Source organism: Astatotilapia calliptera, chromosome 19 (assembly GCF_964374335.1).
Source record: "Astatotilapia calliptera chromosome 19, fAstCal68.1, whole genome shotgun sequence".
NCBI lineage: Eukaryota > Metazoa > Chordata > Actinopteri > Cichliformes > Cichlidae > Astatotilapia > Astatotilapia calliptera.
Genome location: NC_137440.1, coordinates 27,148,971 through 27,290,679, shown reverse-complemented (window position 1 = coordinate 27,290,679; position 141,709 = coordinate 27,148,971). Strand labels below are relative to the sequence as shown.

General features: G+C 39.9%; 8 protein-coding genes, 1 long non-coding RNA gene and 1 other non-coding gene across 18 annotated transcripts; 3 read left to right on the top strand and 7 right to left on the bottom strand.

Moving 5' to 3' along the window:
* Window positions 1–13,636: 13,636 nt before the first annotated feature.
* LOC113009545 (uncharacterized) lies at window positions 13,637–17,487 on the bottom strand. The gene is made up of 3 exons (XR_003270198.2): window positions 17,348–17,487; window positions 16,088–16,222; window positions 13,637–14,804 (listed from the first exon to the last, which is right to left on the bottom strand). It is a non-coding gene; the product is annotated as an uncharacterized LOC113009545 (long non-coding RNA).
* Window positions 17,488–25,169: 7,682 nt separating this feature from the next.
* LOC113012076 (peptidase M20 domain-containing protein 2) lies at window positions 25,170–29,218 on the top strand. Its single transcript, XM_026152036.2, has 7 exons — window positions 25,170–25,792; window positions 26,163–26,311; window positions 26,433–26,575; window positions 27,571–27,725; window positions 28,034–28,160; window positions 28,330–28,437; window positions 28,564–29,218. The coding sequence occupies exons 1-7, from the start codon at window positions 25,379–25,381 to the stop codon at window positions 28,698–28,700; spliced, it is 1,233 nt and encodes a 410-aa protein (XP_026007821.1). The 5' UTR covers window positions 25,170–25,378; the 3' UTR covers window positions 28,701–29,218.
* Window positions 29,219–30,599: 1,381 nt separating this feature from the next.
* Window positions 30,600–50,235, bottom strand: LOC113011932 (gamma-aminobutyric acid receptor subunit rho-1-like). 3 transcript variants are annotated; one of them, XM_026151801.2, is made up of 11 exons: window positions 50,120–50,235; window positions 46,736–46,945; window positions 42,423–42,473; window positions 42,229–42,335; window positions 41,205–41,272; window positions 39,717–39,940; window positions 38,695–38,777; window positions 38,284–38,424; window positions 37,647–37,799; window positions 34,520–34,716; window positions 30,600–32,539 (listed from the first exon to the last, which is right to left on the bottom strand). In XM_026151801.2, the coding sequence occupies exons 2-11, from the start codon at window positions 46,840–46,842 to the stop codon at window positions 32,237–32,239; spliced, it is 1,434 nt and encodes a 477-aa protein (XP_026007586.1). In that variant the 5' UTR covers window positions 46,843–46,945; window positions 50,120–50,235; the 3' UTR covers window positions 30,600–32,236. The 3 variants fall into 3 exon arrangements, with proteins under 3 accessions (XP_026007586.1, XP_026007587.1, XP_080150259.1); XM_026151802.2 differs by lacking the exon at window positions 50,120–50,235 and having other exon boundaries at window positions 46,736–47,423; XM_080294133.1 differs by lacking the exons at window positions 46,736–46,945; window positions 50,120–50,235 and adding an exon at window positions 42,565–42,961.
* An 85-nt stretch (window positions 50,236–50,320) lies between these two features.
* Window positions 50,321–61,192, top strand: tonsl (tonsoku-like, DNA repair protein). Its single transcript, XM_026151800.2, has 28 exons — window positions 50,321–50,893; window positions 50,993–51,088; window positions 52,085–52,227; window positions 52,318–52,501; window positions 52,585–52,714; window positions 52,835–53,006; window positions 53,105–53,219; window positions 53,313–53,464; window positions 53,590–53,742; window positions 53,819–53,944; window positions 54,057–54,255; window positions 54,349–54,404; window positions 54,496–54,585; window positions 54,991–55,063; window positions 55,134–55,297; window positions 55,852–55,975; window positions 56,074–56,312; window positions 56,444–56,930; window positions 57,011–57,216; window positions 57,755–57,861; window positions 57,990–58,146; window positions 58,755–58,833; window positions 58,922–59,229; window positions 59,416–59,587; window positions 59,686–59,861; window positions 59,946–60,019; window positions 60,139–60,272; window positions 60,688–61,192. The coding sequence occupies exons 1-28, from the start codon at window positions 50,869–50,871 to the stop codon at window positions 60,882–60,884; spliced, it is 4,338 nt and encodes a 1,445-aa protein (XP_026007585.2). The 5' UTR covers window positions 50,321–50,868; the 3' UTR covers window positions 60,885–61,192.
* Window positions 61,193–69,786: 8,594 nt separating this feature from the next.
* LOC145422410 (antimicrobial peptide NK-lysin-like) lies at window positions 69,787–71,480 on the bottom strand. Its single transcript, XM_080293763.1, has 5 exons — window positions 71,322–71,480; window positions 71,130–71,215; window positions 70,491–70,568; window positions 70,257–70,411; window positions 69,787–70,068 (listed from the first exon to the last, which is right to left on the bottom strand). The coding sequence occupies exons 1-5, from the start codon at window positions 71,368–71,370 to the stop codon at window positions 69,996–69,998; spliced, it is 441 nt and encodes a 146-aa protein (XP_080149889.1). The 5' UTR covers window positions 71,371–71,480; the 3' UTR covers window positions 69,787–69,995.
* A 926-nt stretch (window positions 71,481–72,406) lies between these two features.
* On the bottom strand, window positions 72,407–74,974 carry gnly (granulysin). Its single transcript, XM_026152833.2, has 4 exons — window positions 74,895–74,974; window positions 74,726–74,820; window positions 74,536–74,628; window positions 72,407–72,694 (listed from the first exon to the last, which is right to left on the bottom strand). Exons 1-4 carry the CDS (start codon window positions 74,935–74,937, stop codon window positions 72,515–72,517), a joined length of 411 nt encoding a protein of 136 aa, XP_026008618.1. The 5' UTR covers window positions 74,938–74,974; the 3' UTR covers window positions 72,407–72,514.
* A 7,347-nt stretch (window positions 74,975–82,321) lies between these two features.
* LOC145422590 (antimicrobial peptide NK-lysin-like) lies at window positions 82,322–85,741 on the bottom strand. The gene is made up of 5 exons (XM_080294132.1): window positions 85,634–85,741; window positions 85,446–85,522; window positions 84,621–84,698; window positions 84,387–84,541; window positions 82,322–82,608 (listed from the first exon to the last, which is right to left on the bottom strand). Exons 1-5 carry the CDS (start codon window positions 85,680–85,682, stop codon window positions 82,536–82,538), a joined length of 432 nt encoding a protein of 143 aa, XP_080150258.1. The 5' UTR covers window positions 85,683–85,741; the 3' UTR covers window positions 82,322–82,535.
* Window positions 85,742–92,102: 6,361 nt separating this feature from the next.
* On the bottom strand, window positions 92,103–121,547 carry stac (SH3 and cysteine rich domain). 4 transcript variants are annotated; one of them, XM_080294130.1, is made up of 13 exons: window positions 121,360–121,547; window positions 121,079–121,208; window positions 119,936–119,968; window positions 118,200–118,533; window positions 111,402–111,535; window positions 104,829–104,910; window positions 104,567–104,673; window positions 103,725–103,806; window positions 102,886–102,953; window positions 99,786–99,883; window positions 95,938–95,989; window positions 95,285–95,422; window positions 92,103–93,426 (listed from the first exon to the last, which is right to left on the bottom strand). In XM_080294130.1, exons 2-13 carry the CDS (start codon window positions 121,190–121,192, stop codon window positions 93,328–93,330), a joined length of 1,341 nt encoding a protein of 446 aa, XP_080150256.1. In that variant the 5' UTR covers window positions 121,193–121,208; window positions 121,360–121,547; the 3' UTR covers window positions 92,103–93,327. The 4 variants fall into 4 exon arrangements, with proteins under 4 accessions (XP_080150256.1, XP_026008269.2, XP_080150257.1 ...); XM_026152484.2 differs by having other exon boundaries at window positions 121,079–121,547; XM_080294131.1 differs by lacking the exon at window positions 119,936–119,968 and having other exon boundaries at window positions 121,360–121,545.
* Window positions 121,548–125,656: 4,109 nt separating this feature from the next.
* LOC113012543 (uncharacterized) lies at window positions 125,657–130,395 on the bottom strand. 4 transcript variants are annotated; one of them, XM_080294126.1, is made up of 10 exons: window positions 129,227–130,395; window positions 128,739–128,879; window positions 128,465–128,604; window positions 128,203–128,344; window positions 128,016–128,109; window positions 127,766–127,889; window positions 127,423–127,648; window positions 127,152–127,338; window positions 126,861–126,988; window positions 125,657–126,772 (listed from the first exon to the last, which is right to left on the bottom strand). In XM_080294126.1, the coding sequence occupies exons 7-10, from the start codon at window positions 127,492–127,494 to the stop codon at window positions 126,512–126,514; spliced, it is 648 nt and encodes a 215-aa protein (XP_080150252.1). In that variant the 5' UTR covers window positions 127,495–127,648; window positions 127,766–127,889; window positions 128,016–128,109; window positions 128,203–128,344; window positions 128,465–128,604; window positions 128,739–128,879; window positions 129,227–130,395; the 3' UTR covers window positions 125,657–126,511. The 4 variants fall into 4 exon arrangements, with proteins under 4 accessions (XP_080150252.1, XP_080150255.1, XP_080150254.1 ...); XM_080294129.1 differs by lacking the exon at window positions 128,739–128,879; XM_080294128.1 differs by lacking the exon at window positions 129,227–130,395 and having other exon boundaries at window positions 127,766–127,865; window positions 128,739–129,215.
* Window positions 130,396–136,966: 6,571 nt separating this feature from the next.
* On the top strand, window positions 136,967–137,048 carry trnas-gcu (transfer RNA serine (anticodon GCU)). Its single transcript has one exon. It is a non-coding gene; the product is annotated as a tRNA-Ser (tRNA).
* The last annotated feature ends 4,661 nt before the right edge of the window (window positions 137,049–141,709 follow it).

The window sequence follows — 141,709 nt, the reverse complement described above, 5'->3', positions numbered from 1 at the left end:
ACTTTTTCTCATCTCTGGAGAAATTTTTGCCCACTGTTCTTTTAAGGATCGTTTTAAATCAGTCACATTGGAGGGATTTTGAGCATGAATGGCAAAATCAAAGTCCAGACTTGAGGAGGGCACACTCTTTTTCTTTTCCATTCATTGATAGACTTGTTGGTTTGTTTTGGATCATTGTCCTACTGCATAAACCCAAGTGTTCTTGAGTTTCGGGGCAGGACATGATGGGTGGATATTCTCCTTCAGGATTTTCTGGTAGAGAGCAGAATTCATTGCTCAGTCGATACAGCAAGTCGTCCAGGTCCCGACGCAGCAAAGCAGCCCGAAGCCATCACAAGCTGTTACCTTGTACCCCAGTGTAGAACAAACAGATACTTCATACCATCATTACTTTGGCTGTATTCACTTTGTTTTCTTCCTTGAACTTATTTCTTGTTATTCTGTGCCTTGACATGCAACACTGATTGTGATTCTTGTTTAAAAGCTGTAGGTTGTGTCAGTTTGTGAGTAGCATGTGTGGTTAAGCAGCAAACAGTTTGCCATTTTGGGGGATTAATAAAGTAACCTGAACCAGAATCTAAAATGTGAGATGGGCCTCTGTGTTCTTTTAGGTCAGCAGTGATTTTTCCTCATGGATGCCTCTTTAATCATGAGACAAGTGAGGACTGCAGTTCTTTAGATGTTGTTCTGGGTTCTTTTGTGACCCCCTGGATGAGCCATTCATGCGCTTTTGGAGTATTTTTGATAGACTGCTCCTGGGAAGGTTCACCGCTGCTTTCCCAGTATGTGTCCCAAAAGCTCATAAAATACATTTTTTGCAACCCTTTTCAGAGGATCTCTCGGCTGTTTCTTTAGATCATGACGCAATATGTTGCTTTCTGACGTCTCTTAGCCAAGCAAATGTGTCAAATACATCAAGAGAGAAGTCCGGAGGACATTCTAGGAAGTTCTCTTCTCCATGAGCATGAGCATTTCCCCTCTCCTTTTCTTATGAAAAGGAAAGCTGTGAAGACAACACTTCTTCTCATCTTACAATTGGAAATCAATTACAGTGTTGCATGTGATTTTAATGGTGTGTAAGTGAGGGCATTTATGGGATTTATGGCCTGCAGTAGAAGTATTTGTGGTTCTTTTTAAACTTTAATGCTTTTCTTTATGTACTTGTTGCTGATATGTGTGAAATGTAGTTTCACGACCCTCTCATTGTTGTGTTTTAGCTGAAGTTTTTATGCTGACGTTCACTTTCATGTGAACATTTTTTTCTTTGTGGTGGCTTGTGATTACAATCATCTCAAGCTAATTTTAAAAAAATGGACCATGATGTGTATTTTTAGTGCAGTGTTCAAGCTACTAAATCTATTCTGAACACTATTCATCTATTTATTTACTGTAGACGGGAGTCACATTCACACCATTAGGAGTCCTTTTCCTGTCCTGCACAGCTGCGCAATTATTTCCACTATGCACTCCCAGTAGAGCCATCTCCCAAATTACATGTATCTTGTTGTGGAAAATACATGACATTTGGCGATTCAACATTATGGGAGAACAATAAAAGACACTGCGCGCGATGCCAGTGCCTCCAGATTTGGCAGAACAAAAGAGGCTGAGGAGTCATCCAAGTAATTGCTCAACGCTTGCTAAGCTGAGATTGATTCAGATTCTAGCAGCCGCTGATCACTCGCGGCGGGACAGTATATCCAAGACAGACAGTGTAAGCGAAACATCGACGAGTAATAAATGGCGTTTGTGGAATTCATCTGTAGTTGTGACTTCCATTCAGACTGCTTGTTCGTTCATGTTTGGAACAAAGTTTTAACGTGGCGTCAATCCACTCCCAAAGCAGTGGGCAGACACTTGCGACACACATCAATCATAATAATTATCATGGTTATTTCAGTCACCGAGGGCGGGATTTTAAAGACAGACTTGTCTGTGAAGACAAAAGGCCTCTTTATGACTCTATCATCAACTTGTAGAAGCTCATTTTTTTCTAAATCCTCTGCACTGGAAGGCTGCTGCCATTGTCACATCCATCTGGCTTCGTGGATGAACATTGCAAAGTGATTTAGAGCGATTGATTTTATAAGGAGTCCGCGTTAAAGCATCATAATGCACCCCCCCCTCAGCCAATATTGATCCTTCTCCAGTTACAGCCAATTGTCATCTGAGCAGTTGCCTACATTTTGGAGTCATTGTTTTCAGTCCACGCCGAGCAAAAGTCTCTCAAAACAGACGCAGAATAACATGCGAAGTAAGATTTGTTTCATTTATTGCACATCAAGAGACTCGTTCCCATTTTTGTGAAATCAGAGAGAGCAAGACGGATTTGGAGACTGAAAATATAGTGATTACACACACAGCATGTTAGCAGACGAGTCTCCAAAGCAGGCTGTCTGTCTCTGATGTGTTTGTTTCGATGGGAGCGTGCGAGGAGGCACGAGAAAGCAGGGAGGAAGGGCGGGGGAGCAGGAAAAGATGCATAAATAGAGACCCGCTCAGCACTAACGGTTCTTAACTGTTTCCTAATCTGCCACTTCTATACTCTGTTCCTCCCCAGCTGGAGACACTTCATGCCATAGTCGACGCAGCGCTGCAAAATAAATTGAATTTACATCAAATTAGTTCAACTGGCAGAAGAAGTAAAAGAAAAAATCCCAAATTTAATGTTTACTAAATCGACTCGAGAAGTTCTTTACTTGTTTTTCCAGCTCAGCGTCAGGCGCATCCTCATTATTCACTTCATCAAGCAATTACACGTAGCAACCTGACTTCATTAGGCAAATCAAAGGTGCTTGTTGATCAGTTTCCCAAAGACTTGTGATTGAACAGCCAGCTCCACACTCTGAAAGTAATATCAGAGAAATAAACAGGCAGGATCAAAGTCTGCGAGCTCACTCTCGCAGGGAACAACACAGCACAACAGAAAGTCTCCAAAAGTTGTGAGTTTATGCCTTCTGTGAGTCAGTTTCCTCTTCTTGGATAGAGACCAGGACACAAAAATAAGAGGACGTGTGATGCATGTGTTTAATAAAGAATAAATACATAAAATTAGAGATATTATTTTCTTTCATTTATCTGAAGAAGTTTAAGTCAGTCACTGTTAACACTGCATCACATACCACTGCAGAGATGGGAGGGTTTTTTTGGTGCAGTGGAGAGGCAAGCAGCGTATGGTCAGTGGGTAGAATCTCCTTCATGCACCATTTAGTCATGTAAAGACCTTTTTTTTCTAATCTCTGCAGAGCAGAGTGGTAATCAGAAGACTTAGCAGGTGGTTCAGTGAATGCTCACTTGCGCAAACACTATGCAAATGAATGCTACAGGCACAGATGAATTACACAGTCAGCAGTGCGAAGCTCCAACTCACAGCCCAGTCAAGCTCTTGGTGTTATCCTTCATGGATTTGAAAAACAACAGCGATACAAGATTGTTCTTCTTCTGCAACAAAAGAGGTTTTTGGAGCGAGACTCGCTCACCCAACAATCTTTTGAACTCTATAACAGAACCTAATCTGGAGCATCCTCATAGTGCAACTGGGTGATTCGCAGCCAGATAATCATTTATTTTCCATGGGCCCAGCTGCAGAGCTTCACCCAAAGACGAAAAACACCCCCACACAAATGGGCCTGATTGCCATGACACCAGCAGTCAGTTTACCTACAATCACACGACCCTTTTCTGTCAAGAAGAAGAGGAGTTGTGAAATTGGATTTTTATTTTTAACTCGTCACCAGTCCCCATTTCTGATCCAGATTTTTGAGTCATTTTGTGCAGGGAGAAAAAAAAAGATATTTAAAGCTCATTTTGTGGATGTGTGGGGGCTTCGAACACAAGTCACAAATACAAGTTAAGTTTAGGAAGCAGTTGCGTTTTTGTCACTGAGCAGATAAAGAGCAGCTTTAGAAATCATCATGCTTGTGGGATGGAGTCCAATTTTCACTTTATTTTTAGATCTAATTTATGGTTCCTTAAGCTGCTAAATAAAATAACATGTTTATGTTATTTTAAATTTATACCACGTTAACTACCTGAATTCTGTATAGCTGATTTAAGCACTTCGTGTATTGCCAATGCTGGAAAAATGCAATATTATGATAAGGCGTATAGACATAAACAATAAATTAGCACTAAGTGCAGCACTTCAGGGAATATATGTTGTCCTTAAAGGAATCGCACTGCGAGCTCGATTCCAGCTGTTCCATGAAAACATTTCTAACCCACCGCACTACTTATCTATTCTCATTCTGCTCACTCCATCTTGTTTATTCACCCATTACTGGCAAACGCATCCAGCGAGCAATTTCAGAGTGCTCTCACATCCCGGAAGAGCTCTTTCATCACACACAGACTTTGTGTAATGGCTTTTAGCGTCATCACAAAAGACAAGACAACAGCACAAGTGAATAAGCTGACATTAAAGAACAAGCAGTTTAAATTTGGTTCAGGATCTGTTTTTATTTGGTTCCTGGACAGCGCTGTGGGAGAGGCAGGACTTCTGGAACAAGTCCATATAAGAGATTATTTAACTTTTTTGAAATTCCACACTGCAGTCTTGACATCAAGGCTGGTTTACAGCACAAAGGGTTAAAATGTGGATTAAAACATGCTCGTGCATCTGCTTGAATATGTATGGAAAAATGGAAACCTTCAAGTCTAAACCACACCATCAATACAAATGCATTTGCAGTAAGCAGTAAAAAGTCATGTGACATCAGTTGTACATGAAGCATTAGTACTGACAGTTGGTGAAAAGTAATTTTCATGTGAAATCAAAACAAAATGTTCAACGAAAGGAGAATTCAAGCCTCAGCTTCACACTGACTTTCTATTACTTTGTTTCCATTTGTATCCTTGAACCTGAGTCTGGAAAGCAATTTGAGATTCTTACCTACAATCATTTGTGAGACAATAAATATATTTCACTCGAGCACAGTCCTATAGGCAGTATAGCAAGCCACAGGAGAGTTTGTGGCACTGCTGTGATGTTATTGAAGCTCAGAGTTTTTTTTATTGTGACCTTAGTCACAGTTTGTCTGTATTCTTCAGTGGAGTGTTTCTTACTCCATAGATTAGACCAGGAGAGTGGGCTGACCAGTCAAGCACAATAATAACATGGTCAGCAAACCATTTGATAGCAATTCTGGCAATATGAGCTTGTCAGCAGATGGAAGAATGAAGTGCTCTAAAATCTCCTCTAGACGACTGTGTTGACTTTGGACTTGATAAAAACACAGTGGCTCAACTGCCACCAACACCCGCAGATGACATGGCACCCCAAATCATCACAGACTGAGGAAAATTCAGACTGGATTTCAAACACCTTGGATTTACTGCCTCTCCGCCCTTCCTCCAGAGTCCAGGACCCTGATTTTCAAATAAAATGCAAAACTTACTTTCATTTAAAAAGACTACGTTGGACCACTACGTCTTCTCCTTATCCTAGGTAAGATGCTCCTGATGATTTCTCAGGTTCAGGAGGGCTTGATAGTAAGAACGCAACAGCTGTAGCCTCAATGTCATGAAAACGTATGTCTGCGGCTGCTGATCCGCTGATACCAGACTTAAAGTGGACATGAAACACTACCTCACTACCCTGCTCTTAGAAACAGACATAGATTTAACACTCTCTGTGACGCTAAATATAAGAAATAAGCTCTTAAAGCTAAAGTTAGAACATGTTCAGCGCCATCTTGTGCCAGTACAGAATGTGATGTCACCAGGTTGGTTGGTTGGCTGATAAGGCTAACAGACTAGCAACACTGATAACTCACTGGAAAACAGGGGGACTAAAACTATACACAAGTCTAAGGGGGTCACTTTTGTACAGCCCCTGCCTGCAATAATGAGAAACCAAGGATATGCTGTCCACTTCCACTCTGTGTCTCTTAAGCAGTAAGTGGTTCTTCATTGTTTGGCTAGCTGCACTGAAATGAGAAAACCCACCTGTTAGCTGTGATGTTCAGGTTTGTTAAGCACTTTATAAATGATGACTGTGTGGACTTGAAAATGCAGTCATCCCCGGCTGGGTTGCTGTTTATTATAACTGTTTTATTTATTATAACACTAAAAGGAAATGTATTAAATCTGACAGATTATATTGACCAAATAATGCATGAGCAAAATGTAAGTGGAGGAGCACGTTATGAAAAACGATGGCGCATAAAGACAGATTTCATTGTAATCCTTGTCAGGTAGCTCATATCTCTCTCTCCTAAAGCAATCACAGCCATCTGGGCTGTAAAATAGATCGACCGCTACAGAGAATAAACAACCGTGCTGGCAGACAGCCACCAGCCAAACACAGATGATTCCTTCACATCACCCGAGCCCCCCCACCCATCCACCCCCGACTACTTTTATAACACTTCACAGCTTGTGGCCTAATTGACTTCAGGCTTACACGTATGTGGACCAAACTTTGAATCATCTGTGAGTTATCACACTGCGACAGCAGTGTATTATAGAGTCAGTAGCAGTACATGAAGGAAAGGAAATGATCACTGATGAGTTTTCCTATTTTAGCACCTTTTGGCTTTTTTATGTTTATAGTTCTGATAATGAATATTCAGCTCGGTTTGCTCTCCGTTTATACCTGTTTTTCCTCATTCATTGCCGCAGCTATTCATTTCTTATTAAATTCAGGAGTAATACCAGCCGAGGACCACAGGAAATTTGTTTTGTGTTTAGTCAAAGACAATTATCTGACAGAAAAGATTTTAAAAGCTGCACTGTACCTTTGTGAGATTTTCAGGTGCATCACCATGGAGACTCTGCTTCACCACAACCGCTCAAGGTCACCTGGCCTGCAGCAATGTTGTATTGTGTGTGTGTGTGTTTTTGTGCTGTCTGTGCAAGGGCGATTCTTTGGTATGAACGTTTGTATCTCTGCAGTGATGCAACCAGAGCGATTCATTTAAAAAAAAAAAACTGCAGATAACCAAGTTTTGCTCCATTATTACTTGGGGACTTTAATCAGATCCAGATTTTGGGATTTGTTTTCAAGTGATTTGTTGTATTCCTTTTGTAATGCACTGTCACATGCTTACCAGTTAGCTACGTAAACCTTAGGATACACTCTCACACACTGAAACATGTCCCTAACCTGATGAAGACACAAATACATCTTTCTTTTGGTATTTAAGTATGAAAACTCAACCAAAGGAGAATTCAAAGAAGTCACATGTACAGGTAGAAATGCAAGCCGCAGTGCTGCAAGCCTGGCTGCCCATCGCTGCCTTTGTTACATGCTGAAGGTCAGGCTGTGGCTGCTGTGCAGGGGTTGGGATACACACAGCTTTAGCATCGCTATTGTTAAAGCTGTGTGTATTAGCACAAGGTCTGTGCAGATGCTTGCAAAGAGGAGATGTTAGCAGTGTAGTGCAATAATTCCTGTCCTGTCCTGGACACAGTTTGTGCTATATAAAGTAATGTTCATATCTCCACCCAACACTGATTTGCAGCATTACTAATGAAATTACCTTACATGCCTGGCTTTACATTTTTCTGTGAATTTTGACAAGCTCACACTTTTCATTGTATCACTCGTGTGTAATATGTTGTAGTATTTCAGTCAGCGGCTCATCTTTGGAGCTCGTGTGGCTTTAAACCATCTCCAGGAGATTCTGAAAGATACATAAAAGTGGCATATTCATGCTTGTCATTTCATGAGACACTATGGGTTCTTCAAAAGGTCTTTACCCAAGGTCACAGCGACTCGTTGCTTTAATAATTCACAAAAAAATGTTCAAATACTGCAAATTCTTTGTTTCTGTGAGTGTTATGCACTGAGAGCTGGGAAAAAAAAGCAAATTAATTGCCCACATGCTGTGATTATTGCATTTATTGGCTTGGATGTGCAAACTCATCCCCAAGCTTTTATTTTTTGCCAATAATCTTAATATTAGACATAAATACGCACTGCTTACACCACACGTTCACCATGTAAAGCTTGCACACATATAACGATGATATGCCAGTGTTTTTTATTTGTATCTTATTTCTTTGGACTCAGCACGCCGATAATTCTGTCAATGTAGGTTTGAAGAAGGATAAATAATTTTCTAAAAATAAGCCCTGTAGCTTCTGGTGACAGATGCTGGAGTAAACAGTCCAATTAGCCGGGCTGGAGATTTAAGGAAGCTGACTGGTGTATCTGGGACTGAATATGAAATAACAGAGCCATGTTCATTATGACAAAGGAATAAATCAATGAGGGAGCAGAATATGGATCAGACTGTGGATGAACAGACACTAGTTAGTTGGATTTATTGTTTTCATGCTGGTTTTAACTGAATTTGTCGCATAAATATAATAAAAAACATGTAAAGCGTCGCCCATTTGCTTGCCCTTTCGTCATTTGAGCAATGTGTCTCATTGGAGAAACATCATATCAGTTTTGGCTCATTGGTTTAACCCATTTTTGGCTAAACGCAGGTTCGACCCTCATAAATCATTCTAAAAATACAGGTTCGTGGCTGAGGTCAAAGGTCATGACCAGCAGTGCTGGGAGATCATTGTTAAGTTCTGATTGATTGATGATGTGTCACGCAGCGGCACCTGTTTCCACAATGAAATCAACATATTATCTGCTCCGTTCCCTGATCATTTTCATTTCAGATACGCTGAGTACGAGGTGTCACCATTACCCCTGACTACACCACGAAAATCTCAGTTTGCTTTGCCAAGAGTGAGAGTGTTTGTTAATGTGTTAATGCGTAAGAGAGTCAGCGTGTGAAGGTCTCTGGCATCAGAGAAGGTGTCGAAATTATTTCTTTGATGTATGAGCTCTGGGAGCTTGAGGCAGACAGCCTGATATTACATTATCAAAGCCAGTTCTTGACCACAGCCATTAGAAAATGGAATTTATGTGAAATCGTACGTGTGCTTTAAACATATTAGCAACGATTTGTTTTCCATTTCATCTTCTGAGCCATCTGCTTCTTTTATTTGCGTAAAATATCAAAGGCATGATCCTTTAATCTGTAAAATAGGCTTCATTTTCAGCTGGAGCCAATGGAAATAATTTTTTATTGTTTTTTTAAGGATACTGCCACTGAGGTATACATCTGCTTTCTGGTGCGTGGGGTTGGACTGAGATAGGACTGTGCAGTCAGCCACACGATCACAGCCGTGATCAAACAAGAATGATATATTTCTTTGTAATAAATAAATGTGTATGTGCTGAAACCACACACGCACGCACACAGATACAACCCAATCAGGCACAGTGTTGAAAAAAGATAAATATGCGGGAGTATGGGCTGGATGAAAGGCAGAATTTGAAAGCTTCACATTTTTCTTTTTCTTGTCTCTTTTATTTTTTTAAATTATTTTACCTTGAGGTTGAAGAAATAAAGGAGGACTGCAGGCTGTAACAAATGAGGCTAGACTGTTGCATCATCTAGCCATTCATTTTTTTAACTGCTTATCTAACTTGGCAGCTGACATAAATACAGGGTGCACTCTGGACAGGTTGCATGTCCATCACAGGGCTAACACAGAGAGACAGACAGTCACACACTCTCACAGTGACACCTACAGCCTATTTTGAATCACCAATTAACCTAACAAGCATGTCTTTGCACTGTGGGAGGAAACTACACCACCCGGAGGAAACACATGCAGGGCGAGGGAGAAGATGTGAGGCAACGGTGCTTATCACTGCATCGTTAAGATCAAAAGAATTACTCTCCTCCTTTGTGAGGTTGAGGTTAATGTAAAGCAAATAGCACATGTAATAATTAAAAAAGAAATGTTGATTCAGTGGAAGGTGTTTGATAAATGGGAATCTTCTTATTCTACACTTACCATTCACTTTGTTAAGAATGCCTGAATTCTTCACAGATTCATCAACGTGCTCATGTTCCTGTTTTTAGGATGAGTGGCACTCTGTGTGGTCTTCTGCTGCTGTGGCCAATCTGTTTTCAAGGTTCTTAGTACTAGGCATTCAGAGGTGCTCTTCTGCATATCTTGGTCGCGATCAACAGCTTCTGAAATACTCAGACCCATACCATTTAAATCAGCTTTCTTCCTCATTCTGATTGAGTTTCTGCCATGTACCTGGCTGATTAGATTTTTTTTTTTGCATTAACAAGCAGCTGGAAAGGATATACCAAATAAAGTGTGTATGTGGTATGTCCTTTGTGGTAAAAATGGAAACATTTTCCCTGATGACTGCACTAGAATAGAAGTTTTATAACCAAAATTATGACTCAAAGTTACATTTTGAAGCCTCAACTATATTTGCCGAGGACCTGGGGGAGTAGTCAGCTAATGCTAGTCCTAGCAAGCTAGCTCATTTAGCAATGCACATCTATATTTTAACATTCACTAGCAAAAACCCAAACCTACAACAACATGTACTAGAAAATTTAAGACCCAACTGCTTAGGGGGAGATTACTAGGTTGTGGATGCAGATACAGGATGAGTATAAGGTTTATCTCTGATTTAAAGCTGAGGCTTTTTAACATGAGCTCCTATAGCAGCGGTCCCCAACCTTTTTTGCAACATGGACCGCTTTATGTCCGACAATATTTTCACAGACCTACCTTTGATAATTACAACAAAAGGAAAACAGTACTGGCACAAAAAAAAAGAAGATGTATTCATAACAAACGGGAAAAGACAAGGGGAAACTGAGTTAATGATAAAAACGATTAAAAAAAACCCAATAAAAAACCTGAAAACCACAAATTTCACACCCAAGTCTCAACTCAAACGACTCACAGTCCGTGGCCCGGGGGCTGGGGGCCGCTGGCCTATAGTGACTGGTTTTATTTTGAAGCCAGCCTTGGATAACCACTGAATAAATTCAGTACATTTTTTCAGCAAGTGGCCTGTTGATCTGTATGCAACCTGTCTGCATTAGACAACCATTTGGAAGGAAACTCAATACTGTCTAGATTACATTTTAATGTTGTTGATAACATAATGGATTTGACAATGTGCATACAATTCTTGTGGGAAATGTAAGCCTAACCAAAAATGTTTAGAGATGCAAGCAACAGCAAACCACCTTTGTTTAAGGAGAAATCTGACATGTAAGTTTGAGAAATTAGTCAAATATCTTGTTTGATTTTCTTTGAACGCTACACATCATGTTCACATGATGTCAAATTCACATGAATCATGTTGTCTAATTCACATGACTCAAACATGATTCATGTGAACATGAGCTGTTGAAAACACTACCAAATGTAACAGTGCATCTTTGCAATACATAGAATGAAATGCACTTCGATTGCAAATAGAAAACGATTATTTTTAAACAAAAAATGATGATGGTTTATATACCAATTTTTTACACACACACACACGCAAACACATGCATCATATAAAAAGGTGTATATTTATTTATTGCCAATGTTACACACTTTCATCCTTACCAGAGTAAAAATACTCACTGTAATAACAACAAAGTAGCTATAAATGCAGATGGAAAGGAGGTAAAATTTAAATACTGTTTTGTGAAAAAGAGATGGCCACACATCTGTTGGTGAAAAACAGAAACAAAGCAGAAACATTTTGGCCCATTTTGTATACTGGCGTTTCTTCCACTTCTTCTCTTTGCACCGAGCTATTATTTAGCTTTTTTTTTTTCCAGAGGGCTAATCAATGATTACCCAAAAGGCAGGAAACATGTTTTACAATTGGCTCCACAACTGCTGCTTCCCATTTGAATAAGGCTGTAAACAACATCCTGTGGTGTATAATCATCTCTTCACATCCTGTAGGATGATTGTCTGGCTCTTTAGACTCAAATGATTGAGTGAGCCTCTGGGAAACTGTAAACTTGTAGTTATTTAGTTATTTGATTCCTCTTTATTATTTATCTCTTATTAATTGACTGAATTAAACATATCTAACAACCTATACTTACACAATCATGCTGTCCCAGTAGCTACAGGATTTTAAATCATTATATTTTGTTAACCTTTTGTATTCTTCCGGCAGGCATTTAAGCTGACATCCATCAGTCTAATAAACATGTTTGACTCATATCATCTAAATAGTCTGAATAACAAGCTCCCAGAAATAATTATTCAATTAATTTCTCAGCTGAAAAACCATGACACACTAGGGTGTGTATAATCTCCCCCAAACATGATAATATCTCTCATTAACTCACTTCAGCTATGTTATTTATGCATGCAGAGATTTCATATTTCACTTTCAAAATAAGAAGCCTGTAGGCAACACTGTAGAAGCAGGGAAGGTTACACTGTGTTATGAGTTCAGCTAAAACCTTTGCTGGGTGAAATGTGCCAAATTTTTCAGCCTTTATTAGCATTAGATGAAAGTCTGCTGCTACAATGGGTTCATTCTCATCAATCCCGACCTTTACATTGTCATTATTAAGACGATCACTGTGATGAGCTAATTTGGAGCTGTAGTTTGACATTTTGGGAAATACCCAGATTGGCTTTCTTGTCAAGAGCTACATGAAGAGACTGCCTCTCTGCTTAATTTACCAGACTTAGAGAGACAAAGAGGGCTATCAGCTAGCCAGCATGTCTCAAAGTGTTAGGCTAGGCTAGCTAGCCTCATAAATTATCCCTGAGGATTTCCTGACATCATTAACACTCTGCAAGTGTCAGAGGAATTTATTACAAAGGCGGTTTCATGTCCCGCAACACAGCAACAATTACAAAAAAACATACCACCGTATCTTTTATAGTACAATAAATCCAGCTGTGTCAGCTGGGGTTTCTTTTTTGAAGTCTTAAGTGTTATTTATGCACAACAGATCACACGCCTCTGAAAGGAATATTAAGCATCTTCATTAATCGCGAGTAGCTATGAATCTGGGAGAACCGTGGCAATCACATTAGTTCATAAACACTGAAGACAAGAAAGACGCCTACAAGTTCCCGTGGGAGAGCTCCCAATTAACACGCGAGCTTTCTCCCCGACGTGTCGGCTGGTTCAAGTATGTGAAGCGATGGAAAGACGGGGAAAGAGAGAGAGAGTGCACTCAAATGTATCCAAGAAGGATGTGCATTATTTTCTAATAGGGAAATTAATGCAGCAAGGACACTGAATGGAGGCTTTTCTTTAGAATAACAATAACTTTGTTGGGCACCGTACACTGTAAAAAAATATTCCGTAGAAAAACAGAAAATGTCCTGGTAATTTTCTGCCAGTACATTTTCCGTTTTTTTACAGAGGTTTGACAGACCTTTCTGTAAATGATAAAACGGAAAATTCTGTAGATTTACAGTATACTCTCTGTACTATTTACGGACATTTCCTTCAGCTATAAAACAGAAAATTCCGTTTATTCACAGTATATTTTCTGTATCATTAACTGATATTTTCCGTTAATAGAAAAATTGAAATTTCTGTTTATATTACTATTTCCAAGCACTTCTTTTCACTGTAACTCATTAAATATAGTTCTTTATATCCTTAAACGTACATTTCTATGCAATTACAACCTAGTACACCATGTACTCAAAAATTCATAAATTAAAACTTAAATTAATTTGTGCTTCGTACACAACATTGGTACAATTAATGTTAAATATTCTTTTATTCTCCTTAACTCAAACACTATACTTAAATATAATGACAGCATCCATCTTGTCATAAAACTACTAAACAGCTGATACATGAACAAAATAACTCACAAGCTTTCAAATTTGAGCATTTTTATTTCCTTGAAATCAGGTTGCCCTCATGTAAATGTGTTTATTTACATTCATTCAAGTGGCTACCAAGTGTTTTCTTCAAACAGGACACCTGACAAACAAAAAATGTCATATTTAACGACATGTTCACATTTAATAATATCCAGAGTACCTTTTAGTTAGAATCACTGCCTTGTGGTAGTTTTGCCTCAGCCAAATGGTTAAGGTGTGGTTTACATCCATCTCTGTCCACTTATGATACAGTATACACATGTAGTCAGTTATAGCCAAACACCTTTGATTACTGAATTGCATTCACTTCATTAATGAGGTGAATGTAATTCACATTTGTGTGAACATTTGTCTGAGATTAACTCTTTGGGCTCTTTACCTTACAATATAACATACTTGAGTCAAAATTTGTTGACTGTTTAAGTGGTGCCACATGAATACAACTGAACAGATCTAAAGAAGATGTTCCTGAACTTTGGGTTTATTCGAACAGGACTGATGGATAACCACAGGACTTTTCCCCATATGATAACTACAACACATAATAAATTAAGACAGATTACTGTCCCAAACTTAAAGATAAAAGTGTATTTACGGGACTTGTTTTGTCAGTGAGGAGCAAAGTATAATTAGAAGTGCTTGTTCTGATGAAAAGTTAAACTGTAAACAGCAGCATAGTGAATAAGGATCTGTGTCCACGAATCCTCAGCAGTGACAACACTTAAACATCATAGTTCAAAATCCTTAATGCACACCTTTTTCTCCACGGTGTTCAAATTCTCTAAGCTGGTTAAGTAGAGGAAAAAGTCTGACATATTTCATGACCATTAAATGTTAGACAAGGCTCTGAAAACGAGGTTACAGTTACAAACAAAAACCTCTGCTTGTGCGCACAGACCCTAAATCACAACAAATAAGACAATAGTAAGACAAATTACTACAAAGTCTTGTTACCGCTCTTCATATAACAGTGTGACAAAGTCCTGAATGCAGCCTGCATGTTAGTACATCAAGGTCCATCTGAGCTTTAAGTAAAATACACTCAGCTTTTCCTTGGATTTTAAGAGTTGCTCAGTTCATACAGGAACTGCAGCAGTCGGAGTTAACGTGTCGCTGTGTTGCTCCTCCGTGTCAGCCATTGAGACTAGTCGCAATTTATTCTGAGGAAAAAAAGAGAAACAACAAGACATTTTTAAAAAGTTTGTATTTTTATAAATTTTTTTTACCTAGAGCATAAACAACATAAACAAAAAAAGGATTAGGGCTGTGCGATATGACGATATATATCAGATTACGATATAAAAATGTCTATCGTTTCATATTATACACTATTCTTTGTTTTGTGGTGTTGCAAAATAAACTGTTTACGGCAATATTTTTTTCATGGTTTTGATGGTCACTGTAGTTGCTATATTATTTCTTAAAGTTCTCTCCTTCTCTTATACTTAAAATAACCACACTATGGACGGACAAGTGACTGTTTTTACGCGTACTTTCGTTACCAACAATGAGGATAAAACCATCGTGTGGCTCCGCCGTCCGCTTGTTTATTTTCCACATAAACCTTTCACAATAAAGCTCAAGTTTCTGTTGAGACTTTTCAAACTAAACTGAAATGATATACATTATTCTCAAACATAAAATTTCAGAATATGCATCAAACAAATGACCTCAAATAAAAACATCAAGTAACTATAAATGGCGCTTACAGTCACCACGCAGATGAAGGCACAGAGAATACCAGCATGGCCAGCAAGGATGAGGCAGAACCAGAAGGACCAGTCAAAAGAAATCGAGGACCTTATTGTTAAATGAGGGGCTACCTCTGTAGCATGGACATGGTTTGGTTATGAAAAGTCTGACACGCCCCAGAAAACTGTACTATGCAAATTATGCCACAAACTGGTCCCCACCACCACTCGAACACGACAAACCTCTTTAACCACCTACACAAGAATCACATGAAAGAGTTTCGAGAGAGTTTACGAATGAAAAGCAAAAAAGAGTCGTCAGGTGCTCAAAATAATCCTTAGACTCAAACATTAGAACAGGCTTTTCCTTGCAGCACGCCGTCTAATAAATACTCAGAAAGAAAATGGCGGCCATTTAAACTCATGTCTAAAAATGTATAGTTTCATGCATTGGTCAAAACACTCGACTCCAGGTACACGACGCCCAACTGAAAACATTTCACATAAGTCGAGTTGCCCGAGAATCACAGAATTGACAGAAAATGCACTATTTTGTGATATATATCGTTATCAGGAGAGATACGTCTTATATTGGGATATGAGACTTTGGTCATATCACGCAGCCCTACAAAGGATTATAATTCACGTAGAGTTGCATACACATAACACCATTCTGTTGCAACAAAAGCAGTTTATAATTAAAGTAACATACATACCTTGAAAAACTAAATCAACCACAACATTAAACTCACCTTGTGTTTGTAGAGAAGGTGATCAGGGTTTTTCTTCATTTCCTGAGACCAGCTGCTCTGGATCATCACCAGCTTGTATCTTCATCTTTTTTTTCACTCGGGGAAGTCTTTCCTTTTCTTGGCCATTGCTCTGCACTGGAAAACCAAAGTGTGTGATCAAAGGTGAAATAAGGGATATTTTTCCACTGCAGGACTTAAAGTGCTTCAAGTAGTGATAGCTGTTGATCCATTTCTCAAATAATCTGTAAGGATCTGGATTTTTAAGAAAGATACAAATATCTCTGCTTATATTTGGCTAAAAGCTTGATATAGACAAGGCATATAGAGCCCCTGCACACCAGCACTGCGCTTACATTAAAGTTCAATCAAGAAATAGTTATTATTGATTTATTATTGAATTTTTTTAGTAATAATTTTTAGTATTTAATCACATTAGCACAGTGGGGTGACAAAAATATTCCACATACAAGAAATGCTGCTCAGCATTTCATAAATTACATTTTCAACAAATGTTGGAGTAAAAACACAGTTACAGGGAAAATGTGTCTGTCTGTAAATATTAACTAAACATTTCTATGTGCTACAAAATAGACATACTGTAATTGTAAATGTGCTGAGGTGAAACTATACTTTCAATAATTTTACCACTACAGTCTGTTAACCACCGAAATAATCTATGCTGGTCAGCTAGCTAAAAGTCTTTACTTTAGCAGCCCAAATCAGAGGCTAACATTAGCATTTGCTAGCGTCAGCCAGGAAGGTCTGAGGCTTAAACTAGGGTTAGTGTAACTTTGCCTGAAACCCTTTAAAGTGTACAGTAGAGCCAACTGTAAAACACAGGTATTGATACAGTACTTATTAGAGTCCTAGAATAATTTCTAGAACCATGAAGTTCTCACTTTCCCAGTTAGCCACATCGCTGACTTTCGCTAATTAGCTAGTTAGCAGTCACAGCTGTGTAATACCCTGAGAGACACAGACAGCTAACTATAATATTTATGAAAACTGGTTCAGCCACTGAAGGGCAAAACTGGTGGTATCACAGTAAAAATTATTTTAACATTAATTAAAATAAAGCTTAAGTCATGTTAAACCTAAATAACAATTATTTTAAAAAATGAGTCAGCAAAATATTCCTGACTTGTCTGGAGACAGCCGAAACCAGTTAACAAATAAATTAACAATTCTTTCTAAATAAAAACACGGAGTCTTTTGAAAAACATTATTTTAATAAAACGAAACATGAGTTTTAATACTTACCACAGAAATTTGAAGGCAGTTTCTCCAACTTCAGAATCCAAAATCCAGATGAAGCCTGAAAGAAGCCTAATGGCTGCTCTTGCGCTTACTTTTCCCTCCTTTTCAGGTTCTTTTTCCCACAATGCATTGCAGTAGTTGAGAAATACAGAAAAATACCTGTAAATGACTAATACGGAAAATTCCTTCACGTTTATACAGTAGATTGTACTGTATTTTTACGGATTTTTTTACAGTGTAGACTGTAACAGTACTGCAAAAGTCTTCAGTCAGCTTCCATTTTAATATTTTACTTCTAAGGAGCCAGGCTTAATTAAGTAATTATTTAAAAAAAATAGTCATGAGCAAACTTTTTCTTGGGACATTGGCTGCTTTTTCACTAATTTATGTGCTGTGTATAAATTGAAATACAGTATATAAGGCAAAAAGTTTATACAATTCTAAAGAGTTTGAAAGCCAGTATTTCATATGACCATCTTTATTCTTCAATACAGCCTGAACTCTCTTAGGCAAGCTTTGTTGGGATTTCTTATAGTCTTCAGGAATAGTTCTCCAGGCTTCTTGAAGGACATTTGAAGCTCTACTTTGGATTTTTGCTGCTTTTTCTTTTGTTCCCTTTTAAGATGTTCACATGCTGCTTCAGTAATGTGGAGGTCTGTCCACTGTGCAATTTTCTATCCAGGTATCGATGAAGACATGCACGGTCCCCAGATGACTCAGCGATCATCTCTTTTGTGCCACCAGTGAAATCTCTCATCAACAACTCAGTGAGTGTCAGCATAACTAGAATGCTAAACGCAATAGTTGTACCTACCAATCAAATATCAACATTGTAGCAATGCTGGACCTACATGCGGGTTTGTTATAGTGTGGCTAATGTATGCTGAAGACATCCAGAAGCAGGTTTTTCATACTGAACATGAGTAAATCTAATTAGTTGTAGCTTGTGAGTGTTAAAGCAACGAGCCAGAAGTGGAGGAGGTGATACATCACTATCTGTTACTCTGTCACAACTGCAAATGCACGCAATTACTGCAACATTATTTTAGATTAGAGTATTCTATTCAAGTCTATTCAAAAGCTAAAAATCTTTATTTTACTAGTAATGCTGATTATTTGGTATGCAACATCGACTGATGTGTTTGATAAGGAAAAAAGAGGGGCTGATCAAAGTGTTTAGTCTTGTTTGTCTAGTGAAAAGCAGCCCATTGTCTTTTCTTCATTTGCCTGTATCTCGTCAACAGCAGCTCTGCTTCTGTTTTGCTTCACAAAGACTGTCAAACCTAACTATAGGCAGATCCAGTCTGATGCAGCAGTTTCCCTCCAGCCTCCTTGAAATGTTCAGGAGGCTGGCATTTCTTTTGTGTTATCTCAGGCGGGGTTTTTTCTCCTTTTATTATAACAGAGGAAAACTGATCCCAGCTTGATCTCTCTGTTGTCCCCGCAGACATTTAGACTTCCTTAGCATGTCTGTGGTCTATATTTTATTTAAGCAGCGAAGGCTCCTCTAAAGGGGAAGAGGTGTTTGTTCCCTCCTTGGAGCAGAAAACTGAAATTAATCCTGCCCCTCAGGAGCTTACTTACTGAATTAGGAGGACTGCAAATTAAGCTTGCTGTGTACCGAGGAGAGTATCAGTCTTTCAAATGTAATAGACATGGGCTGCATGAAACTCTGCGACGTGGTCTATTTTATACAGCTTTTTTTATTCACTGAAGAAACCCTGTTTATTAAACAATCAGATTAAATATGAGAATTAAAGAACTGGTTCATTACTGTTCCAAAGCATTTCTACGATCACACACAAGATTATTTGCTGTTGCTAGAAAAGATCCCCCAGCACAACAACTGAGTAAGATTTTGCACTTGAGCTCCACTTGTCACTCACCTTGGTGATTGTGGCTCCTCAGTGGTTTGAGGGACTACTTGTACTCCCACTGTTCAACACTCTGCTCACAATGGGTGACGTTATTGGAGCAGACAGCAGCCTTTTCAGCGCTGTCAAACAAAGAAAGGGCACCGCTACTGTGGGGTTGCCTCTGAAGCAGCGAGGGCAGCTGCGTGGACTTCTGGGGAAAAGCAGACTACAAAATAAAACTGCACCCCAAGACAAAGACAAGCAACAGATAAAAGACTTGCTCACATAGCAGTGTAGCTTTCCTTTGCTTGCAGTTGTTTGCAATATATATACACTGCTCCAGGTAGATAAATTTTCCAGTCTTTCTGAAGATTTGCACATCAAAAACTGCTTATAATAATTAGTCTGTTGCCTACAAACAAATTATTTGTCTGCTGAAATTTGAGATGACAGAAATGTGGAACTCTACTGATTAGTTTTCCCAGCGCGTTATATGTTAAAGCGTTTATCGACTAGAAATGAGCTGAGACGGTAAATAACTGTGTAATTTCAATCAGTGATCCAGAATAACAGAGCAAACATTCATTTATATGAAAATGTGGATTACGCCTTTGAAGAAGTCGCTGTTTAATAGAATTTACACGCATGGATCCAAAACGGAGTGAAAAATAGTCATAGTTAATTGTTTTTGTTGCTTTGCATGCCTTGGAGACCAGGATGAAGTTGTCGCTCAGTCGTAAACTATCAAGCATCATAACAAAAACACGAACAAATGTTCGCACAGTGTAATCCCACCCCCACTCCACCTTCTGAAGATCCAGGACGACTCGACAAGCCGAGGTGCTAATGTATTCCAGTTTGAAGCACGCACAGGCACATTGTGTGCGCTGATGTGACATTAATGACGGAAACAGAACTGTCGAGTTGCACCCACACACGCATTTCTGAGGCCCTCTGGGATATTTTGTAACTACCGAGTGTCTTGCTGTGGTGAGTAAAGTGCTGCAGGCTGGATTTCCAAGGGACCCCTCAAAGGGCTCATTTTGTTTAGAAAGTGATGCTGACAGGGCAGAGCGAGCACGACTGACATATTGTCAGTTTCCTTCAGTCAGATGGAACCTCATGTTTATAATCAGACGCATCAACAGCTTGTGAGGATTTGTGCTTGGAAAACTGGAGGGACAAAATGAAGTTAATGGGTTTATATGTCAATTTTTAAAAAAAGAGAAAATAACGTCAGTTTTAAAAATATTCAAAATGCCACAGTAAATAGGTTTTGAAACAGAAAAGTCATTTTAAAACTAAAAAAACGTTAAAGACATTAAAGTGACACAAATATGCAGATACATAAAAAGCAAAAGGAATACAAATAAAATCAGTCAAAGATTGGGGCGGGCAGCTAGCAGGGCAACAAAGGGATGGTAACCAGAAGGTAAAAGCCTCATAATACATTCAAAAGCAAGTCTACAGGAGTTAGCTTTTTAAAAGTGATTTAGAGGATGTCACTGACTCTGCAAGCCCGAACTACTCAGGCGGGTCATTTCAAAGCTGAGGGGCCCTGGTGGCAAAAGCACGGTCACCTTTCTATTTAAATCTCAACTTTGAAACAGCCAAAAGGGCCCCACTTTAAAGGCTGCGAGCAGACTCACATGGGGACAATAGTTCTGTTATGTAGCTTAGGGCCAGACCCAGGCGAGCTTTAAAAGAGATTAAAATCTTCAATTCTAAAAAGTTCAGGACGCCAGTGGAAAGAAACTTGCACATGGGTGAGGTAATGATGTCTGCTAAAAGCACAAAGAAGACAAGCTGCTGAGGTTTTGTTTTAGACATGGTACTGATTTACTGTTGGCAAAACCGGGTATCTTTTTTTGTTAATATGTAATGTAAATAATGATCTATTGATTAACTTTACATATTTTGGTCTGCTGTTAGTTCATTAGTTAAAATACTAGCATCTAAAAATGAGACATTTTGAAGAAAATGCTACTTTGTATCAAACAGAGCCAGGCCAGAGCTCACTCGGATATTGATTTGTGTTTATCAATGTTGAGATCAATCTGGGGAGAGTGCACATTTATTCCAGTCTGAAGAGACCATGGATTTAAAATGACGGGCAAACACAGGGAGCAACAGAATTTCTGACCTTTTTAGTCGCAAGTTTATTGCTCATCAGTAGGATCCCATTAAAATATGAAGCACCTTCACTGTAGGAACTTCATGAACCTGAAATAATCTAAGAAGGTGCTATCAAGTGAAACATTTTTCCTTTATTATGACTTTTTATACTGGCAGATATGAGTTTTCTAATGAAGGCACTGCCATATTAATGTGTGCCGCACTCATGCAGTGGACTGTAAAAACAAAGACCCACCCAAGTATTGTTTATTTCATGTCTCGTTTCAGAGGCATGCTGTCATCAGGAGCACATCCATTCAATTGTAGCTGTAGCCAGCCTTCCTTTGGGGCATCCCACTGTTGCGATGCCTGCATGGATATATCATAACTCATGCATCGCTTCAGTTTTGGTAGCTCAACCTGAAACATGCTTGAAATTTGATTCAAGCAACACATCCTCTGTTCATCTGAGGCCAGATTATGTCATCTACAGCCTGCGCTCCTTTGTTTGAACTGATGAGGATCATCGGTGGTATAAGTCCAAAAGCAAATCTTAACCAAATGTTTAATTCCTGGATGCACAGGGCAAGATTTGAGGCCAAACACATGTGTAATCATGTGAAATCAAACACATGCTCGTAGGGCAAATCCCTAAATAAGACAGCGGACTGACACATGGGTCCGTCCCTCACTTAACTGATGCACAATGGAGAGTGTCAGCATCACCGGCGGGGCGTAAAGTAAGCTGACAGACAGGTCACATCAGGAGGCAGTCGTGGTGTCAGCTCGCTGAGCGCTGTTCAACATGTCTCCTCCTGTGACTGACAACTGCCCCCAATTAACCTCCAACTCAAATACAGACAGAAACCACATATATGTACACCTGCTCTCCTTCTCATTCACTCGCTGCCTCACACATATCCATACACACACCGACGTAGCGCGCAGTCTCTAGGCGTGTGTCAGCTGTGGAGCTTCGTCTTTATTCATACGGCACTAATTGACCTTGTTTTCAGGGGCAGATACGCAGCTCATCCTCTGCAAACAAAAGCAGTGTTTTCTTGCTGCACAGTCATCTAAATTACTGCAGGGCAATAAATGAACAAACAAATAAATCGACCCCCTGAGGCTCATCCGTGTTTGCTTTTTCGATAAATGTTCAGTTCACTAAATTATTCAAGTTAACCCACGAAGAGCAGAACATTGATTTATTTTATTTTTTACTTTCACTAAGCGGAAGCAAAAGGAGTCTCCTACCAAACGTCGCTCTGGGTCCCTCTAGTGTGGCAACAGAGTGAGTAGAAAAGCCTGTGGAGTGTTTTCTCTCATCTAATCAGTTCAAACCGAACTGAGACCTCGTAACTGATTGGTATCGCTGAGTAATCGCAATTTCCATTACAAGCAAAAAAGGCAGTTTGGTTTATTGACATTATATTGTGAGAATTTTTTAACATTGTGGAATTACAGTTCACTTGTATCACGTAAAATATGAATATTCTGAATAATTTTAGATCTCCACCGATAATTCTGATTGATAAAAGCTATTAAGAGGAACATCCTTGGCACTTATACAATTATATAGAGCATTTTTAAAATTCTGGTTCACTATTTTTTCACTATATTATATCTACACCTGTAAAGGTGCTTTGAAGATGAGTGGAACAAATTCAGAAATTCATCATGACATAAAAGTAGTCATCAGTACTTTTCAAACCAAGTATATCACTGTGACATTTTGAGTCATTTTGAAGCCTCAGCATTAACGTCTTAATGCTGACATAAAAAAAATAAATGGCCTGTATTTGTATAGCGCTTTACTAGTCCCCTAAGGACCCCAAAGCGCTTTACACATCCAGTCATCCACACACACATTCACACACGTCTTTTTTTGTTGGAGCCAGAGTGAACCATAATTGCACAAGAGGGCATTGCAAGTAATGTGCTAACACTAGCAAGTTTTGGTAGCAAAGTCCACCCATAAACTGTATATTGGTGTTTCCAGCCTCTTGGGGCCCTAGGCAAAATTCACAGGATTCCCCTCCAGCCACTATCACCACCAACAACATTCCTATTAAAGGAGAAGTAAAACACCACTCTTGTTGTCCTTGGGTGTTTTTTTTTTTTTAAAGAACAGAATCATGGACACCACTGGGGACAGGATTAAGTGGATTAAGTGGGGTCAGCTCTAGTCTGTTCATGCTGGGCCTGCCCACTGCAAATTTTGCACAATGACACTGGTGTAGTTTAAATTTTGTTTTAAAACTGTGTTGCAGACTGGACGGTCTGTTAAAGTATTTTAAAGGATAGATGCTCCAAAGTCATCAGCATCACAAACACAGCGAGAGGTCAGGTTTTGTGAGTCGGGTGAAAGCTCTGTCTGCCTGTTTCAGCATGTGTCAGTCAATATAGCTATGACACTAGCTAACACTGTAATTAAGTTTAAATTGATAAAAAAAAGAGACTATTATGTTCTTTTTCTTGCTGTAGAGTTGGGCGTTTTAACATAGGAGTTAATGGGACCACGTGGCCATTTGAGGGACTGCAGTTTCAAGCACTTAACCTGTTTGCGTTCATTTATTTAGGACATGTGAAGCCACAGCGGACGGCGCGTCCCTCTGGGTGATCCAATCTACCACCAGCCGAGAGCAAATTCATTTTAAATGTAGGCTACACGGCCTTTGATCCCACAAAGCGGATGGATAGACGAGTTGATGGACACAGATCCAACTGCTAAGGGGACAATCTCCACGCTATATACACATATTCAGAATGTGGCTTCCCCCTCCCTGGACAATGTAAGACGGAAATGGGAGGAAGAATTGGGGCTGGACATTTCAGAGGTTGACTGGGGGGGGGGGCTGTAGATCTAGTACACTCTGCTTCTATATGTGTGAGACACGGATTGATACAGTTCAAGGTGTTGCACAGACTGCATTTGTCAAGGGAGAAACTGGCAAGAATGTACCAGGGGGCCGATCCGACCTGCCCCAGATGTAAACAGGTACCAGCCAACTTATGCCACATGTTCTGGTCTTGTTCCAGGCTGAAAGACTTTTGGGCTAACATCTTTAGAACATTCTCATTCATTTCTAATAAGGATATGGAACCAATGCCTCTGACAGCCATCTTTGGTGTGGCACCGAGGGAAACTCAACTAACAGCCTCTCAGAGGAAGGCAATAGCATTCGCCTCATTGCTGGCTAGGAGATTGATTCTACTTAACTGGATAAAGGCAACACCGCCATCCCATAAACGCTGGGTGGAGGAGGTGATGGCACACCTCAAATTAGAACATCTCAGATTTACTATACAGGGCAACACCAAGAAATTCTTTAAGGTCTGGCAGCCTTTCATTTCCTATTTTGAAGATGAGTTTCCTTCCACTCCATAACTGGCAACTCCCCCCCCCCCCTTTTTTTTTTTCCCCTTTTCTTCAAAATTCAAATTCAAATTCAAATTTTTATTTGTCACGTACACAGTCATACACAGTACGATATGTAGTGAAATGCTTGGACAACTGCTCGTGACCTAAAGAAAACAAAAAAGGAAAAGGCTATGAATAAGATAGGAAATAAATATGAAAAATTAAAAAGGGTAAATTTAACTAGGAAGGAATAAAATATAAATTAAGGTTAAAAATGAAATAATTGTACAACACAAATTAGAATGAAGGGTAAATTTAACTGGGAAGAATAAGATAAAGATAAATATATAAATTAAAGTTGAAAATAAAATAACTGTACAACAAAATACACAATACACAATATAGAACTATATAAGAATGTATGAAGAAATCTAAATATAAATAAATATATACACAATAACAGCAGCTGTACAAGTATTAAGTATCTTTTCTTCCTCTGTCTGGGTATAGTTTTGTCTTACACTGTGCGGTAGGACTTGAGTTCGAGCTTTTCTGTATGAATGATATGCTTTCTGAAAACTCAATAAAAACACTTTGATTATTATTACACGGCCTTTGATCAGCCAGCAGAGGGAAGCACATCAATGCTTCACTGGGATACATTTCCTGTGTTTTTAGGAGTCCAGCTCTAACGCCTGCATGCTGTCGGGCGATATGGAGAAACGACAGCAGATGAAGGACGACCTGCAGCGGTGCATAGACGCACACAAAGGCGAGCTGCACAGTCTGAGTAGAGACATTTGGAGCAATCCTGAAGTCGCCGGTAACGAGAAACATGCGCACGACCGGCTTGTCCGCTTCTTTTCTCAGGACCAGACATGGACGGTCCAAAGTCACTACAAACTTCCGACCGCGTTCAGGGCCAGCTGGGGTCCAGTTGGTGGAGGTGTGGGAGACCCAGTGTTGAACGTGGGGTTCCTGTGCGAGTATGACGCCCTCCCAGGTATCGGCCACGCGTGCGGGCACAACCTGATAGCAGAGGTGGGCGCTGCGGCCGCTGTGGGGCTGAAGGCTGCTTTAGAGAACCAGACCGAGCTCCCGGTGCCTGTGAAGGTAACTGTAGCCGGGTTTAACGGACTTAAACAAGTCACACCATGAAAACCGAGTGCGACACACTGTGAAGCTGAAAAAAATCCCAAGCACTCCTTTAAATCCCCAGCTCTGTTTGCTGCAACAAATGTAATATGATGTGAATAATTAGTCTCATTTTTAATTTTTTCAATAATAGGAAATAAACTTCTATCTTTAGAATATGTTATGATTAAATGTCTTAAAGTGGTCTCGTGTAGGGGGGTGGATTTGTTACTCCAGTCTTTATTTAAAAGCGTTTCTGTTTTGATGAAAACTCACATCTACTAAAAAAGAAACTAACATTCCAGTGAGCAGACCTGACATTAAAATATTCTTTTACTCTTTATTATAGATAACTGTTCTGGGAACTCCTGCCGAGGAGGCGTTAGGAGGAAAGATTGAGCTAATCAATGCCGGGGCCTTTGCTGATATTGATCTTGTCTTCATGGCTCATCCAGCTCAGCAGGATGCTTCGTTTCACCCTTGCATCATAATCGAAGAGTGAGTTCTTCTTCACTGCTTCATTTCAAATTCTTTTACTTCTCTCTTAATCTCTCACAACGAACACCTAACCTTCACATTTCTTCGGGAACTCTTAACCGACCGTGCTGATGTTACACAGGATGTTAGTGAAGTACTATGGGAAGGCGTCTCATGCAGCTGCATACCCTTGGGAGGGAGTGAATGCCCTGGATGCGGCCGTCCTGGCCTATAACAACATCTCTGTACTCAGACAGCAGCTCAAACCAGACTGGAGGATTCATGGTGAGGAAAAGCTGTGGTAGGGTCACTTAAAGCTTCAGACTTTAGTGTCGACCTTGGAGAAAACGAGCATCTCATCTTTGATCCATCCTAGGAGGAGACACAAATCCCGGAAGGAAAATAAAACCCTCCTCTTTTCAGTGCCGTCAGGTGCCTCCTTATCCTTTACTTCCTCATAGTTTATTAGTTCATCTAGCCGATAGCTAGCTCATCATTATCTGTCTGTCCATTCACATTCACAGGAACTGGTATGCCTCCTTCAGTAGGGGTCAGAACTTTCATACAATGATCACCTGATAGGTCTTCAACTAAATTTTGTTTGTTGTTTGTTTGTCGTTTTAAAGGTGTTTTTCCATTTTCATACGATAACCTCCATGCACACTGCTTATAATTTCACTAAGTTCTCCTAGAATCATTAATATGGTTTATACTATCACATGCTGATGTGTTCACATGCATTATATTGACTATATGCATATTATATCATGCATAGTACTAAGTTACATATACTTTACAGCTGCAGGAGGTTCTCTGCTGTAGAAACACATGCCATGAAGCTCCCAGCATACAGTTTTTGTACTGATCTTAATGCCAGAAGAGGTTTGCACCCTGCTGTGTAGCTCTATGTGGTCTAACACTTCATGGCTCAGCTGCTGTGGTTTCTGCACGTTTCCACTTTGCAATAATACTTCTTAAATTTGATTGTGACATATCTAAGAGGGAAAAAACTTCACAGACTGACTTGGTGCATCCTGTTACAGCACAATACCCAAATTCAGTGGGGTCTTTGGAACAAACCATTCTAAAACAATTGTTGGTCTTTGACGTGCCAGTGGATTTTAATACTCATTAGTTTGTGCAGTGCAGTCCCCCAAAGACAAGGCAACTTATGATTTTCTTTCTGTATCACACACTTCACAGTATCCTGTGAAGTGTGATTGATCATGAGCCGGGTGAGCTGCTGAATTATTGACGTTCTGATTTTGTCTTTGCTACAGGCATCATCAAACACGGAGGAGAGAAGCCCAACATTATCCCGGCATACACTGAATTAGAGTTTTATTTGCGCGTCCCGTTGCTCAAAGACCTATGTGACCTGAAGGCTAAAGCTGAAGCTTGCTTCAGGGCAGCTGCCGGAGCAACCGGTTGCCAAGTATGTTTATGTAAAAGCGTCTTCAGTTTGCTTTCCTGTATGTTGGAGACATGTAGAAGCAGTCTATGTTGATACAGCAGTGCTAGAGAGTACTGCTGTTATATAACAATCCCCCTTTTTACCACATCTCCATAATTACTGTCCAAGTGCTGAACTTGTGTTACATAATTCATGATTATCTTCAGGCTCCTTTTCTCCTTCGTCTGCATGTGCTTCAGGCAGTTTACATTACTATGCATGCATGGCCTTATGTGCTGTTAAACATGACAGGCCAAATGTGCTATGGTCTTACATTTACTTGCATTTAGGTGGAGATCACCTTCCCAACCCCTACCTACTATAACATTCTACCTAATGCCACACTGGCAAGCATGTATGAAAGCAATGGAAAAGCTTTGGGAATTCACTTTCCAGAGCAGACAGCCAGCTTCTGCGGTAAGCATAAATGACAATATTATAAATCACTTCTGTCCCTGCTCTGTGCAAAAGAACTGTATATGACAAAATGTCTAACAGCAGAACTGTGATTTAGTGTTTTTTCAGCATTGTTGTTCACTGAATCGACACTGAACCACTATCACAGTGAATTCTAATCACCTGGCAGGTTCTACAGACTTTGGCAACGTGTCATTCATAGTCCCTGGTATTCATCCGTTTTTCTACATCTGCACTGATGCATTAAATCATACGGAGGAATACACCGAAGCAGCAGGTATTTTGGCACGTGGCTTTTGTGAACTGATGTTTTATAATTAAACCGAATCAGACTGTGATAAGGGAAATTTAGCCATCATCTCTTTCATGTTTACTCTGTGCTTTATATTTCTTACTCTGCCAGGAGCTGAAAAGGCCCAGTTGTACACCCTGAGGACAGCCAAGGCCCTGTCTATGACAGCTGTGGATGTAGTGTGCTGTCCTGATCTGCTTAAGAAAGTGAGAGACGACTTTAGACTGGCCAAACTGAAACAGAAGTGACTGGAAGGCAGTGATTGTCATGGTCCTGGGTCCTTTTGACCCAGCGTTTTGTGTTTTCTATTAGTGTGATTGTTGGTTCTGTTCTTCCTCTGTTTAGTGTTTACTCTGTCCTGCCCGTGTGTTCCTGTATTAAGTCCGCGTTTCTTAGTCTGTGTCCTTGCATGTGTAAGTTCCTGTTTTATTGTGAAGGTCTGCGTCTTATGTGAGTGTTTTCAGTTCGCCTCCCTAGTCTCGTCACGTTAATCACTCCCAGCTGTGTCCCTCACCTGTGTGTAATCTCCCTGTGTTCTCTGAGTGTTTTTAAGTCGTGTCTTCTGTCTTAGTCGTTGCTGGTTCGTCTGTGTTGTTCCCCTCCATGTTCTCGTGTATTCTCCCTGCATCTCTGTTTCTCGACTCAAGGTTTCAGGTTTGTTTTTGCGTAGCTTTTCCCAGTTTAGTTCATTCTTAGGTTTTGGTTTTCTTCCTCCTTGTCCCTGTTTGTTTCACCCTTTTGTTAATAAAGCTCGCTCACAACTTAAGCAGTCTGCATCTTGGGTCCGTTTTATATTCTCACACGGCCTGCCTCGGCACCCCGTGACAGTGATAGAACTCCCTCGTGACACTGAAATTAGAAATACATCTAGGAGAAATTATAAGGTTTAAATAACAACAAGTAGGCACTTTATATTTTTTTGCTAAAGATCCTTGAGCGTAAGAGAAAAACCCCACAACAATCAGATGGTCCCCTATGTCCAGGCACTTGGTGACAGTGAGAAGGAGAAACTCCGTTTTAACAGGAAGAAACCTCCAGAAGACTCAATATCAGGGAGGAGCAGAATCAAAACTGGGAGAGAGAAAAGAGACCAAACTGAAAGCAAACGATAGAAAGAAAAAAGAAATGTAATCGCATGCTGTAGTGCATCATTCCTCCAGCAGCTTCGGTTCCACAGAAGAGAGGCCTGAAAGCTGAAGACTCTGCCTCCCATTCTACATTTAAAACTCTATGAACCACAAGTCTCTGGTAGGACAATATGGTACTATGACTTCTTTAAGATATGAAGGACTTTGCATGTGAGGAGAGGGATTTTAAATTCAATCGTGAGTTTAACAGGGAACACATGAAGGCATCTAATATCTTTCTAGTCTGTGGTAATGGACAACATGAATTTACTGATGATGAGTTTGGCATACACTCACAGTTTTACACCACAAACCTCTAAATAAATCAACCCTAAATGTATTACTCTATCCACGGGTAGCCCTATTGTACTTGATTGCATGATCATACTACCTCTCTCTCAGTCATTGAGATTTCTAGGCGTACTTTCATCAGCTACACAGCTTGATAAAAAATCTTGGCTCTTAAGAGTGGGCCCAGATGTGGTGGAAAATCAGGTTATGGACATCTTTTTGATGCTTTATCCTTTTCTGCCAGCTTTGATGTGGTGATGCCTTTGTTCGCATTTTCTTTCACTAGATTAGAAGATGGTGCACAAAGTTTAAATTGACACCTTCGGGATGTTGCTTGGATCAAAAAAAACAACAAAAACATGCTTCAGCATATCCCACTCTCTCACTTTTCTGTGAGGAAAGCCTTAATGTAATTGTATATGTATATATCCTTTTACACACATGTGAGTGGTTAATGGCATTACATAATACGCAGTGTATATGATTTGTTTTAAATGCTCATCAGCACTCAGACATGTGCCAGAGCGAGAAGAAAGACCTTGGAGCTGTGAGCAACCCAGTGACTAATAACAGTAAAGACTTATCCTCCAGGACTGTTTAAATATACTGTGTAAGTGAGCAGAAAAATGTGATTAAAATAAAGGGATCAACTGTGTTCAAATGATCCAAAGTGTTATGTTTTAGGTTTTAAGCATCTCTCTGTTTCTACGATGTTCAGCACTCAAGCTCCGATTTTCAGAAACCAAAACATTTATTAAACATCTTCCCATACATGACAGTTTTAAATACCTGTAATATTTTTTTAAAATATCTTTTGCCTAACAAAGTATAAAGTTGTTTTTAAGCTGAAAAAGACGTTAAAACTAGCAACTATCAGGTCACAGCGAACCTCAAAGCCTCACAACACCAAACAGAGGAGATGAGCTTCAGTTGTATTTAAAAAATAAAAAGAAGAAACATTAAAAAATAAAAAGAGTTAATATCATAGTCGGTGCATGGGACTTCTAAACATACATTTTTACATTTGTTGTTTTAATAGACTGCATTACTTTGCGTTTTTTACTCAACGTTGTCAAGTCACACAAACGGAGCGCAGTAGCTTGACATCAAAATAACTGCATTGATACAAATTTCACAAGAAAATTGAAGCTAAACTGAATCATATTAACATGCTGCAAAGAAAACGTGGAACTTCAAGAATAAGCTCTGAATTTGCCTTTTTTTAAAAATAAAAACATTTACTTTCATTCAGATGTTTATTTGCTTTCGTGCAGAGTTGGGAGAGTGTGGTGATATCACTTTCATGTCTGCAGTAAATATGAAGGTCTAGCCAGGAGACGGCTGAGCTGAGCACACAAGACTGGGGAAAAGGGGGAAGCAGCTGGGCGAAATTTGCCAACTACCACCTCAAAGGCTGACTAATTAACAAGATGTAATCTGTTTTTTTAATCTTTATAAAAATTGACATTCTGTTGGGAATTTAATTGCCAGACTCTTTCTTGCCTCTGAGCGTTAACTAGGCAGTCATACCGTTAGAAAAATAGTAGGACTTCTGAGTATTAGCTAAGCATTTATACCGGTAGAGAAATAGTAGCACTAATCCCCCTATAAAACCAGGCTTTTATGGTTGTTTCTGTATGGATTCAGTCAAAATATATAACTTGCTGTAGTTATTATAGAAATGCTGGACAGAAACAAGTACCTTGGCTGTTTAACCTGGTTAGGGTTTTTATGCTAAGCTAACTGGCTATTACTGGATTTAGCCATATATTTAATTACAAGTATGAGAGTGGTATCAAGTTTCTCGCCGCTATATAACAAACAAACATATTTCTCAACATGTTAAATTAAACCTTTAAATATTTTTAGTCTCTTATTGATTGTCAGGTGTAGCTCATAAGAAGAGGAAAAAGGATCCGTCTATTTGCTGGCAATGCTAGCCAATGTCAGTATGTTTTCAGTTCACACTTTCGGTGTTGAAAGTGTGCTTGGAGTCACTGCATCTAGAACTAGAAGTAGTTAGCCTGAAGAGTGACACAAGTCCATGTACGTGCATCTCTGCGTCCTCAGGCGACAACAGCATTCAGACATCTTTCTGTCACCAGAACTATAGATACAGCAGAAACCAGAGAACTGATGAAGTGACTATCGATGACTGTCCTGTTAGTTGGTCGCTCATATTTCTTTTTTAATCATCGGTGTTAAGTGGCTGGGTCAAGAAGGCAATGGTCACCAATCTGTTAGTGGTCCCCATGCATCTCATGCGCAGTTTCTCTGTCCCAAACACTTCAAGTGCAGCATCATCTTTCCTGAGCTGAGCTCCTGCTGTCCCAGCATGCACAAAACAGCATTTCATGCATCATAGGTTACAAGTAGATGGACCAATAGATGATGTTAAAAAGGATGTAGGCTCCAGGAAAGACGACCCTTGAGTACTTGTCTATGGCATGGGTGTCTATCCAGATGTTCACGTAGCCTCTAGATGCCTTCACCTGGCCTGTGATCTGTGGGTCGTTCAGTGCCACTTGGGCCAAAATTCGTTCCTGGCGGCCCCCGTTTTCTGGCAACCCATAATTTCCTGTGATGTTGACATCTGTGGACCCATATCCAGTGATCTGGGGGTCGATCATCATTTCATCAGGGTTGCCAATGCCGCATGTACATGGAAGCTAGCGAAAAACACACGAAGAGTTATGAATTACAGTAGACTTTCTATCATTATAAATAAGTGAATTCCTCCTATATGTATGATTGTCTGTACACTCATGGCCTTTAAATAACTTTGGTAGGAAACATTTATGGAAGGATGTTTGTGCTGGAAATCTTCCTCGGGGTACGTGGGCAATTTGGCTCCATATGCTGCAGCAGTTGGCAGATGAAGAATACCAATATAGTTAAAGAGCTGTAGTCCCAGAAATAATTTCCCATAGCCTTGAGAGCAGCTTAAAGTAAGCCAGTTAAGAAAATATATCTGTTTATTGGAAATGCATATAAATTATTAAATCATGTTTTCATCAATTTATAATTATTTTAATATGGAAAATATTTCAGTATAAAATTCAGGTCAGCCTAATCAGAGTCGACTTAGACGAAACTATTATTACGTCTCGTAAATGTTTCCATCCTTGGTTTTATTAACTGTATTATTTGCAATAACCATGTACCAATAACAAGATTCAAATTAAGAAAAGTAGAGCATTTTCACAGATTTGTAGTACAATTAAAATTGAGATATATTAGGTATATAAACATATACACAAAGTGCATCTGTTGAAGGTTGTTACTTGTGCGGCTCTGTAACATTTCCAGCTGCTACTTTTGACACTAATCACTAGTCTGCAGTGCACGTTCAATGTCCATCAGTGTGTCAAAACAGAAACCCTTCATCTTGAATTTCAATTAGCATCTTGTGGAAGAGGAGGAAGTCTCAAGGAGCACTTTCTCCAGCAATGTCAATTGAAAAGTTGCGCACACTTATCTTTGGGCTTGAACATTATAGACTCTTCCTCTGAAAACAGCTGCTTGGTCTCTCAGACCCAGCTGTCATCGATATGATCCTCTAAGTGAAAGTCTGTTCATTTTGACACTGATGTTGTTCACATTTCGTGCCAGTTTAAGGTTCGTGGTGAAATTGCAAACTTGTGTCTGTATAATTTGTCAGAACAGACTTTTGCGAGTGATCTAAAAACAACTATGCTGGAAACAGCTTTGCTCTTTAAGGTATGATTGGCCAAATGTAAATAATTTTTTTGTATGAGCAGAGCATTTTGATCACTTCTTGTAAGCAATGACATATTAGATTCCCTTATTTATGGTCATGATGATAATGTTTTGAAATGCTCAGTTAATAAAGTAATTCCAGTACAATGCGAGGTAATATACAAACCTGAGATTTACGACATGGCCAAAAGCTTCAAATGAAAATTTTAGAACTACAAAGGGAAAAAATGTACTGTACCAAAAATATGACGTACTGTGGAAATTCGAAAATTAGAAATTAGAATGAATATCAAACAGGTAAGCAGTTACAGCGCCTAACCTGTCATAAAACAAGAAAACACATATTTTAGAATTCTGTAAAAAACTTGTTTAAAACTAAAAATTGTATTATTATTTATCAGTTAAGTAACAAATGTTTTATTCCCAAATCTGAGCCAGCACACAAGACTTTAATCAAGTATAATATTTTTTAAAACTAATAGTTCTGTTCAGGAAATGCAAGCAAAATAAGTAATTTGAGATTCTAATTAAAAAAATAATAGTGTGCTTTATTACTCTAAATTTGAAAATGAATGGATGACTAAAATAATTATATTTTAGCATTAACCACTAAATACATAAAAAAAATAAACCTTACATCGGGCAGTGGACAAACAAATTTAAGTACTGTTTTAGGTTGTAGCTTTCACAGCTTATCCAAAAAAAGAAAAGAAAAATCAGATATTTGCATCCTTACACTACTTCTAAAACTAAAAAAATGTGTCAGAATAAAACATGCTGCTGCATAAGTCATTACACAGATGTGGTGAAGATAAAGTATCTGTGTAAAATTTGTCAGTGTGAGCCATTAAAAAAAAATCAAAAGTTAAGTCTGTTCTTAACCAGAGGCAAAGTCAGAGGAGGAAAAAAAACATGAAAGGAACACTTACTCTCTCCCTCAGCTTCCTCTCTTTCCTCTCCTGTACGGTGGAGAGGTAGTTCACCGCTGCGTACTCTATCACCGAAAGGAAGACAAAGACAAAACTGACCCAGAGGTAAATGTCCACAGCTTTGATGTAGGAGACCCGAGGCATCGAAGCATTGACCCCGGTGATGATGGTGGACATGGTCAGCACGGTGGTGATGCCTGAAGGGAATCGAACAAAGTTTAGTCACAGCTGTGTTGCTATTTAGTCTCCCACAGACTAAATAGCTCAGAAATGGCTACATTTGGGGTGTAATAAATCAGAATCTTTATGTTCACTATAGACTTTGGTGAGATTCCACTAATAGCTTCCACCTACTCACTGTGAAAGCTGATGGGAAACTGGGGGTCTGGACCCCCTGAAAGGATTTGAGATGATTAGTGATGAGGGTAAGGAAAAAATGCACTAAATGTCTTCCCTAAAAATTTTCCACTAGTAAGATTTGTCCCAGCTCAGATAATTATTGCATAATACTGTGAAATGTACGATGATTCATGCTTTTCCTAGGCTGAATTCTAATAACCCAGCTCGTGTCAGTCTTTTCTGCTAGCACCACTTGGCTTAAATTGGGGGTTTTGAATCAAACGACTGTCGGATGGATTGCCAAGTCAGCGCTAAACTCCCTGTATAACTTCACTATCAGCTAAAGATTCAGAGTCTTTAGTTTCTTAATAAATTCTTCTTGTGTTGGTAGCTGGTTAGCTAGCCTTACCATGCTAACACGCATAGTGATAATGATACGCAGTGTTTAGCCTAGTGTTTTCTAGCATAGCTGATAACTCTTTGCTTCAAGAATGAAATGGAAATTTTACTTATGTGGTACATTTGCCACTCTCACTGTGCTTTAGATAGAAAGAAGTACCCACATATAGTTTAGAACCTAGCATGCAGATGTAGATGATGGAGCGAGATGGAGGCAGATGACCTGCTGTGGCAAGCCCTAATGGGAACAGCTGAAAGAAGAGGAATGATCCTAACATGCATGGCTTTGGATTGTGGGAAGAAACTGGAAAGCACCAGTAGAAAACCCACTAGGAGACGGGGAGCATGGGGAACACGCGAGCTTCACAAGCCCCAGCCAAGAGGTTCAAACAAAGACGCTTCTTCTATTATTTAACAGTGCCAACCACAGCATATACAGTACTATGCAAAAGTTTGGCTCATTGATTATTTTGCTAGGAAAATGAGAAATAGATACAGTAATTTATTGAAATATGCAAACATACATGGGAACATGGCTGCAGACACTTATTGTTCTACCTCTTTCCTGATCTCTGTACACTGACAAAGATTTGATCCAAAAAATGTAAATTTAGATTCATCACCACATAAGACCTGTTGCCACTGATTTTTAGTCCACTTTTAATCCACTTTAGTCCGTTGTGTAATTTGCTATACCTCAGCATTTTCTCATTGTTTACCTTCCTTAAGAATTTTTGACAGAAACTCTTCCACTGAGATTATTTCTCATTAAGCTTTAGCAATAGTTCACGTGTCACATCTTTGCAGGATATTTCTTCTGTATTTCCATATTTGTTTCCCATATTTCTTTTCTGTTGACTTTCAGATAGTGTTCATCTGCTGTAGATTAGTGGTGTGCGGATCGATACTGAAATATCGATTCTTCCGATACCAGCAATTTATGTTCTAGAATCGATTCTCATATTATAATATCGATATTTTAGTACTCTGGGGTAAATTTGTAGTTTTTCTATTCAAATGAACGCAGTGGAAAGAAACTATACAATTCGGATCGTCTAATTTGGAAGGAACTACTTCCTCTTACGCCTTTCATAGTCATATGCGAAATACGGCTGTATAAATGTGTCGCAGCCCCTGGCGTGCACACTCACAACAATGGCTGAGCGCAAACAGAGTCCTGTGTGGACACGTTGTTGTGGCAACACCACTGACCTCGTCAAACACCTCGGAGTAAATCACATCACAGAATATGATAAGCTTATGTTGAGGCGAACTGAAGAGGAGGACAGGGACAGGTGCTGCTAGGGCGAGACAGACATCTCTCGCAGAGTCCTTTAGTGCTGCAGGCAGGCAACATGTTCAAATGGCGCACAACGTCAGTTTTTTTTTATTTCTATATGATTATTCTGCATTATTAAGCAATAAAAACAAGTTGTCTGATGTCCTCTAATCATTATGAAGCAATATGGTTATGTTATTATTACAATTACATAATACAATTATATATTGTATTATGAAATGCAATGAAACATTAAGTTTTTGTACAGAGTATCGGTATCGGATCAGTATCGCTGATACCACCCTGAATTTTACTTGGTATCGGATCGGAAAGGAAATCAGTGGTATCGCACATCACTACTGTAGATAGCTTTTTCGGCCTTTCACGTCTTCTTTTCTGTCCTCACATTTTTTAAGGACACACTGCACATAATGCCAAGGTCAGCCAAGTTTCCACCAGTTAGCTCTTTGGGAAAGACTTGGTTGGTGCAAAAGATACTATTCAATGCATGTCAAGCTGTCTTATCTTATGGAGATTTTTCAAAGGCTCGGTTAAATAAATGGGAACAAATGTGTTTTTGCTGCTAGTAACAACGTGCCTGAAGATATAAAACTGGTCATTGTAAAGCAGCTCAACAAACAACAAAACATTCCTCTGAAAATGTTCAAACACAAGGAATTTAAAAAAAATGTCCCAAGTGCTCAAGAGAGTTACGAGAAAGTCTGACTCGTTTGAAGCAAAAAATAAAGAAAGGAAAGGTGGCTCAAGTCTTTTGCACAGCACTATAAACATGAAAAAAAAAACCAAAACAACCCCACATATTGATTTACTTCATCGTTCATTTTTGAGCTTTATCTCACTCTGTGGTAATATGGCAAGAAATGAAGATAATTTCATTGGATTTCTGGAATGATCTAAATTACTGTATTAATATATAATCTAGTGTGTTCATTTGTATTTTGCAGTTTATTAGGTGCTGTTCATTGTTCTTTATTTTATGTCAGTTTAAATAATCAGTTTCATAAATGTGGGATAGATCTCAGTATTTTTCATGTCTAATTAAAATAAAAGTAAGGTAAAATAATAGTTGATTTAAGTAGCACGGCGTACCTAGCGGTACCCTGGCGGGGACAGCCCTTCGGTCAATCCAGAACGACACCCAGGAGAGCATAACCATGAGAGTAGCAGGGAAGTAAGTCTGCAGCAGGAAGAAGAATATGTGGCGCCGCAGGGTGAAGTGGATGTACAAACGATTGTACCAGCCTAGGAAAAAGAAATATCACCATTATTCACACATTGTCATACGCTGGCTGGCATATATACCATATCAGCACTTTAAGCAGAGGTTCTCAGCTATTCTGGCAAAGAATGATAGGACACCAAATCCCTTTTATGCTTCAGGTTGCTCTGAAAAGTGACATATGATAATCAAAAGGCTGCCAGGCTCTCAGTGTGGCTTTCTAGCAGCATACAAGTAGTTGGCAGGAGTCTGATTCATTTTGTTTCGCAGTAAGGATAAAATATTAGTGTAGTCGTTTTGGTTTATAATTCAACGGACACCGTTTTCTTGTATGGAAGATTTGATCCTTTAGCTGAAAAAGACTTACAAAGGGAAATTAGAATTATTGAAGTTTTAATTCAATTGTGATTTAGTTTTGCATGCATTACGCGCGCGTTTGTCGCATTTACATAATCGGTTGGATTTCGGTGTCTGACTTAGAAGTAGGCGGGTTGTGGATTACGGTACCTGTGCTGCTGTAGAAAGCCAGCTTGGTGGTGGTGTGAAATTTCTGGATGAGGAACTGGGACAGAGATATTCTGTCGTCTGTGTTCAGGGATTCGTTTCCTTTCTTCCAGTAAAGCATCAGGTCGTCATCTGTGTACGCATCTGCAGAGGAAATGTGAACAAGCCAAATCAGGACAGATAACGTAGGTCCGAAGAAAAAAACAGAAGAAACACGACAAAGGTGCCGAATCCAAAGCCCCAGTAGCTTCTCGTAGATGCTGAGAGTTTCAATTACAATCCTAGGACTTTCCCAGACTTAGGACTGGTGAAGTTATGGGAAAAGAATTAGAAAATGAAGAGAAAAGATTCCCAGAGAAAATAAGAGGTGTGTCTGACAAACATGTTTGGCCAGATTCTGTTCAATTCACTCACAGCTCTCAATCTCCAGCGAGCAGGTTTGGGTGTCCAGGGGAAAGCGGCTGAGATCCATGTTGCACATAGCAGTGACTGTGACTCTGCAGGGAAAACAGGCAGGACACATCAGAGGAGCAGGAATGTCAGCTTCAAAAATCTCCTTATGCAGGTTTCTAAAGTTCAAACTCAGGCTGGTTCTTTTGTGCATCATAATGAGACTCTGACTTGACGTGTCCCTTTTATATAGCCGTTTTTGAAAGAGCATTATTAAAGATGGTTTTTTTTCCAGGTCCCTTCTTATACAGCAGGGGTGTCAAACTCAAATACACAAATACAAAGTTGCGGGCTAACGTTAATATTTATTGAAATATATTTATTCCTCCAGATATAAGAATGAATCTTTTCTTATGGACTCAAACACGTTTTGCTGGAAAGCTGAATATGGAACAAGCAAAGCTTAATACTAAACAATATATATATTACCTGTATAACACCAGTAGGCCAGCTCTAATAGTAATTTGGTATGGCTTCGCAGGCCAAATTTGGACACCTATGTTATACAGTCTCCCACTGGAGGGTTGTTTGAGTTCTATCCACTCTCACACTTGTTTTCTCCAATTTTAATCAAGTGTCCTTATGCCACAGCGTCACTGGAACACAAACGGGTTTAGAAATGACTTTCCTGATTGAATAGAGGTTAAAAAATGACTTGACTTCTCCCCTCCACTCTGCCACGCTGATTAGAATAATCAAATGCTGTTCCACGAAATGCTGATGGACCTGCTGTGATGTTCCACACAGGAAATCAAAGGCGACCTTTTTAGAGATTTTTGTATGGTTGTGTGTTTTAAGGTTGTTTTGTTTCTCTCTTTTTGGAATGAAACCTTTTTATATTGTGGTGGTTTTCATAATTTTCATTAAGCCTTCCTTTCACTGTGCCTATTAAATATAAAGTGCTTGCGAAAAGCACTTTCAGGGTTAAAAGCTCTCAGAGTGAGCGAGTCTTTCTTTGCCATGTTAAGACACGCAGTGCGGTTTACCTGAGACTGTAGAGCACATTGCCGTCAGGATAAACCCTCAGCATGACGTTGTCGGTGGTGGTGTCGTGGATGAAAGAGCGCTTAGAGTGAACAAAGAACATGTCAGGAACCCAAATTTTCTTCACCAGGCGACTGTCGAAGGTCATGCTCTGGTTGTTGGTGCTTGGAAAGGAAAGCCGCTCGTCCTTCCAGTAATGACGTAGGTACAGCGTCATGGTAAAGTCCTGCAAGGGAGAAAGAAACGAGAGTGTTATAAAGTATTCGGATCTTCACTTTATTATAAACTATATGTCGTGCTTTGCAAAAAAAAGTCTAGCATTCGCATTCAATCTTGTGTCCCCTGGGAAAAGGTAAGTTATGATGCTGTTTGACTGATAATAATGACGATCAGTGTGTTGGTCACTACTTTATGGACAGTTTACGTGGTTTAGTCCAATGTTTCCCAACATAAAGGTCACAAAATAAATCCATGGACTCTTGAGTTAAAATGAAAAAGTGAGTATTCATTTAATTTGTGCCTTATCATCTCACCTGCCTTCATCAAACTCAGTAAAACTTCCTTAAACGGAGTTAAGAAATGGCAAGTTCTAATACTGCAGTAATTAAGGTGTAATTAAGGCTTATGTTCATATGTTTGAGTAGAAAACAATTCTAAAGAAGAGGAGAGAATTGTAGAGGGTTTAGATATGAGAATGGCACAATGTAATGGTATGCTTTTAATGTTATTCTAAAGGAACAGCAATATTCACACTCATGAGGTTGATGAGGTGTTGCTAGTGTTCCTCATCGCCATCTATGACAAAAGAGAAGTGCTAAAGCTGCTCAAACACTGGCTCAGAAGTTGTGATGAGAGTCATTAACGCTCACGTCACCCAGGAAATACTCAGCCGTGGCATAGACTGCTATTCTTTTTTAAACTCCTGACGAGACTAGCGTGTGAAAAATAGGACGTGTTAACAAGATTAAAAGTTTTAAATAACAGCACTGCAATATTTCTCCTTGAAATTATGCTGCCAAGAAACAGAAAGCAGCAAAAATAATAATAATAATGGATTGCATTTATATAGCGCTTTTTGAGACCCTCCAAGCGCTTTACAATTCCACTATTCAGTCACTCTCACATTCACACACTGGTGGAGGCGAGCTACAGTTGTAGCCACAGCTGCCCTGGGGCAGACTGACAGAAGCGAGGCTGCCATATCGCGCCATCGACCCCTCTGGCCAACACCAGTAGGCGGTAGGTGAAGTGTCTTGCCCAAGGACACAACAACCAAGACAGACAGAGCTGGGGAACGAACCGGCAGCCTTTCAGTTACAAGATGAGCTTCCCAACCCCCTGAACCATGGCCATGAATAAAAATAAGTCTGCTCTTATGGAAGACGAACAGTAGTTGTTTTCCTCTGCAAAGACAGGGGCCAAAGTGCACCTACCTTAAAACTGCACTCGCTATAACAGCTGACCACTGCATTGTGCAGCATCACACTTACCATGTCCACCTCTGAGATGGTATCCAGACTTTCAACCTGAACATCTACACCAACAGGAATTGGAGGACCTGAAGGAAAATGGCATCATATAAGAAATGCATTAGTGCTGACATTATTTTTCAGCAAGCAAAAAGTAAAGATGACTTACTACAAGCAAAAAGTCCTAAAGAAAAATGAATGCACTAATCGAAATAGGCAAGGACATGGTTTGTTTTTTCTGCCTGCTTATGGATGTGACAGCACCCACCACCATTTTTTTTTATTGCAGAAATGCAGCTTCTGACAGGAACCGTGATCTCACACACACAGAGCAGCCGCTCATGACATGATGGTTACAGTTTGGCTCCGATTTCTTCTTTTGACCTATTTCAGCCTTTGTACTCTGCATCACCACGATCATCCTCCACCAGCGCACAGATACAATCAGGTCATAATAACGGCTCAAAGCGGATCCGGCGGTGAGTAAAATACAGCGCTAGCTTTCCCTTCTAGATGTACCTGCTGGTTAAACTCGGACACCGCCAAAAAGGATTCAGCGAGGGGTCATCTGGTGTTGTTTTCAGCAGCAGCAGATTGTTGTGTGATTAAAAGCGGTCTGACAAAAAAAACAGCACGTGGCTTCCTTCTTCTTTTTTAAATTTATTTACTTTTTTGGTTAAATAGGGCACTCTCATATTATCTCGACAGACAGATGCATAAAGAGAGCTAAAAAATACATAAAAACATTACTACTTAGTGTATTTTCTGAAACAAAAGCCTGTGTGCCTTTATTTCAACATAATCTTAAAGAAAGCTGACATCAAATCCCTCTAACACGCAGGGAAGCGAAAGGAAATGTGTTAACACTCTGGTGTTGTGAAGCACTGAACTGGAAAAGGAAACTCTCGCACAACTTGAAAGGAGGTTGTCAGTCAAGAGCTTAACGCTCACAAGGAAGCCGCACAGATCGTATTCAGCTGCACTTGATCCACAAGGATGCTAATGTTATCTCTTTTTCTTTCCTAATTAATTAAGAGCTTCTGACCTCCAAACGCTGGCCTCATGGTGAAATCGTGATCGTCTATTCTCAGGAGCTGCTCGGATTTTGTCATCAGAGATTTTGTCATGTCTGGGCTTCGCTTGTAAATTGGGCTGGAAAAAATAATAAATGCACAATAAACATGTTGTTACACAGATTTGAATGCTGAATATAACCCAGAAAAGACTTGTACAACTTACCTTCCAGTTTTGTGACCTCCTCCGCCATCCATCCTGGCGTCTCTTCGCAACCTGTTCCATTAAAATAGATATGCAAATGAGACCACCTTACAACGCAGCAGAGCTTTAATCAAAGATATTGTGATGCTTTCTTTTGTTTTACCTTAGAAATTCAACCTTTTCCTTTTTTTGTTGGTTGTAAATTCACATATTTATTTGAATACACTGAGGAATGCTTCGTGGCGTTTCTGTAGGTTACTTTCGAATACTATTTTTTATTCAGAGTCTGGGATGATCAAAGGCCAAATACAGCAGAAACTGTGTTTGAATATTGAATACCAAGAGGCAGACAAGCAGAAAAGCACCCTGGGTATATTTTTCTAGATTTGCTTTTTAATCGTGTGGAGATTTTTTAAGGTTTGTCTGTTGTAAATAACTGCTTTTAAATATGGGTGACAAAGAAAAGCAAAACATTTCGCCTTGGTGTCTGTAATAATGAATTTCGGCTCACTTTTTTTTTTACAGATTAAAAAAAAATAACGAGCCAATAATGAAAACCATCTGTCCCTGCACCCCACCCCCAGCCTAAATCTATGCTGCTCTCACGTGTTGTTTTGAACATTCTCCATTCCTAAGGAGATGTAGTACATCCGGTTACGTCAGGCACATTTCATCCACAAATCACATGAGGGCAAATAATGCCCATCACATCCAATTTAGAGCAATCCAGCTCTTTTCTGGTGTCACTTTTCAAGAGGGCTGCCTCTGTATAAATGTCTTTCAGGCAGCATATTCAGTCCGCACAAACACACACACACAGCGAGAGAATGATAAACTCCAAAAAAGCATAAAATGGATTAATAGAGTAGAGCATGCTGTGACAGACAGAGAGCCAAATCCCTGTGACAACTACAGACGTGCATTAAGGAAATACCACAGAGGAAGAGAGAGAGAGATGGAGGAGAAACACAAAGCAGAGAGAGCACAAGAGCAAAATGAAACAGTGAGAAGAGGGTTTCCATCGCTGCTGGCTCCAGCGCTTTCATGGGCAACGGGTGCTGGGCCCTCCTCGTGTGCGTCTATCCAGCAGCTGGTTCCTAATCCTCTTGGCAGAAATGCCTCTCCAATCCTTTCTCTGCCTGCCTACGCCACACAGCCTGTCTGCACACTGCTCTGCTCTATGGCCCCACATTGTTTGCTTTTTCAAATGTTTTTCTTTTTATGTTTTCTGCCGCCGCGGGCTCGTGTACGCACGTCACTGCAGAGTCTGCATGAGGGTTAATGGGCCATATTTGCGTGGCGGTTGATCTGGACACATTTATGTATGCCGGTCCACGAGGGCAGAAAGCAGAACGAAACATTAAAGTAAAGAAGAGGGCGTTCAAAGTTTATAGAACGATTCGTTCATTTACATTTGAAAAAAGCTTCACAACAACTACTGAACATTTGCTGCTAACGTCACAGAAATGAACCGCTTTACTCTTGGCTAATAGGCTAATTTGCTAACAGTTATGCACGTATAAGCTGAATTTCTAGAATATTAAAACATTTTTAAAAAAGCCCAACCAGTCAGCTTTAACCAAGCATGTAGCAACTAAATTTTGTCTTTGTGCGGCAAGGAGTGATTCTTTTTTCTCATTAAATTTTTTTCTTTCCAAGGAATCATCAGAGCGACCATTAAAATTGATCCTTTAAACCTCATGAAGGTTTTTCCTCAGATCTTTTCTTGACTCTGCTGTCCTACACAAATCCTCCCCCCTCTCCCCAACCCGCAGCTCATCCTCCTCAAGGCGGCGAGTGAAGAAAGTAAAACAGTTAACGCTCCCCCACAGCCCACGCCAGCAGCGCACAGACGCTTCTGCGATTTCACACTCAAGAGAAGAGGAGTGGAGTGATGAGAAACACAGGGAGAAAGGGTTTGATTTCTAAATACGCATATGTGATCCCCCTCCCTGCACCCACCCCCCCCCCCCCCCCCCCCCTTCCCATGCTAGAAGAGAAATGAGAGATTTACATTTGATTTGTATTCACAGGCTGTGCATGTCAGAGCAGAGAGAGGACTGATGCGAGAGGACTTTTAACAAGTTCGGGAAGAAAACAACAAACAGCGAAACACAGATGTGATAAAGAAGACGACACTGGCATTTAAAGATTATGCAGCGGCTTTGAGCCAGTTGTGCTTCCTGTCTTTTTCCAGATTTTCCACAGACGATTACGATTGTGCTCCTCTTGTGCTTAATGATCTTCTTAATCATCTCGGGGCTCAGAGGATCACTTTAAATGACTGGAATTTCATCGTGGCTTGTTTACATCTAAAGAGGCAGCAGACACTGCCTCCAATAGCATCACACACGCTCGCTTACTATCCTTTAAACCTAAGGACTACTAGGTGTATCAAAGACCAGCAGATACATCACGTCAAGCTTGTTTATTTCACTCAGTTTTAATGGAGAGCCGATTGCTGTTTGGCATCAGCTCTGATCTATAAATATCACCAGTTATAGCATGAAAAATTGATACTGTATCTAAAGGCTGGGGGATTATGGTTTGATAGGCTTTGTTGAAAATATTAAGTGGATGCAAATCATTCAACGCTGATAGCGTACAGTTTTGCACTTTGCCGCTTGGTTAAATCTTATCTTTACCAGAGATTAAAGCAAATACAGTTTCTCAGCTGGGGCAGCTCTAGGCTAAAGTTGAATTATTTGCATATATTCTACAAGAAAAGCATTTATTTGTAAAAGCTACACTGGAACAGGCCAATCTGCACTGGTTATTTATGGGGAAAAGTGCATTTATTTGCAAAAATGTCAGGGTTGTGCGCTGATCAGAGTCTTGCTTTCATTGGGTTTTAACACCATCTGAAAGTGTGCAAATAATCTTGTAGTAGAGCTGATAGAATGACTTAATCAACCGATATCATAATTTCAATAATTATTAATATTCTAGCCATTATTTACAAAAGGTCTTTAACATATTCAGCTTCAAAATGTGTTACGAAATCTCACGAAATAGCAAACTGAGTATTTTTTCTGCTACTGAGTGGGCTGTTGGCATATTTCACCAAAGAAGCCACTTGAAGATATAATCACACTCTGCTCATTTGAAACACTTTTGCCGGAAATTTAAACTGTTGCTTTTCAAATACATGACGAACATATTTCAGAATTTTGATACAATCTCTTTTTTTTTGTGCTTTCATTTGAAATTAATGAGTGAAAAAAAAATGGTAACATTTTGTCAAAGTGTATGATACTTTGTTTATTTCCCACCAACGTGATTCAGTCCAGTTCAAGTGTATCTGAAGTGTAATAAACACCTGTACCTCTATATTTGCATACTGATAAAAACATGAAATACTCTCAGTGGAGCTAAACCAACATGTGAATTAATCAGGTACTTCACTGACAGGTTTATAATCTCCAAGTATATTGCCAAAATTAATTACTTTTTTTTTCCAGGTCATTCTTTCATTTCTTCATTTCGGTCATTTCTTTAATTGTTACTTAGAGCCTTACTTTGTCTGTAAAATATCTTTAAAATTATATTCTTTTTGATAACATTAAGATATTCTGCTTTCTAAATACCTGACATCGGATTGGAAACTACATTCAAAGATTAAAAGATCAACCTCCTGTGGCTCAATTTTGATTTTAGTGTTTATGTTTTGTAGTGTGAAGGTCACCTTTCTTCAGCTATGCTACACAGTCAAACTGCAAAAAACAAAAAAAAAATCCCTGCCGTTTAAATCACTGATGTCAGAGCCTGTTTGATCAATACTGTGCAGAAATGAAGCGACTTTATTGACTCCCACATCTAGTTCAGTCCTAAAAAAAAAGGTGGTAGTGGGGTGGAGAGTGGGGGGTAAAAGTCTAATCCAATAGGTGCATTGACAAGGCAGCAATTAGCCTAAATAATCACCTGAAAATGAAATTGACTACAACTGCTGCCGGTAGGGAAAAACGGTCATTAACTGATCTGCAGCATTTGCGGGGCAAGAGAACACAGCATTCACCAACAATACATAAATAGATGTGGGGATTTAGGTCTCCCACTCTATCCTCTCTCCAATCTGCTGTCTGAAAAAAAAAATCTATTTTCAAAGGGGGGAGGGAGCGGCACAGGTGACACAGGAAACAGTGGACAACACTGTGTGCACCTAAAACAAAAGAAAAATGAACTAGAATAAAATGAAGTTCTTAATGAAAAACTAGAAACTTCTGCAGATCGGTTTCTGTGCACATCTTCCAATAAATGATTCCGTTGAATCCTGCTGAGGCAATGCAATCAGTTTTTTAAAAAGCCCTATATATTCAACACCTTGTTGCTGTTACCTGCTTTGTTTGTAGGTTTCCAGCTTGTGACCTCTCGACTGAACCATTTTCCCAGCTGCGCCCGCCAGCCAAACACAGAAGAGCACAAACGCCGCATCCACCTGCATGGTTCACATTCCCCAGAGGACGGACCTCTCCTGTCAATCAGAATCCACTCCCCTCCTGGGTTCGAAGCACTCTGCCTTCCTGATACATTCCCTTCTCCAGCGCCTGAGCCGATAAGAAGGAGAAAAACAGCAAGAGAAGCAGCGGCGGCGACAGCAGCACACTGGGCTATTCTACGGCCTGAGTAGAAAACATCCTACGGTGCTTAATCTGCACAGTGGGAAAAGCAATTTTGACTAAACCCATAAATCCTTGAGCGTCAGATGGTACAGATTTGATCCCTCCAGCGGCGGATGTGCCTGCCTCTCTGTGCTCTGCTGCTCTCAGATACCCTGCACTCTGATGTGCTCTACTCCACTTTGCACCGCCCAGAAACACCAATTCTCACAGTGATGCAGTGTGCTCATTTGTAAGGTCAAGCTTCAGAGATACAGAGGCATAGAAGCTGAGAATGAAGAAGCTCTGAGGCTTACCAGCTCCTTCTGGTGCTGGAGTCTGATTTTGACACTTTTCCAAAAATGCATTTCTGCTTGATGCTTTTTGCAGGATTTTATGAGGTTTCATGATGGGTGAGTGATTATCTTCCATCCTGCTGTGGTGATATATATATATATATATATATATATATATATATATATATATATATATATTTTTTTTTTTTTTTTTTTTTTTTTTTTTTTTTCAAGAGACACAGATATGGGAATATTTTTGGATTTCCCCAAAAAATAATTACACAGGTAGATGTGTTGCCAGATCCAGCAGTAACGATGCCAACAGAGTTCCTCAACAAGGAAACTTTAAATCCACATCCTTCAGGTTATATATAATACTAAATATATTATATCAGTAAAGCTAATTATATTTTTATTATTTACCATGTTTACAATCAGTGATTTGGTCCTATGTATTTTCTTAATGATAATAAATATAAACACTACACGTATCTGGTAATGACAGCATACAACATTAAGTCTAAGCATCAATCGTCTTCAAAAAAAATGAAGCCAGCTGGAAGTTCAGTGCTTGTGTTTATTCAGTTTAGCAACACACGTGCGGCTGCATCGCTATTTATCTGTCAAAACGTGCTGTCCGAGTGAGCCAGTCAAAAAAAGGCCTCACCGCTGACGTCAACATCCGCCCGGACATGTGTCCCCTTTTCTTTTTTTCCCCCCTTTTGGCACTCTGAACAGTTGGATTATAAGATCACGAATTTGGGTTAGCTCCATCTACGTCAATCTAAAAATTGGTGTAAGTAATGTTAAGCATGGTTTGTTTGAGATTTACAGATTTGTATTTATTCATTTTTTTACAGTAGTAGTGCTGACCGAGCAAATGCATCAGCTACCTGCTGCAAAAACTGACACAGACAATCAACACCCAGGCATACAACACTAAAAACCAATAAAATCCATCCTTCTAGTTAAGCTTGAATCAAATTACAGCTTAAAAGCACAATCAGAATTTTGATTTCTTTTTAAATCGCTGTTATTATATTCTGCGAGGTTTTTAAAGAGTGAGTTCACACCAAATTTTGAAAAGATGAAAAAACATCGCTGCTCGTCAGCGGAGAAAATCCGATTATTGGGCTAATTGCTGTGACTCTTTGGTTCATATTTGTGTTTTAACAGAGCCATGTTAGAAGCTGAATAATAAAGTCTGCCAGCGCTGGAGAAATTGTTCTTTAGTCCCGGAAGACACACTTAAGACTTTCTGTCAAAGTTTTTCTTAGTGGTTCTGAAGTTTTAGCACAGCATGGCAATGCATTAAAGATGCATCTTTCAGTTCATTATCAAAGCTCTGATTTTTCCATAAAATTCAATTACAAGGCTCAGTGGGACGGTTTCTGTGTATATCACTTCTACATCTTTACTACTTCTTTTCAGTTATTATCCAACATGTATAGCAGTACAAATATATCTGTGATTACGGACCTGATAACCCAATAATAGGCATGACATAGTGATTAGTTAATGAGTGATGTCTAACCCTAACCCTATCTGCAAATATGATGACATTTATAAAAAGCTGCATATCTGCCGTATAGAATCATTTTTGCACTTTGAAACATGGTGCCATAAAGAGCTAAGGCCATTAAAATGTTTCTTATGTGTCAAAAAGATGTTTTTTTAGCACAAGGGAAGGGGGAGTAAAAACAAAACACACAAACACACACACACACACACACACACACACACACAACCCTCTGCAGTTCAAATTCAGATCAAATCCAGGAGTGGGTGATGCAATCATCTACATGCTGCTGAAAGCTTACTCCCATCCAGATAGTAACTGCATTGTGAGGATTGCCAATTTTTGATTTCTCAGGTGCATTTAATATGATTTAAGCTGCTGCTAGTGATAGAGTAAATACATAAAACATAAGCAGACATGTCCATCATCTCATCGATTACTGATTACCTGACAGACAGGCTGCGGTATGTGAGACTGAGCAGTATAGGAGCTACACAGGGGCCTGCAGCGTCTCCATTGCTACTCACGTTGTGCACCTCAAACTTTTAGCACAACTCCAGGTCATGCCATCTACAGAAATACTCTGACAATTCAGCAGTGGTTGGAAATATTAGTGATGGGCAGGAGGAGGAGGAGTACAGAGCACTAAAAATAGTGATCGACGTCAGTATGAAGAGGACGGCTACACGACTCGTGTCTATCCTGGGACAGAATGTTGATGTTGTGGGGGAGTACAAGAACCCGGGCATCTACATTGACAACAACAACAAAAAAGGGTAGGATGAGAAGGCTCTGTTTCCTAAGGAAGCTGAGATTCTTTGATGTGTACAGCAAGATGATGGATCCTGAACCATACACACTGCCAGACAGGAGTGGCGCACATTCTCCAAACAACAATAAGAATGCATCATCATTTCAACTTCCGTAACAAAATCACTAATGTGTCTTCCGCATTCTCAATAAAGCAATTATTTATAATAATTTGTTTTTGTTGCATTAATATAGCATCCATGAGTGTCAGTCCCTGTTAAAACTGATATTGAAAGACTGGAATATGTTAATCTGTAGTATGACATCTATTTTGCGTCATGAGGGGCTGACATATTTTTAAACTGTTATTTATTTATTGTGGAAATCGTCTTCGTTCCCATGGCACAAACAGAGTAATAACACCAAAAGCAAAACTATCAAACTAAAAATATCAGTGAAATATGGGTCAAATTGCTATTTTAAAGCCCCTTGTTGCACAGACTTTCACAATAAGTGATTTTCTTCCAAACTGGCACAGGGGATTACAGGGTATCTTACCTGTTCTACCCCTCTACTCGACCCACATACAAGAGGTCGCCGTGCACCGGTCACACACAGCATTAAGCTCCTGTGCTGGCTGCAACATCTGTGCCTTAATGTAGCCAGAAGCTCTTAAAACACTCCCACGTGTTTACGCTGTGCCTATGAGTGCTGGGTTTGAGCCCTTTTTCTTTTTTCCCTGCGCTGCAGCTCTGTCACACTCTAGCCTTAGCCAATGAATAATCGCCGTTTCAATTGTTGCTCAATTTTGCCCTGAATTTAGTCTGTCAGACTGACAGCGTGCCCGTTTTCTCACACTTTATGCAAAATGTCAAGTCATGTGTCCTCTGTTAAAATCTTAAAGGTGATCTGGACTGCATTTCCCACCTGTTAACGCCTTCCTTTAGAGTACGATGGGCTGGATTTGTGCCTGAGAGGCAACGATGAGGGTTAAATCATGCTAATATTGTAGCTTAGTCATTGGTTGACGCAGTCCTGGCGCGGTATTGTAAAGTTTACTGAGAGCTCAAAGCTAAAACAGCTACTTGGATACTGAAGTCTTGAATATGTTTCTATGATATCAACCACGATCGGTTGCATAAAGGTTAGCTTAAACACTGCTACACAGTCACAGACGTGCTCCGGTGAAAATGAACTAAAGGTTTGTTTTGGTCGGTTTCGAGTTGAAGCTAAGCTAAAGGGAGGCGCGCTGGGTTGTCGTTTACTACCAGCTGGAAAAAAGTGCTAGCACTGAGAGCTGAATCGAGATGAGTGTTTCACGGGAAATTAAACGTAAGTACCGCTTTCAGTTTACGTTTTTTGGGCACGTTTAACGGCTATTGTTATGTGACTATTAAAATTAAGTAACTGTTACATCTCGATTGTTTGCAGAGCTGCAGAAAGCAAAGAGCAAAGCCCAGAGCAGCAACAACTTAAAGGAGGAAGCCAACATCTGTAATCAGCTAGGAGAGCTGCTGTCCAGGAGCGGTGTGTATAGTCTGCCCAATATCAGCACTGTGTTATTTTAGCACTGCGAGTACTGCAGTTATGGATTGTTTTTGATTCTCCGCTCTTCCTGTCACAGCGTCACCATGTCTTATAGATCACCAACACTCTCGAATAATCTTGATTTTTCTAATAATTTTTGTCCCTTTACTTTATAACTGTGCAGGTGTTCCTAAAACAATCTTTCAAAAGTGGATAAAAGTGCCATTACTTGCATATTTACTCCCACCTGGAGCCACTTGAATTTCAGTATTTTCCAGTTTGACCATGGCTGCTTCTTAGTACACAGCTGTGTCACTGTAGAGTTTAATCACGGGATACATTTCAGAGGCTTTACATTCATATGCTTTCTTATGCTTTTGTCTTCAAGTGAGTCAAATTTCATCTGGTGCCGATCAAGGTTATTAACTAAAAGCCAAAACTAGATGTGAAAAGCATTTAAATTAACTAAGATAAAACTAGAATGTAGAAAAAAGTTAATGATTTTTGTGAACTTGGAAAACTAAAACAATAAACGATAAATAGTGGACGCTTTGGCATTTATTTGGTAAAATTTTTTTATCACAGCTTGCCTGATGAAGCTTTGAAGTACATGTTTATTAAGATTCTGGATGTCAACAACACAGTGAGCCAACTGCTTTTAAAAAGTTCTACTTTCATTATGATACCAGTATGGATCCTGCCTCTGACATGTGCCCGCCATACAATAATAATTAAATCTAAAATTAGCCCTGAAACTAATAAAAACTAAACTGAAATGAGCAAACTGCAAGGTTATGTGCTGCACTACAATTCATCTGATGACTTTGATTAACGTAAACAGTTTGAGCAAAGGATGCAATGATATTCAGTCTAGTAATTCATTTATTCTTTATATGCTTTTTCATACCAACAACATTTTGTTTGCAGTGTAATTTTTTCTTTTGCCTTCCTCATGCAAAGTGTAACATTTACCTTTCTGCTTCATGTGTGTCTCAGGTGATTATCAGGCTGCCATTAGGGAGCACCAGCAGGAGTTGGCTCTCTCTGAAGTGTTAATTGATGTGATTGGACGAGCTGTGGCCAATCGTAAGATAGGAGAGTGCTTTGCAGAGTTGGGCAACATTGAGGCAGCTTTAAAAGTAAGTAAACTGACGCTTTATCAAAGTGATAAACTTCTAATTCAAGTGGTGTTTAGGACCTGCATAAGTGGATGTGTGTCTCTTCTTCAGCACCAGCGTCTTCACCTGGACCTGGCTCGATCTGTCAGAGATCATGCTGAAGAGCAAAGGGCGCTGGCCACTATCGGTCGGACCTACCTCTTCCGTTATGAAACGGACCAATCGAGGAAGAGCTTGGAGGAAGCAGAGGAGGCCTTCAGGAAGAGCTTGGGCATTGTGGATGACCGGCTGGAAGGTGTGTACTGTTTGTATCGTCCCAGTGGTTTATAATGGGCGATTTCTTTGTTTCGTTATTCCTAATCCTCTACCTGGCTGCAGGGACTGTGCCACAGCGAGAGATCAATGAGATGAAGGCGCGTCTCTTCCTCAATCTGGGTCTGGTCTGTGATCATCTGGGCGAGCACAAACGCTGCAGCGAGTTCATCCGGCGAAGTGTATTTATTGCCGAGTAAGAACATCCTAAACTTTGCTCCACGTCTAAGCATGTCGATCTTTTTCATCGACAGCTTTTAATCGGCTTATTTTGTATAACTGTCAACTGAGATATCGCCGTTATTCCCCTGTAAAGGAAGAGCCAGCTGCTGGAGGATCTCTACCGTGCAAACTTTAACCTGGGCAACATCTACTTCCGTAACGGTCAACGCTCTAATTCGGTCCGCTGCTTAGAGCAGGCCAAAGAGTGCGCCCGGAAGATTAAAGACAAATTTAGTGAGAGCGAGTGCTTTCACTGCATCGGCAAGGTACGAGCTCCACCATATCCTCTTATTTTCTCCTGTTGCGATCATGCAGGTTTTGAAGTGCATGTGTGTCTTTAATTCTTAACATGCGATGCTAACAGGTGCAGCTGTCTCTGGGTGACTTTGTAGCAGCGCGACGATCTCTGAAGAAAGCGGTCTTGCTGGGTTCCCAGCAGCCGCTGGACAGACAGACGGTGAAGATAGCTTTCAAATATGGTGAGTGAACGGTTAGATATGTTTTTTTTGTTTTGTTTTTTACTTGCTTGTAGCTGCATGGATGGTACAGTGTATTTCTTTCCTATCACGTAGCTGACCGAGGCTGTAAATTAGAGGAAGAGCTGGGGGAAGATCAGGGCAAAAAACCCAGCTCCCATCAGGCTGTCGAGTTGGCAGAGCAGCTTGGGGATCTCTGCTGTAAAGTTGGCTGCTACAGCAAAGCTCTGGAAGCTTATCAAGCTCAGGTGAGAAGCATCAAAAGAGTCACATGGCTAATTCTCACATTTTTTTCACTTTTTTTTTTTTTTAATAGTTGCAACATAGAGTCTAAATGTGACTTGTCTAAAGCGGTGTTGGTTTTGTTGTGTAGCTAAAGGGTGCTGAGGCGTTGGGAAAGCCTGCCAGGGAGCTGGCTGTCATCCACGTGTCCCTGGCTGCCACCTACGCAGACCTGAAACAACACAGCAAGTCAGTGGAGCACTACAGAAAGGAGCTGGCGTTACGACAGGGCAGCTCTACAGAGGTGATCTGCAAATTCACCCGTCTGCCCTGTGGTAGACATGAATGTGTGACTTATTACTTATATTTGTGCACGTCAGGAGTGTAGCACGTGGCTAAACATCGCAGCAGCTCAGGAGGAGAGCGGCTGTGCTTTGGAGGATGTGGAGAGGAGCTACAATACAGCTTTACGCTGTGCTCAGGAGTCTGGACAGGCCAGACTGCAGGTGAGAGATAAATTAGTCAGCTGTGTTGAAAACTAAGCAGAAATTTAAGATGTCTTGTAAAGGCGCGGTGATGAATATCATGCACGACCAAAACGCACATTGACTTCCACAGAAGCGCGTGTTGAGGCTCTGGCTGGCGTCCCAGAGACGAAGCGGCTCATCGGATGCTGACAACACCGAGGCGAGGCTGCAGGAGCTGTGTGCTTCGGAGGGCTGGAATCCAGATGGGAGTGATGGTGAGGAGGAAGAGGAGGAGGAAATGGAGAACAGCGAACCGCTGGATGACAGTGATGTCATCCTCTCAGACTCAGGTAAAATGTGCGCGGGTAACTCTATCCGGAAAGCACTGACATCTCTATACAGAGGGATGCTTTGATTCACGTTACTTTTCATGTGGTTTGTAGACGATGATCTGGAGGGTTATGACAAGATGGTGTCAGGGAGGAGGAAAACAGGACGGGTGAGCGATGTGCGAGTTGTCATTTCTTCTTTGTAGACTGCGGTTTAGATCTTCATTCTTGGCCTTTTTTGTGTCTGTCTTTCTGCTTTAGTGGAACAAGCGGAACGAGAAGGGAGAGACGTCTCTTCACAGAGCATGCATAGATGGGAATCTGAAGCAGGTCCAGTACCTGGTAGAACAGGTATAAAGAAGATGATTCATTATTTTAATCCAATAAGTTTTTAACTCTTGGAATCAGGAGGGAAAACATAAAGTTGAGCACCATCAACATATAAACTGATTCACTCGTTGATGGTTGGTCACTATAATAAACAGTTCAGGCTTGAGGCTTTCTGCTTAACTCAACAGAACAAGTGCAGCAACAAACTTCTTGGACTTGAACTTCTTGTCTGAGTTTTTTAAATATTTACCACCTTAAAAAAAACAACAACCCTGCATCATGCAGTTTGATGAGAACATCGATTGGCTCAAATATAAATGATTTATTAGGAGTGTTCATGAAGATTGTATGGAGGAAAAAAAATGTACAGACAGAATCTGTAACGTCGAAGAGCCTGATGAAAGCTTTTGTTTATTTGCATATCAGGGTCACCCAGTGAACCCCAGGGACTACTGTGGCTGGACTCCCCTCCATGAAGCCTGCAACCATGGTCACTATGGTAAGTCCTGTCAGAGTCTCTGGAAAACTGCACCCGCTCCCTCGCTCATCTTTCTCTGCTCTTCGTGCAGAAATCGTGGCTCTGCTCTTGGAGCACGGCGCTAACGTTAACGACCCCGGTGGCCCTTTATGCGAGGGTGTGACTCCTCTCCACGACGCCGTCGCATGTGGCAATTTAGAAGTCACAAGGCTCTTGGTGGAACGAGGGGCCTGTGTCACACTGCGCAACTCCAAGGTTTGTGTGTTTGGCTGTGTTCAACCTGAAAGTCCATTTCAGCAGGATTTTCTTTGCTGGCAGAAGGTGGCGGTAAAATATCTTCTTTATTTTAAAAAAACAAACATGTCTTCCACACTTTAATGGATGACTTTCCTAACAGTGTTACAAACTTACGGGTCACACTGACCACATTGACAAGATTTACATACAGTTAGTGTGCACAGTCTTCATAGGTTCAAAAGTTATTGGACAAACATAATTTTAAATATAAAGACTGTTCTTAATACTTGGATGAGGAAAAATCAATTTAAAAAGTGGTTGTAATTGTAGGGTGATTAAAATCAGAGTAATTTGTTCGTTTTTCCTGGTTCTCGCTGCTGAGGCTGATTATAAAAATATTTTTAAAGTTATGAATCTCTCTGATAAAAGTTTTACTTTCTGTTACTCTGGTTAGGAATGAAATCCTGGACCATGCTTTCTGTTGGCAATATTGAATTCACCCCCACCTCCTTTGGAGAAAGTCCAGTCTGCTGAACTTGTGCGCCTTAATCTCACATTTTTATCTCCACCAGGGTGAAACTGCTTTGGACACCTTGCGTCAGTGGCAGAGGACCTACAGCAGGGAGCTGGATCATGAGACCAGGCAGAAGTGTATTGCTACAGAGAGACTTCTGAGGAAGGCGCTAGCAGGAGGAGGTGAAGCTCTTGCATCATTGCACTGCGTTAGCCTCGGTCTGCCTTTTTATACCTGCTTTCAAACGCTCGTGTTTCTCACTTATCTCTGCCGACCACAGTGCCTGCAGCTCCGGCCCCGGCCAAGCCTTTTGATGCCCTGCAGGACAGCCAGCTGTTTGATGCGGAGAGTTCTGAGCCACTCTCGTCCACTGGAGGGGGCTCTTTCTCCCGCCAAGACTGGCCGCGAAGCAGGAGCTCGGAGGTGAAAGCGTCAGGCGCCAGCCGCAAACAGCGGCAGACCAATGGCTCAACACAGCGGAACAGAGCCAGGGGAACAGAAGCTGCTGTACTGTATGGGGTAATGTCTGATGATGCTTTCAGTGTGGACAGACAGAATACATCATGTCTTTTCACAAGTGTAGTAGATTCATCTATATTGTACAAGCAGAATTCTTCAGATCTTTGATGTGTAATATATATATTTTTTAGATTAATAGCAGCAGCTCAGATGACAGCGAGCCTGACACCCCGGTTAGTCCTCTCCGTCCTGTCCGTCCTAGACAAGGTTTCCCAGCAGCTCAGAGTCAGAAAGAACCTCCTGCGAACAAAGAAGCTGCCTCAGTTCCCACCTCAGGACAGGAAGGCATCAGGCAGGCCCCTACGCCGTCTGTGTTTGCCCGAGAAGAGTACCACAGTGCCATCAGAGGCTTGGGCAGCGCCAAAACACTTCTCCAGGGTCTCTCGCAGCCTCAGCTCTCCAGCACACCTGCCGTTTCTTCCAGCACCAAATCAGCTCTTGTTCCCGAGGACGAGTATCTGGCTGATGACTGGTTGGAAGACGATTTGGTGGAGATCCAGCCGAAGAAAAAGCGGAGGCTTCGGATGGAGCAGAATGGGCCAAGAGTAGAGGAAACTGCTTCGTCTTCTGCAGCTCGAAGTCAAAACAAGCATTTAAACTTGGACACAACCTGCAGAGGTAATTAGTCTGGATTTGTTTGGTTTTTCTTTTTCTTGGTTTTGCCAGTTTTGTAGCTTGTTGTGCCCTTTTTCTTTCAGGATCTGCAGTTTCCTCCCTCTCCAGTAGAGGCCTCTCTCAGAGAAAGAACAGCTTGGGGAAGCCTCACCAGGTCAAAATGACTCAGATACCAGGTGTGGCCAGACTGGGGAGAAGAGAAGTCAACCGGTCACACAGTCCCACTGTTACAGAAGATGACGATTCGAGATCAGACACACCGCCCCCACCTCTCCTTATCCATGCTCAGGTCAGAAGTGGAATGCTCTTTTGCTGTTTGTTAGTTACGGATGGAGTAACACTAAGGAAATACACACAACACAGTGATTGTGAATAAGTCACTCCAAGTGTGAAAAGGTGATAGTCAGAGTGAGACTACACATGAATTATTCAGGAAATGCACACTCAGTGAGAGAATAACTATAATTCAGTGTCACTAGGGGATCTAAGTTAAAGATGATGTGTCTTCATTTCTGATTCATTTGAACAGTGATGAATGTGGACGTAAATGAGTGCGAGCTGATCAAAACTGGGGAGCTGTTTTTACATATTTCTGCAGCCTGGATGCCGTGGGCTTTGTCAGGAGTAAAAGATGACATCGCTCATTTCGGATCTTATATATAGTTATACCTTGGTGTTTTGTAGCATCAGCTGACAAACTTTTACTTTCCTGATGTTTAGACTTTCTGATTCCTCCACAGACTCCGCTTTGTCTTTCTACTAAGAGTTGACGACATTAAATACAGATGTTTTAACAGTGCTTGAATGTTTTATTTTGTTTACTCTAGCCTCCAACTCAAACTTTGGCTGCTCCTATGCCCACGTCACTTCCTCCACCAATCAGAATGAGGGTCCGGGTTCAGGAAGACGTCTTCCTGATCCCAGTTCCACAAAGGTCGGTGAAAAGTTTTAAGTTTGAGCAGTATATAAAAATAAATCCCAATCTGATTGGTATAGTATTTTTTTGTTGTTGTTGTTGTTGTTAATTTCTGTTTAATCACCTCCCATTGCTCTGCATCCCAGTGAGGCCAACTCCTGCTCTGTGTCGTGGCTGTGTGAGCAGGCAGCTCAGCGTTACTACCAGAAATGTGGCCTCCTGCCTCGTCTCTCTCTGCAGAAAGAAGGCGCTCTGCTCTCCCCGCAGGACCAGCTACTGGCCGTCCTGCACACGAATGAAGAGGTGAGGTGACACTGAGGAGAGCCAGAAGTGACCATACTTGGACCACAGACAATTTAAAAGATGCTGAAGACTACCGTGATTGGTTTATGAAGTCTGATCACGAGTCTTTAAGGCAAATGTTGTCACCGTTGCTATCTTGGATTTAAAAAATAAAACAAAACACAGTGACAAGAGGACTGCTATGACTGTGAAACAGCTTGCATGTCAGCCAGTGAGCATACTCCTTTTCTTAGACACAGTATGACCCAAATTCATAAAATAGACTTTCTCATAGACACAGAGGTCTTTTTGAAATCACTGATAGAAGGAATGCAGGTTCTAGGTCCTTCCACAATGACTTTGTTTTTCTTACCCAGATGAGGCATGCAGGTTTTAGACTGTATGATTCTGGTAAGAAGGTGAAGGGCTGACTATGTTAACAAGCTGCCTGAGAAACAACAATCTGAGAAACTGTAAAGATTAGAACCATTTCTATTACCAGACTGGATGCTGACTTGCTTTAGGAGCCAGCTTCCAGGAGACACTGAAGGAATCACAGTTTTTGGGATTGAATCCTTGGCTTCACTTTCCCGCACCAGTGCAGGATAACTGATGGGTTTGTGTTGCAGGTTCTGGCTGAAGTTTGCTCGTGGGATCTCCCTCCTCTCCCTGAGCGATACAAGAAGGCCTGTCAAAGTCTGTCAGTGGGTGAGCAACACAGAGGAAATGCATTATAAAACGCACACATGTGCATTTTTGTATTCTGTTATGAAGTACCGTCTCTTTCTACCTGTAGATGAGAACAAGCGTGTCTCCCGGCTATGTGAGGTTCAGGACCGGGGTTTCTCCGTGTCAGTGTGCGGACTCGGTTTGGCCGCCTCTTCCCTCAGCCCGCTCCTCCGTGCCCTAAAACTTCAGGCCAGCCTCACTGAGCTGCGAATTTCTGGAAACCGTATGTCTGACGACCTTCTCCCTGAGCTGATTGCCACAACGCTCACCATGCCTCGTCTGCAGCTGCTGGACATTTCTGCCAACTGCATTACAGGGGACGGCCTGGAGAAGGCTGTAAATGCTTTAAAGGGACAGAGTGCACCTGCATTCCCGGTAAGGGCCTCAGCTAGCCAATACTGGCAGCTCCAGGTTTACCATCTAACCTGTATTTAACTACCTCTGTTCTTAATAACTACCTTAGATCTTAATAACAAGCTAACGTGATTCGTATCAATGATATCTGTCAGAGAGAATTGGCTCTCGTGATCATTTGCTTTTTCTGCTCGTTTCCTCTCAAAGTGCCTGGAGGAGCTGGACCTCAGTATGAACCCACTGGGGGACGGCGTGTCTGAGTCTCTGTCCTGTCTGCTGTCCTGCTGCCCTGTGCTAGCCAAGCTGTCTCTGCAGGCCTGTGGCCTCACTGCTCGTTTCCTTCAGCAGCATCGACTGCTGCTAGCCAGCGCGCTCACAGGTGACTCTCTAACAAGCAGCTGACTGAAGCCTTAAGCTTCACTGAACTCCCACCCATAAGCAAAACTGCAACTAACTTTACATCTTCTGAACGTTCAGGCACAGGCCATTTGAAAGCAGTGTGCCTGTCCCACAATCCCCTGGGCTCCACCGGCTTTGAGCTGGTGTTAAAGACTCTGCCCCTCCACTGCCTCACACACGTGGACCTGTCAGCTGTCTGCAGAGGGCCTGCTGATTACCCGGCACTGGAACACCTCGCCAAAGTCCTTTCACAGGTGTGCACGCAAAAATCATGCAATGTCATTTATTGTCGAAAGATATAACTGTGCAATCAGGTTAAGATTTTTGTGTTTTTGCAGGACGAGTGCTCTCTGACCCACCTCAGCCTGGCTGCAAATGGGCTGACAGACAGCAGCATAGCTACCTTGGCGAGGTTTGTGTGTACGGGTGTCATTTCTACGGCTCAGTTATTACTCATGTTATTAGGGCTTTGCCTTTGTTTAAATTGTCACTCTTTACTGGCCTGTTGGACTTTTTATTATTATTTCACAGGTGCCTCTCGTCGTGTCCCACACTGGTGAGTCTGAATCTGTCAGGAAATCCGTCTGTTACATCAGCGGGACTTCACAACATCCTGGCGTCTGTCAGAGAGGCCCGTCGACCACTGACACTTCTAAACCTCGAAGGTATGCATATGTGTGAACTTGGAGATACTCCATGGACATGGAGTTTCACACTAATTCACAATTTGGATTTCTTTGATGTTTTTTATCACCTGTGCAAAGTTGTACTTGGCAACAGTTTGTTTCTTGCTATCAGTCTGTTTCCTTTTGACACATTTCTAAGTTTGAACATTTAGTATGTATGCACAGAGGTGTTACATGATGAGTACACACACAGACATTACAATATAGACGTGTGGTTTGAAGATTAAAAAAAAAAAAAAAAAAGATTAGTTGTGAATTAATTTTCCATTTTATGGAGCAGAAAACATTGCTGGATGCTAGCTAATAGGCTACATTTGGATGTCAAATATTTATAGGGGGGAAAATGGAAATTATGGATATGAAATAAAATGTTTCTTTGTTGCTTAACCTGCAGGTTGTCAGGTCTCTGGCCCCTGGGAGAGTCAAGACCTGGACAGTTTGTCAGAGCTGGTCCAGGATATCCGTCTTTGCTCTCAGGCCCTCAACAAGCTGGACCGACAGACCTTGAAGCAGCGATGGGACAGGACTCAGTCACACGGACACTTTCTCGACCGAAACTCCAAGTGCCTCCTCTCTGCCACCTCCACTTGAGGGTGGCAGGTGTGTTCATAATAAATAATTAATAATGAATTATTAATTTCATAATAATTCATAATAAAAGTGGTAATTTTTATAAACATTTTGGTTAATGAGGCTACACCAAAAAGAAACAAGATAAAAACAAAATAAAGTGACATGGTGTCCACCAACAGTCTGTTGATAGCTTGTGTTTTATGCATTTTTGTCTGCCTTATTTATACATGTAAAGCTCTGTATCTGTATAAAGAGTTTGTGTTAGTGTGTGAGAGGTTGATTTAAAAAAAAAACCCCAAACACAATTAAAGTAACTGACGATGCTATACGTTGACATTGTTCTTTCACTGTAAGACTCAGCAGGCTATGGTGAATAATCACAGCGATTTTCAGGTCTCTGAAGAAATCTATCTAGAACATCCATACACATTCACACTCCGATCAATGCATAGGAGGTTAGTATCTTGCCCTTAATTTGGCATGCAGACTAGAGCAGCCTGGGATCGAACCACCGATCTTCTGGTTAGCGGTTAGATTTGGCCTTTATGGAACACCCAGTCAAATAAAAAGGTTAAAAAGAACATGTTTGATGAAATAAAATGGATTTCTTTAAACTGTTTCAAGTCAGCAAAACAGCAGGATGTGAGATTCTTGAGTGCACTTTTCATACAGTGAAGCACTCCTGTATTATTTGTGATCCAAAAATAATACAGGGCCCAATCTGTCAGGATCGGCAACAGGACTTCAGCCAGCATTATTACAAACGGAGGAGTTCCACAAGGTTGCGTCCTCAGTTCCATCCTCTAGACATCCTCTAGACTCTGTACACCCACGACTGTGTCCTGTGTTTGTGGACGACACTGCAGTGATCGGTCGCATCACTGGAGGGGATGAAGCGGCTAACAGGAGAGAGGTGGCCAGTCTGGTGTCATGGTGTGAGGACAACAACCTCACCTTCAACACTGACAAGACAAAGGAGATGATAGTGGACACGAGGAACAAGAGGAGGCCTCACCAACCGCTATTTATCCGGGGCCTTGAAGTGGAGAGGGTGAGCAGTTTTAGGTACCTGGGCGTCTACATCTCTGAGGACCTCACCTGGACACTGAACACCACACAGCTGGTCAAGAAGGCTCAGCAGTGGCTGTATTTCCTGAGGAGGCTGAGGAAATTTGGTATGTCGGCCAAGATCCTCAGCAAGTTCTACAGCTGCATTGTGGAGAGCACACTGACCAGCTGCATCACTACATGGTACGGCAGCACTACTGCTATGGACCGCAAACGCTTGCACAGAGTGATAAGAGTATTCATTTATTTATTTGTGCTATTCGTATTTTAGCCCTGCGACAGACTGGCGACCTGTCCAGGGTGTACCCTGCCTCTCGCCCTATGACAGCTGGGATAGGCTCCAGCACCCCCCGCGACCCTGAAAAGGAGAAGCGGAAGCGAATGGATGGATGGATGGATATTTGTATTTTATCTGTTCTATTTCTATTGTATATATTAATCGGCATCTGTGGGTGGACAGCAAAGAAAGAATATAATTGCACAGAGAAATGCTTTTTTTTCTTTGGACACATGACAATAAACACTTAGAATCTTGAATCCTGAATCTTTGAAACTCTATAACAGCTCCATGTCAGATAATAAAGTCTCTGCAAATAACAAAAATCAGGTACATGTACCTTTTTCCACACAGCAGCTAAAGCTTTGTGCAGGCCGTAGGGTCGTAGAACCTGCAGACCCTCGCAGGTGTTGTACATCTGCCGACAAACTAAAATAAAGGCTCCACATAATGAATGGGGCATATCAGATTCACACAATGATGGCAATTCCTTGTCGAGCAGCCTCTGGGTTAACTGTACGATGATATGAGCAGCAAAGGTTCTGCAGACAAGGGTGAAAAAAGACAAAGATGTTTATTATAGATCCACAGCATGAGATTTTTAGATTGTAAGTATAGCAATCTCAATTTGTGGCTTTAAATGCCTACACTGGAGGTTTTTAATAAGACCTGAAACTAGCAACTAATAAAACGAATAAAGTCATTGTTTAAAGTGTTTGCTGAGGCAATGGAACAACTCAGCAGTGTACACATCTGACTTACAGCTATTCACAAACCAGCAGCACCCTCATGTTCTGCTCTCGGTGCAGAATAAGCAGGATTTGCTATGCAAATTTAACTCTGTACTAAAATCTTCCAGCTAAGTTAGGAAAATGTAATTTATTCATTACTATCAAGAAAGACAAAACGACGCTGCGAATTTAATCACAACATCTCACCTCTCACTGTGGGCTGCGACGAGATTCTTCTCAAATAAGAAGAGCGCTAATCCTCTGTCTGTGTTTGCAATACGAGCCAGAATATCTGCAATGAGACTCAGGGTTGCTGCAGGAGACTTTAACTCAGCCTGCAAAGCACAGAAAATAAACACACAAAATTACCAAGTGCTTCAGGAAAATTGGCACCTGCACAGATACTCAACACTGAAATAACACTTTTATCTTTCACAATAATGGAACTGAAGAAAAAACTACTACATTTCATAACCAAAGCCTCTGTAATTCCATTTTCTGGAAGGCTGAACGATGACAAGTCCTTACGCAGAGGACAGTTATGTTACTCTTAAGATGAGGAGTCTACATTTGAAAATTGTATGTTTTGATGAATTTTCTAAAAATTATTGCACTAAAAATGTAAAAGGAAAGTAGTTTACATGCCGTTTAAGCACCGGCACCGTTTCAAAAGTACCGGTTTGGTACTGGTATTGGATAAAACCTAAACGATACCCATCCCTATTTAGCAAACATGTGCTGGGCCTGACTGTTGTGTGTGTGATGTGATCAGTATGCTGCTGATTTGCATAAGCAAAAATGATGTAAATAGAAAACGCTGCTCCTAATGAATAAAAAACAGGAAATACAAGAAACTATGTGGTCTCTGAGTAGTATACTTAACAGCCACGGTGTGACTGATCCTGCACAGGTCCTTCATCCCGACAGCAGTCAGGCTGTACCACACCCAGACAGGAGAAGTACTGTTTAAAAATGCATGTACATTGTTATTGCGCTTTATGCACATATAAAAAAGTAAAATCTAGGTGTATTTTACTGTATATAGTAACCATGTGTGCATAGTACAGTATTTTTTCTATTTTTTTTTCTATTTTTGTTTTTTTCTATTATGTATCTTATTTACCTTTTCTTCCTGTCCCTTGTGCTGCTGTAACAAGGAAATTTCTCCAGTGTGGGATTAAATAAAGTCTATATCTCTGTAAAAACACGGCAGCAGACAGCACACAGTGATGAGGTCTGTTACTTTTCTTGAAACTCATAGCTTTATTTCACCCCTCCTGTACTCCTCGTGCTCCTTCATCAATTTCATCATCTTCTGGTGGTGCAAATCCCTCCTGGAAAAGATAAGATCAGTGTTCACTCAGATGTCTCTGTACCTCACTGAGGTGGTTTATTGCTTTACTGACAGGCTGATTTCTAATTTTGTGGTAATCTAACCAGATTTAGGTAAAGGCTGCAAAATGCTGTGATGGATTACAGAAAGGAGTAAAACGCAGCCATATTGAAGAATAATCATGAGATACGTACAGCAGGTTCTCAGTAACAGCTGGAATATGGGATTTTCCTCGTAATATTACAAACACACTTTAAATAAATGTATAATTCATTCTTGACTCTTTCTGACATGGGTCTTGTACCATGGAAAGGACAACCATCACCCACCTCCACTCCCTCGCTGGTCTCCACTCATAATGCACCTAACAAAGAGTACCAGAGTACTCTTGAGTTTGTCCCAGCACCTCACCCCTCCTGCCTCACACTTGCTAACTTCGGGGAGTGCTTGAAAAGCACTCACAGAGAACACAGAAGGTCTGTGATTTTATGCATCTTGTGGTTTAATTAGAGCCATTTTTGGAAGCAGTGACAAGCTGTCCTCTCTTTTGCTCTTGTGTCTTACTATTATTATGTCATAGAAGCAGCTGTAGTTTCAGATGTGTCAAAGGTCTATGCTCAGCCACTGTTAGCATCGTACCACATGCCTGAATCCAAAAGAACCGTGTCACAGTGATCAAACAAGGTAAACAAACTGGACTTTGCTCATGGCTACGATCAGCCTAAAATGTTTAAAATTCCACAATCAGGAATTCAAGGAATTATAATTGGCTCATTACCTGAAAACATGTGCATGACTGCAAGGAGTGTGGAGCATGTAACTCTGAACGCAGGCAGGTGAACATTTGGCTATTCAAATGTTCACCAACCTGCAGATGACATAAATATGTGATGCCTTCGGTAAAGTCAGGGGATAAGGAATTAATCTGAATACTGTGGGAAATAAATGTTCTAACAACCAATAAACATATCGTCTGATTTCTTGTAATATCTCAAGATATTTTATGAAAGCCTGAGACCAGTCCACCCCCCCCCACACACACCCCCAAATTACTGGTCTGTGCTGTAATTGCTGAATGTAAGTAAACACTTTGGCCTGTATTTACCTCTGTAGCATATAGGATGTCCATGACTTTACTTTTGCTCAAAACTGGGTTGTTTTCGTTCTCCTGGCAGATGAGTTCAATGTCTCTCAGCTTCCCAAAGTAGAAGTCCCTCTCCTTCTCCAGCTCGTCTACGGTCACCTTCAAATCGAGCAACTATGACCAGAAACAACCGTGGAAAAAAAACGATGAGGGAGGCAGCTGAAACAACAATGTTGTTCAACAATAAAAACAAAGAAACAGAAGACGCAAAAGAGAAGAAATGATATCATAACATGCTCACAAAGCTGCAGCGTTTTAAGGAAAAAAGCTACATATAAATTTTGTGTACTAATGTCCACAGTCAACTAACAGGATGTGAAGATTTCTTGAGCTGGTCACATCAGACCTTTTCAACGTTTTCAGCCTGACTTGTGTGACTCAGAAAAACATTCCAAAGTTAAATTGTTGTAACACTCTTACATTTTTCCCACCGACACAGTCCTGGTACAGAAACAAGGAACCAGCTCCAAGACTGGTTCCACTGCCACCTTTTTGTGCTGCCAAAAAGGTGGCAGCACAAACTTTCTATGTCCAAAGTTGAAACTATTGACGTGTGTAGCTATGAGAGGGAAACTGCAGAGTGACTTAAGAGATTTCCAACCAAAAGTACTCCTGGGTCTGTTAATGACTCTGTGTCACAGAGCAGATCAGCAGAACTGTGGCCTGGTTCTTAAAGAGTAGTAATCAGAATCCAGCACCAGTACTCACACTGAAAAAAGAAATCTGGGAAGCTTCCAAACCACTACCAACTTCATTAATGCTGAAGGGTTTGAGTAATTATGCAGTTTTGATGTGAGAGCTGGACAGGACCTCCGTTACAGGGTTTTCTTGAAAAGTTATCAGGGCAGCGGTACCTGCTGGTTGAGCTCTATGAGCGCAGTGATTCCTCCATTACGTGTCACAAGAGGGTTCCTGCGGATTGATGCTATCTGCCTCTGTGGGGTGGGGACATTCTTTGGTGCTGTCGGAGATGTTCTCATGGGGCCTATATGAAAGAAGCACATGTTTACATATCTATACATCTATTTAGTTTGTCAGCCCCTAAGTATGTCTGAGTATTTAGAGCAAAATCCTTCTTGATGTAAGTTTACTAATCAGGAGCTATTTATCTTGTTTGCTAATTTTGGTAAAAAGTACAATAAGATCCTTTTAATTCCCCAGAAAGTTACATTTTTACAAAACATCACATCTCTTAATGGCTCAATCCAGAGTGGTGTTTGTTCAGTAAATCTCATGAGAGCATTGAACACATACCATGCTAATTCACAATATTGACTGAGTAAATCAAAGAAAAGGAAACAGTAAACTTTTTTATTATAGCGTGTAGACACCACAAACTGCCATGAAACTATATTCTGCATGCATCGGTGAAACAGCATGACTGGTTAATGTGTTTCCTGTTTCACCTGGTAATTGGTTCTTTGTGGGCAGGGCTGGGACATAATCCTCCCATTTGTATTCAGGATACTTTAAAGGCCACATGATGTTCCACTTTGAGGTATATTACTGTCAGTTAGTACGTCTCTGTTTTTAATGCTGTGACTCACTACAAAATACCAAAACTCAGAGAACACGGGCTGCGCAGCTCTGATGTTTAACAGCTTTGAATCAGAACTCAAGTCCATACACTCACCTGCCACTTCATTAGGTATACCAGTTCAACTGCTCATTAAGTTCCAGAAGAATAAAACTCAGGTAATCACTGGACCAGTTTGAAACCCTTTATTGCCAGTTTATAGACATGAATAGGAAGAGAGGGGGAAAACCCCTATTATTCATAGCTTGACTGAGGGAACACTCAGAAACTGATTGTCACAACTAGGGTTGCCAACCGTCCAGTATTTAGAAACAAAAGTACACGTCCCATATTGAGCTAATAAGGGACGCACTTTGTCCCGTAATACAGTGAGAATCAAAAGTAGTCTATAAATGTTTATGGAATTAACGCTTTGTTTGAAAACATAATTCCCAGCCCCTCTCCTGCTTTGTGACCAATGAGCTGACAGCACACTTATGACAATTCGAGTATGACAATTCAGATTACCGCTCATCTCATTGGTCGAGGAAAGGTCGCTTGCGGAGAAAATACCAGAAGACAACAGATGACCACAACAAGAAGCATGGCCAACAGGGAAACAAACGCCGACACTGCGGTGCAAGTCTCGGACGACAGTACACCTAAAGCTGGGCAGGCACTGCGATTTTTTCTGTCATGTGCTCTGGACTGTGCTGATGTGTGAAAGGAGGACGTGGAAAACAGCTTATTATAAGTCTTTTAATCCACTCTTACTAATTAAGCAAGAGTCAGAAGTGAAGAAAACACCATAGAGCCTTGTTATGGCAGAGGTTTCTTCCTGTTAAAAGTGAGTTTTTCCTTCCCAAAGTGCTTGCTCATGTGATTGTTGGATCTACCTTACAATATAAAGCACCTTAAGGTGACTGTTGTTGTGATTTGGTGCTGTATAAGTAAAATTGAATTGAACTATGGAGGCATAATTCTACAAAATCCACCATGAAATAACATTATATGGTGTTTATTCACTCCTTTGTTTATTCACCCAATAAACAGAGGTTAAGGCATTTTCTTTTTTAGTTGCTTGTCTGTTGTGGCTTTGGTGACTTAAATGCAAGGGGGTGGGAGATGTGCGTCCATGATGATGATGATGGTTCTCCATTCTTTGTTTCTGTCTTACAGACAGTGATTCATAAGCATTTATGATTAGCGTCAATACTCCCAGTACTACTGCTTTGATAAGTGTTCATGACACAGATGTTACCACTAACCTTTCAAATGTTCTGAAAAATGCACAGTGTTTGTGAAATAATTGAAGTCCTTCTTTGTGCACCTGACAGATTTGTACGTGAGCTAATGCATTGATCCCCTCACCTCATTTGCTGAATCTTCGATCAGGAGCCTTCAGCTGCTGAGGGATGCTGGCATCAGGAAGAGAGAACCATGCAGCAGTGTAATATACAGGAAGAGCTGATTGGATCACACCAAGTGCAGCTCTGTCACAGGCGGTAGAATTAAGTATTTTTTCTTAAATTTTCTTTGACTTATGAGTTGCCTGTTTGCTTAGTGTTGTGTTGAGTATTATTTATTTGATGTAACTTTCAAATCAAACTGATTTAATCTTTGATTTTCATCAAATGACCATTTGACCTTGACCTTCATGGTTAGAGCCCAAGGTCAAAGTTGATCTTGAAAATGTTTTTTTTTTTCAAGAAACCACATTGATAATGTATCATATGAAAGGGCGTGGAGAGACTTCTTAATTTTTTTAATATGATACCTTATTACATCACAATAACGCCGTAATGCTTCACAAAATCACCCACTGAGTGAATATATCTGAAAATCTTAAGTTTTTATAGTTTATAGAAGCCAAAGATTTCAGCCAATTCAGCTCCAATCACATGGATAAAGAAAAGAAAATAGTAATAATCCTTTGAGGTCACAGATCAAAGGTCAGTTGCTATAAAAGCAGGCTGATACCAGCATGTTCTAATAAATACATCGTACAACATCAAAGTTTTAGTATAGCCCTTGGCCCTCAGGGGGGCGTTGTCGTCTCAGAGTGCTCTTGTTCTTTGTGTGTTAGGTCACCTTTTTTTTTGTTTAGCAGTTAGCTTGCAGTTATGCAAAGTTGCTTATTTGGCTTGAGTTTAGTTATGTTCATTTGCCCTCTTTTGCCCTGTATTGTGAGCTCATTTTGTATATTTTTGTGTGTTTTAGGATAAATAAACCCCTCTTCTCTCAAAGTCCTCACTTTGTCCTCATATCTAACCAGCTCGATCCACAGAGTTTTTGTAAAACTGGCCCCCAGACTTGTGCTTCAGATCTGTGGCCTCGGCAGTGTCTAAAAAACAGCTTAAAGCTCATCTCCTTAGACTTGCATTTGGTTAGTGTGTTTTTTTTTTTTTTAGGGGAGGGGTGCTTTTGAAAAGTGCTCATTTTAATTACTTACATGAGTACTTCTTTGATTTTCTTTGGCAAATTTATGACTCTAAAATGTGAGGCATAAATGCCAAATATTATGCTTCGTGAAACCCTCCACCCACTCATGCAGCCAGTCCAATGTATTTTAAAACCTTACCCTTACTCCACATAGAAAAAGCTGCTTTAATGTTGTTGCTTTTAATATTTCACTCTGAGAACAGGAAAAAGCGTGGTTTGAGTCATTAAACAATTCTAAGAAGTGTCACCACAAGAACCACAAGACCCTTACATGTATGAGTTGACTTGAAAAAGCTGGGGGTGCTTCTGCTTTGTAGTCGCAATGCTGACATTCATATCCCTGATCAGAGCATCTACTTTGAAATTGAGGTTTTATTAAGGTTTGGTGAAATGCAACAGTAAAACAGAGTGAGCTTAATCATTTCAGCTGTTTATTTGTGTTAGCTGTGCACAGATACAGACAGAAGAATAAAAAAAAAACATTGCATTGCAAAGGAAATAAAGGTAAGTTAATGCAGATTGGAAACAAAGCTGAAGTCAAAAGTAATGATTACTTGAGCTAAGTCTTCTCAGTCATTACTGCGATTTTTTTTTCAATGTTTATTCATACATCTAAAGTTAGTCATGCTCATTAACGTCAATAAGTGGAGCTCCATTCTCTGCATAAAAGAGCAGCTCCAACTCCTTTGACCTAAAGAGAGAAAAAAATAATTGTGGTGTAAAATCAGGGTTGCAGTATCATCGGTGTCATTGTAGTATTAAGGCATGTTTGCATGCTGAATTTGGTCTCAGTCTCAAACTTAACATCTAAAGTTAAAGTCGCTGCAAAGTGAATCATCTGACAAATGAAAGCATTTCGATGAACCCCTGGGAACTTACTTGCATGCTCCCATGTTGACACAGATGGTCCTCACATCATCAGTTGTTGTGAGTTCCTCAATTAATTCTCCAAGGTGGACCTTCACAAATTTGCGGCAGAGTGATTTTAAGAGTCCAATACCATCGCAGACAGAGAGCAACTTTGACTTCAGGCTCTGTGAAAGAGAAACTTGTATTGCTGCTCTGACTGAATAATGCCGTTAATTGTTGCTGGTACTCTATGAGACATTTTACCTCTGCAGTGGCGTTTGGTCCTGCAAGTTTCTTCACCTTGTTTAAAATCCACTTGCAAGCCCAGCACTTTCCTGGAAGCTGCAAATATAAGACACACCCATGCATGTTAGGTGTATTGGTGACTCTAATCAATAAGCTGTAGATGTGCGAGCGAATGGTCGTGTGTGTCTATGTGCCATCCCTGTGAGTGGCTACCCGATCACAGCGTACCCTCTTAATCTTACCCAGTATTAGCTGGGATAGTCTCCAGCCCCAGTGCAAAACTTGTTTGATAAGTCATTCAGGGAATTTATCCTACTTAGAGACATGTTTCAGTATATTCCGTGGATACACTGGTATACTCATTTCTTTGGCAAGCTCGTTAAATACCATGCAATGTTATGGTTTTGTTGGACTTAGTGTGTGGTTAACCTCAAAATATCAGCATAGTTGGGGTTTCAGAAGTCAGATATGTCCCCACATTGTGTTACAAATGAACAAAATTCATTTGTTTTTCTCATTTCTAATCCAATGATTGTTGTTGGCATAGAAATTAATTTGACATGAAAAAGCTTTTCACAAAGACTGCAAAGTGTGACTCCTGATATCTAAAGGTGGACTGATAAAGTGTAACCTAAGTTCTTTAATATTAACACTAACCCCACTTGCCCCCATCGAAATTCCCACGTCCACGTCCTCTTCATCATCGATGCTGACCTCTACGGTCCGTCCATGGACAGCACGGACTGCGATTCAAACAAACAGAAATACTTAATCACACTTTAAATCATAAAGAGAAGATTTGGCAGTTTCATACGGATTCTCATGCAAACCAATTTTTTCGTTACACACCTGAAAATGTTGCTACGAGGCACAGAAAGAGGAGGGAAGACGTTTCCATCGCAGCCACTGAGAGATAATGCTAGTATCTGTAGTTATGGCTGCTTTTAAACAGTTAAAGGTGCATGGGCTCTACACACACCTCATTGCAAGGCGTAAAATTCAAACCACATGTGAGAACACATTTTGCGTGGTTTGGGTGCCACGCTGTGAGAAAGTCACGCACCACCTCGCCCACCCACTAAAGAACAATTAGTGTGTTGTCCACATTTAGAACACAGTGATCCTTTTATGGCTTAAGGCTGTCACAGTGTCCCTGCCTCATTGTTAACACCCCTGAAAATCAATGACTGTATCATGCTATAAATTTATGTGTAAATCTTATTCTAAACCTTTAATATGCAGTTTATTGATCCACAAATATGTATTTCAGTTTTGTGGTCATATATAAACAAAAACCAACACTGATTTTGGACAGAGGTAATTGTAACTGTGCAGGCCTATTTTCTCAACCTGCCTATAAGTTAATAACTTCCTGGAAGGCAATGTGCGACCTTATAAGGGTCCAGTGAGGTGACTCAGTTTTGAAAATAGACTTTCACATTTCTGTCAGAGATCAGAGGTGAGAGAGAACTCTTAAAGTCAGAAGCTCAAAGAATTGCAGCATTTGCAGTACACAGGTTTACTAGCTGCTAATTCAAGCTCACTAGCTGCTTACTGATAGTAATAAGAGTAAAATCTGCACACCTCATTGCTTCTGTGCAACAGAGGTTTTGGAGAAGACAAGGCAACTTCCCAATGGAACCTGTGTGGATTAATTATATGTCAGACGTGAAATTATTATGTAGTTTTATTTGTTGCAAGTAAACAGGACACATTATGAGTAAAATAAGACTTTCTAATTCTAATCAATAGAGTCAATTGCTTTGTTAATAGCTTAGTAGTTACAGAAGACGGTCATGCTTTATGGTGATGACTAATTAGGCAATATGTTTCCAGTATGCACACTCAAAAGCAACTATTTTAATTTTCATCTAGTCTATAGTTGACAGAATATGAGTCTCATAATACGTATATGTATAAGAAAACCAATGACATCACAGTAAAAATATGTTTTTTTATTGGGAGGGAAAAAGCAAGAAAACATGAACACAGGCTTGTGTTATTAACACAAACAGTTGAAGCATCACAAGTTCTTCAGAACTTTATAAAAAGGTGGCCTTGCAGAGTTTCAGATTAGTGCAGATGGTCTTGGCAGACTTGCCGTTGGTCAAGGCGTCAATCAACTTGTTTTTTACTGTTTTCAAGATCTTTCTGCAGGCCGACTTTAGGAAATTGAATTTCAGTTTATTACAGGCACCATCCAACAGCCTCCTGATTTTGTCCTTCAAGTAAAAATATGTGAAAACAGTAAACAAGCAGCTTCAGTATAGGTTTCTTAAAGGTTAAATTAAAATAGCTTTAAATTATGTGTCCAACACTGAGACTATAGACGAAAAAAGTATGACAAAAACAGCAAATGCACAGCATTAATAAAACTTGACAATAATGTCTCTGCTGGCTTGTGGCATATATGTACAAAGCTACAGATGCGTCAAAAAATATTTGCCCCCTTCCCTTTTCTAGATTTTTGCATATTTGTCACACTTACATGTTTCAGATCATCAAACAAAGTTTTACATTAGACAAGGAGAACCCGAGTAAATACAAAATGCAGTTTTTAAATGATGATTTCATTAATTTAGGGGAAACAGCTGTCCAAACCTACCAGGTCCTGTGTGAAAAAATGATTTCCACTCTTGTTAAGTTATGATTTAATTGATTAACCACATTTTTGGAAAGCTGACTTCAATTTCATTAACCCAGCCCAGGCCTCATTACTGCCAGAAATCCTTACAGTAAGCTAAGAAAAAGTGTCAAAAGCAACACATCATGCAACGATGTAAAAGAATCAGCTCATTGACCTCTTTCAGTCTGAAAAGGGTTTCTAAGGCTTTGGGATTCCAATGAACTACAGGGAAAACCATTATCCACAAATGGAGAAAACCTGGAACAGCGGTGAACCTTCCCAGCCTACCAAAATTCCTCCAAAAGCACAGTACTGACTCCTCCAGGAGGTCACTAAGGAGCCCAGAAAACTTCAAAGGAAGTGTCGGCCTCACTTACCGTAGTTAAGGTCAGAGTTCATTATTCAATAATAAGAAAGACACAGGGCAAAACTGAGACCCATGCGCGAGTTCCAAGGTGAAAATCACTGCTGAGCAAAAAGATTACAAAAGCTCACCTCACATATTCCAAAAAACATCTTTATGATCAGTGGGCCCACTGACAAGATAAAAGCGGAACTTTTGAGAAGTCAGAGTCCCATTAAATCTGGCATGAAACTAACACACTATTTCATAAAAAGGCCATCATGGTCAAATACGGTGGCGGTGATATGACGGTCTGGGGCTGTGTTGCTGTTACAGGACCTGGACAGCTTATTGTAACTAATAGACCGATAAAGTCTTCTCTCTACCAAAAAAAAACCCGAAGGCGAATGTTTTAGTTCATGCCCCAAAGCTCAAGTGCACATGGTTTATGTGGCAGGATGGTCATTCAAAATTCAACAACAAGTTCACCTCTGAATGACTCACAAAACAAAACAAAAAAACACCCCAAAAAGCAAAATGAAGGTTTTGAAGTGGTCTAGTCAAAGTCTAAACCCATCAAATGCTTTAGCAGGACCTTAAAGAGGACATGAAATGCTAACACATAAAGGCTAATTTACACCACTATGCCCTGTTTTGAAAAACGGACATAGATACAACTGTCTGTGAAGCAGCTAATAGACTTACATTTGTTTATGTTAGCTAACTAGTGACAGAATCCATAACTATAGGAGGAAAAGAGACAATAAAACTTAAAAAAATCAGTTTAAGGGGATCACATTTGTGCTGCCCCTGACTGCACTGTATATAACTTCCTATTATCTAAAAATCCCCTCCCAAATGTCAAACCCCAGAGGGCTATTTCTGTGTCAGTGTCACATTTATGTGCTGAAGAAGACTTTTCTACACATTTAAATAATTTCCTATACCCTACCACTTCAATCCAATAACAGCTTGATATGCTGGTATTTTATTGGCAGCACTGTCAGGTTCTTTATGTGGAATTTCTGAAAAATTACAAGAAATTCTGAGAGGTTATTACAGCAGTACTGTTCACCATATATTACAGTCATTACCTTTGATTTATCACTTCCAATCTGCTTCTGCACTCTGGACACAATAGTCATGCAAGTATGGCAGGAGCCTGGAAAAACTTCATCCCACAGAATCTGAGATAAAAGTTTTGGTAAAAAGTTTTCAATTTGCACAAAATAACAAAATAAGCTTCTCTACAAGGGAAACTTTGTCAAATTTTAGCTTTCTCACCTCCTCTTTGTTGTGGTCACCTTTCTTTTTTTCATGCTGTGGAAAATGCTCCTCCTTAGTTTGGTCCTTCAGAGTCTTCAACGACGCAACAAAAGCTAAGAAATAAAGCATGCTTTAGAAAAGTAGTTCAGTTATCTTAAAGGTGGAGTAAATATTGCTACTTTTTTACTTGTGGAGAGCAGGAGAAGGCCGATGGTGATGGCAGGACTCATGGTTTTCCACGCTGTCAGATTTGTGCTGTTTTCTGGGCCTTTTATACTTCTCTGCGGCTTATTCAGTTTACTTCTCAAAAAAAAATCAGCACTTATTTTACCACATAGTGACCCTTAAACAGCATTTTTAAAATTTGCAGAATAAAGTGTTTTTTAAACAGCATTAACTGTCAGTTGAAATACAACCCCAACTCTAACAAGGTTGGGATTCTGTGAAAAAAGGAAATCAAAAGAGAATTCATTGATTTGCACATCTAGTAAATAAAATAATTTGCATTGTAAAACATAAAAAACATACCAAATGTTTAAACTGATACATTGTAACCTTTCGAGTAAAATATTGGTTCATGTTGAATTTGATTTCAGCCACATATCTTAAACAAGTTAGGACAGGGGCAAAAAAAAAGCTGGAAAAGTAAGCGGTTGTCAAAGGAAACAGCTGGAAGAACATTTTGCAAATGATTAAACCAGCTGGCTTTATTTAGTATAAAAAAGCGTGTCACGGAGAGGCAAAGGTTTTACAAGTAAAGATGGGCCAAGGTTCACTGATCTGCAAAAAAACCCTGCGAAGTGTGGAATAATTTACAAACAATATTCTTGAGGTTGTCTTGAAAGCTTCCTGAAAACCTTCAGTTGATTCAAAATCCTGCAGTGAGAATACTGACAGGGACTAGAAAGAGAGAGGCATATCATCACTGATCAGGCACAATTATATGAGCACTGACAAAAAAGAAGTTTAGAATTATTTTACGGGGAAAGTGGTTTTTTTTGTCCTCAGAGTTGATGTTAGGAGCATAAAAAAATATAAGAGCAAGCGTAAGGATTTAAGCAAGTATGACAAGGGTCAAATTGTGATACTGGCTGTAGCTCAGGTGGTAGAGCAGGTCACCTGGACAAGATACTAACTGCATGTTTATTTCTGATTTATCCATAGTAGTATGAATGTGTGTGAATGTTAGTCATAGGAGGCCCTAAAGTGGCTCAAATTCCCAAAAAGGTCAGTGCTTGCTGTAGTTATGGATGAGGGTCGCCTGGTCTACTGAATCTTTTCATTTACATCACATGGATGGCTGGGTGTATGTGCGTAGCTTCCCTGGGGAACATGAGCACCAGGATCTACTTTTGTGTGCTGTGGTTATTTATGCTCCCCTGGTTTGACTTGCACCTTATCGTGGGTGCGCATGAAGAGGTGAAAAACATGCACAAATTTGATAGCTCTTCTTACATTTCTTGTCTTGGCAGCCCATTCTCCCACTGGTAAGCTGCAGCTTTGAGCTAATGTTAAAAGCATATAAGTGCATGGTCTAGCAGCTCCTTTATTTTATGTTTTTAATCAATGCAAAATGTAAAATGCAATGTAAAAATAAAGGAAAAATAGCTTCTTAATGATGTGAACCGCATCTCTGTCTGATAACTTGTTCTTAGTGACTGGTATATTTTTGAAGTAAATATTGCAAGGGCAGTGTTATCAGATTTTACTTCAGATCTACATTTTAAAGATCTTACCGGCCCTGTCCACCACCACTATGCTTTTTGTGGCTCTCACACCACAAGTTTTCACATTTTGACCACGTGTATATTTTGAGGTTCCGTCAATATTCGTATCTGTATGTGTTTTTGTGTGAGAATATGTGCAAAATGGTGCAATGTGAAAGAATTGTGCAGGCACCTTTTCTCATTTTACCTGTAAGTTAGTAACGTCCTGACATTATAATGGCAATCTCAATCCCCACACTACAGGGCTGTTGGGCCTCTCACACCGCATGCCACTTTTGATATTTCGCCAAATGTATGGTTTGAGTCTTCCATTGTGTATTTCAATTTTGAAGATATATTTGCTAGTGAGCTTTCTATAGTTTTAACAGCTGAAAAGGAAACGCAGACCAACACCTTCTTGCTTCGAACGCTTACGTGTTGTACATTCTCGCTTTCAAGAGCACAGTCAGCAACATTGTAAAAAGAAAAAAAATGCTGCTGACAGTTGCTGACATGTGTCATAGAGTATAGAGAGTATGTGTGAAAGTTCACAATCTGACAGAATTGCAAAATTGAAAAACAACTTAAAAATGGACATACCTGCATGAAATCCTATCATGTTCTTCTAAAACTGCAAAGAGAATATGGGAATGTGTGGCAAACACCGAAAACGCAAGGTTAATGACTCTTTAGCTTTTACACACTGCTGAGCAGGTAGTGCAGAGCCTGTACAAACAGTGAGGGGGAAATTAAGCAGTCAAGTTGTGGGCCGGCAGGTGCTGTGCATGAAAATATCAGTAAAGACATGAGGTTGGTCAGGTGGGAATAAACTAAGGCTGCTTAAGGTCATCCCCTCTTGTAGGTGCTGTTATGAATCTATTTCAGCTGAAATAGAACAAGATACACCCCAGTTAGGTCACCAGTCTGTCACACATAAGTGGATGAAAATGGATTGATAAAAATATCCAAAAGGACATTCAAGATGATTCACTAAAATAAAAGTATTACCAAATGAACAGTGGTTCATTTCCAACGTCCTATTGGAGAACACATCCGTGAAAGAGTCAGTTTCACACATGCCGCCACAAAGGCACCACTTACAACTGGGGAAATTTCCTGCGGGTTTTTAAAGCCAAGTTGTTCTGAGTGGCAGATAGCTTTGAACAAATTTCATGCATGCAATGGCGAGGCTCTTCTTGAAACAAAGGAAGTGCAGAAAACAGTTTTCTTAAAGTAGATATGAAACACTGCATTTTTAAGGGCTAATTTACTCAATGGACACCTACTATAAAACACTCATAGATTTACTGTGAAGCTTTGATTTCAAGATTTGAGATTCAAAGTGTTTATTGTCATGTGTACAGAAGAAATAGCATTTCTCTGTGCAATGAAATTATTCCTTTGCTGTCCATACACAAATGCCAAGTTAGGTAAGGGTTAAAGGAACAAGATATATAAGGATAAAAATAAGGATAAAAATTAATGAAAGATAATTAAATAAGTACAAAAATAAGTAAGTGAAGACAAGTGAGGTATGCAGATGTACAAAGGAGCTTAATGTGCAAAATGAACTTAGTGTGCAAAGTGTCCTGATGTGCAAATTGCAGCTGAGGTAGGTCAGCCGTTCAGGAGTCTGATAGCAGTGGGGAAGAAGGAGTTGTTGAGTTGTGAATTTCTGGATTGGAACAGTGCGTGTTGAGCGTGTGTGGGGTCTTTGAGGATGGAGGCAGCTCTCCTCTGGACTCTGTGATGGTATGCTCTGCAGAGAGGGCAGCGGACTCCTGGTGATCTTCTCCGCAGTCATCACTCTCTGCAGGCGTTTGCGGTCCGTAGCAGTAGTGCTGCCGTTCCATGCAGTGATGCAGCTGGTCAATGTGCTCTCCACAGTGCAGCTGTAGAAGCTGCTGAGGATCTTGGTCGACATACCAAATTTCCTCAGCCTCCTCAGGAAATGCAGCCGCTGCTGAGCCTTCTTGACCAGCTGTTTGGTGTCCAGGTGAGGTCCTCACTGAGACCCACCACAGTCGTGTCATCGGTTGCTGCACAGTTATGAGTCAGCAGAGTGAACAGCAGTGGGTTGAGCACACAGCCCTGAGGGGCTCCAGTGCTCAGTGTGGTGTGTGGTGTATACTCTGTCGCAGGGCTAAAACAGAGACTGGCAACTCATCCATACATGTGTAACCAGTATGAGGCTTTTATTGCGTTACCCTTACCCCAGATAGAAAAGGGGTGTTTTTGTTCATTTACTTTTAATATTCCCCACTGAAAACAGAAAATAGAGGTCTGACTTTCTTTACACCATTAAAAATTCTAAGAAGTGCCACCAGAAGAATCACTAAAAATGTATGTGCATGACTTGACTCAGCAAAAGCTGTGGTGCTCCTGCTTCATAGTGACAGTTCGAACATTCATATCTTTGATAACAATGGCTGCTCTGAACTTGAAGTTTCATTTAGATTTGGCAAACACAAAAAAACAGAGTCAGTGAAATGATTTAATCTGTTTATTTTTTAAGCTCTGCATAGATAGAAGAATGGAAAATGCAGCCATTGTAAAGGAAATAAAGGTAAGCTGTTTTGAAGGATAAAAGTGATGATACTTTAAAGTGTGGGAGCTAGCTCTTGTCAATTATTTTTGGAATAAAGTTTGATGGGTTTTTTTTCATGCATGTAAGGTCATTGAAACTCCTTAATTTCAGTGTCTGGACCTCCCTCCTTTGGATAAAAGAACAGGTCCACTTCCCTTGGCCTAAAGAGGGAAAATTGGAAAAACAGAAACACATACGTTTAAATATAATGAGTTATGATAAAAACTATATTTCATTGTTTTATTGTAATCATCATTAAAGTATCAAGGGTGTGAACCCTGATTTAAACCATATGGTTTCAGGTCAGTAAGACAAAATAGTGGGAACTTAAAGTCGCTACAAAGTGACTAATCCCAATAATCTGAAAAATGAAAGCATTTAGATGAACCACTGCGAACTTACTTGCATGCTCCCATGTTGACACAGATGGTCGTGAGTTCCTCAATCAATTCTTCCAGGTGCACCTTCACAAATTTGCGGCACAAAGATTTTAAGAGTCCAATTTCATCGCAGATAGAGAGCAACTTTGACTTCAGGCTCTGTGAAAGTAAAACTTGCATTACTGTTCTGACTGAATGATGCCGTTAACTGCTGATGAGACATTTTACCTCTGCAGTGGCGTTTGGTCCTGCAAATTTCTTCACCTTGTTTAAAATCCACTTGCAAGCCCAGCACTTTCCTGGAAGCTGCAAATATAAGACACACCCATGCATGTTAGGTTTATTGGTGACGTTAATTTTAGTAGTACTTTTTCCAGGTTGGAATCATTAAACAACATATATCTTTCAATTTCGGCACCATGGTGAAAAAGGCATGGATGTGAGAGTGAATGTTTCTGTGTTTCTGTCTCTGTGGCATTCACGTGATGATGATGATGATGATTGGCTGTCTGACCACAGTGTACCCTGCATCTCTGTGATGGACCAAGCAATGAAGAAAACTTAGGCACAGATTAAAGTCCAAAAAAATGATTTTTTTATTTAACCCAAAAAACATAATTGGTTAACTCATGCAAAAAGACTCAAAATCTTGGGCACATAAAAGAGGTCAAAATAACAAAACTCTACTCAAAGTTGACACCACAACTGATAACCCAAACAAACTGACCAAGACAAAGGGGAAACTTAAATAGTGGCTGATCAGCCCACAAAAACAGGAGAAGGGGTAAAACACACAAAACCTAACTAAACCAAACATAATGAACTCCAATTCCCCCCCATGGTCCTGAGTTATGGCGTGAACCAATTTGTAGTCTTCCTTTAAAGCTCGCTCCGCCCCTTTTCTGCCTCTTGGCTCCTTAATCAAGGGACTGGAACAGCTGGAACTAAGGTAACTCAGAAAACAAAAAATTAATCATGCATAACAGTGTAAACTAAAATGTGCGCACTTATTTTAGAATGCAGTGTTATGTGGATATGTGGATTAACTCTAAACCAAAACCAGTTATTTATTGTCCTGTAAATTAATTCCTATATTTAAAGAAAGAAATGTGAATGCAAGGTTACTTATAAGCCTCTACACTAACATGGCGATATTACCACTGTGTGGCTGTAAGTGCAGCCATCACAATCTCCATCCCAAGTGCAAAAGTAGTTTGATAAGTCACTGAGACAATGGACCCTACTTGCTGATACTATTATTAATATATTTATTCTTTGTTTCTCTTTCTCTGTTACTAAGTTCACTTTTAAATTCACTGTATTCACTTGTGCCAGGGATCTTTTTTTTTACTTAGGTAAACTCTGAATACTTCTACCATTACTGATCATAAGTCGTATTTTTTGTTTAGTCATGTGAGGATGAACATCACATGTGCATTGGGGACTGCAGTCTCAGATAAACTGCACACCACAGGACCCACCCTTTATCTGGTAGATTAAGATAGCTTAATAATCTGGAGTGAAAGATCAACGAAAAGTTCCTCACATGGTGAACTCCCTCACTTGTAGTCATTTCTTCTGACCTGGCTGATGCTGCCTCCCCCTCTCTCATCTCTGTCCTCATTTTTCTGAACATTTGCCTCTGATCATCTGCAGAGTGTTGCAGGGCACGAAGCATCTCTTCTTTCCACTTGCCACTCTGATGAAGCTGCTGCTGATGGGATATACAGTGCATCTTTTTCTAAATGATTATAAAACTGATCATTAATGACAGGGAATGTGGGTGTTTTTTAAGGAATAAATACGTTTTTGTCAACAGGAAAATTAGCATAATGTATTTGCATTCCTGCTCTGAAGATTCCCAAACAGCTTTCCTTGGGACTGAAAGGCTGGAGAGTGAGTGGGTCATAGTATCATTTTGTGTTTGGTGGTTAAATCTCTACAGGGGTTGCTTACTTTAATTCTCCTCGTAGTCCTAACATGCCCTGGACAGCATTGTGGGAAGTGCAGCCTCTGATGATGCAGGATAACGCACCATGTCATGAATCTCAAACTGGTTTATTAAACATGACAATGAGTTCATTGTATTGGAAGTCACAGTCATCAGATCTCAATCACACAGATAGATATGCTGCTAACATATCTGCAGCAGTCACCCCCAATATGGACAAATCTCTGAGAAATGTTTCCAGCACCTTGTTGAATCTCTGTCACAAAGTGTGAAGACAGTTCTGAAAGCAAGTGTGCTCCAACCTTTTACTACAGCACTATAACTAACTTCAATGAGCTGAACTGAACAGCGAGTTCTTTACTTGTTCTTACACACTGATCATTTATTAACCTGATGTTTGTTTTAAAGCTAGTTAGCTCTAAGCAAAGTAAAATGATGCTACTGTTGATGAGCACAGTGAGGTAATCTTTAGTTTGAGCTACACAAAACTTATCTACGATCGAGACTTTGCATAGAATGTGGGTTCTGTTTTTTTTCTCTGGTTAGACACTTGACCCATGATCGGTTATTTATTTTTAGTTTTTTCATGCAAAGTTATTTGCTGGCGAAATGTTCAAGAACGACACAGACAGCTCACTAAGTCATCATTTTCACTGACACATGCCACACCAAGAAGAAATAATGGTCTTTGGCTGAGGATATTAGCAGCACACACCAGCATCCTGTTATGGTGAAGCCTGATGGGCTGAATGAATTAATGAATGCTTTTCCTCTTAATATTTAAATGATCATTACATGGATTTCTTTACAGGATTAAAGGTTTCAACAAAGTCCCCCCTGAAGAATTGTTTAAAATTTATGCGCATGACTTTATTGAAGTGCTGCTGCTTCATAGCGACAGTGCTGGCATTCATATCTCTGATCAGAGTGGCTACTCTGAAGTTTGGTTTGGAAAACAACAACAATAACAACAACAAAACAGAGTCAATGTGATGATTTCAGCGGTTTATTTGTGATACCAGTGCATAGATGCAGATAAAGAAATTGAACGTATGGCATTGCAAAGGAAATAAAGGTAAATTGATGCCGTTTGAAAAGAAAGCAGAAGAAGAAACTAATTGGTTAATTATTGGCAAATGCGACTGGGATGACTTGTTGATTGTTTTTTCCAAAGCCGTTGTGGATTGTATTCGTGCAGATGAAGTCAGTGAAACTCCTTAACGTCAATGCGTGGAGCTCCCTTCTCTGGATAAAAAAACAGGTCCACCTCCTTTGGGCTAAAGAGAGCAAATCAAAACAAACAGAAACATTAAAAACATATAATGAGCTATTACAGATAATATTAGGGTATGTTTGCATGTTGAAGCTAGCCTATGTATTTAGCATTTATCAAGTTAAAGTTGTAACAAAGTGAAGTAAACACTGCTGAGACATTTCTGAAAATGAACTGTAACCCACTTTAATATAATCTAATGTGAATTGTATTTTGCACTCATAAATAACATTGCTGTTGTTATTTTGCACGCTTCTATTTGGTGTATTGTCCCTTTATCAAATTTACCAGAGACAGCCACTCGCTGGTGGAAGTAGAGGGGGGGAGAACGCACGAACGTACGAGCCTGTGAGTGAAGAGAGACTACCGAGCACGTTGGGAACAGATGCCTTTTTAAAATTTTTATTTTAATGTGATTGTGTCCAGCTTCGGTCCTTGTGGATAACATCTACTGTGAGTCTGAATGAGGATTTGGCCAAGTTGTGCCGCGTGGAGACCCTAGCGTTGAAAACCCGACGCTGTTAACCTGAGACTGTTGGATCAACTCACGTCCCAGAGATAAGGAAATGATTCACACTTCTGGTAGCACTTCACTTTAAGGACTCAAGCCAACATTTGATTTTACACATGTGATCCCCAAATAGCGCGCATAAGAGTGGTCAGTTTTCCGGGTTATTTATAAAAGCTGTGCTATTTTTTTTTTTTTCATCCAGACGCCTTCAAATTTAAGAGCAAAATACCTTAACCTCCCCTTTCCGGCGTGAAATATCAGCGCAAAGATTAGTAGATTTCATGTCGCAAACGTTATTAAATCTGTTTGTGCACTTAATTTAAATATTCTCCTCCCAAAACTATCTGAAATGCATATGCAACACGGTCAGCTGCAAAAGTCTTTTTCTCTAAGAAGTTCACACCTGTTGGAGGCAATCTTGTCACTGCGCTCTCTTTGAAAGTATCGACAGTAACGCTTTCATTGTAATTGTATTGGTAACCCACTGAAGTGCTACTGAACGTTCCCAACCAGTCATTCTGCAAGTGTAGCAGACAGAAGAAATCTAGATTAACCGCAAAGAAGCTGATGATGGTTAGCATGTGTTACAGGCATGGCCCTTTAAGGATGAAGCCTGATGGGAAATGTATTCGGGATGTGTGTAGCGGGACTGCCTGGTGGGTGTGTGTAGAGAGAGAGCGGAGAAGGGGAAAAAAGTAACGGTTAGCTACAGAAGAGACGAAAAGAAAATAAATAAAAGGAATATAATAACTCCCTCGACAGCCAGAGTTGTGTCGGCGATGCTCGCTGTGAGTAAACCTTCAGCCCACTGTACGCGGTGTTCGTGCCTTGGAGAAGAAATAAAGTTCGGTGAAGCAGTTTCCTACGCCTCCTTCGATCTTTTTGCTAGCGGAGTTGACCTGTATAGTAAGCTGTTGCCGGCTACGCGTCAGTTACGGAACCTTCAAGTAACTGCCAGAGATTTCCGCGGATCTGGCGCGGTAACACATGACAGAAAAACCTGAACTGGACACGGAGAGATATTTATTTATTCTGGGACTTAGATGCATAGATTATTTTGCATGGATATTTCTGTGTCTTCTATTTCCCATAAACAAGCCAGCACTTCAAAATTCACGCTGGTCTGTTTTTTTTAGGGCTCCTACTTATAAACTGCTACTTTGGTCCCATAGCTATCTCTAAAATTCTGCAATGCTGCAGAAACCATTCAGATCAACCCTGATTTAAACTATGTGGTTTCAGATCAACAAGACAAAATAGTGGGAACTTACTTGCATGCTCCCGTGTTGACACAGATGGTCCTCACATCATCAGTTGTCGTGAGTTCCTCGATCAATTCTTCCAGGTGCACCTTCACAAATTTGCGGCACAAAGGTTTTAAGAGTCCAATTTCATCGCAGATAGAGAGCAACTTTGACTTCAGGCTCTGTGAAAGTAAAACTTGCATTACTGTTCTGACTGAATGATGCCGTTAACTGCTGCAGGTACTCTATCAGACATTTTACCTCTGCAGTGGCGTTTGGTCCTGCAAATTTCTTCATCTTGTTTAAAATCCACTTGCAAGCCCAGCACTTTCCTGGAAGCTGCAAATATAAGACACACCCATGCATGTTAGGGTTATTGGTGACTCCAAATAAGACGTTAATTATAGTAGTACTTTTTCCAGGTTGGAATCATTAAACAACATATATCTTTCAATTTCGGCACCATGGTGAAAAAAAAATCAGTTCAAAGGAATCCTTAAAAAAAAAAAAAATTCCCGGATATTCATGCCGAAGATGAGTGTATCCAAACCTCTGACCACAACTGTATCTGTATATTTGTGATATACTGTATGTGTACTGCTGTTTATTAATAATAATGATGTATAAAAATATAAAATACGTTTTTAATAAAGGCATGGATGTGAGAGTGAATGTTTCTCTGTGTCTCTGTGGCATTCACATGATGATGATGATTGGCTGTCTGACCAGTGTACCCTGCATCTCCATCCCAAGTGCAAAAGTAGTTTGATAAGTCACTGAGACAATGGACCCTACTTGGTGAAACTATTATTAATATATTTATTCTTTGTTTCTCTTTCTCTTTTACTAAGTTCACTTTTAAATTCACTGTATTCACTTGTGCCAGGAATCTTTTTTTTTTACTTAGGTAAACTCTGAATACTTCTACCATTACTGATCATAAGTCTTATTTTTTGTTTAGTCAGGTTGACTTAGAAATTAAGTTGAAATGAAAAAGTTCAGATTTTTCACTGAGACCGCGAAGTGCCACCCCTGATATTCAAAGTGCAAGCTCAGTTCTTTAAAGCGGTAACATTAACCACTTGCCCCCATCGAAACTTCGATGTCCACGTCCTCTTCATCATCGATGCTGACCTCTAAGGTCCGTCCATGGACAGCACGGACTGCGATTCAAACAAGTAGAAATGCCAAATTACAATTTAAGTCATAAAGACACATCGGTGATTTTGCAGTTTCATATCCACTCTCATGCAAACAAGTGTTAAGGTACACACCTGAAAATGCTGCCACAAGGCACAGAAGGAGGAGTGAAGATGTTTCCATCGCAGCCAGTGAGAGATGATGCCTGAGTATCTGTGGTTGTAGATGCTTTTATATAGGAAAAGGTGTATGGGTTGCACATGTACATTTCTGAAATTCAAACCCAGTTACCACAGAGCAGAAAATATACACATCACCGCAACAACCTACATATTTGGATTTGTCTTTTTTAGTCAGTCAGTGCACTCCCTTATTAACATAAAAGGCAATGGCATCTTGGGGCAATATTTTATCTCTTATTTGAATATTAATGTTTATATGACCATCTTTATCGAGTTTATTTAGTTAAGTTTTGCAAAATCTAATAACAGCTAGTGTGTTGTCCACATTTAGAGTAGGGCGATGCTTTTATGCACAATGTTCTCACATCACTTTAGAGGTTTTTGTGACTGGTTAACAGTAGAATTTCAGAGAAAACTGATTATAAATTTACTATAATATAATATATAGATGTGGTATTGTTAGTGCTTTTTGACTTGTATTTCACAGTGTTTCTGATTTATTGATAAAGCCCCTGCCATGTAGCCACTGATCAATGGTATATATTATATATATGTAATTTTACCCATAACTGATCCATGAATGTGGGTTTAGATATTTGCCAGTTTTGCAGTCATATAAAATAAATAAATAAATCCAACACTGATGTGTACAGGGGTAATCATAACTGTGTGCATACATATTCTCATCTTGCCTCTAAATGAATAACTTCCTCCAACGTAATGTTTGACGTTATAAAGGTATTTGTGTCCGGTGTGGTGACTCAAAGCTGCCCAAGTGGACTTTCGAAATTTCTGTCAGTGATCAAAGGTGAGAAAGAACAAGGGTTCATTAGCAGCTTGTTGATAGGAAGAAAGGAAGTGTATGAAAAAAGTATCCATACCTCAATTTTCTTAGCAAGAAGAAGAGGAGTCAACTTCCAGATGGAACCTGTGTGGGTTAATGACCTTTATTCAAAGTTATGTCCAAGCATACGCATAGGAAAATTAATGACATCGCAGAAATAAAAACCAATTTTGCAATGATAAATAGAAAGTAACTATACTGTCCTGTTTCTGATGGATGCAAAGGGCTGATTTAGTGTCATTATCTCAGATGTTTCTGTCTGTTTGGACTGGCTGTTAAATTGAGTTGATAAAGAATGTATCTTGCACACCCACAGAGACTGCTGCGGCTGCTGCACCTGCAAACATTCGTTTGTCTGTGGTAGGTTGCATAAGATTCACTCCCTGTGAATCAAGTTCCAGCTTCAGTTTTAAAATGTAATGTGCAAACACAATATGTACACATAGCTCACCACTGACTACCTAAAATGAACAACTGCTGCATGTTGCTTACACAGCATGCATCTGTAATTCCCCACTAACACAACAGCATCCCACGGCACTGCAGAATGAATAAATGACTCAAAGATGGTCAAATAGTCATACAACTTGTGGAGAACTTTCATCAGTCAAAGGTCCGCAAACAGTTTGGGCCCCATGAGAGTAGCGTAAGTGCTAGTAGATTTGTTTTAGGGGTGGAAATGCTCAATATGCAGATGTCCAACTAAACTGTGCGACGATGAAATGCTTACAGAGTTTCAGATTAGCACATATGGTCCGGGCAGAGTGGTTGTTTGTTAAGACATTGATCAACTTGATTTTTTACCGTTTTTAAGATCCTTCATTAGCCCAGCTTCAGAAGTCTGCCACTCGCTGGCACATTAAAGGCCTCCTCATTTTGTTCTTTAAGTAAATACATTTAAAATAGTAAATTAGCAGATTCACTATGGGTTTCTTCAAGGTTACGCCAAAATAACTTATTTATTTGCATGTATATAAACTGTAAAACAACAAAACTATAGAAGTGATAAAGCAGAAAGTAAAAGCACTACTGACTTGTGGCATATTTACTGAGATTTACAGGAATTATGAGAGATGGATTTCTCCAAAATAATTTTATTTATACAAACAAGATACAGTAAAATAAATGAAATCATCATTTAAAAACTGTATTTTGTATTTACTTTGTTTTTTTTGTCTAATATTAATATTAATTCGTGATTAAACCCTCAGAAACCCTCCAATGGGCCGGAATTAAAGGAATTCTGCAAAGATGAGTGGGTCAGTTATCACAAATACTTGATTGCAGGTCTTGTTGAAGAACTGGTTATTAGGTTTAGGGGGCAATTAATTTTTCACATCAGACGTAGGCATACCTGAGTTTCAGGATATGAACTGATGATTGTCCAGGTCCTGAACCAACAAAGCAGCCCCAGTCTATTACACTACCACCACCATGTATGATGTTCTTTTTAAGAAATAGTGTGTTAGTTTTATGCCGGATGTAGCCAAATTTAAACCTTCCAGAAAATTCAGCTTTTGTCTTTTCACTATTTCTTTTTGTTGAATCATAAAGTCTGACCTCAGCTGAGTCAAGTGAGGCCTGCAGTTCTTTAGATGTTGTTCTGGGTTCTTCATTGACCTCCCGGATGAGTCATTGGTACATTCTTGGAGTAATTTTGGTAGGCCAGCCACTCCTGGGAAGTTTTCTCACCTCTTTTCCCATTTGTGGATAACAGTTCTCTCTGTAGTTCACCAGAGTCCCAAAGCCATAGAAATAGTAACTTGTTCCAGACTTATAGATATTGATGACTTTGTTGTTTCTTAGTAATTTCTTTAGATCACATCATGTGTGGCTTTTTGAGATCTTTTAGCCTGCTTTACTTGCATAATAAGCTAAAAGTCTCAGCTAAAAAAAACGCTTTCAAAATAAAAAAGCACTCGTTTGGATGAATATAATAAATGCAATGTGCTCACATGTCAGTGAGTCACTATCTCTGCAGAGGAAGTTTTAGCTTTCTCACCTCCTCTTTGTGGTCTTTGTTGTGGTCATCTTTCTTGTTTTCATGTCGTCATAACTGCTGTGGAAAATGCTTCTGTACAGTTTGGACCTTCAGAGACTTCCATGACTCAACAAAAGCTAAGAAATAGAACATGCTTTAGAAAAGTAGCTGAATTATCATTAAGGTTTAGTAAATATTGATGCTTTTCTTACTTGTAGAGAGCAAGAGAAGGCCGATGGTGATGGCAGGACTCATAGTTGTCCACGCTGTTTCATCACAGCTGTTTTGTGGGCCTTTTATTCTCTTTTCAGCTTATGGAGATTGTTTGTCAACTGTATCAGGGCTTATTTTACTACATATGTGACCCTTAAACAGAATGCAATTATTTGCAAATCTCATAAAGCCATCTTTGACGCCCAGCATGTTTGCAATCTGAACCCAGGGCCCTGCAGATCAACATTTTTAATAACATTCAGCTTCTTAATGATCTGAACCACATCCAGCTGTTAATTCTTTCTTGATGGTCTTAAGTTTTAAATTAAAAATTCCCAAGGTGGTATTGTCAGGCTTTTCTTTTCAACGTCAAAGCTTTTCGAGGTCTCGGTCTCCACACCACCACCATCAATCACTACTAGGGTGCATGTTGGACCTCTCACACCACATACCACTTTTCATATTTGCCCACATGCATAATTTAAATATGTACTGTATTTTGATTGTAAAGGTTTATGTATCCATGAGGGTTTTATGGGTCAACAGCTGAAAAGGAAACACAGACAACCACCACCTTCCTGCATCACACCTATTCAAGCACATGATGTACGTGCCTTCTTTTAAATGCACACTTGGCAAATTTATGAAAAGAAAAAAACTTTACAAGAAGTCGTCTTATTGCTGCTGACAGCAGGTGCTGTCATTTTGTACATCTGCATATACATTTGTGAGTCAGAGATGCAGCGTATGTGCGAAATGACACGATGTGAAAGAATTGAAAAACTAATCTGAATGAAAAAAAATGCATGTATCCGCATGAACCCCCTTCAAATTCTTTTAAAAGTGCATAAATATAGAAATATGTGATAAATACAGGAAGCACACGGTGAATGGCTCTTTAACTTTTTCACTCTGCTCATAAGCAACTGTGTGTTGCTTAGTGCTGAGCAGGTAGTCCAGATCCTGTGCAAACAATGAGGTAAAAAGCAAGCAGTCAAGCTGTGGAACTAATCAATGTGACCACTGAAAATATCAGTATCAGTAAATATCAGTTCAGAAAACATGAGCTCAAAACAGACACTTTGTCAGTTATGACAGTTAAGTTTTGCACAGTTTGTGAGTTCCTATTTTGTTTTGTTGAGAACATTAAACATTTGGCAGTAGCTCCAACCAAAGGGCAGATGGAGGAGGTGTCCGTGCTGAAGATATTAAGGTTTTAATTGGGGGTTATCAGAGTAGCCAATCAGAATCTAAGGTGCTGCACTGCAGTGGAATAAATCAGAATTTCCGAACAGTTTTTGTGAAAAGGCGAATCTTCTTCACACACAAAGGTTAACTATGGAGTTCCACAGGGTTCTGTGCTAGGACCAGTTCTGTACTATTTACATTGATCTTACTTGTCTTAGGCAGTACAATTACAAGGCATAGTATACATTTCCACCCACCTTTTTCTTGCCATGACATCCGATGGCATTCATTGATTAGTTAGACTTATGGCTTAAAGACAGAAGGGCCCAGATGGCCTCCTATGAGGTCAGTGGGGCAATCGTGGTTCAAGATTTGGGCGTTCGCCTTGTAATCGGAAGGTTGCTGGTTCGAGCCCCGGCTTGGACGTTTTCGGTCATTGTGTCCTTGGGCAAGACATTGCACCTTATTGCCTACTGGTAGTGGTCAGAGGGCCCGGTGGCGCCCGGTGTCCGGCAGCCTTGCCTCTGTCAGTGCGCCCCAGGGTGGCTGTGGCTACAATGTAGCTGCCATCACCAGTGTGTGAATGTGTGTGTGGATGACTGGATGTGTAAAGTGCTTTGTGGTCCTTAGGGACTAGTAAAAGTGCTATACAAATACAGGCCATTTACCATATTGTTTTTTAGCAAATATGGTGTCAAAGCAGATACCTAGTGCACTGTAAGGAATTTTTTTGACCAGGATATCCCCTTCAATGCGCATATTAAACAAATGTGTAGGACTGCCTTCTTGCATTTTGACAGTATCTCTAAAATTAGAAACAGTTCAGAGTGATGCTCTCTCAGAGCACTCCTCTTTCAGACTCCTGACTTTTTTGTGGTTCCTAAAAATTAGAATGGGAGCCTTCGGGTTTCAAGCTGCTTTTCTCTGGAACCAGCTCCCAGTTTCAATTTGGGAGAAAGACACCCTCTCTATTTTTAAGATTAAGCTTGTTTCTTCCTCATTCACCTGTTTTCACTTTCTGTGTATAATTAATCTCTGGCTCTCCCACAGCCTGTCCTTCATTGTGTGTTCTTCGCCTCACCTCAAACGGTTGTTTCTACTGTAATCAGCCACCAGGGGGCGTTGCAGTCAAATATATGAGACCTGCTGGCGCCCTGCAGTGATGACCTGGTGGGCGTTAGCAATTTCACAAACAAAGAACAGGAAGATTAGGAAACACCAAAATAGCAAATTGTTTGTGGTTGTCTCAACCTCTATAGTTAGGCAACTATTTAAACTTGTGAGCAGATGCTTAATGGAGCTGCTGAAGCCTCTGAATGTGCAATAAAATTCTCAGAATGCAGGATGTGCACTGACTCTGCTTGCGCTAGATCAAACAGGAATAAACCAGGACTGCTTACAGACTTAAAAGAGTCCTTTAAAAGAGTGTACAGGTTACATTTTGTTAGCAGGCTCCATTTAAAGACCGTTAACATCCATGCGTCACAATTTTCTTGCAAATACCGAACTTTTAGCCCCCTTTCTTCCTTATTTTACTCTTTGTTTGTCTAAAGTGTCAGTACATTTAGACATTTTGTGATTATACATTATAAACAACGACATGGTCTATGCAAAGCAGACAACCCACAAACCCAATATCAACTTTTACCTTTTACCTTTTATTTATATTTGTGTACAAATGTATAAAAAGTATTTGTACACAATCAAGGCTCATTCTTTCTCAAATCAGAATGGGTCCAAGGTCTTCTCAAGGTGCTTTAGGCACTACAAAACAAGACTTTGGTCCTAAAAGAGTTGCTCATTTAGCCTAATTTTTAGCATTAAATACCTGAGAATACATTAAGCTAAAACTCAACATAGATTTTTTTCTCTGATGTTTGATTGCAACCTTTGAGCTGCCAGTTTGGAAACTGATGTGAAGAGCGAGAAAATGTAAGTGTGAGATAAATGAAACATATCCTCCTAAGTAATTTTCTGATACTGCTGCAAAGATGAATTTGTTTTGACGCCTAATAAATTGAGTCACAACCATTCACTTCCACTGAAAGCCAGAATAAACTGTGCCTATAACTGTGGCCTATGTCAGCTTATCATAAGGTGAGTGGAAGGGTACATCCTGAACAGGACCCATAATCTTTTTGCTGTGAGACGAGAAGACCGACCATGAAGCTTTTCGGGAATAACTCTCTGCAGAATACTTTAATAAAGAATTTTATTTTTGTACATATATTATGTACAGTTAAGCTTCCTTGGACATTCAATAAAGCCAAGTTTCAGTGCAGAACAGCCTTTAACAGATATACTATATCTACTCTGATGCAACAGCTTGCTGTAAATGCACTTGGCTATAAACTGAATATGAAGTCCCGCTCATGAGAGTCTGTGCCGAGGAGGAGGAAAAGCACACCAGTTAGCACTTCGAAGTTAACACGCTAACTAGAAATGTGTCATTTAGTTACACATTTTCTCCACAGGCCTTTCCCAGCAGATCAAACACATTGTGATCATTAAAAACACTATTCTGTTCCTATTATACTGCCATACTGTAAATCTTTGATGAAAAATTTAAGCAAATAATAAATCAATGGATAAAATAATAATTTTGAGACAAGTCTTGAAAGTAAAGATGGTGAAAGGACAGTGAAGCTTGGGAGTGTGCGGGCAATTATTTTGGAAGACCACAGAGAATTTCAAACTCTTTTGAAATTACTCCCTTATGTGCTTTTCTTTAACTTCCTGCGCTTTGCTGTTTCGTACCTGTTACAAGAGAAACGTGTTCCTTTTTTTTGGAGGACTCTGTAGAGAGACAAAGGACAAACTGGAGGCTTAAATAATCTAATTTTGCAGTAAGCAGTTTATACAAGTTGCTCGTACGTGTTCATTTCAGTTTATTTTCCATTGCCCTCCCATGATGTGCACTCTGCCATTCAAAATAGCCATCTTTGAGCTTACACTATGTTGCATTTACTCTATTTTTGCTTGGAGCATAATATAAAAGCATGAGAAACTAAATTATTTGAAGGACTTCCATTTATATACTGAAAAATAATCATTCAAGCATGTGTTTGTGTTTTAGGCTTAAAATGTTAGCCCTGCTTTCAAAAAGTAAACAGGCTGGATAGAACTAAGGGGAAATTTTTAAAAAACAAACCCCATCTAGGATAAATTTAAATAAAATCCAGTGACACAGTGATCTCCCGTCTCCTTGCAAACAAAAAGCAGTTTCTCATCTCATCTCTCCTTTTGGTTCGAGAGGGAACAAAGAGGAAGGCGTGCTGATAAAACAAGCGCCGCTTTTACGAGTTCGAACTCCAGTTTCTGATGGGGTGAACTCCTCCAGGTGGCTCATCCTGATCTCTCTCTCTCTCTCTCTCTCTCTGACTCTCTCCGTCTCGGTCTTCATTTCTCTGAAAGTTTGTCTCAGATGATCTCCAGGACATCGCAGGGCACGAAGCCCCTCTTCTTTCCGCTCTCCACTCTGATGAAGCCGCTGTGCTCGCCCTCGCTGCTCACACAGATCTGAAAGCCAGAAGAAAAATTTTACTTTACCGACAAACAGGACATGTAGAAAGCAGTTAATCAGAAAAAAGTACCTAATAAAGCACAAACAGGTCTTACTATGGATCCATTCTGAGTTACTGGAAGGTAAGATGCTGGAAAACCATAGCCATAATAAGGAAAATCCAGAATGTATATTTTATGAGAGTTATAAATTGCCTCTTTTAAAAATACATAATGGTTATCAAACTAATAATCAATTATAGACAGCAGGAGTGTGTTTTAAGGAAATAAGATCATAACATGATCAAGCTTATTCACTCATTGACACTCACAATAAGTCAGAGCACACTGTGTTTGCAAGCTTGATCTGAGTACTCCCTAACAACTGCCCTTGGGATTGAGAGGCTGGAAGGAGAGTGAGTGGGTCATAGGATCATTTTGTGTTTGGTGGTTAAATCTCCACTGGGGGTTGCTTACTTTAAATCTCCTCAGAGTCCCAACATGCCCTGGACAGCATTGTGGGAAAAAGGGGCCCTGATTTAAGTGCAGCCATTATGCTCCTCTGTCTGCCAAATCCACTTGAGCTTTTCAGTGAATAATTGTCTACAATTGAAGAGTCACTGGAGGTAAGAGGCAATGCGGGAGCTGCAGGAAGGTAATATGATGTCTGAAGAGCTGCTGGATAATATGAATCAGATGCAATGTAGTAGCTGGAGTGTGCTCGTGAATTAGATACAGGCCTAATGTGGAAATGTTAATATCCATAATAAGGTCATTGCTTCCCCAACCCAAAATGAAGATGTTGCTCCCTATATGAATCGTGCTAATGTTAAGCCCGAAGACTACTAAAAGCTTCCACAAGTGCCATGAAAAGGACCCATATCCTTACTTTTAATCATAAGAACGACTGTTTGCAGTTTTCTTTAGCATTGCATTAAAAAAAATCAGAATACTGGACATATTCCAAATCTGACTTTCATAAATTGCACCTGACCCAAACAAACACTGCCACTAAAGCATGCAGCTCTATCGTCTATCCTTTACGCAGCTGTAGCTGAACATGTACGACTGTGTTATACGCCTTGATGAAGAGAGTGTACTTGAATCCATCCTGATATTAAACATACACACAGACCTGAGATGTGTTACAGCAAACATCTCCCATACCTGACCTGATTACAGACTAGCTTGGATCCAGGCTTACGTAAGTCCCGTGTTCCCTCCTAGAACACTTTATCATAATCACTGCAGCTCTGAACTTTTCTCAGCTTCTCGCGTGAAAAGAAGAAACATTTTTAGTGTCCAATCGCTTTTATGTGAGAATACAGTAGCTAATTATCTGGTGAATCTACAATGAGCCAAAGGTGGTCGTGTCATACCTCTCGCATGCTTACCCAGATGCCATTCTTTCCTAAACCTGTCAGGTACTGTAGCTAAATCCCGACTGTGTGCTCCACTTGGGAAAGTGCAACAACAGACGATGTCATGTGACTTGATTTTCTAGATATTGCTTCATGATGACAGAAAGAGAGTTTCACTGGTCTAGGTCAATGAAGATCATTTTTTATTTTAATTTAAGCCAACATGAAATAATCACGGGAGCGTGTTTAAACAGACATTATTAACACATTTACATGTAAATACATATCAGCCCCATATCTTAATCGAGTCTGACCATTAAGGACCCTGGAATGTACTTAGTACGCTTTTTGTGGCTTTAAATATATTGTCTTTCCCTGCTGGTAATGCAATTTCTGTATGAGTGCCCATTTCATGTCTATTACACGTTTGCCATTGGACACTTCACTACTGTCTCGAGATTAAAACAGCTTTTACTCATCCCCCACGAGGACACATCTGCTCAAGCCTGCAGTACCTGTCCCTCCTTCAGGGTGATTTGGCCTTGTTCCTTGCAGCCGATGAACGTCCTGTTACACCTGAAGACTTGGTCACCAGCCCGCAGTTGATGAGCAAAGGCTGCTGGGAAGAATCCGATCCTGTCCTCAATTACACCCTGAAAAAAGGAGTCATAAAACGGCAGGACATGAGAGGGTTCAAACTTGGCACGATTACATCGAAGCCTTGATAAAAACCGTCCACACACCTTTAGAGTAAATGCTGTTGTAAATCATGTATTAGGTTCACTATGATGTTTTCACATTGCATGCAGGTGCTTCATCAGGTGCTAATGTTTGCCTCTTTCCTTGGTATCTCTTGTTTAAAGACCAAACTGGCCAGATGTCTCTGTTTATCTACAGCCTACAGAGCACAATGGTGTTAAAATGCGTGATGATTTTCTTCATGGTCTGGTGGCGACAGGTTGTCTCTGTGCTGTCATGCAATCGGCCCTTTCGTCTCCCTAATTTATCTGTTATGCATTTGTGTCCCGAGTTACCCTGTTTCCTTGCTCCTATAATTCACAACCAGACTTATATCATTTATCGGTCTGTTTCTTTTAAAGCTTTTTCTTGGCTTTGTGTAAAAAAAACTTAGTGAAACTTTGCTGTAACACAGAGATGTAATACCTACCTTCCACCAGTCATCATTGGAGTCATCGGCCACCAAGATCCTGTCTCCTGCTCTGCAATACATGAAAACATCCATGAATTATTTGAAAACAAAGGAAAAATACTCAAATCCATCACTGATTGGAAACATAATGACATTTAGACTTCGATAGAGAGGGTATTTTCACACTTAAATGGCATGTAATGCCCCTAAATTCCATTTGCTCCGAGTAATTTTCCTTCATCCATCCAGGAAATGCATGAATCAGTCTATCCCACTGCCCTGTGTGCCATAATTACAAACATCTGTTCAAAGCTATGGGCTAAATTTGACTAATAAAAATCTAAAGGACCAACGCTGCGGTGCCAAGTGTTGGTTTATGTAATTGTCTTCCTTTTACTTCCTTTTGTGATTCAAAAAGGAAATGATTCACAAAAAACACCTTTCATGGAAGGTGAGAAACGCAAAGTGCCCAACACTGTAAAATCTTGAGAGGTGATGGCAACAATGCAGATTAATGCTCCAATTAGAAGCAGGGGAAATGTTACTTCAAATAATTTAATTACGAAAAAAATGAGCTGTGAAAGCGAGAAGAGGGTTGCTGTGCTGCTAAACTGCAAAAACATTCGTCATCATTACAATCACTGTGGCCAAAGGTAATCAAGTAATCAAAGCGTGTGGTGGAAAGTGAAACTAATCATAAACCTGTCCCCCCCCCCCACACACACACACACACACTTTAAAATTAAAATGAAATGTGAACTTTCTGAATAAGGAATCAGTTCAATCATCTTTGTTTTATGTGTTTTTGTTTGAGGTATTGATTACAGCCTGAAATAAGCCCAGCTGAGGAAGAAAAAAACCCTCATGCAGCCTTTCAGAAGAAGAAAATAGATTTGAAATAAAGGCATTGGAGGAGTTGAAGTACTTGAGATGAATGAATTTCAAATGAAGTGTAACGACTGAAGTTTTTTTCTCGACGAGGGAGGGGAGCGACCCACGACTGTGTGCATGTAGGAAAGAGATGAAAAGAACAAGTGCACTCCTGCTCGCTTGTCCTTAAATCCTCAGAAGATTTCTGCGAGAGCAAGAACAAATGGGCACTTAGGCTGAAGGACTGTTCTTTCCCGAGGGCCTATTTCAAAGTATGACGCCCAATCAGTCATGGTTAAGGCGGGGAGTAAAACCTGGACCCTTCGTTTCAGACTGATAAAAAGGCAGGCCAGACATGTGAAGCTCTGCCTACTTTAAATTACTCTTCAAGTATGTGTGCGTAAAAATCATCGTCTGCTGTCAATGTTAATAAATCTTTGGATGCAATTTTTAAATATGTTTTTGAGGACACCAAGGCTGTGTAGCTCTGGGTCAGAAATGCAACCTTTTTTTTCAGTTCTGACCACAGACCAACCGGTGCTACATCAGGTGATTTTAATTAGTTGTTTGTTAAAACCAAAAACAACTGCTGACATCATGAACCAGGCATGTCTGGAAATGTACAGACAGTGAACTCACAGGCTGGGTTGGAAATTAAACACCAGCTTCCCCCCCCCCGAGTCTCAGCAACAAGAACAAGTTGACTCAGACTGTCAACTTGTTGCCTTGTGTATAAGCTAAGCTAAGCTAAGCTAAGCTAAGCTAAGCTAAGCTAAGCTAAGATAAGATAAGATAAGATAAGATAAGATAAGATAAGATAAGATAAGATAAGATAAGATAAGATAACCTTTATTAGTCCCACACGTGGGAAATTTGTTTTGTCACAGCAGGAAGTGGACAGTGCAAAAGTTATATAGCAAAATTAGAATACAATAAGAATAAAATACTGTACTGAATAGAATAAAATAAAATAAAATACTATATACAGTAGAATAAATAGAATAAAATATACAATAGGATAAAAATAGAATGCAAATGCTTTATTCAACTGAGTAAAAATACAACTTTTTCAGAAAATACTGACCTGTTCTGCTTAAAATTAGTCTGCGCCAACATTTTAGGAAATACTATGTTATTTTTTGGCTCTATCGATAGGAAAGTGTAGAGAGCCGACAGGAAAGCAGGGAGAGAGCGAGGGGAGACTGACTGCTCACTGGGCTGAGCAGGTGACCAGTTCAGTTCAGTTCAGAGGGATAGTGTAGAGCACCAAATCACAACAACAGTCACCTCAAGGCATGTTTTCTTGTAAGTTAAAAACCTGAAAATAACAGAAAGAAAACCCCAACAATCAGACGACACCCTCTGAACAAGCACTTGGTGATAGTGGGAAGGAAAAACTCTCTTTTGACAGGAAGAAAGCTCAGGCAGAACTAGGAGGGATGGTTTTCCTGCATGTATTTCATTCTCCTTGCTCTCCTCTGTTTCCACGCTTTCCTCTCTACTCTACTGTCCGGTCAAAAATAAAGGCTAAAAAGCTCAAAATAAGCCTGCTTAGTATAAAAGTCAGAAATTTGTTTTCATATACTATCATAACACAATATTGTCTGACTAAGTGTTCAAAATTAGAATAATGCATATGTGAATAATGTCTGAGGTGATACTTAAGATTGTGTTGATGCCATGGCTGAGCTTACAAACTTATTTGTACTATGAGCAACATAAACATCAATGATGTTATCAAGCTCATAATCCATTATAATTCAAAGGTTATTTTAAAGCATGAAGCACTAAAGTTTAAGTGTCACTGGTTTTAGTGTGGCACAAACTAATGACTGAGGGGAAATCCATTGAAAATAACCAATGAAACTTTGACTCTGAGTCCAATTTGGACACCATGACCCATTAGGTGATCACTGTCTCGGGATTTAATTAAAAACTACCAAAACAATAGTCTAGATGGGGTGGTGGTCACTGTGAAAATGGGAAAATGACAGACAAGCTCCACAATGTAATGCCTTTAGATATCATGCAGTTTTTGACACTTTAAATGCAGTTTTTGAAATTAGTATTTTGCTTTAATTGATGGAATTTCAAAATATTTGTTTACATTCTTATTACAATTCAAAACAACCTATTTCAAGCAATTAGTGGTGGACTTCTTCCACCACTAATAGCCAATTACTAAATGTTACTAATTAGTAATTACATTTAGTAATTACTAATAACTAAAATGTCTAATCGTTATGGAGCAAACTGTGAACAATACACGAACAAGTGAGGCTTTTGGCATCTGTGCCCAAATTATGCAAGTATCTGCTTCTGCGCCGACCTGAAAAGCATGAATGTCTCATCACTTTAACTACAATAAACTCAGTGTTATCCTTCAGAAACAGCATGTGTGCCTGGTACACTGAAGGGACCCTTTAAAGGATCTATAAATGGACTTTCAAAGACCCTCATACTCTCTGAAGATAAATCTAAGAAGACATGTAACAGATTTGATATTAATAAATAATGCTGGCACGCACCCAGGTAACATTAATGAGGCCACACCAGAGAAATAAATCTTTGAGGAGTGTTACATAAAAAGAGGGCACTAATTAGTTCCTTTTGTGAATCCATTCTTGTCTCTGAAGACAGTAATTAGTCTATATAAGATAAAAATGACACAAGATAAAGAGAGAACAAAGTGGAATTGAGCAACATGACTTCTTGTCTTTTAAATTTTCCCTTGCTTCCCTTCCCTTTGAGGATATGAGTAAGCGCTGAATTCCATCTGTTTTGTTCGGAAAGTTTAACTTAAATTTCAGTGAAGATAAATCATGTTTGGGTTGCACTGCGTGAGCCTCGTATTTGCTTCTATTTCTTATTTAAAAGAAAAGAGAAATCTATCTAAAGAAATCACTATGTCAAAGTCAGTTAATTCACAGTCTAAGTTCATGTGCAGGTGTTCTTATTATTAGAGCGTCTGTGCATGTGTGTGTACGTGCGCTAACCTCATCTCCAGGTCGTGGCTCTCCTGGGCGGTGAAGCTGTACAAGGCCACATACGTGTTGAGCTTGAGGACGTCTTTCTGTAGCATGCTCTGCTCCATCTACAAGACAGACCAAAATGCAGTCTAACACTACTTTCTCTGTTGTCATATCTTAAAATAGTCTTTTGGCATTCACATTAGTGTATTTACAGCACACTGATAGACTGAGGAGCTGCTTAAGTTGCTTTACAATCTGTTCCCTTTAATCCTCCATCAACATGAGTGGGAGAAAGATCGGGGTTTTTCTTTTTTCTTACAAACACTTGGGAAGTTTAAACAGGACATGGTTGTGGGTGGAGAGGAAGTTCTCAGAGAGGTGTTAGCACAATTAGCAGGGAGATATGCCGCCATTCTGGCGCTATTCACACCTGCTCATAAAACCTGGTGGGTGTGTTTTCCCATTTCATCACCTTGAATCTGAATCGTACCTGCTGTGCCCATGAAATCCATCCAAACAATAACTTGCCCTCTTTTTGCATGGTAACAGCAAGGAAAATGCAAAAAAAAAAAAAAAAGGATAATAGCTGTTTTAGGACAGCAGGAGACTTTTCTATAATCGTGGCACTTTACAGTAATGAAAAAAAGTGGGTTTTGGTCCCCCAGCACCAGCCATGTGGACTGGAAATGTGGGTGATGGATGAGCTTAGTTATCTGCGGCCACGAGGAAAAGTGCCTCTGTGACTTCTGGGTGAAAACTGCATCAGACAGTGGCGATCCATTACAACTAACTAGGAGCAGCTCACAGGTCTTGTGAGGTCCCGATGTTGTGGCCGCCGGGATCAGTGGATGTGAGGTCGGTTTGGGTGAGATAATAATCTCCTTTGCAAGAGAGCTATCAAAATAAGAAGCAGGGACAAATGTAAAAAAGCTCATTATAGATACTACTTGTATACTTACTGTTTAATCTTATATTCATACATCAGTTTTTTTTAGCCCTATATCAGGATCGTGGGAGGTTGGAGCTTGATTGGGGCGAAAAACAGGGTTTTAAATCTGGATCTGTGAATCGGTGAATCTCTATAAACTATAACCTCAGTTACTCAAATTGTCAGGTCTGTTCATGCACACTCAGTTAGTAGTTTAACTGGAATAGTTCATCTTTTAACAAAACTTCTGGCAACTGAATAAGCATCTCCTGTTTAGGAATCTCTGTGTTATGTGTTATGTTTGTGTTATGCTGGCCATCTCACGAGTGTAAGTCGAGTGCTGTCTTCAGCTCTGGTGGCTACAACTCCTGTTGGAACGATCCAGCTCTAACTAGGCATGCCATTTGTTGCTGAGTGGGCAAATAAAGTGGGCCATCAGAAAATCTTCATTAAATCAGCTGCCTGCTGTCTAGAGCTAAGGCTAATTCAAAACAGCAAAGCTGCAAAAAATAAAGATAAAAACAGCTGAAAGGCTCCAGGTCTGGGGCCTGAATGATATTTATCAGTATTTTTTACGAGTTGATTCCAAATGATGATACGTTTTATGTGTCCAGCAGCAGTGAATGAGCAGAGGCCACAGCAGTTTAAAAGAAAACAGAGAAGGTACCAAGAAAAAAAGAGAATAGAAGGAAAAAGATGTCATTAATCAGCAAGAATCAGACCATTTTACTGGCTATTGATCTCTGAGAATTTAACACTAAACCTGAAAAGTGTGAACAGATGGCCATCCTGTCATGTGTTCCCATTTGAGACCGCGAGTCCCTCATCTCAATTTGAAAACTGCTCCTTCTCAAGGGAAGAAGCCGTTTTCAACCTTTTTTCCTTTCTCTGCTCATTACCCTGCAGTGCCTCCATCTGTCTGTCCGCCAGCCTGAGCTAATGGAGCTGTCGGCTGACAGACAAACAGCCTGCTGCCAGCTGTGCTCGGTCCAGCCTGATAACACTGCACAATGCATTTCAAGCTCTGAAATGGACGACTGGACTGCTAGATTATATTGCAGAGTCGAGGTGTTTATATGTGCATCTGCGCGTGTGTGTTCCCTTGTACGGATATTTGCTCATTTTTGTGTTTGTCTGAGTATCTGTGGTCTTTTTCCATTGTTGACAACGGAGATAAACATGTTAAGCAATAAAAGTAAACAGAATAGATGGCGGCACATAGAAAATATCTACAAAGAGCATCAATACTAAGAACACCTCTCCCACAAATTCCAGCGTGGAAGGAAAAGGCAGAGAGGAGGAGAAGAGTTGAAATATGCCAATGAAATATTCATGGATGCTCCACAGGGGGCGATAAGACATTCACAGAGGTTTAACCTTTTTCTTTCTCTGGCATGAATTTTGCACTGCATCTACACTGTGGAGAATAAACAGACCGAATCCAAACATCAAGGTCAAGAGTTGTCTGTATCAGCGCTGGCCAGTGGTCGTGTCAGACCGGGTTTGATTTGTTACGGCAGGAAGAGAAAAGAGAGTGCTCCCCCGAAGTCCTGGGAAATTTAGCAGTGATGATGGAGGCGGAGATGAAGAACGGGCTGGCAGGGTATCAGTTCTCAGGTGAGCCAGAAAGTTCAGGAACTGAGCTCCAAAAAAAAAACTAACGTTGTGAAAGCTAAGAGGGAAAATGTGGAAAAGTTCACTACACAGTCAGAGTTGCTGAAACTGCTGAAAAGACAGTTATAGGATGCAGTCACTTTACTTTCTCTCGCTCTTACCTATATAATTACCAGTTTAGTGCTTCTCTAAAAAGCTTTTTTGTAATTTGTGAAAGGACAACAAATTGTATCTGCATGTGAAAAATCAATCTGTACCTCAGATGTCTGTTTTTAAACTAAACTGGAAGCTCGTGTGGCTTCCGAAGAACAAACTGGGCTGAAACAACCGACAGCTGTTGTGCTTTTTGGCTTTGAGGAACACGTGTTACTCATAAATAAGGACTGTCTGTCTGTCCATCTGACATTTACATAGATTTAAGAAGGAAAAAAGAAACCGTGCAACTCTTTCCTGCATATAAAACGACAACATCAATCCAGATAAACTGGTATTCCAAGAACAGTACTTCTCAGTGTTGTACTATACTCATGCACATGCACACAAAACCAATCTATTATAAAATGTAAAATAATGGTTTCTCACCTGCAAACTGTCGGGTTTTCTTTCTGGGTGGTGGTACTGCTCTGTCCCGTTCTCAACGACCGTAAAAACTGAGAAAACAACACAAAATGAACTTTGCCCAACTAAACAGTCTGAATAAAGTTGTACTTAGTTTTAAGGTAGCAGGATATAACTGTATCAGAAGACAAAAAATGGATCTAATGTTGTCACATGTGGAAGAAAATCAAGACTAAATCAAGAGCATAAACATGTCTACAGCGGGAACCATTGGCCTGAAAGTGGCACTTCAAATCTAAATGTCATCACTGTGATCATAGAAATCCACATACAGTTTTCAGTTAACATAATTAGCTTTTTTCCTTGTTAGCTTGAGGTAATCATAAAACAAGAGCAGTTGGAAGGCGAGCACATGACACAAGCTAAAAGTGAAGTCATTTCTTCTTTTGTTCGGTTAGTTCAGCAGTATTATTACCATGCTTCAAACAGCATTTTCCAAAACAATGTCTTCTTTTTGTAGTCTTTAGTTCTATCGTCTTAGGCTTAATACTCTGGAGTATAAAGGGTCACTGCATTGCCCTTTACTACAGATGCTATTGTACAGCTGGAAAACCCTGCCCACTGCTGAATCAAGAGCTAAGCACAGTAAAGAACACAGAAAAGTTCACAGAACATCTTATTTTAAAGACTGACTTTAATGGAGAATAAGGAGAAAATTTCGTTGATGGTTCATAGATGGAGAATTTGATGTTGCAACCTTCTTCAATTCTCTCATTTATGGGAAGAGCAACAGCGGTGCATTTTTTCCTGTCACTACGTGGCATTAATCCAGATGCACACTGTGTACTGCAGTGAATACTCACCATCATCGCTGTGTTTTCTCGACAGCTCCTGCCTGCTGCTGTGAGCCACAACTTCCTCTGGAACCTTATCCAAATCACTGGTCTGCAAAGACAAAAATTGAACGGGCAAAATTCAATTAGATAAGTGCAGAAATAGAGAGGGAATGATGTACTACTAATTAGATAGATAGTTGAAGGTTTGAGCACAGGATTAGTTAAAATTCATTCTTTTTTACAGAATAACCAGCTATCTGGGAGTCTGGCGAGCAGTAAACATGCTGTTTCATAGTCTACATTTGGAAACTATTATGAGAACCCCCGTTGAGATCACATTGTCTCTGTAAGCCTCAACTGACACACACATACACCCATTCACTAACAGCTGCAGAGGACAGGACAGAATGGCCCTAACCCAACAGCTTTCAAATGTCATCATACAGAGGTGCGTATCCAGACTTCTCGTGCAGTTTAGCTTACATTAGCAGTGATACAATGTGAAGAACACATTTCCCTGTGCATTAAACGTACCGATGGAAGAAGGCCGGAAGGGACTTTGGCTAAACAATCATTTTAATTCATCTTCAGAGCTGTAACGTGAGAGTTCCTGTCATAGGTCTGGACCAGACTGCCTTTATTGGTAGTGTTTACAGCCCTGCAGTAGCAATATCTATTTAGATCATCAGCTACACAGTGTCTGCTACAGTGAGACAAAATATAAAGTGTAGTCCATTTCCTGATAGAAAGTCTTTATATGCCACAATAAAGAGGATACTTTATGATATGGACAAAAAGAAACTGGCAAAATAAATAAATAAATCGAATTAATCTTTAAATAAAAGTAGAGAGGGGTATGTTGCTCTTACAGAGTTTCTGTGGGGAGATTCAGAACCGCTGGCTCTCTTTGTCTTTTGTGCCAATGATGTGCCGAACCTCAGGGCTTCATACACGGGGTCCACCTTATTGCCGCAGGCTTTAGAAAAGCATGTTACAGACACAAAACCATGTGGCAAATTACCAGACTGTAAAACCTCGTGCATCCATTTTATGAAACTGCTCAATTAGAAACCCAGTTTTGGGAGAATTAAGTTGAAATGAACCAAAAGTATCCTAAGATAAGCTGCTCACCAATAGGCATGACTTCTTTGATGCAGCCATACTGTTCCTGGATCAGTAATGGAGAGCTGTAGTACCGCCGAAAGCCTTTTGGCTGAAGCGAGAAAGACACAGAGCGGTGACAGGCATTAGAGACAAATCAATATACAGCACCGCAGGCAGTAAAGTGCTCCGACCATTAAATACAGCACATAACTCTGTTCATTTGGAGTCTCGGAATGTGGCTCTCACTTCATAGGGATAAAGTTCTGCTACACTGGATGGTGCACAGGATGGAAGTCAAACACTGTGAATGAATGCAGAGCCTAATATTAACATGAAAAACAAAACCTTTAAAGCCTCAGCTAAATGGCTTTTTTCGTCTTTTCGTGAGAATAAGAGGAGGACAGGGAATATCATTTTCTAAGATCGATCATGTGTTGCGTTTTGTAACCTGTGCATAAGGTAAAGAGGGGGAAAGCTGGCAAACACTACAAAGCAATTCCAGTACTAATCACGAGTTTTCATACACAGATAACGCTCTGTAATGTTGACAATATTCATCACACCATAATGACATAATAACTACAGCAGCACCAAAAAGCGTGTAGGCATGAATACGTGGTCAATGGTATGTGCTTTTATGGCTTACTCTGCAAAGCAAATGACGAAACGAACATATAGAGGATAGTTGGAGAGACAGATGAAGGGCGGAGTGGAGCACAGATGCTGAAGGGGCTGTTTCTGTTTACAAAGTGACGTCAGACTCGGTCCACACTCAATACTGCATTAAGCTGAGGCTGAGAAGCAACATTAGTCCTATTCAGCTTTACTTTTCTTCCATGCTAATGATGTATAATTTTAGAACTGTGCACGACCATGATAGCAGAGCAGTGGATTTGTTACACAGAGTTAAAATCTGAATGTGTAGCAGTAGAAAACAGGATCAAATATAATACTTTGGTTCATGGAGTTCACTGCTATGAAACCGAGAAGGACAACTTCTAAAGTTTTTATCGTAATTTATCTGCCTGTCAAGTTTTCCCCCGATCTCCCAGGCCTTCAAACATTTATCATTTATATATCTATTACCTGCCTGCGTTCCATCTAATCAATACCACCCCATCAGGTCTGAATCCTTGGTAAGCATACAGAAGATTGAAATGATGTCGGTGTCATCTACAGCACACCCAGTAATGATTAATGTATATATTTGCAGTTTATTTTCACACACTGCAGCAATTCATCGATATTGTACTGTTGTCAGTGTTGCTTGATTAAAGCAGCTTAATTTCCCAACTGGATGTGCGGCTCACTGAGCGTTTCTTGCTCATAGGGTTGCCTTTTTTTCCCGTTTGTTTACACTTCGAGTACTCAAGTCGCGGGTGGTGAAATCGGCGTCGCTAATCAGTCCTGATTAATTCTTCGTTTGACACTTCTCGTGATGAGGCGGCTAAAATAAGCAACCCCTGAGCGCTTCGGGCACATCTCAAGAAACGAGGCGTCAGACTTCCAGGGCCAAAATCATTAAGGAAAAGGTTAAAAGAGCGTGCTCGTTGGAGCCCATCTGGTTCACGTGGCAACAAACAAAGTGATACCACTCACTGCTCGATGCCAGAAGTCACAGACAGCTTAGGTTTATTTTACAAACCATCCAGTATATGACAATTATAGTTTCTTTGCAGTTTCTAAACTTCTTTAGAAAACTGGAAAAAGACACTCATCTGTCAACTTCCTGTTTATTGGGAAAATAGTCCAGGGAAAATGTAATGTTTTGTTTCTGGAAGTATCCAGAAAATGTATTAATTAGAAGGGATCAATACAATATTATTATAGCTATATCCTAACACGTTTTCAAGTAATCTGCATCACATGTAAAAGGTCAACACATAACACATAAAAAGTACTATGTCAAAGTCTTCTTTGAAAGTTTCTTTTTTACAAAAACTGGGAAAACATGTAGTGATTACTGAAAGAAACCCAGTTCTTGAAAATTTAGTATAAAAGGCAAAACCTTGGCTTGAAAACCTTGAATGTCAATATGAGCACATTCATATGAACTTTCTTTTAATTTCATTAAGTAGTCTTTGGCTTCTTGAAGGACATTTTAAAATCTTATCTGTTTAATACCAGAAAGTCTGGCTCCTTAGAAGCAAAATATGCAGAAATGAATGGTGGCTCATGACTTTTGCACTGTAGCTCTTGGTTGGGTCCAAGAGATTTTTGTTTCTGGGTTCTGACTTTGGCCCGTATAACAGTATTTTTTGACGTTTTGGACTGCTGCTGTATACCTTTGATACTACTGAGTCTTTGAGTTTTGTTTTTGCTTCATAGTTTTGCAATCCTGTGTTTTGGTTCATGTTTCCATTGATACTGTAGTAAGATAAGCTTTTATTTTAGCATTTGAGCCATGTCTTGTCTTGCTTTATTTTAGCTTTAGCTATTTTAGCTTCAGTTCCTACTTTGAGTTTCTCTCTTTATTACATCATCCAGCTCATCTTCCTATGCTTAGCCATCTGTTCTCAAGTGTTCCCCATCTCAGTCTTTATGTTTAGTGTGAGTCTTCTTGTCTCCATGTTTAGTATTTGTCTTTTGGATCGTTCCCGCTTTACTTCGAAGCACTGTTTCCTTCATGCCTCGTGTTCGTTTTGCTTCCCACTTTGTAACTGTCCTGATTGTTTTCACCCATGTAATCCCCTTCACCTGTGTCTTGGTCCTTGTATAAATAATCCAGTCTCTCTCTCTTTGTCCTCAGAGTAAGAAGTTTGACGTGAGTTCAAGCTGGTTATCAGCTCACTAATGCTGTGTTCCTGAATAAGTCAGAAGTCAGAGTTTCTGAGTTCCCAGTCAGAAGTTAAATCTGGAATGCTCCCTCAACTCAGCCCCAGCAACCCAGAGTCAACAATCCAAGCTGGCGGCATTGAACATAAACAGTAGTAAAACTGTAAAACTTTTAATCTGTACTGCCACCGTTGTGTATTTGTGCCTCACTAAATAAACCATACACAGAGCACTGACCCACCTCTATCCGTGAATGTGCTGCGGCGGTGTTTTAAGTGCAAAAAAAAAAAAATAGTGATAGCTCTACCTAGCTTAAGAACCAAACCAAAACCTGTTTTTCTTCACTTTTTCTGCTACGCACTCAACGAACTCAGGTGTGACGTCACTCCCTGGTTCAGACATCCGAGGTCTGAGATGTCTGGAGCGCCGCATAAGTTAACCTAATCGGTTTTCTCTGGTGTTCAGACATCTGACTAATCACAATTACTGATAAGTGTACTGCCAGCAGAGCGGCTGGTTGCGTAAAAGAAGATAAAACTGTACTATGAGAAAAATATGAAGAGGTTAAACGAATAATACAGGCTAAAAGCAACGTAGCTGCTGCAGACAAATCAGCAGCGTGAGTTTGCGCGAGAGGAAAAGCAGTAGCACTAAAAGCACTGTATGAATGTGTGAGTGCTCTAAGCTCTTTGGTCAGTAAGACTGGGAAATAACTACTAAATTAATGAAGTCTGGTATATCTGGAGGCAGCAATGACAGCTGGAAAAAATGCCGACTGTGGAATTAACAGACTTGCCAACATCACCGCTCTGTCACTATGACACAGGAGAAACTGATGTGTTATAATTACATTTTACATTTACATTTGGTGGTGTTTAACGATCTGAGATTAAAAATGAAATGTAAATAGAATTCAAACATAGGTTTTGTCTATGTGCAAATAGGTGTCAGGGGGAAAATAATCTAAGAATAAATAGGAATAAATGTCTAAGAATCTCTATTTAACACTAACAGTCATCAGGACCAGACAAAGACTTCAGACCATCGTGCTATTCTTGCACAGAAGTATGTGGGATCTTCCAGGAATGGTAAAGTTATTTTCCAGAGAATTGGTTGGTCAGTAAGCGGTGATTTCATATCTTGATCATAACCACCTGGTAGGTCTTCAGCATTATTTATGTTAACCACTTTCATAGTACAGAAAAACCAGGGTTAATCCTAATGGTACCCAGATAAGACAAAGTCCTGCTTCATTTGTCTAGGTTCCCTGTCTGCTCCTCAAGTTTTCCATTATCCCCTACCTGTTTTTGGACTGATCTCACATCATCTACCTTCGTGTCTTGCATTTGGGTGGCTGTCTACATGCTACTTCCTTGACAACACATGGCAAATCACTTCAGTGACTTCGCCCTTTTTGAGAAGCTAAACCAAATTTGGCAAAGCACCCGCATCTCAGAGATCTGCTGCGTGTCCCTTCTGACCTCAGAGACTGTAGCACTGAGACTTTGAACCATCATTTGCGCCGAGTACAAAGGAAACACAAAACACTAAAACATCTGGATGAAGCAGTGGAAGTCTTGGAGGTGTTGCAGCATTGTGCAGAACCCCTGTTATTGTTGATATTTGCAATAAACACTGCTCATCAAAAGCTGACGAGTGAATCACCGCGTTCATTATGAGTAATGAGCTAAATTAGTTAAACTACTTTTCGGATCACGTTGTCGAAGCAGAGTTTTTAAGTCCAATATGTAAAACATGCACTGTTGTGAGGGTTTTAGCTGCGTTTCACAGAGTGACTCACAATGAACTGACACATATTGATTAATAATCACGTTTGATCCAAACTGGCAAGTCTCCCAGAAACGTTATTTGTACTGGAGCTGTCGGGGCTGAATGTTAACATAAACCGAGTGCGTCAGAAAAAAGGCGTCAACTTCTCTTTTTAAGTGACCACCATACTATACTGCAAACTGCAGTGTAGTATTTATGTGGAAAAAAGAAAACACATTCCTGTAGAATAAGAAAAACTTGCTGTTAACTGATTATTGTCAGCCCTGAAAAGGTTGTGTCCAGCTTAGCTGTAGTAAAACATTTAACTGAAGTAATGTTATGTAACCAGCAAAGCTGAACTACATGCTGAATAGCAGTAATTATCAGCAGCACTCGATACAGAGTCTCTACAAATGTATGAGTGGGTACAGAAACACACTGGTTTCATGTTAGCAAAGATTCAAAGGATGAGCTAACTTAGTTTCTTTCTGAGTGGCTCTCAGGCCAAGAGAAACAAGCATGGCAGCAGAAGAGTCCAAGTTTAGAGTTAGTTGAATTTAGAGCTGTACTCCACTGGGGAAACTTCCCTTTTTATGCTCGACCTCTCGACCTCATTTTCCACTCCTGAGAGCCGATCATATCTACAGGCCTCATCTCTAAGGCATCTGGTGGAAAGACGACACAAAGAAAAAGGAGAAACACTGCCTGTACTGCCAAATTATTTACACGCATTGATTCACTTTATCCAACTCAACTTATTCCATTTCCTTTAGTAATTTCAGACAAATTTGCTAAGTTGAGGTGTGGACACGAAGTATACATCCAAACATGTGGCTCTAAAGTCTCTTTCTTCAGTGCAGGATGAGCACAAATGATTAAAAGGTCCCAGTTCGATCCAGTCTTCCAGCTTTTGGACTGCTATGGAAGTGAAAATGCTTCTTGGCAGTTGCTTTTACAAGTCAGGCCGAAAACTCCCCAGTTAAAAACACCCGGACCACCCCGGTGGACCCATTCCACAACCAGGTTTCATTTTAATTTCATTCACAGATGATGCGAGCCATTCAAGATTGTGAATCATATTACAGAACACTAATTTAGGTTGTTATCACTCTATAATGAGGCTGTGATGTGTTTCTTGGGGAGAAACCACATTTTGGGGTGAAACGACACAATAATAATTATTTTCTCCAAGTTTTTCATCACATGAATACATTTGAAACCTCTCTCACTGAATGTTGTGGTTCCTGAGCATCAGCTTGTTAATAGGGAAACTTCCTAAATTAAACAATACAGGTTCTGGATTTAAAGCACACTGTAGATTTTTTTGCTGAAAGCCCCTAAGAAAGGCAGTTGTGGATCATGAGGTTTATTCATTCACTTAATCTGATCCCCAGATCCTCGTGTCTGTATGAGGAAAGATGTTCGGTATCGCATTGGACCCCAAAAACTCACCACATGTCAATGCTGCGTACCATAAAAAACATGCTATACAGGCATGCAAATGTGGCTTGTAGTGTGAAGCACTTCAGTTGTTGATAAGACTAGAAAAGTGCTGCATAGATGCAGTCCATTTGCATTTTACAGACTTTAGATGAGCACATAAAATATCAGATAAGGTCCTTAATAACCACTCCACCCTGTAATTCCACAGTTCCCCGAGTGTTAAAGTAAGGCCGCTACTCTGAAATGTCAAACAGCCTGCCCATGTGACTTCATCAATAGTGGGTTTAAGAAGCTGCCTCTCGGTGACCACGTTTGTCCAGAAGCGTGGCAGAACTTGAGAGAGGAGGGGAGGAGGTCAGTGTTTTTGTAAACGATGAGTTGCATTATCTAACACAGAGACAGCGATGATATAACGATGATGAGGAGGATGACGAGGATGGATGGTGGTCACAGATGTACTTGCACACTCACACATAGAGTGTGATTTCTGAATAAGCACATTCTGCTGGGAAGCGGTCAGACAGCCAGTTCTGATCTGCTATCACAGTACTGACATCAATAATTATATTCCTGAGACGCAGTCTCCCGAAAGAGTCTTATCATGCATCTTACCAGTTTTCCCATGCAACGCTGCTGCCCAACACCGTTCTCACACTTGTGGTGGAGGCTCATCTTGCAGGCTTTGCAGCGGAGGCCGTGTTTCGCCGTATTTCCCGCCAGGAACACCACATGCTTGGCTGTTGTGCCTGATACATACAGACAAAGAGGCAATGTCGGGAGCTGGAATCAAATTGTGTTCTTACAACCAAACAGCAAGTTACAGAGAAAAAAAGCAGAGGAGATGAAAATATTGTCCAGAACGGCGTCTCATTTATTTATTCATTGTTTTTACACTCTTATTCCTAGTTTCTGGAGCCCTTCCCAGCATGCACTGAGAAAAACCTGTGAAATGACATGTGGAACATTTTAACAGGGACAAAAATTTACAAAATGCAACTCACAGCGTGCACTTCTACAAAAATTAGTCCGACTGTGACTGAGCCAGGCGTGTCTCCACCGTGTTAATATCGCTCGTCAAACTGCTACCTGTGTGCAGGTTCGCTGTCACTTATTAATGCCTGACTCACAGCTGATGAGATAATTGAAGATTAATTTGAGATCCAAAAGTTATGCAACGATGCAGGTGCAATCATTTAGCAAGAGTGTGTGTGTATTTGTGCACGCAGGTGTGTAGATTAATAAAAGAAAAATAAAAGGAAATGGAGCGAAGGATAGAGAAACGAAAATAAGAAGGACAGGGCGGAGTCTTAAAGGTATAACAGAATGAACCTCACAAAGAAAGATACCAGCAGTAGATATGCATTAAATAGGGAATATTGGTATTTTTAGGAGTTGAGGAGCACGTATGTCTATAAATCCCTACATGCCCCACACACCTTGAGTTCTTTGCCCGACCCTTCCTGCCCTTTTTTCTCTGTTTGCCATCCTCAGAAGTTTGCAGCAGCTAATCTTCAGTGAAGCTTTTCGCAAACGTAGCCCAACTTCCGGCTTATTTCGTTGGTTCATTATAAAAAACAATGTTTTTCTTTCACATTTGAAGGAAGAAGACCTCACTGTCAATCACAGACCATATTCTTGCCCAAGGGCAAAAGAAGTTAGCTATATGACATATTTACCTGTAGGCTCAGAGTTATCATCCCCTACCCTCTATTCCAGTCAGATACAAATGAGAGACGAGTAAGCTGGCCAAAGCCTTGACCTATTTTCCAATAAAAGTGATAAATCAGTCCAAATCAAAGCTGGTAAGCTAATAACTTTAGTGCTTAAGCTAATGGACAGCTATTATGACTGCTGTGCATCAAGCGACATGAGGCAAGATATGAAAAAAAGACTAATTTATCTTCTTATGAAATAAGTGGGGAGTCTGTGGAGTAATAAATCTAACATGGCAAGATAAAATCAATAAACTGGTATGAGACATACAGCACGTACCACGCTAAAAAAACAAACATCACTTACAACCAGCCACTGTATATCCTATGAGAGCTCGTTCATATTAACAAAAGAGTACAATGTTTCCAAGTCCCAGAGCTGCTATTAGTTGGAATCTGGCAGCTATGCAGCTCTGGCTCTTCATTGATTAATCAATAAGCACGTGCCCTGCTTAGGCCCACGCTCTTCATATGTGCGTGTGAAAATGTGGACATGCGAAAGGAAACATCGATCTGCTTCTGTGAGCATCAAAGGGAACAGACACAACATAAGATGATCTGTCTGCTCCAAGTTTCCTCACAGAAGTGTTGTCAGTATGTGTCGTTTCTGTTTACTGTGGACCCGCCACAGTGGCAAGGAAACAATGTCGTGATTTCAATCCAGATCATCCTCAGAAATGCACGTTCAGTTTCACGAGTGGGTCGAGGGGGGTCATCGAGCAGAGGTAATCAGAGGAAACTTGACCCCCCACAAAAAGACTGTTAACATGAGATACTGTGTGCTTAAGAAACTAAGCTCTTTGTGTGTAGTTTACTTAGCCAACAAGGGGGAAAAATCTCTGCCTGCTCTTCATGTGCTGTAATGTAAACTGGCGTCACAGCTATTTGGATCTGGACAGCAGTGACAGGAACTTGAAACTCAGTAATGGGTGGAAAACAGTATCTGTATTTCCCATTTAAAGCTGTTGTGTCGCTTGGCTGAGGTGGAGTTAGTGATGCTGAGACAGAAACTGAGAGAAACGCGATCCCGGCCCTGAACCCTCGCCACAGAACAACAGAACAACAATGACAGACGCGGAGGCAATGAGAAGCAACCTGCGCCGATTTCTAGGTCGCTCTAAATCAGGTCAACTGATTGTGTTGCTTAACGAGCACCTCGAGTTTCATTTCCCTTCAGGTCAACAAACGATCTCCCTGAGAGATATCTCTGAGACATCCGGATTCAAGCTCTCGTCCGTGCACTGGGACAGGGAGCAAATTAAGCGCTTGTCAAGCTGTTGTTGATCGGCTTGTTTGAGCTGACTCATTCCAACATGGGGGAATAATGAGACGCCTCCATGTTAACTAATAAGGGAACAAACCGCTGTGTTTCAGCAGGCACATATAGGAAGGTGACACTGCCATCCTCCTGAGGTAATGGAAGGATAATGATGTTAGTCTGGATGTGTGTACGTGTGTGTATAGGTGCTTTTTCATTGAGGGCTTGAAGGCATTATAGCTGCGGGGAATCTGAGTGACAGTGCTGATCTCTCTGGCATTTGCTCTTTTTTTTTTGTGGATACTCTGCCATTAAAGCTTATTATTCATTTACAGTACAGTAAAGGACAAGACTCCTGCCAGCTTTTCTGTACCGTCTTCATCTCACCTCATAACCTCTCTCCTTCCATTTCCTCCTCTCTCCTCCCGACAGCCCTTCTCTCAGCCATACATTGATCCATTAAGCCGTCGTCCTTACTTCACGCCTCCTGATTTCCCGTGCAAATAACCCTAACTGAGACAATAACCCCTCCACCTCGTCTTCTTCTTAAACTCTGACCACAAGAAGCTTTCTTTACAATTACTTGCAGACTTGCAGTTAGTTTCTTCCACAGCATCGGTCATCAAGCAGCCTTTCAGTGTATCTGTTAGCATTGTTTATTTATTTATTCACATATCTGATTAATGTCAGATAACATTGTTGCTGTTATATCTCAACAGCCACAGTAACTGCTGAGATATAAGAGTCTGGAGCACGTGGAAACCTCTGGGACTGAAAAATTAAGCCAGTACAGAGATGCAGAAAAACCTTTACTCAACTGGCATCTATAGCAAGTTTTCATTCAAAGAATTTTATGCACAGCTAATCTGATTTTATTGTATTAAGTCATGAAGTGATGTGACGTTACAGGCATAGCTGCTTTAGGGTTTTCACCAGCATCCCTTAATAAAAGCATAAAAATAGCATCACAATTAATTATGGAAGACTTTAATTAATAGCTGGTAATGACGCAGCTCCACCCTCTTACCCTCTCATGGACAAGACAAATTGTCACACTTTATGTCCATCTTTTGTATACAGTCTACGGTCCAGGAAATAAATGACCTTCCCGTCAACTGACAGATGCTGAAATTACCGCTTTGAGCCAATGCTCAAACTTCAATACATCAGTTTTTGTTCACATTTAACTGTCTTTAAACTTGTCATGATCCGACTTTCTCCAATGACATTTTCCCCAATGGCTCCCATGCAGTTTAACATTTGGTAATGGTTTTTTGTTAGTGGCGTGCTGGTGCGTGAGACACTTTCAAGGCAGGGCGGACAACGTCAGCTGCTGGATTTAACACTAAAATAGATAAATTAAGAATCAGAGATGTCACAGCACGTACCGTTTGCATCCTGGGTGACAGAAAGAGCTATATGGTGTGTGTGAGATGTGTGCGTGACATGCAGTGTGTCACTGAAATGTAACAAAATACCGGAAAACGCCACAGACACCAGCACGAACAAAACTCTCACATAGTAAGTGCACGAGTACTGTATGTGTATTAGAGGGAGATGTAATAAAGTGTCATTCAACACCACAGCCATGACATATTCTGCACATATCCTGCATATTCTGTTATCGCAGAAAATCAGGAGCAAGAATAGTCATACATTTTTAAGCTTTTTCTTTCTTGCCAGAAAAAGGCGAAAATTACCAGGGAAACGAGCGAACTGTGAAGATGGATGCTTTATGTGCAAATGCCATACATACCATAGAGACTATGTAATAAATGACAGAAAACACAAGCATGGAACAGAATGAGAAGAAGTTTAAAGTGGCAGGAAAGTGTGGTTTGAAAACTGAATACAGCTCTTTTGTTTTTATTGATCCTTGCTGATGCAGAAAATCCCAGCATGAAGAATGAAACTTGGTTATTCTGTGAGTACATCTAATGTTATGCAAATCCAAATTTCAGTACGTGAAAGTAAACGGGCGTCTATCTTACATACAGGTCATTTTGAAAAATGAATTAAAAACTAATATCTTTATTGCTCAAATAGGAATTAATCTCTTTGTTCTACTACCTTACCTTCATCTAGTAGACCTAATGAATGAGTCAGCGAGCACTATACTATAATTAAACCTATTTTTATTCTAAATGACACACCGAAATTGACGCATTGAGGTAATAAAAGACTCCAGTAGGAAGAAGGTGGGTGTTTATTTCTTTTATGTCTGCCTTACGCAATAATAGCATACATGTATTAGACTGATTATTTAATAGTGAAGGTGCATCATAAATACACTAAACACATAGATTTATATGGCATTTTTTTCTGAAATAGGAACAATTCATATTAGATTGATCCTAGTGTCTAAAAGAAAAACAGCACATCCTTGCTATATTTTTACATTTTGAGTGTATGTGATATTTTTTATAACAGCTTATTCATTTATTTTGTTAGAAAGTCAAATATCTGCTTGCAACACTATTTGTGTACCTTTAGAGGTGCAAGACAGGATATCAGTGCATAAAATGTGAACTTTACTTGAAAAATGTTATAAAAACTTGTTGCATGATTATCTAACTCCATAAACCTGGAGACATTCCTCGTGGGTGACCATTAGGATTTAATAATTAATCCAATCAGTTTGAGTCCACCTTTCTCCTCCTCTAGTGTCTCTCCTTCTGTCTCCTGTGTGCTGCTCTTTGACTCTGGGATGTTGAGTCAGAATTTGATAACACCATCGCATATCATTACACACAAACACACAGACACACACAGGGAGGGACAGACAGAGAGCGATAGTGTTCTCATTAAGGTGGGACAACTGAAGACGAGGGCAGCATCTTTTTTTCATGTGTGGACCAGAGGGCAGCGCAGCATCACATCCTCACCACCAACAGACCAGCTGAGTCTCATTCAAAGCCACTGGATGCGCCTCACCGATCACACCAGATAAAACAGACCAGCGTATGTTACAACGTTCATAAATGTGTAGCAGTATGTGAGCTAAAGCTGCGAAAAGTTTTTTTCTGTGGCCTCACATTAGAAAAAGTTTCCCTCTTGTTTGGATTCTATCTTTGGGTGATGATACATTCTGTGTTACTCCAAGAAAAGCCTCTAAATTTCCTTTAATGTGAGCGAAAACCGGGTTAAAATCATAAAATTAATCTGTAGAACTCAACTACTTTCCAATATAAATTCATTTAACTGTGGTAAGAACTTCATAAAACTCATTATCAAGTACTGACTTTAACTTTATTGCAAAATAACACCAAAGTGGATATCCTCTCTGGACTTTCTAGCAAGAGGCTGCCCGTTTACAAGGTATTCATTTTATAAATCAGCCACACCACAACATCTTATCCCAACCACAGTAAAAGCAGTATGCTTACACTGTTCAGCCAAACAGATAATTGTTATGCACTGTGACAGTCCAGAAGCCTTCATCCAAAACTTGTGAGACATAATTTACATGAAGACATTTATAAATGGCATAAATGTGTTTTGTTATATTTAAAAACCTGGGTGTCTGGGAATAATAGTCTGTATATATGGAGTGACGGTTGTGTACCTGATCTGATCACAACTATTTTATAACCAATCAAAGACGTGCACGTGTTTCTTTTTCACTGCAGTGATATGATAAATATCGCCTGGTTTGTAAGAAAACCCTGAATGGACCACTGTTTGACACAGCAGCAGTGTCACCATTTATCCACCTGCCTCATAACCATGAAGTACTTTTTGCGCTTGAACTGCAACTTCTAATTGCGCAAATAGAAGCAGAAACTCTTGCAAGATATTAAACTGATGGCATAACTACAATTATAAACGTAGGTGCTCGTTTACATGTCTACCTTCCCGGTACGAAGTCTGATCTCTCTTATCTGCTACCAAACATGATGCCATGGGGCTAGTTGAGCAAATTGTAATTATCAAACTGCAGACTCCCTGAGATGCAGAGCCTTAGCAGTGATGGTTAAGCCAAAGGAACCAGAACATCTGGCAAGGGGAAAACAGGTAGCTGTGCTGGCGCAGACGTTGCTGGCTATCTGACACCCCAGCAGACAGATGGAGGGACTGGGCTCAGTGTGTGAATCAGAAGGATGGAGATACTTTGGTCACGTGTCAACAGATTAAGTCAGATGCTCAGTGTCAGGTGTGCAATTGTCTTTTTTTTGTTGTTTAGATACTCATGGTGTGTGTTTTAGAGCTTTGCCAACTATTCATACTGGATAATGGAGCATAAATCCACATGTCACGTTGCGTTCAACCCTTCGCACACTTTAATGCATGTTTCTCTGGTGGAAGAACACCTAGTGGAGAGCTCATTATTAAAAGGTTTTTCCTCACGATATGATTGCAGGGCTCATTGGATGATCAGGCATTTGCCTTCTCAGCTGTGTTTGATGTTATGATGAAGGAGAGCAGTGCTTTTACCCCTACCTACAATCATGTGGTTGCAGACGTCGCAGAACGTGGGCTTCTTAAAGATGTGCTCCATGAAGCAGTGTCCTGCTGAGTCTAACTGCATCGGGTTGCGTGGTTGTGAGCGCGACGTGGGAGGAGGAGCGCAGGGAATAGCCGGAGGAACTGGAGGAATGGGGAGGTTGGTGTTGTGCGGCGGGGCCATCCCAATGTTGCAAAGATGGCCCGTGCTGCTGCTCACGTCTGAGAGGAGCTCCGTCTTGTTTTCGCTGCTGTTCCGGAAGAAGTTGTCGGCGCTCTTGCTGCGGACGCTCTTGGTCTTGAAGGACAGGGAGCGTTTGAGTCTTTGCAGCTGAAACAGGAGAGGATGAGTTCAAGAAAAGTGGAGCAAAGAAGAGAAAAAGACAGACTGCTTGAGAGAAAATGAGGAGACAGAAAATCTTTGAGTGACCAAGTCCATTACTGCAGTAACCGTCAGGCAAATCTCATTCACTGATGCCCGATAACATGACTATTACCGTGGTCTCAACTTATCACCTTTCAGTAGAAAACCTTCCAGGTTCCCTACCTGGGAGGGTAATGTGATTTTCTGGTTAGGCCAGTGTATCACATTAACACCATTCCTCACACACTGTGCTGTCATTTCTGGCAGCAGCCCCTATCAATCTCATTATGCTTCTCCTTTACAGTAACGCTATTCATAATGCTCCACGCTGACAAATCATTTAATTTAACCAGTGTGTGTACCCCTGAAACCCACTCAAATCTGGGCTCAGACACATAATAAAGAATTGCTAAGCCACTCTAATGTGATTTTATGGTTCAGCTTCCAGGCTGGTGTGGCTATAAATCCCCGATTGAAAAATAGATTATGTTTTCTGATAGGTCGGGAAAGACTCCTAATGATTCTCTCTCACAGCACCGACTCGTCTTTACATCCGCCTTTTGTAAACACCTCTGAGCATTTATTCGTCCTCTTTGGTGTTTGTTGCAAAGCACGCAGACGCAGTCATACGTGGTGCATTGTTTCTGCGCTTGTCATTTTTGTGAACATGCCTGCACAAATTGCTTAGAGTGCTTATCATTGCGGCTTTGTTATGGTGAAGATCAATCAGTCCTGCAAGTCAATCTGGAAACAATCAATTTTAGACCCTTTCTCTGTCATCATCACCCACGCATGAACGCATACACACAGAAGCATGAACCTACAGAACAAATACATCCTCCTGCAACCTGTTACAGCTGTTTTCCTGCTGATCCATGAAAAGAAAAACAGTAGTAAAAGTAGATGGAAAACCTATTTCTACCGGTAAATGTGTGATGATGTGTGATGATAAAGGCCCTCTTTTTTGCTCTACTGTGGCTTTAATGTATATAAAATAAAGCACAGTGAAGGCATGTGTGCATGCATGGAGGAGCTCATGCTGTATTTCGATGGCGCCAAATCTCTATGAGTTCTCAGCTCTCTGTTAGCAGGGAGGGTTAATGGGGGCTGGGTGGAGCACTGCAACACAATCCGCCAAAGCCATTTATCACATGGGATTATAACTCAAATGACTTCAAATACGATGCAGCTTAAACAAAGAGTGCCCTCTAAAAATATGGGTGAAGATGGACTTAACCTGGTTGGCACTGACTTCGTTAAGAGGAATAAAAGTTGTGGAGTGAACAACTTTTATTCACATGCAATCATGACTCTTCTGACGGACTGATATCAGCAGTATGCGCCAGTTTGCACAAGAGTGGAGGCTCACCTTGCGCTTTTGATGTTCAGGCCTCACAGTATTCTTAAAGGAGGGATAAAAACACAAACACAACTTTACTTAATGGTTGTAAACTTGTTCAGCCTTCTGAGGAATTTATTCTACTTATCATGACTGTAAGAAAATTAAAACACTTTCTTTAAATGCCTTTTTTGCTCTATGACAAATCACCTATGATGCTGGAAGTGAGTCTGGTTGTTTGGCAGAAGCTTGGAAATTGCATAAAGTCAGCCAGGAGTCTGCTGAAATATCCAGCGAAACGTGCCAAAGTACGAGTTCCCATGCTGAAATGTTTCAGCTGAAACTAAGAAAACTGAACAACAACTTGATCATACAAAAACCACAACCTCGCTGTCAGAAGGAGACGGAGCATGAGATTCATCTGCCCAGCAAGGGAGTCGTGGTGGGAAGAGCTGTCACAGCTATCCACTGCCATGATCAGTAGTCCAATATTGTACTGCTAAATGTAGTAGTCTGGGGGTCAACATGTGACCCACATAGATGGTAAAACGCCAGAGGCAGCTGCCAGCTCTATCACACAGCCTCATTTCCAAGTAGAAAGTCCAAGCCATGTGCCTTTTATTTATTTATGAAAATGCACATATTTTTAAGACCATATTGTTTCCCGTTTTTTAATTCAGTTTTAATTTAAATAACCTTTCCATGCTTGATGTAAACCAGTACCCACAAGAGCTGGACTAAGCAGGTTATTCTCTATTATCTCCTCCAAAGAAAAACACCACAGTACACTTCTCATATAAAACCACAGAGAGCATGTGAGCTGCTGCTGTGAGTTTAAACTGATCTCAGCGTTATCTTCTGTTTAACCTCGTTATCTTCGTGGTTTGTCTCCCAGTTGTAAGCTACAGCTCGTATTATTTGTTATGGCTTCCTTAAATCTAATCACATCAGGTTGTTTTAGGATGTTTTATCAGTGTGTTATCGGTCATTTAAAGGAGGAGGAAATGTGCGGTCTTCTTTCTGGGAGCTCATCCCAATTGAGCCCATTTAAATCTCGTATTAAAAGAAGTTTTTTTAGCCTGCTTAATTTCCTTTTCAGAGTTGCACTGGCGTGCAGTGAAAAACATTTTCGTGGTAAAGAAGAAAACAACAACAACAACGGGATAGTCCTACCTTGCTTTCTTGCTGGCTGGCGTTCGCCGTCGGGGATTTGGGTGTTTCATTCTGGTCCCGTTCGTCCTCTTTGCCCCCACTTTCGTCCTGAATTGTGCTGGCCGGCGGAATCATCCTCTCTGTCTGTACTCTGTAAAAAGATACTGCTCAACTGAGTTCGTTTACCCCCCAAGCGGTTTACATCGTTTCTGTTCTTCTAATGGAAATAATAAAAAAGATAAGTCGTTTAGATCCGTTGCTGATATATTGTGAAGAGGGAAGAAACGAGGAGTAAAACGTACTGAAAAGACACAAGGGTGGAAAAAAGTGGTTTGGGAATCAAAAGTTGCAAGTAATTCCAGATCGGCTTCAAAGTGCCCTGTCCGTCTGAAGGAGGCTTTCGTGTTTATCGTGGCGTCGTGCGTAACTGCCAAGACATCTCCAAGTCCACGCTGTGCGCCGTGCGCCTCGCGTTGTCAATACTTTGAGGGCGGAGAGCTGTAAGCGATCAAGGGAGGGTAGGGCTGAGAAGGATGGAGAAGGAGGAGACACAACGAGTCTGTCCAGATGCACTCAAAGGGAAAAAGCTCATTCTCAAATGGATCATTGCTCTTCTTAAAAGAAAAGTCAAGGACCTACGCTCTTTGCACGAGTGCATGCGCGTCTTTCCAAACCAAATGTTATGTATAGCACACTTGTTCAGATTAATGTCAATAAATTGTTCTTCAGATTGGTCCACCTGCTTTATTTATTAATTCAGTTGACAAAGACTGAGAGAATTTTCCAGAAATGCTTTAGACAGCAAAACTTCACTCGAGTAAGGCTTGAACACCAACCTAACGCTAACTAAAGAATTCTCACAATAGATTTTTTTTTTTTTTGACTGTGTGATGATGGCACAAAAATAAGCTGCTCCGAATTAAAATACTACCTGAGATATTTTTTCTGCTGCAAAGGAGAAAAATGCATGATTACAGATATACATGCAGTTCCTTTTTAGAGTTATCAGACTTTCTTTTAGGTCAGAAAAACGTCTTTCACCTCATGAACTTTAGTCAAGGTCAAACACATTTGTGTTTACTTGTTTAGCTATTATAGTGAGGACCAGGTTGAGGTTGTAGACCATTTTGAGTGAGTTGGTCCTCACTTTTTCACACTCTCTTCAAAGGCCTGTTTCAGGGTTACAGGTTTTTCTCGGGTCCAGGTTAGAATTAGGTTTATGCTAACTCTTGTAGTTGTATTGTTGGGATAATGGGCTAGTATTAAATTACGTCACCAAATATCCTCACAAAGATAGACAGCCAAATATAAGCATGTGTGTACTGAAAATAGATAGAAGCTTTGTTTTTACCAGCAAAATACTAAATTATTAAGGTGATGATGTAACAGCCCTTGCTGACTTTAGATGAAACGATTGATAACCCTTTTATGTTTGACTATCAGCTTTTAAACTACATCATGGACCAGTTAGATTAGATTAAAGACATGAAAAAAACCAAACCACTTACAAAACCAAAGAAAAAATGAAGAAATTCATTGTTTCAGGTAAGAAATAGCGCACTTTGTCACATTCAGTTATTGTGTGAACAAAGGAAATAATACTAGTTTGTGAGCTTCAGAAGTACTAGGCATCTGTACCTTCATCTAACACTAAGCAATAACATGAATAAGGATACCCCATTTCCCAAAATGTCAAACCAGTATTAAGCAAGTAAATATCCTTCAAGGTCCATCTGTCGCGGATTACTTTCAGAAAGAATAGCCCCAAGCCGACACTCACACAATCCAGTATATTCACACACTGGTAAGCTACTGATGAGGAAACTGGCAGTGTTATTACTCTTTAGGTTTCGCAGTGAAACATAAAGCGTTTTACTTCACCTCAGATGGGATAGATGTGATACTCACTGTAGTGATACATCATGATGCCTCCCTCCGGGCTCCCTTGTGATGTCCTTGAAGTTATGTTGCAGGATGAAGGAGGCAGGTGCCAGACTGCAGCCTCCTCACTCTGACAGGAATGCAAACACCAACACAGTCCCAAGGAGTGAGACTACATATTGATTTTTGTAATCCAGAGCAGAATGGATTCAATCCCAGAAAAGTCAGTCACATTCCTGAAAGGTTGGTTTACCTCCTAACATCAAGATTAATATCGCGTTTTGTTTGTCAAATCTTTATCACCAAACTGTGGATGTATTATTTTAACAAGCCACGGTGAAACAGATTCTTTCTACATTTTGCGGGATCATCCAAAATGAAGTTCAGTGATTGGGCATGCATTCAGCGCTAAAGAGTGATACATCAGAGAAAACACAGAAAAAGGAAAGTGCAAAGATTGACTGTCATATGTCATGACACAGTACCTATACAGCTGAGGTGAATGACTGAGAGGTTGTGTTTCTGTAGTTTAGATGGTGTGAAGATGGTTTTATTTGTCTAGAGTTTTTCTATATTAGCCCGCAGAAGGTCAGCAGATTTAACCTATTTTCAGAAAGAGCAATCAGTCTTAATAAAGAGTGTGACTTTGTTTTAACACTTAGACTCATCCTGGACTTGTTAATTTGTCAAAGGGTATACTTCTGTATTTTCTCACAGTAGTAAGGGTGGTGTAAAAATGACATCAGCTCATTTGACACCGCAAATGAGCTGATGTCTTGCGCTTTCACACGATAACCCACCACCTGGAGAGAACACAAGACAATCCCCCGGGTTAGTCAGTCCGAGCACGAGTCAATGATACATTCAGTCCATGTGGTGTATGTGTGTGGTTATTGTGACTCATGTCAACAGAAAGAACCAAGTGCTTGACCGATTGTGCCAGGAAGCAAGCGTAGAGAGCCAAGCGTGAAAGCGAGACAGGGAAAGAACATTGTAATTTCCTCTCTCAGCTGCTGGTCCGTCAAGAGTGCAAAGAAGGCGTGAAAAAATGAGAGAAATACTGAGCGATGGAGGACGATAGGCTGGAGGAATAGGGGTTAATTATTCCCAATGAAATGTTTCATTAAGGAGATGCAAAGATCTGAGTTGTGCAGTTTCAGGTCCACAGTTGCTTTTTGGTTTTTAAGTATTTGTCTTTCTTGTTATTAATGCATTAGTCCTGCATATGGGAACCATCAACCACATTCTTGCCACATTCTTGCATCACATTCGCCTAATATGTGAAGGATCCCTTGGGAGGGTTCTATCAGGAAGAGCTTCTGGTGTAAGAATACCGTATGCCAAATCAAATATACAGATCCATGTGTTGACATCTTGTGGATAAGGCATCAGCCAAAAGAACAATAGAAGAGGTATGCCCATCAATGAGCCACCTCTTTCAACTGTTATAACCACAGAGCACATTTTTATTAATTTCTCAAATTTCTATTTACTTTCTCAGGAAAAATGTAATATTTGAAAGACTTGGTTTGATACTTATTTGTGACCGTAACTAAATCCAGAGTAATACGATTTTATTTCTTCACAAAGATAAAAGAGCGCACACTAAATTTTCATGTATTCCTAAATTTTAAACATGTGTTCTTTTTTCATACTAATGCAACAGCTGATGTTGAGGGTAGGAATAAAAAACATATCACACACATGCACCACATACACCATAGAAATGCAGAATTCTTTTTGGTTTTTTTACAAGTAGGCTGAACCATTACCTGATCACACCTGGCCTCTCATGCATGACGAAGAGTTATAGGATGTTAACGAGAAAATGCATTTTGGGATGTCTTATATTTCTTAAGTAGACCTCCCTGCACATATACATTTCAAATCAACTTTGGTTCCATAGTGTTATAAAAGCATCACCAGTGAAGCTGTACTTGGGTTTGGGGTGCTTTGAAATAACACATGTTAATGTGCATGCTAGAAACAGACTGTATATAAAGGTTGGACATAGTTTCCAGGTCTGAAAAGTGAAGCTAATACATAAAACTGATTTGTTCACTGCACATTGTTTTGAAGCTGATGGCTTGTCATTTGCAGACTTTCCAGCCTCCAGTTGCCTAGGTGACCTTCGAACATATTTACTACCAGGTCATACATTAATCAGGGGTACACAGTAAAATTTGCAGTGTCAAACTAACACTTAGAGTTAAATTTAACACTGTTTCCGAGTCTATTTGGTTCCATTCAGAATTGGTGTTAAATCAACTCTTTCTATAGTGTTAAAATTTTAGAGTAAATTTAACTCTAAACAGAGTAAAAATTTAACAGAGTAACACCGCATAGTGTTAAATCAACTTAACACTACTAGTAGTGTCATATTATTTACTCTATTCTAGTGATAAATTAACTCTATTTGAGTAAAATCCCACTGATTTTTAACACTGAATTGTGTTATTTGAAATTAACACTGGGGGTTCAAAGAACTCTGATGGGAGTTGATGTTACTCTATACTGTGTTATTCATACACTAATCTCTAGTGAAAAATTAGCTCCCATAGAGTAAAATTTGTAATTAATTTTACACCAAATAATGTTACTAAAACTCTTCCTGTAGTGTTACCTTTACACACAATTCACTGTTTTGCAGCATGAAAACCTGGTTTTTAATAATGCTTTTACATATAAAACAAGTGAGCAAAAACCACAACTAGATAATACATTTAACAGCTTTATTTTTATGTCAGGCTCAAAATATAAAAACATCTCATGTAGTGTATAAAACACTTTAAAACAATGAATTAGTTCAGCATAAAACGGCAATATGGAACGACATACAGGGAGGAATCTGAAATGCCATACTTGATTTGAAGAAGCAACACAGCTCATTTATGTTCAACATCTTCAGCACCATATTGGGATGCAGTCTGACCCTAAATGCATGATAATGGTCATCAAAACACAGGGTTTCCATCAGTTTTCCACAGAGCAATACAATGCCATCTTTCACAACAGTACTTTTGATCTTACAAAAAACCGGAATCTCAGACACTACATCTGTACAGATGATAAAGTCAGGGCGGTACTCTATACCGTGTTGTTATCCACTTAGCTGAAAACAAACTGGTAGACAACACAGCTCCAAGCAATTTCTGGACCTTCTTCCAGCTCTCCAAGTGTCACCATCTTTCCTGGTCCTAAAGCTAATCTTTCCAGGCTAAAGGACTCCCAATGCTTTATTTTATTACTATTATATTTATTTTTACTTGTGGTGTACTGTAAAGGTACACTCTGTAAGGCTGCATCTTTAGCCTGAGTATGAATCTCAAAAAAACACTTCCTCCATTGAGGAGACAAAACTATTCAAAGTAGATTGGCTCACAGTAGCTGTGCAACAGCAGAGGCACACATATCCAAAGTGCTCTTATTTGACCTTTTCAGATGTTGTGGGTGTTTCTTCTACATTAGTTGACATCACGTCCCCTATAGTGCTAATTTCTTTAACTGCCACATCATGCTGTAGATTAACATCAGTGTCAGCCTGTTGGTCAAAATAGTTAAGGTGTTTGGTATTTAAATATTTTCTAAAACCTGTGGTTTGGATGAACGTGTACATGTTGTGAAGCATAGTGTTGTAAGATGTGCCAAACACAAAATGTGCTTAAACAGTTCATCAAAAGCACCAAGTGAAGAGGTAGACTTGCATGGTATGGCATTCTTGTCAAGAATAATGAAGAACCGGTGGATGTCATTCTTTTTCACCCCAACAGCCAGGAGGTAGGGTTGAGTGCTGGTAGTGATGGCATCAAGGTGCTTTTGGATATTTGTTCCAGTCTGAAAAGACAAATACAGACAGGCAATAAGAATCAAATGTTTCTTAAATTGGTAATTCATAACATAAAAATAGAAAAGAAACACAAACCTTCTTGAAGACCACAAGACGCCTTTCTGCTTGAGAAGCTGACACCTTTCCTGGTCTCTTCCGACCCTGACCAGATGGTGGAATCAGATGTAATAGCAATAGAATTGCTGAGAGGTCACTGTCCCAGCCTGCAAAAATTATTTGTTTTTAATAAAGTTGAATCATCATCAACAATATATTTCAATGCATTGATAAAATGTTTGAGTAGACCCAAAAGACAAAAAGGATAACTGTTCTGTGACAAACATTATATATGCTTTGAATGTGCTAATCAAAGAAACAACAGCTCACCAATGTCAGCATTAACCTCAGTGGCATCCTCAGGAGAGTCAGCTGCCAGCAAGAGTTCTTCCAGGTCACTGGTAGAAGGAAGGTTTCTGCCTTGTTGGATAATCCTTCTTTTGAATGTTGTTGGCCACCTCTCCAGCAACCTGCCTGATACATCCTCACCAAACATCAGTACAAAATCCTGTTCGATCTGTAACAGGGATAGAGAATTATATCTGCTTTCTATAAAATATTAAAGTGTGTTTACATTGTCAAAGTAATGACAAATATTCACCAAGCCTTTGATATCTTTGAAACGTGGAAAAACAGACAGTATGTTGCTTGACAGCAGGAGGTCAAGGACCATGTTGTGACTGTGTCTTCATCAGCTGAATTGTTCATCAGAGAGATTGCTTCCTTGCACTCATCCTCACTCAGTAACTTCTCTGTAACAAACTGCAACTCTCGTCTGACAGTTGGTCCACCACACTGGTCTTCACTCGATGATCCATCTCCTGGTGCTAGACAATATGAAATACAGCTTTATCAAAACTAATAACAACATTTAATAACCATTATTAATAAAGAACCACAATGTGGAACAGTATTATGCATTTCCACTGAATTATAAATGTTACCTCTAGATGATAATCGCCTCCCTTTAGCAGTGCATCTCTGTATGGCTTTAATCCTCCAGGCCAAGTACCCAGTGCCACCCTCGCCATCATAATAATGTTCCTTGGAGAGTGACATGTACAGACACTGATAAATGAATAAACAAAATAAGTTATGTAACAATGAAGAGTTGATAAGGACATACATTTTAGCAGGATTTAAAATGTTTAAACGTGATTTTGGTTGTATCAGTTATTACTATGAGCTACTTACATAGCCATTTTTGGAGTACGGGCCACTGAGGTAAGAGAAAAAGGTTACAATTCCTCTGGCATACATTTCTTTTACCTGCCGTGGTGGTGATGTACTGCAAGATCAAAAGGAAAAGAACTAGTCAGCTTCCCTGGAATTCATAGAGATTTAAAATAATAGTAAAATCACAGGGCCAGAAATAAATTACCCATTTTTTTCTGTCAAGTCAGCTACCAGTATGTTGACCAGTATGTTTTTCTTCTGGTTTCAGACACCAGAGACTTGGTCCGATTGTATTCATTTATTATACATTCTCCACCAGGTTTGTTGGTGAGAATCGATTCCACCAACTGGAAAACACAATAAAAAAAAACATTCTACATGTTGATATAACCACTGCAGTTCAGAACACTTAAACTACAAACAAAAATGACACTGTTAGAAGAATGTGGAAATCTGCTAACTCTTACTTGCTTAGCTTCTGCATCCAGCTTCTGACGTTTCCTAAAAGGGCTGTCTGAAAGGATGACCGTACCCTGTGAATCTGATGAATGTGGCAATGATAACTGGGACAGCTCAGGAGACACTTCTGCAGCAGCTGTTTCCAGACCTCAAAAACAGGAGCAAAACAAATGAGTTTACATGGTCCCTCCATAGACACATTTTATAAACTCTTTTTAATAAGCAATGTAATAATGATACTAAAAAATGACATCCAGTGAAACACACATCACTCAAACAAACCTTTTTCATATTTGATGGTTAGTACCCCAGTTGAGGGATCTGTTACTATATCCTCAAATATATCATCATCCAATTCAGTCCCTGAACTATCAAAAACTTTCACTCCTTTTGTTACGGCTGGCACACCAAACTTTGCAAATGCTGGAAACAAGCACACAAGTTTGAATAAACAAAAAGATTACATGACATCTAATGTTTTGTAGCCTAAAATGAAGATCATTTCAAGATACTTTTTCAAAAGTGACTCAAATAAAATTAAAAAAAAAACTAAATTACTAAGCGCCACTAACATGCTTGATAAGTGGTAGATTAGGAGTGACACTCACATTATACAGTTTTTCCACTAAATATACATTCGTAGCTAAGATGATTCCAAAACGTAGATCATTTTCAATTAATCATAAAATGCAGTTTGAAGAGACTAAATAACAAAAAGAACTTAAAGCACATTGAACACCTTTTTTTTTTATACAATGTTGGTTTCTTACCGGCAATCAAAATTCCTTAAGGCTTGGCTCAGATACTCTAGCAAATTTCTGCACACCTCCCAGTTTTGCTTTAAGCAGCATGCTTCCTGTAGACAGTAATTTCTTATAGTCAGTGCTCTTCATTGAACTACTGAAAACAGAAAATGTTAATATTAAACCAGTCCCATAAATACCAGTAAAACAGCCTTGCATTGTTATTTCTTACACTGTATGTTACTTTTTTTTCAGTGTAACAAGGTGTTTCAGCCCCTTGGTTGTAGTTTTTAAGCCTTTACTAAATGAGTATTTCACCTACATGAAATATATTTCTCAATACAAAACTAAAATAATTACTAGTACTTTTACCGTTTGTCTGATCTAACTTAGCACTAGGGAGTCAGTATTTTGTTCATCTTTAGTTTAACATACTGAACAGTCTGCTAACCAAAATGGAAAAAGGTAACTTGTGTCAATACCATCATTAGTTAACATCAAGTTAACTCACTACAAATACAAACACTGCCATCTTAAGTTCAAACTACTAAAAGAAAACATTACAAACTGAATCCTGGATATTTTGGATACTTTATCAAGTTTATACTGCCTGCTGGTTGTAATCACTGTAACTGTAAAATCGCTAAAGGCAGCGGAATTGAAATAAGACAATAACCTTACTGAAAACGACCTCTATAGCTAGGTATCCAAAAAGAAGTGAAATATGTAACATTAGTGTAAAATTTTAATTAGTTAATGCTTGCCTTACATAATTTAAAATGTAACAATAACAAGTGAATTGCCCGTGCATCAAGGTTAGCCAAAATGCTAGTTAGCTAGCTAATGTTAATATGTAGCTCCCAACACATGGAGGGTTTAATTTAATGGAATTTCAAACATGCTAGAACACAACACAATCACCACTACACACTGAAATAAATTAACAAGCCTTACAGTCTTAGCCAACACTAATTAACAACCTTACGTTAGCATACAGACAATGTCACATTTGCTTCAGGTACAAAATGAAATATATAATAAACATGGACAAAAGGAATGTAACCTTATTTTAACATGCTACTTGTGTTTAAAATGTCAAATTGTTGGTTTTAATAAGTGAATATGAACAACTTACCGTGTAACTGATGTAAAGAAAATGGCGTCGTGAAAAATCCTCTTGGTTTGAAAAGGAGTCTGTGGTGGGAGGAGCTTTCTAGAGTAACATTGACACTGCCTCTTTTAACTCCGCGAATTATCACCCACACTGGGAGGCGTTTTGCTCCAGCTGTCGTTATAATGACTCTATTAGAGTAAATACACTTTAACACTGCTGATTTAACACTGGGAAATTTACTGTGTATGTTTCTTTCTCAATGGCAGAAAGATTCCTGGAAGATGAGAAATGTTTAAAATTCAGTTTCTACGGTCTCTAGTCACCACAATGCTACAAATAACTTCGACTGTGTATGTAGCTTAAGTGTTTCTAAGTTGGCCAGAAGTGGGCAGCTCCTCGGGAAATCTGGTTTTATAGTCAGTTAGTTAATTCCATTTAATTCAATTCAATTCAGTTTAATTTTATTTATATAGGAACTGTAGGAGCCTTTTTGTGTTGTTACCTTATGTGTGCCACTAGGGGTCACTTTTTGTGTTTTTATGGTATAATATGTTTTATGGTACAGTGTTTAAGGTAGGCACGTGTAATTAGTGTCAAGTGTTATTGGTCGGAAGGAGCAAACAATTTGTGATCTCTGTGCTGTTGTGATTTATGTTAAATGAAGTTGTATACTAAGAGAACTGTTGAACTACAAATGCAACTGATGGAAAGCAATAAATGTGTTAAACGGACAAGATAAGTACAGCTGCACTCTCAAGTGTCATTCATGACAGTGGCATCATGTCACCTCCGCCATCGAACACCTCAGTGGCTTCAAGCGTAGGCTTAGTCTTTACAGGAACGAATTCACAATAATAGTCACCGCAAGGCACTTTATATGTTAAGGTAAAGACCCAATAATAATAGAGAGAAAATCCCAACAATCACATGACCTCATCAGCAAGCAATTGGTGACAATGGGAAGGAAAAACTCCCTTTTAACAGGAAGAAGCATCCAGAACCAGCCATCGGCCACTACCAGATAAGACAACATGGGACAATTTGAAAATAACACTTGGAACAAGGTAGTTTCAAGCATTTCTGGATACAGAATGAGGTTTTTCTATTTCATGGACCGTGTTGGAGTCAAAAAAGACGATAAAACAGGATATGCTTTAGAGCAGGTTGACCTCACAATTGAGATATGAGTGTGCAGTGTTTCTCCTTCCCTCACAACGTCTGGTTTCCAAACACATTTTGTTTCATAAAATTGTAACCGCCAAAATGCTCACCTAGAGGCTTTACCATGAGGCTCATGTCATGGTGGGCACATCCATCTATATAAAGTCTCTGATGCTAACATGCTCAAAATGCTAACATTAACATTCTATTAATGCACAAAACGTCCACAACCTGTTGATCGTGGTAGCACAACAATGGTTTAATTACATTTTATCAGCATACTTAGTTGGCTGTTTTAACAGTGATTTACATGCAAAAGAGCTTTCATCAATAATCCTCTGGTTGTTCGCATATCTTTATTTAACATCTGTTTGTCTACAATGATTGCAATATATTAATAATTATTTAACTGGAGAAATATTTCTTTACCAGATTTCCATCAGAACCAAAAGTTCAGTAATAGGAACAGGCTGTAAACACCTTATATCCACCAAAGTTACTGAAAACATGACATTTGTGGCACAAATTTGTGGCACAAAAAAGGGCGCAAAAGTATTTATGCTAGTAGTAATTGTAAGAAGGCAGTGTGATTCATGTTAAGTCATAAAGATCTTCTTGAATGTCTTGCTATCGCGACATGAATGAGTAACACTTCTGACTTGTTCTTCATTCATGATGTGTCCTTATAAAAAAAAATCACCAAATATGAGATTAAAACCTCGCTTTACTCACTGAACAGTGGGTCTGATCCACTGGTGCCACTGGTGACTGGTTCCGCTCATTGTGTCTTGAATACCATGAGGTTATGAAATCCCCTCTCAGACTTTGTCACACTTGCATGTGCCAAACTCCACATTTTGCCTCTTTCTGTTGGGTTCGCAGCTCCTCTGGGAGACTCAACATGTCACCAAGCTATTCTTGGAGTGTAGTCTCCTGCTCACACACACATGGCATTCACATCAGTTTCTGTGCCAAGAAGACATGATCAGTGTTGTCACATTCAGGGATGAATTGAAGGGCTGATAGACGGAGTGAATGTTTGGATCATTAGCTATCATAACTAATGATAGATTGTGTAATTATTACTCATTTTAAGATTCATTCCAACTGTGACTTTCTGACAACACAGTGGAAAATTGATAAGAAAATTACTTCCTGAATAAAAGATTACTATCATCGCATTTAAGCTTCTGTACAGTAAATTATTATAAGAGAGATTATAAGCCACTACAAAGCATTTCTGTTGAATTGAATATTTTCAGATCAAACAAGCAAATTTGAAGCCTTCAAATATTGTAATTCTATCTGGATTCACTGGACACGAACAGTAGAGAAATAAAGAAGCAACATATTTGATGAAATTGGAAATGTAAGGGCTACACGGTGGCACAGTGGTTAGCACTGTTGCCGCACAGCAAGAAGGTCCTGAGTTCAATTCCACCATCAGGCCGGGATCTTTCTGTGTGGAGTTTGCATGTTCTCCCCGTGTTTGCGTGGGTTCTCTCCGGGTACTCCGGCTTCCTCCCACCGTCCAAAGACATGTAGTTTGTGGGGATAGGTTAATTGGAAAATCCAAATTGCCACTAGGTGTGAATGTGAGTGTGAATGGTTGTCTGTCCCTGTGTGTTGGCCCTGTGACAGACTGGTGACCTGTCCAGGGTGTACCCTGCCTCTCGCCCTATGACAGCTGGGATAGGCTCCAGCGCCCCCCGCGACCCTGAAAAGGGTAAACAGAAGCGAATGGATGGATGGAAATGTAAGTCTTCAAAAAGTGATGTGATCAAGTACAAATGAACCAGCATATACAACAGACACACACCTACACATATTTATGCAGACACACACAAATGTCCCAGCATGTGTTACAGTAATGGGCAAGTGGATTCCCCAAGAACCCAGTCTAATTAGCCTATCTTATTAAGAGCCACCCCAAGACTGGTCTCTGCAGGGTACAATAAAGTAATGAGAGCTAGGAGTAGGTGTGTGTGTGTGTGCGTGCGTGTGTGTGTGTGTGTGAGGGAGAGAGAGCTTTCACTTTTTCACAATTGACCACGTGTAGCCAACTTTATCTCTACACACAGTACCTACTTTGATTCAGGGACCTTTGTCACATGGTAAACTCCACTTTCTAATAGTATTTCTGTCGTGAGCTACACTGTCATCTACACAACATATACAAAAATATCTCGTAGTTCATTTCATGCATTAGCAGGAGGATTAGCAGGACTGAAATCAGTAAAACAGTTTGTTATTATGGCTTTTACAAACACTTTCTGTTTAAATTATGCTACTAAAAATCCTCTTTGTTTCTGACCTCTTAAAAAGTTATGAAAATAATTTTCATCTTATTAAGTTGAAAATAATCATATGTTTGTTTTTTAGCATACATGGTTAATCATTAGATTGTTTCTCATTCCTTAGTCGCTGTTATCAGGTTGCTTTAAATCACGGTTGGCATCATTAAAACAGTGTTACCCTGCTTGACTTGCAACCAGGGTAACACTGTTTTGATGATCAATAACTAGGGAATAAGAAACAAGCTGGTGAACACCATTACCCCACGCCCTTGTTTTCATGAAGTCCTCACTCTACCTTTAAGACATATTAAGACATATTCCTTACTCCTGCTAGTTTGTATCTGTGCACAGCATAAGAAAGAGTAGCACAAATAAAATGTTAGCTTAGTACAAATAGTAAAAATGCAGAAAAGTTGCCCTATGTTGAAATTGAACACTTCTGAGGTTCACTAATGATCTCTTTTTAGAGATAAAAAAAACAAAATAAAATAAAACAGCTATGGCTTTATGGAGAATCATATGTTGGAGTCCCCCTTAGAAAAGTGACATCAATTCTTCCACCAAACCCTCTGGAGAAATTAAGACATAATACACCTGTGGCGTGTCCATATGTCCCTTCAAGCGTGCACACATTTATGTTTTGTGAACACCACAGTTTGATATTAATGGCAGGTTTCTAAAACAACAACTTTGCCTCATGTGTCTCTGCTGATTCATGAGTCTTCAACACCTCACAGGATCTCACACTCGAGAGGTGTAAAACTCGGCTGATTGAGATATTGAACATTTTGTTCATTTTACTGAATGCTGATTTAAGTAGGAGCTTTTCAAACTGATACACCGTTCTTGCATCACTGTATTTGATCCAGTGACACACTTCCTGACAGTGTAGCTGGTCTCCAGCTGGTCACTTTTTAGCCTACTGTGTGCCAGTCAGGACTAATGAGACAACAGAGGCCAAAAGCAACACAGAACAGCTGATCCCCTGTTTCATTAAGAGGATCACATCTCTGTGAGAGGATGAACAACTGTTCATCGTTACAGTGTATTTAACAAATAATAATCTCTTCCTCAGGTCTGTCTTCCAAGAATGATAACTTATCAAGACTGAATTATCTAGATAACGTCAAGTTTAACTAACTGACTTTAATATTTTCAGTAACTTAGTTAAAGTTACAGTCGTGATTTTAAAGGTTTTGCATTACTGGATATGGTAATTGCATCTATGTTGAAGCACTCACAAGTGAGCATCACACTTGTGCTATCTTCAGCAACCTTATACTTGTATATAATTAAAGGCAGAAAAGAGAGAAAGCTAACCAGTTCCCTTATTAAAGCAACCAGTAAATCTTTAACAGCACAGTTGGAATCCTTCTTTAATGAATCAGGTTGCATGGCTGGACTGATCCCAGAATATAGATAAAGCATCCCACTTTATGCCAAGTGTGCACTTCTACAAGAACTGCATATTTGATGAAGTATGCAACCAGTGATCACATTTTTGTCAAAAAGGATGGTTTATGGTCCAGTACTCTTTATCTGTAGTTGCCCAGATGTTCCATTCTGTCTCTGTTATGAAGCAGGAAAATGTGTTTGAGGGAAATCACTAGTGTTTGAGTCACAGACACATTTACTGACCGGCAAATAATGGACAATCATCATGTCAGAGCTGAAGTTTTCTGTAAGGGCTTCTCTAGCTTTTGATGTTTTTGTGGAATTTATATTATAAAGATTATTACTATGTTTTTTTCCTCATATATTTTCGTTACCAACAACAAAATCCCACGAAGCAACACGCTGACCACAATACCAGTGATTTCTCAAACTACTCTTGTTTTCAAAAATATACAATTAAGCTAATAGCTTCCTCTATTCCCTCCACTTTCCAAGCCCTTGATTCATTGGTCAGACCAATCCATCTTTAGAAGTGAATTAAACTATCTTAGCTTTTGTTAAATAAATAATGACATGATGTAATATGTCATGTGTTGTTGCTCTTCTGAGGGTATTTTTATTATGTCCTAATAGCTGGGATGGGCTCCAACCAAACCACTAACCTGAATTGGATAAGTGGAAGAAAATGGTTGTAAATGGATGGACTGATGACCTGATATGAAAACTTTGAAACTAAGGTTGTACTTTTGATACACCACAGTTTTCAAAAGGAATTATACACCAAGAACATATTTCACACATAATGAGAACTGAAAACACCACCACTCCTCATTTGAAATAACATTAACTCAGAGGACCAGGACAAGGACAAAAATGGTCATCATTTTAAAATTTTACCATCAACACTGCTTTAGTCTGTCTCTTAGTATTGAGATCTCAAGTCCATTTTTCCCCAGAGGATGCACAGTTTTTTAAATGGCTAAGAAAACATAATATTCCCTAAAATACCTACAATATATAGAAGTAGAAGTAGAGAGAGTAATAAGCCAGGAGTTAAACGATATTCATTGTTTTGAATTATAAACAAGAACTTTAATTATAGATATTTTAATTATAAATTCCACAGACATTTTGAAAGACAGAGAATCACATACAGAAAATTCATGCTTTGAGACGTTGGCCCATATTTACTGGTTAATAAATGTGTCTGTGACTCAAATACTGGTGATACTTTATGACTTCATAACAGTGACAGAGTGGAACATCTGAACAAGTACAGATAAACAGGACTGGGCCATAAAATTCATATTTGATCACTGGTTACATACTTTATCAGCCATGTAATTAGAAGTGCACACTTGGCATGAAATGGGATGTTTTATTTAAAGTGAGAGAAGGACTCCAACTGCGCTGTTAATCCCTGCCTTTAATTCATATACAATATATATATATATATATATATATATATATATATATATATATATATATATATATATATATATATATATATATATATATATATATATATATCTCTTCAGCTGAAGATAACGCAAGCGTGAGGATGTGCTTAAGTGCTGCCACTGCTTGTATATTGTGAATATATGTACTCTTATTTCATTTTTAATTTAATTTAATTTTAATTAATTTTTAAAGGCATAGTTTTAAAACAGGAGATGCTTGATGAATGAGGATGCATTAACTCTAGTGGTAGTTCACAAACAACACGAACTTGAGCTTTCAAAATTCCTTAATAATAATAATATCGGTCTCTCAAATACCCTGAGCGTTCGAGCAGCACATGACGAGGTGGCCGAGTGGTTAAGGCGATGGACTGCTAATCCATTGTGCTCTGCACGCGTGGGTTCGAATCCCATCCTCGTCGGTCTCATTTTCGGGAGGAGAAAGCTCACTAGGTTCGCCCAATGATCGGGATGAAATGCGGGGGTTCAAATCCACCCAACAGCTCCCCTGAGGTACGTCTGAGCAAGTTACAGTCCCTACACTCTGCTCCCTGGGCGCTAGATTGGTGGCTGCGCAATGGGTTAAAATTTCTCTACAAGGGATTATTAATAAAGTATACCAAAACCCGCAGTTTGCTAGTAATGTTTATGTAAAGTGGTCTAAACGGGACCAGTAAATGCGTCTGAATAAATTGTACAAAGTAAGCTCATCAGTTTTTTTTCATTCATGTCAGTAACAGGCCACTTTAAGAAAACTGTTATTTACATCCAGTCTTTCCTTTGAGTCAACACATATTTCTGCATATCATATTATTAGCTACAGAAATTGCATCACTTATTAATGGCTGCCATGTAGGCCACAATACTGGGTACCATCTGGGACTCACAAACTGGCTCTTATCAATTTCTAATCAAAACATGACTCAGAGCTTCGGGGTTAATTCATGCATCCATCTCCTTATCATTTCTGAAAACAATCATAGCCCTATTTGTTTACCAGATTTACCAAATTTGGGAGTCTACATTTTGAGATGAGCCGATCGTTAAACTGCTTTCTAGATATTTACTTACAAAGCCATCTAATGAAACAAATGTCATGCATGATCATTTTGCAGGCTGAATTAAGGCCATGAAGATTACTTTCTCCAATTTGTGATGTCAAATGACGCATTTGAGCAAATGACAGGTATCAGGTGCTCTGCTTTGCCCGTACAGAACCCATTAGACCTGTCTGCAATTCATTTTCATTACATCGCTCACCTTTCATGTCATCTTTTCTTGTCATTTATCAATTCACTTGCACTTTTTAGAGCCATATTTAAAGGTCTATGTTGTTTTTGACATAAAAAAGTGACAGAAATAATTAAGTCCTGACTTTTTAAGAAAGCAAGTAATTGTTGCGAATTGAAGTTAGAAAAGAAATTCAGCAAATGTAGCATCAAATAAAAGGCAGATAAAGTGAGAGTTAAATTAACACTGTGTAAATTTACAGGTATTCTACTCTGATGTTCTGGAAAGAGCTGCAACAGGTTCGCCGCGCTGTTAAAGTGAGAGGCAGGGTAACGCCGCACTCGAGTGCTATCAACAGCACCACTTACAGACGCAATTTACTTTGCATCACAAAGCAATCATGTAGAGGGCTAACCCACTAATAAGATAGAAGCACTACAAAGGCCCCAAAATAGAAGCAACAGAGTGAATTCAATTGAGCTGCAACAGCTCTTGTGGAGCTTTTGCTGTTGTGAGTCATAAGTGTTGGTTCTGTGTCTTGATGACGCGGGCGGATGCGTGGGTGACTCTTGGGGAGGGTGGGCGGGTAGAAGTAGCAGATGCTGTGCTTGTGTTACCCCAGACCCTTGTCATCCACTCAGTTGCTGCTTCATTCAGTCGGTTGTTGCTACGATACTACGTGGAAGATGACACTTGAAGTGAACACGCAAACACAAAAAAGCTGTTACGTTTTTACACATTCTGTGTTTTTTCTTCTTTGTATGGTAGACACAATTGAAAAGTCTTGCGCACATCAGAGTGGTGTGAAGCCATACTGGGATTGCTTTGCCGTTAGCACTTTACATAATGCTGCCGTGGTCAATATAAATCACACACACACACACACACACATACAAAAAAAGCAAACACTTGACCTATTAATGAAACGCTGGAACACTCATGTTTCCACAGGTTGCTCTTTCTCTTGGGTGGATAATGAGGAGCACAGAGTTTGGGAGCTGTTTTGATCATCATGAAGCCCAGTGCACTTTACCTTTGGTATTTCCTGTGGTATTTCCACAGCTGAGCTGCAAAAGTGACATTTCTATGCAGAAGTGAAAGCAGCTTCATGGTTTCTACCTGAAAACCAAGTAGTTTTGCAATATTTTGACAAAGAATGCTTTATCCCAGCTATTCTAGGGCTGAAACTGGACCCTGGATAGGTTGTCAATGCTCACTTTGGCTATGGCAAATTTAGAGTCATCAGTTAAACTAACAAGCATGTCTTTGGACTGTAGGATGAAGCTGGAGTACCTGGAGAGAACCAGCTCGAGCAAAGGGAGAATATACAAATCTCAATGTTGTCTCAAAGCGCAAATTTCAACTAACATATTCAAAATATATGTAACAATTTAAAAAACTGAAAGTCTGTTTTGGATAGATATAGAAAATGTGTCATTTATATGTTATTACATTAATTACTGTATCATTCTTTAATATTCAGTGTCAGAGTCTTTGCACGGATATATTAATGTCACATTTCTCTGGAGCCTCAGTGCGTGTATTTTGATCTCAAATGCTAATGGTGTATTTTGAGGTGTGAGCTACGAATGAAGCCATTCCCTGGGAAAGATGCAATGAATGTGCTATTATAAATTCTTGCGCCTGTGACATGTTCTCTGTTACACCTGAGCTGTGAGACTGATGGCTGCAGGCTGGCTTCCCATCACTCCATCAGCTGTAACTCAGGCACACCCTCCTTTCTGCAATAGCTGTTTGCACATTTGTCAGACGGATTAATCAAAACGAGAAGCCCTGACAACCCTTCTGCTCAAAGTAAAACTCCCATCCAATTCTACAGCCACAAAGCAACCTAAAAGCAGTCCCACAGATCATATTGTTCTTGAAAGTAACAGATGCCTCTGGGCAGCATGAAAAAACATCTGGGACACGTGAGGGATGTTTCTTCTTCCAAAGACAGACTTCTGTAGAGCTTCCCGTCATGTAAAGAGACAGTGACAAAAAGCTTTAGTGGTTAGGGACATGGACAAGACATGCTGACCAGTCAGAATGACAGATGCTCTAACTGTTTGCATGCTTGCTGCTTCGATTCTTCTTCCAGAGCAGAAACTTGGCTGGAGCTGCTTCCCAGTTTGGGGCGATGGCCCAAACTCCAAAGCCACACAGGTCCCAAAAGCTGCAGTTCCTCAAATGACCACTTGAGGCTGAAGGATGAGTCAGTCTGTTAAAACAACTAACTTTAAAGTTGCAATAAAAACATTTTGTAGGTATAAAAAGTGCTTTTAATCTCTAAAGTCAGTTTCTTTATATATGTTTGTGCTAAGGTGATAGTGGTCAAAGTCACATGGAAGTACTTCCCGGAAGCACCGCTTGCATTGTGCTGCAATTTGCTCGCAGCAAATCACTCGTGCACAGCGCAAGCCAAAGTGTTGTTGTTGTGAGAAGGGGGCTTTATAGTGACCTATTTTTAGAGGTGTTGCTGCTTTGAGAGGCAGGTGCCAGAATGTGGTGCTTACATCTGTAAATGTACTGTGTACTAACAGGGGGAGGGGGGTAAAGCAATTAGGTAAAGCAATTAAGCAATAAATCACCAAAACAATTGCCAGTAACAATATTTTACATAGTATATGCTGCTGCGCTCACTTCTGCAACTGGAAATAAGTCATTACTCAGTTGAGTCAGGAATAACACATTTGAGGTGTGGTCTATAGTCCGATAGGGTGCTGATTGTGCTGTCTGATGTGACGTCTGAAGTCAGAAATATAGAATTCATATATGACAGGATTTATAAGAACAGCAACCTCTAAGTAAAAACTCACGTCTCTGGCGTGAAACTCCAAGTTTGGGTTTGTTCTGTCAAGTTTAATCACTTTTGACATTTCTAAGGAACTTTTTGCAGCTGCTCATTCAAAAGTGCATTAGCCCGCTTTGAAATTCTTCTAACGAGTGTCGTAGTGATGAAAATGTGTCAATGTCACTTTGAACTAAAGGCCTTTATTTATAGGTTTAGAAGAGCCTCATTTTGACACTGAGACCTATTAATTGAGCTCTCCACAGACATCTCCCTGTATCTAAAATAGGTAGGAAGTCCATCGTGGAGGTGAAGAGGGACAAAGTAGGCCAAGGACTCTCACAGAAAATAGACTGCGATTCACTGAGGGGCCGGATCATCCCGAGAAAAAACAGGAAATGGGAAAGAATGTGGGTTAACAATAATTGTGGAAAGTCACATGAGTACAGACACTCCACTGGAGTAATCAAGTGAAGAGATTTAGTAGGTATGATGTGATATTACATGCACTTAAACTTTATCTAACATTATCTACATGAGGGCTAGAGTTAGGTTGCATCGGGAAAGGAAAGCAACTAAATACAGCTGTTCACATCATTTACAGAAGTAATTTTAAAGACACTTAAATCTGAGGATTTTGATATTATGCTACTTTTTCCATCCAACTACATTTCAGAGAACCTTTGTAACTCCTGTATTTATTTGACAACTGTTAGCATTGTTTTGGTTGAATGTGAGCATTTTGACATTTGACCTCTTTATAAAATGGTTCTCATTGTTAGGGCCAAATGACCCATTTTTGCACAAGATAAAATTAGCTCTATTTTGACACCATGATACTACTTGCATGTGAAGGCATCACTAATAATATATCAATAAAATATTCTGTATTGGGCAACAATAACAGCTGAATCCACAAAACTTAGTTGTGACTTGCAGTGGAATAATTTAGAACATACAATGCAAAATAAGTGGATACCATTCATAAATCTATGAGAATTCCACTGTCTACCTGATATGAATTTATTGTTGAAATATGGATTTAGATCATTTACTTTATAT

What these genes read in the sequence shown, in the direction of transcription:
- LOC113012076 (XM_026152036.2), top strand. Translation starts at nt 25,379, where the DNA reads ATGCTGTCGGGCGATATGGAGAAACGACAGCAGATGAAGGACGACCTG. An exon ending in CCTTGCATCATAATCGAAGA is followed by an intron (nt 26,312 to 26,432) that starts GTGAGTTCTTCT and finishes GATGTTACACAG; the next exon opens with GATGTTAGTGAAGTACTATG. An exon ending in CCGGAGCAACCGGTTGCCAA is followed by an intron (nt 27,726 to 28,033) that starts GTATGTTTATGT and finishes ACTTGCATTTAG; the next exon opens with GTGGAGATCACCTTCCCAAC.
- LOC113011932 (XM_026151801.2), bottom strand. Translation starts at nt 46,842, where the DNA reads ATGCAGGTGGATGCGGCGTTTGTGCTCTTCTGTGTTTGGCTGGCGGGC. An exon ending in GAAACCTACAAACAAAGCAG is followed by an intron (nt 42,474 to 46,735) that starts GTAACAGCAACA and finishes TTAATGGAACAG; the next exon opens with GTTGCGAAGAGACGCCAGGA. An exon ending in CTCGCTGGAGATTGAGAGCT is followed by an intron (nt 38,425 to 38,694) that starts GTGAGTGAATTG and finishes TTTCCTCTGCAG; the next exon opens with ATGCGTACACAGATGACGAC.
- tonsl (XM_026151800.2), top strand. Translation starts at nt 50,869, where the DNA reads ATGAGTGTTTCACGGGAAATTAAAC. An exon ending in TGTCATCCTCTCAGACTCAG is followed by an intron (nt 54,256 to 54,348) that starts GTAAAATGTGCG and finishes TGTGGTTTGTAG; the next exon opens with ACGATGATCTGGAGGGTTAT. An exon ending in GGAGGAGGAAAACAGGACGG is followed by an intron (nt 54,405 to 54,495) that starts GTGAGCGATGTG and finishes TTTCTGCTTTAG; the next exon opens with TGGAACAAGCGGAACGAGAA.
- LOC145422410 (XM_080293763.1), bottom strand. Translation starts at nt 71,370, where the DNA reads ATGGAAACGTCTTCCCTCCTCTTTCTGTGCCTCGTAGCAACATTTTCA. An exon ending in TTTCGATGGGGGCAAGTGGG is followed by an intron (nt 70,569 to 71,129) that starts GTTAGTGTTAAT and finishes TTATATTTGCAG; the next exon opens with CTTCCAGGAAAGTGCTGGGC. An exon ending in GACCAAACGCCACTGCAGAG is followed by an intron (nt 70,412 to 70,490) that starts GTAAAATGTCTC and finishes TCTCTTTCACAG; the next exon opens with AGCCTGAAGTCAAAGTTGCT.
- gnly (XM_026152833.2), bottom strand. Translation starts at nt 74,937, where the DNA reads ATGAGTCCTGCCATCACCATCGGCCTTCTCCTGCTCTCCACAA. An exon ending in GTGACCACAACAAAGAGGAG is followed by an intron (nt 74,629 to 74,725) that starts GTGAGAAAGCTA and finishes CTTTTATCTCAG; the next exon opens with ATTCTGTGGGATGAAGTTTT. An exon ending in TTGGAAGTGATAAATCAAAG is followed by an intron (nt 72,695 to 74,535) that starts GTAATGACTGTA and finishes TTTTACTTGAAG; the next exon opens with GACAAAATCAGGAGGCTGTT.
- LOC145422590 (XM_080294132.1), bottom strand. Translation starts at nt 85,682, where the DNA reads ATGGAAACATCTTCACTCCTCCTTCTGTGCCTTGTGGCAGCATTTTCA. An exon ending in ACATCGAAGTTTCGATGGGG is followed by an intron (nt 84,699 to 85,445) that starts GCAAGTGGTTAA and finishes TTATATTTGCAG; the next exon opens with CTTCCAGGAAAGTGCTGGGC. An exon ending in GACCAAACGCCACTGCAGAG is followed by an intron (nt 84,542 to 84,620) that starts GTAAAATGTCTG and finishes TTACTTTCACAG; the next exon opens with AGCCTGAAGTCAAAGTTGCT.
- stac (XM_026152484.2), bottom strand. Translation starts at nt 121,192, where the DNA reads ATGATTCCGCCGGCCAGCACAATTCAGGACGAAAGTGGGGGCAAAGAG. An exon ending in CAAAGAAGTCATGCCTATTG is followed by an intron (nt 104,674 to 104,828) that starts GTGAGCAGCTTA and finishes GCTTTTCTAAAG; the next exon opens with CCTGCGGCAATAAGGTGGAC. An exon ending in GAGAAAACACAGCGATGATG is followed by an intron (nt 102,954 to 103,724) that starts GTGAGTATTCAC and finishes TTGTTTTCTCAG; the next exon opens with TTTTTACGGTCGTTGAGAAC.
- LOC113012543 (XM_080294126.1), bottom strand. Translation starts at nt 127,494, where the DNA reads ATGGTCCTTGACCTCCTGCTGTCAAGCAACATACTGTCTGTTTTTCCA. An exon ending in TGAGGTTAATGCTGACATTG is followed by an intron (nt 126,989 to 127,151) that starts GTGAGCTGTTGT and finishes TAATTTTTGCAG; the next exon opens with GCTGGGACAGTGACCTCTCA. An exon ending in GTCTTGTGGTCTTCAAGAAG is followed by an intron (nt 126,773 to 126,860) that starts GTTTGTGTTTCT and finishes TTGTCTTTTCAG; the next exon opens with ACTGGAACAAATATCCAAAA.